The 144,179-nt window shown below is 37.7% G+C and overlaps 4 protein-coding genes across 11 annotated transcripts in view; 1 reads left to right on the forward strand and 3 right to left on the reverse strand.

The window, feature by feature from the left end:
• Nucleotides 1-5,717: 5,717 nt before the first annotated feature.
• Nucleotides 5,718-48,770, reverse strand: LOC306760207 (CD166 antigen homolog A-like; the record flags this gene model as incomplete). Its single annotated transcript, XM_079246006.1, has 15 exons — nucleotides 5,718-5,820; nucleotides 6,962-7,073; nucleotides 7,487-7,516; nucleotides 8,154-8,286; nucleotides 12,209-12,330; nucleotides 13,221-13,347; nucleotides 13,442-13,554; nucleotides 13,874-14,006; nucleotides 14,146-14,270; nucleotides 16,967-17,140; nucleotides 17,339-17,426; nucleotides 17,817-17,881; nucleotides 20,245-20,458; nucleotides 20,652-20,758; nucleotides 48,710-48,770. The coding sequence occupies 15 exons, from the start codon at nucleotides 48,768-48,770 to the stop codon at nucleotides 5,718-5,720; spliced, it is 1,707 nt and encodes a 568-aa protein (XP_079102132.1).
• Nucleotides 48,771-98,662: 49,892 nt separating this feature from the next.
• LOC306760209 (zona pellucida-like domain-containing protein 1) lies at nucleotides 98,663-104,867 on the reverse strand (the record flags this gene model as incomplete). Its single annotated transcript, XM_079246008.1, has 10 exons — nucleotides 98,663-98,799; nucleotides 98,971-98,991; nucleotides 99,825-99,930; nucleotides 100,020-100,188; nucleotides 100,496-100,576; nucleotides 103,440-103,537; nucleotides 103,610-103,682; nucleotides 103,791-103,975; nucleotides 104,300-104,520; nucleotides 104,771-104,867. 10 exons carry the CDS (start codon nucleotides 104,865-104,867, stop codon nucleotides 98,663-98,665), a joined length of 1,188 nt encoding a protein of 395 aa, XP_079102134.1.
• Nucleotides 104,868-108,112: 3,245 nt separating this feature from the next.
• Nucleotides 108,113-112,193, reverse strand: LOC306760028 (zona pellucida-like domain-containing protein 1; the record flags this gene model as incomplete). The annotated part of the gene is made up of 10 exons (XM_079245782.1): nucleotides 108,113-108,285; nucleotides 108,480-108,509; nucleotides 108,812-108,917; nucleotides 109,018-109,189; nucleotides 109,403-109,483; nucleotides 109,824-109,921; nucleotides 110,536-110,608; nucleotides 110,963-111,144; nucleotides 111,261-111,481; nucleotides 112,055-112,193. The coding sequence occupies 10 exons, from the start codon at nucleotides 112,191-112,193 to the stop codon at nucleotides 108,113-108,115; spliced, it is 1,275 nt and encodes a 424-aa protein (XP_079101908.1).
• A 12,708-nt stretch (nucleotides 112,194-124,901) lies between these two features.
• The window catches only part of picalmb (phosphatidylinositol binding clathrin assembly protein b), a 20,896-nt gene continuing 1,618 nt past the window's right edge, over nucleotides 124,902-144,179 (forward strand). Inside the window, exons 1-22 of one of the 8 annotated variants that reach the window (XM_079246432.1) lie at nucleotides 124,902-125,426; nucleotides 130,462-130,604; nucleotides 130,706-130,781; nucleotides 130,862-130,964; nucleotides 131,738-131,831; nucleotides 131,996-132,107; nucleotides 132,243-132,349; nucleotides 132,446-132,487; nucleotides 133,588-133,673; nucleotides 133,821-133,944; nucleotides 134,044-134,177; nucleotides 135,792-135,892; nucleotides 136,063-136,215; nucleotides 136,580-136,663; nucleotides 138,053-138,145; nucleotides 138,315-138,425; nucleotides 140,390-140,506; nucleotides 140,617-140,647; nucleotides 140,737-140,836; nucleotides 141,654-141,731; nucleotides 142,303-142,407; nucleotides 142,767-142,872. In XM_079246432.1, the coding sequence (XP_079102558.1) occupies nucleotides 125,297-125,426; nucleotides 130,462-130,604; nucleotides 130,706-130,781; nucleotides 130,862-130,964; nucleotides 131,738-131,831; nucleotides 131,996-132,107; nucleotides 132,243-132,349; nucleotides 132,446-132,487; nucleotides 133,588-133,673; nucleotides 133,821-133,944; nucleotides 134,044-134,177; nucleotides 135,792-135,892; nucleotides 136,063-136,215; nucleotides 136,580-136,663; nucleotides 138,053-138,145; nucleotides 138,315-138,425; nucleotides 140,390-140,506; nucleotides 140,617-140,647; nucleotides 140,737-140,836; nucleotides 141,654-141,731; nucleotides 142,303-142,407; nucleotides 142,767-142,859 (2,217 nt within the window). In that variant the 5' untranslated portion in view covers nucleotides 124,902-125,296 and the 3' untranslated portion in view covers nucleotides 142,860-142,872. The remainder of the gene's footprint in view (nucleotides 125,427-130,461; nucleotides 130,605-130,705; nucleotides 130,782-130,861; nucleotides 130,965-131,737; nucleotides 131,832-131,995; nucleotides 132,108-132,242; nucleotides 132,350-132,445; nucleotides 132,488-133,587; nucleotides 133,674-133,820; nucleotides 133,945-134,043; nucleotides 134,178-135,791; nucleotides 135,893-136,062; nucleotides 136,216-136,579; nucleotides 136,664-138,052; nucleotides 138,146-138,314; nucleotides 138,426-140,389; nucleotides 140,507-140,616; nucleotides 140,648-140,736; nucleotides 140,837-141,653; nucleotides 141,732-142,302; nucleotides 142,408-142,766; nucleotides 142,873-144,179) is intronic. The other 7 variants (XM_079246433.1, XM_079246434.1, XM_079246436.1 and 4 more) reach the window with 7 other exon arrangements.

Below are 144,179 nucleotides of genomic sequence, written 5' to 3' on the forward strand. Positions count from 1 at the left end.
TAGCTGTATTTTTTGTTTTAAAGCTGAATGAAATTTTGACCCCAAAATAGCAAAAGTAACATATGTTTTATGAGTTGTTTGCTATGTGTTGGCTGTTAACCTGCAGTTTTTGTCCCACAGTGATGAGACAGACATCTTTGCAGTTAGGTTTCAGTCTCTGCCTTCATGTGATACATTGTTCGTGCAGTTTTCCTGAAGTAGAGATATTAACGGAAGCGGAAAGTAAAAATGATCAGCATCTAATATTGATATAATGTTGATATCTGACACTGAGACCACTTTGAAGGTGCTTGTTATGATCAATGTTGAACAGATGTTCAATGTTCAATGTTTCAACCACAACTGACAGTTTTTCTGCATCACTTTAGCACATCAACATGTAAACCATTATATTATCTATTAATTATGTTGTTTTCTGTGTTGCATTCTGTATAATTTTATATACCTTCTATGAGTTGAACACTAATTCTTCAATGTTTTTCTGATAGACTTCATTCAAACTACTGGACTGTAGTTGAAAAAGACAAAACGATTAAAAAAAATTATGGCATTACTGAATGCCAAATATACTAAATGAGAAGTCAACTATGGTATATTTTATCAAATCCAAGAGGGAATTTTTAAATATTATTGAAGAAATGAGACGCTTTTTCTTTGAATCTGTTTACATTTCTGCTGCCCCCTGGTGGACAGCAGAACTATATACAAACACATAGATCATGGAAATGACAGATCTGTGATGTCTTTTCTGTCTTGTTGTGGACCAAAGTCACCGTTTTAGAGTGGAACAAATAATTTATGAGGCGTCTTAAGGAGATAACAATTTTTTTGTTGGTAGATAATAAATCTGAATAAATGAACAAAAACCACCTGAGGTACTGCTATATTTTGATGTAAATTGTGGGATATAGCTTTGTAAATAAGTTTCTTAAATCAACTTTTTAATTTTGCCATTTTTAAGTGCACAAATAGTTTGTTAAGCATGTTTGGATTTTTCCACACTAAACAAATCTAACTTTTTCCACCTCAAATTTGATGTTTTTGTGTGTTAATAGTTTGTAAACATGAAAACAAAGACAAAAAACTGAAAAAATCAGATGTGAGATTGTGATGAAAAGAATGATACAAAAAAGGGCAATGCAAACTTGTTTTAAAGGTGACATATAAAAGTAAAATCAAAAGAGGATATATTAGTAGTAATTATTGGCCATTGTTCCCTAGACCCAGACAAGGTTAAGAGGGGAAATTCTTGCTAACATATCATTACTTGACATCCAAAAACACTTTTTGAAAGACAGGATATCCAGATTTATGACACAAATATATATCTTCAGGAGAGATTTCTATATTCTCTACAAAAATGGAAACTATTGAAAAACCTTTAAAATTTTTATATTTTAGCGCCGTTTGCAGGAACTATCTGCAGAAAGATCCCAAGTGTTTGTTCTTTATTTCAAAAGATGATTCAATTAAATTTAATTCAACTTTATTTATATAGCGTCAAATCACAGCAATGCCATCTCAAGACACTTTACAGACAGGAAAAAAAAACATAATGAAAGCCAATTCATAATAGCCTATATAAGGAAACCAACAGATTGAGTTGGAAGATCCAAATTCCTTAACACTAACTGGGAGCTTATTCCATAAGAGAGGGGCCTGATAACCAAAGGCTCTGCCTCCTGCTCGGCTCTTTGAGACTCGAGGAACCACAAGTAAGCCTGCAGTCTGCGAATGAAATACTCTGCTTGGTATATAAGGAACTATGAGGTCTTTGATATTTAGTGGTGCCTGGCTGTGGAGGGCTTTATATGTCAGGAGAAGGATTTTAAATTCTATTCTAGATTCAACAGGCAGCCGATGAAGAGAGGCTAAAACTGGAGAAATATGATCTCTCATGCTGGTTCTGGTCAGGACTCTGGCTGCAGAATTCTGGATTAGCTGAAGGCTTTTCAGGGCATATTTAGGACAGTCCAATAATGGAGAGTTACAGTAATCTAGTCTTGAAGTAACAAAAGCATGAACCAGTTTTTCTGCATCACTCTGAGACAGAATGTCCCTAATTTTGGCTATATTACGTAAATGAAAGAAGGCTGTTTTAGTAACCTGCTTAATATGTGGGCCAAAGGACAGGTCAGAGTGAAATATAACTTCAAGGTTTCTCACTGTAGCACTGGAAGCTAAAGTAATGCCATCCAGGTTCATTGCAAAACTGGAAAATTTAGCTCTGAGTTTTTCAGATCCAAAGAGAATTACTTCAGTCTTATCTGGGTTTCAGAGGAGAAAATTTCTAGACATCAAAGTCTTTTTGTCTATGAGACAATTTTGTAGCCTATTAGGCTAATTTGTTTCATCTGGTTTAAAGGATAAGTATATCTGAGTATCATCTGCATAACAATGAAAGTTTAATCCAAATTGTCTAATAATTTTGCCTAAAGGGAGCATATATAGCATTAAGAGTATCGGTCCAAGTACAGAACCTTGAGGAACTCCATGACTTACTGTAGTTTGTGAGGAGGACTTGTCATTTACATGAACGAACTGAAGTCTATCAGATAAATATGATTTAAACCAGCTTAACGCTGTACCTGTAATTCCAATCACCTGTTCTAGTCTCTGTAGCAGAATGTTACGATCGACTGTATCAAATGCAGCACTAAGATCAAGCAAGATAAGTACGGACACAAGTCCTTTGTCTGAGGCCATAAGAAGGTCATTAGTAACTTTCACCAATGCCGTCTCAGTGTTATGATGAGCTCTAAATCCTGACTGAAACTCTTCAAATAAATTATTTCTGCTTAGGTGGGCATATAGCTGAGCTGAAGCAATTTTCTCCAGAATTTTGGACATAAACGGGAGATTAGATATAGGTCTATAATTTGCTATCACCTGTGGATCCAGAGATTGCTTTTTAAGTAAAGGCTTGATTACAGCAGTTTTAAATGATAGTGGTATATATCCTGTCACTAAAGACATATTGATAAGATTTAATAGAGATGTATCAACTTAAAGGAAAATGTCCTTAAAGAGGCTCATTGGGAGAGGGTCTAATATACAGGTGGATGGTTTAGATGAAGCTATTATTTTAGTTAATTCAGAGGGTTGGACAGGACAGAAACTATGAAGACACAAGTCAGATCCTGGTTCTAAGGATGCTTCAGAGACCACAACAAGCTCAACATTATAAGTAGAAGGAAGAATATTGTGGATTTGATCTCTAATAGTATCAATTTTATTCCTGAAAAAATACATGAAATCATCACAGCTAAGTGAGAAAGGAATACATGGCTCAACAGCGCTCCGGCTCCTAGTAAGCCTGGCTACAGTGCTGAAAAGAAACCAAGGGCTGTTTTTGTTTTCCTCTATCAATGATGAATAATAAGCTGTTCTTGCCACACGTAAGGCTTTTTTGTATACAATTAAACTTTCTTTCTAGGTTAAGCGAGACTCCTCTCATCCTGATGAATGCCATTTTCCAAATGCCTTGACGCTTGTTTTAGAGCTCGAAGTTGGGAATTAAACCAGGGAGCCTTCATAATCTTACCCAATTTCTTCTTCTTTAGGGGAGCAACATTATCCAAAGTTGGTGGAGGTGTTTTTGTGTTGTTTAATTCTTACTGCTGGGGAGTTATATAAGGTCAGAATGGGGTTTTGGGTGGGCGGCAGCAGGTGGGAAACTGCAGAAAAGTGTAGGAGTACAATTCTGCCTCCTGGTCCCAACCCTGAGTTGTCAATTAAGCTATTAAAAGAGTCCATATTGCTAGATGAGAGCTGCTCCATCCAACGTTGGATGGATGCCATCTCTCCTAATAAGACCAGGCTTTCCCCAAAAAGCGCTCCAATTCTCTATAAAACCCTAAGTTGTTATCGGGACACCACCTAGACAACCAGCAGATGAAAGACGACATGCGGCTAAACATGTCATCGCTGATTAGTTAGTGATCATTTGATCAGATACAAATGTGAAAATGGTGAAAAAAATTCATCAGACATAATTTTCCAAATGTACACTTTATTTTAAACAAAAGTACAAAAACAAACATCAGTTATTTACAATACTTGCATGGCAATGTTCACTTTCTTTGGTCAGTCTTCCAATTTGATGTTTTGTTTTTTTTTCCACAAGGTAGGCAACAAACAGCAGATTGTAGGTTGGAGTTCATTACATGCTGGATAATTTTTCAACCAGACGTGGTGCAAACTACTGATGACTGAAATTAATAACATTTTTGTAATATCTGCAAGCAATTTATCACAAGTTTGATCCAAGATATAAGTTATCTGACAGTCATTAAATTTGCCTACCAGGATTTTTAATCATGTACAATATAAATAGCAAAAAAGAAAATTAAATTCACACACTTCACAACTACATCCTGGTATTTTTTTTTTTTCATTTTTCAATTCAGCAAATGCTCCTAACAATTCAAAACTGTGACATGTACAGCTGCATGTATTTCATTGTATTCTACAGAAGTCTGAGATGAAACGTGAATCCTATTTCACATCACAAACTGAAGCAGTTACAGGTAGATTTTTAAAAGAAGGCAAACATATAAAGGCTACTTTGAGACACGCATCCTGTTCACTCTGAATTCTTGATTATAAAGTGATGCCATGGCTACATAATAAACAATCATTCCTCAACACTGATGGAACACAAACTAAAATATCCTCTTAGTGAAGGGTCAAGTACTTTGTCATGGGAGTAGCATGACAATAAACCTAATGCAAAACATATGCAGCCAAACTAAAGTGAGTTGACTGTTGCTGTACATTTTCCCAATCATCTATCAGTTTGTGTTGTATGGTGGCTATATCAGATGTAGTCCTATGAAAATTACAAAGGTAAACTGAACATATCATTTTCTTTCCTGATTACACACAATGACTAAAAAAAAAAAGGGTCAAAAAACCTTGCAAGACATCACCTATTTCCTGCAATGCAACATGAAAATCATATCACAATCTATAACTAATGCTGAGTATTACAATATACCCTTAGCCCTTTCAGGAATTTCACCTCAATTTCAAATTGCTTTCCACCAAGTCAACAAACTAAAATAAACACACGAATAAACAGATTTACTACTACTGCATACTGATGTTCAAGGCAGAGGTGGCTTGACAAAATGGCATGAAACTAAAAAGCATGGTGGTAGTTTCCCTTAGTCCCTGTTATTTTCTTAAGAGCCAAAGAGCCAAACACAAACTAATGTAGGTTTACTCATCCTTTCAGCAAAGGCAACTGGTCTAGTAGTTACTTGCATCAACTAAAAAAAGCAAAAGAAAACAAAGGTTTTCTCACTTTTTCAAAATCCATCCTAACAAAAATTAATCCTAACAGCAGACAAATATACACATGTATCAGCAGTGCAGAGAAGTTATGTATATCACATATCGTATCCATTTTTTTTTTTCAAATAAATGAAGGGTTGAGACGTTGATGGGCACGCGGGGGATGTATGGATATGTGTTTTGTTAAAGTATCCCTGAAACCAAATCCAAGCTGTCTTCATCCCAATGTACACATTTTTTTTTTAATTTCCCCAAGACAGAGGTGAAGAGAAATGTGCAAAAGTTCTGTGTTCTCACTGGAAAGAAAAAAAAAATCAAAACAATGTTATCTGAAACAGACAATTTTTTTTCCATCTGTACACGATGGCTGGGTTTTGTTTGCGACCTTTCGCTTCCCCAGTTCAAGAATAGTTGTTTCTTTACACCTCAGCCTTTTGACTATTCTCCTCCACTTTTTCCTCCAGTTTTTTCTCCTCCTCAGAAGATCCATTCTCTTTCTCACCAGTTTTCCAGCTTCCTTGCCTGTCAGGATGGAAACTTTGTTATGTGATGTTCAAATAACTTTCCCCTTCACAATATATATATATATATATATATATATATATATATATATATATATATATATATATATATATATATATATATATATATATGTATAAAATGCCAAACTTGTCATAAATGAAATTAAATTTTTCTTACTGTGAAAAGGAGAAAAAATGTAAGTAAATTAAAACCAAACAAAATATTATTATTATTATTATTATTAATAATAATAATGATAATAATAATACATTTTATTTGTTGAGCGCCTTTATAGACACTCAAGGTTGCTTTACATCACACATGATAAAATTGCATTAAAACAAGTTGAAAACAACAAGCATTAAAACAGACATTAAAAGACATTATTAACACAATTGTCACATCAGCTTGTTGAGTTTTTTTTTGTTTTTTTTTTTACCTCTGCACTGTTTTTGTTTTGTTTTTTTTACCATTATTACGTTTGCATCAGAAGCATCATCAAATGACTAACCTTGTCGGCATGTATAAAACTATAGTTTTCAGTTATCTGTTTTATATTTCTGCTGTTTGGGGGGGGTTGGTGAGTTGAATAATTGATCTCCTAGAAAACATCTATAGCCTGCTTTGCACTAAGGTGCATGGTTAGGGACAAAGGGGTGGCATCATATATAAGTAAGTTAACATTTCAGCAATCTAATTTATGCAGGAAGTATGTCAAATTTTATTGGAAAATATGTTTAGCTTTGACTTATTTGGTTGTTTTATCAAGGGACTAGGTTATAGTTTCCTGCTGACTTAATGAAGATTTTTTTCCCCCCTAAGTAAACCAAATCTAAATAAATTACATATAATCTGAATAATAATGGAGAGTGGGAATGACATGGGAGGTTTTAACAAGCTAGGAACATGAATGTTTTCTTCTTTTTTTCAAATGTGTGTATAAAAAAATAGTTCCAGCTGGATAGTAAACAGTAAAGTTGATCTAAAATGCTAATGACTGAAAGTGAGGAAACAAGTAAGATAAAAACAGACATAGTAGCTTGGTTTGCTATAGAAAAAAAAATGAATTTGTTCATTAAAAAAATCCTATATTTATGATAATGATATAATTACAGAAATGAAATTAAAATGGACTTCTTACTTGGATTTCTTCATGTAAACCCAATATGCCAGACCTATAAGCACAGTGGCAACGAGGAGGCCGACCACAACTCCAACTACTAGTTTGGTTTGGTCATCATCCTCCGACAGGTCTGGAACAAAGACGATGCAAACATATGAGAGACGTGTTTCACTTTTCTGCATAAAAAAAAATCCAGTTTCAGTGCACATAGGGATCAGCGTACTATAAATGCATTGATGAATGAAAACATCTGCATTGTGCATGCTTATGAATTATTGACTTAGTTTTAATGACAGGCATCCAATTTCACGTCATTATCCAAATGGGACAAGAACAATGTTGACATCTCGTCAGGATGCTGGCAGCTACATTCTTCTTATTCATTCATTTTAGGAAAGCATACACTGACTAAACTGATTCACTGTGTTGATGTTACAAATATTTCATCATCTTATTTTTGTGATGAACATCTTATTTTCCCCAAAGTCTTCACTTATACCCGTTCTGTAGTTTCCAACAAGCCAGTAGACTGCTAAAACTTACCTTGTTTATCGATTCTCACCTCCTCAATTACTGAAATCAGATATAGAATAAAATTAACGTCCAACCAAAAGGGGGGGGGGGGGGGGGAGAGTAAAAAACGTTTGGCGGCTAGAAAATGTACTACTCTACATCTATTCTAGGTTAGCATGCAAAGAAGGAACAGACTGAATCCAGCATCCCAACACCCAGAAACCAAGCGTGGTGGAAAACCAGTGTGAGCAAGAAGTAGCATGAGATGATATAAACACTACACACTTTTATACAACAACATAGAATAGATGCATGCATGAGTCACTTTTGACATTAATAGTGAGGGTGCAGAGTGTGATCTGAATTGGCAAAACACCATTAAAAGACATCTTTATTTCACTTCTTCATGATTTGTTTTTAAAAAAAATTTTTTTATAGCATATAGCAAACTGCTTTGCTGAATATACCGTGTTCATGTCAGCCCTGAATGCAACTCCTCATGTGAAAAATAAAAACAATTAGGTGGTAATTTAATTTAAAAGAAACAAAGAAAAGCATCTAAGCATTATGTCAGCATGCAAAGAGAGTTGGTGGGTAAAGTAGGAAAAGATTTAAAAAGACAGATTCCCGAGGAAGGCTTTTGGAAAAGTAGAAAGCAGAGACGTGTGAGAGGATTGGATCACCACTTTGTACTTACAAGAAGACACATTTATAACTTTGGCATCAGTGCCAAACTGATTGGACACAGAACAAGTGACATTTAGGTTTGTAGAGGGCACAAATCTGATCTTGTTTGTTATCCTTCCATTGGTGGAGGGACTCTCTTCAAGCTGAGCAATAAGAGAGAGCAAAAGAAACACAAGGGTTACACACCTGTTTGCACCACTAGGAGGCAATGTTGGACAGATAAGTGACTCAGCTTTCTGTGACAAAGGAATGGCTGATGCCTGTGGGATGTAGACTCCACAGTCTCAGAGGAAAACCCCAGACACAAAGACAAACTGCCAACACCCCTCTCGCATCCTCTACACATACTGGTGCGCATAGCAATTTAATAAATCCAACTAATGAGCCTGTGTTGCGGCTTTGCATCATTTTCTCCCACTAAACAGGCTTTAAGGGATGTGGGTTTAAAAAAAAAAAAACAAAAAAAAAACAAAAAACAAAACCCCAACACATTATTTTAACTGCAGGGATGTGTGCTATCAAGTGAAGGGATTCTGTGTACCTTCATGATCAATAAATTATTGTTCACACCTTCAGGATTTAAGGTCATTCATGTGGTTAGAGAGCTGAAAAGAATCCTGTGCACACCCCGAGGTTCATGTGTAATTCACACTGCTGATCTGAGAGCCTCACATGCTGACATGCACACAGGTGCACCACAGAAACAGGGAAAAACACTGTGTTGTTAAAAAAAAAAAAAAAAAAAAAAACTCTTTATAAACAGGGGGTGCGATCACCTGGGAATGGTTGGGACGGATAGGTTTGGATGTCTGACAGCTTGGGAAAATAATGTAAAACAATCTACCTGTGCAAAACAAGAATGATTCACTTGCTCTGCAGAAAAAGGGGAGGCAGTAAAACAACTGATTACTTACACTCCAACAGACTGCTTTTGTTTAATCTTACAAAGATATCTTTGATGCTAGATTTTCCTCACCATGTAAGGATATCACAGCTTCATCTTCAATTCAATTACAGACCTCATAGCAGATGCTGTTTTTTTTTTTGTTTTGACAGCTATAAGTCATCTACTGCCTGTATTGGCTATTTTTACTGTAGAGACTGTGGTCTAAAGATGTCTCTGCACTTGTTCTTGCACAACATACCTGTAGCCATCTGACAAAGGAACGCCACTGTCAGAGAGAATTGCTATGACAACCAGTATTGATTCACCAACAAAAGTATGCATTTTTTTTGTTTAAAACCAGGAAGGAACGGAAACATTAAAAGCATTCTAAGTATTGAGAGACTTGACAATTTATTTTCAGATTCAAGGTAATCAGAAGGGACGTTTGAAGAATAGATAGGATGCGACTTGTTAAAGCAGATATCAGCCTTGTTATTTCAATAAAAACACTGTTAGACTTCACTGTGCTAGACGTTAACAAGCACATAGGGGGGAAATTGTTTTTGTTCTCCAGAAGACATTTGTGAGAAATCGGCTTGTCCAGGCCTGATTGGAAGCATATGTCCAAGATGTCAATGATGATAAAACTGTGCTGTTCTGTTGCTGTAATTTAACATGAGCTCCAGGAGAGAAAGAGCTTGTTCAAAAAAAGAGTCAACAAACTTTTAGAGCAACTCCGATGTTTTTTTTGCTGCTACTGATGTCCACAAGCAAAAATTTGGAAATTTTATTTGTTAAATGGCAAAAGTCAGGACATTTAAGTCAAGGATTTATTTATGTTTAGTATTCTATTGAAATAGCATTTGCATTGATTTTTTTTTCAGTTACTTACTTTCAAATTAGCAGTTTTTGGCTAATTTTGTATCGTTGTATTGACTGCTTGTTTACACACAAGAGCTTTGCCAACATGATCTAATGAAAAATCACATTTTGCTGCCAGTAAAAAACAAACTAACAGCCCTAAAGGTAATCTGTACAACGATGAGATGTAACACATTTCAAAGTGTCACATATATCACATATTTCAAAAAGAGCCACATAGTGCATGCTGGGGGTGGACATGTTTATAATGGACTCCAGTTTTGTTTTCCCTTGCTGTTAGGTTTAGGTTAACACAACACAACCCACCTGGTAAAGAAGGAAAAGATTGTGGTTTTGGGCTAAAAAATACTTTTTCCATGTTACAAAAAAAAACAAAAAAACAAAATCACCATAATGTTTTTATTTGTGACAAAAATTAAAAAGAAAAACAAAACAAAATTACATTGTGTTAAATTACAAAAAAAGTGCAAAACTACTCAGATAAAGGGCTTAGATATTTAATCTGACATTCAACATTAACTCTGACTGATTTGTATCAGTGGTATATATATCTATGAAGAAAGTAATACAATAAATTGCACTAGAACTCTCAAGGAAAAACACCTATAAAAAGCCAAGCATTTAGCTTTTTATCAAATCTGGCTGCCGGCTGTCTGTCATTCTGCTAACCTTTAATGAGGATAAGGAGCTAATTATGTTTTAAAACTTAATTAAAAAGGATAATATCTTGTCTTCCAAGACTTTCTGAAGCCTGTGAGAATGTAAATAACTTTTTGAAAACAGAGAGAAGAGGGGACAAAAAAATGAACCATTATGTGTATGTGGAGTTAATATACATGCCCCTCAGAAAATGCTACAAATATCCAGGAGGGAATTTTATGTAATACCGATTAAGAATGTCACGACTGCTTAATTTAAAAATTAATCACTGTGTTAAAAGCTATGATTAATTTATCGTAAACATCAGTTAATATTGTCAATTTTTACAAAAAAAAACAACATGTCTGACCCCTAACAGATGAAAATCGCATCTTCCACATGGAACTAAATGAAAGTCCAGGTTGCGGCTTATTTTGCTAGTTATTCCCCCCAAACAAATGGTCGTGCTTGTGGGATTTTTTCACTTTTCTTTTCAGGTTATAGATAAATAAAAAGACCAATAGTGTCATTCTGGAGGAAGGAATCATGCCTTTAAAGCATGATGTAAAAAATTGCAGAGAAAGGAGGTATTACATTAAATATGTCCCTGCAGGAGAACCACCAGCTTTTTATGCTCAAGGTAAATGCACAAACGATGCCGTTTATCTAATGTAGCATTGAAATGAACTGTTATTTGCTATGTTGTAATCATGTACAACCAGGTTGATGTTGCAGCACAACATATTTCTTTATTGAAAATTCCTCCTGAAACTACTAATGTGTTTGCACTTTAAAAGCTACTAATTTCTGCCCACACCTTGTTCGGTTTCTTATTTTCTTTTCTGCTTTTCTTTTATATATTATTTACTTTTACTATACCAAATAAAAAGAAATAATGTGACATGTTTATTGAATGTTACATTACACAGATAAGAAAAAAAACCCATCTACATACGATGGTTAGATTCACTGTCAAAACATAATTTACCCAGCATGAGGTCCGTGGCTTGTAGCTGTTAGTGAGAAATGGTTTGTAGAAAGAAGCATATTCAATTCCATATATGTGGTCTTGTTTCCTCATTTGCATTGATCCAGAATTATCTTTGTGTTGAAAAGGAGTTACTTGGGTAAAGAACAGCTCAAAGTCGACAGCTAGACAGCTAGATATTTTTCCTGGGTTTCTAAATTCTCTGCTAAAGTTTAAAAGCGATGTTGAAAAAAACCCCCATTTATATGATATAGTTTATAGAAAGAAACCTCCCAAGACCAGGTAGCAGTTCTGTAGCCTTTTCCAACTATATTCTGTAAAAAAAAAAAAAAAAAATCCAGAGGTAATGTGTAGGATTAATTTATTCCTTACACAGAAGAGGGGATTTAGTTGGAATGAAACTTCTGAGTTACTTTATTATTTTGTTATTTTGACTTTAAAAGCCTGAAATAAATAAAACTTTAAAACCTATAAGGAGTGTTGGGAGATGACCTAACTAGATTAACTAATGTAAAATAATCATGATAACCGTGAATCACAATTATTCCTTTGACAATAATTGCATCAAGAAAATCTATAATCGTGAAATCTCTAATTTCATAAGGAGCTGAGTTTTAGGTGTGTGTGTGTGTGTGTGTGTGTGTGTGTGTGTGTGTGTGTGTGTGCATACCAAAGTGCCATTGATGTTCCAGGAAACAGCTGGTTTAGGGGAACCTTCAACCTCACAAATTAAGATGCTGTGTTGGCCGTTTTCACCGTGCTGTTTGAATAGCTGCCTGATAACTGGAGCACCTGCAACAGCATGAAACTCGTCAGCTACGTCTGAATCAAAAGTTAAACACTCATGATTGCATTTTATTCATGATATAAACACACATTTGGATGTTCCCCTTCTGACTACTTTTTTACATCAAGGTGAAATTTTGAGAAAAACAGCTCTTCATCATATAATTCGAACAAGCATCTGCCAATATGTTTAGCACTGTTTTCATATATAAGCACTTCTAAAAGGAGGTTGGCAAATTTACAGTTATGCAGGCAACAACTCGACTTATTTTCTTGGTTGTTTTGGACATTTCACCGTTCACTTTCATCCAAAAGGCGTCCGTAGACTGACTCAAGAGGGTTAATATGTCCAAACAGCAGCTTGTAAATGTGAAATTACCCAGCAGCTCAGTTATAACTGAAAACGTCCTCTGGATGAGAGGAAAAGCATGCTTAACAACCAAGAAAAAAGAAGAGGCTGGCTATGGCTGTGTGAAAAGACTGAAAAATTCTTTCTCTAGTCCCTCCAAATTCTCATCAATTAACCAACAATAACTATGCTGTTTAATCTGTGCAGGAAAAACAAAACAAACAAAAAAAAAAAAAAAACAGAAAAAAAAACAAGTTATGACTGTGAATAGCTAGCCGGATTCACCGATGATGCTTATGTAAAACCACGAGTTGTTTTCTGCTTTGATTTCTGTATGATTAAACAAACACAATATAATTAATTTGTGAGCTTTAGAGCTATTTTGAAGAAGCTTTTTATAAAAAGTTTTTTTTCTCTGTTTCCAGTCTCATGCTGAGCAAACCGGCTGCTGGCTGGAGCCTTATGTTTGCTCTTCATACATGAGAGAGAGCGAGATAAATCCTTTCATCCAACACTGAGCAACAAAGAATTCCCTTTAAACTGTTACCTTCAACAACCAGCTCAAAAGATGCTTTTCGGCTGAGGAGCCCCATTGTCACCTCGCACTCATAGACACCCGAGTCTGAGAAAGCCAGCTCGGTAAACTTGAGCTCTTTGTCCAGTTTAACATTATCCTGGATCAAATGAACAGAATATTAGCACTTTTAATTAAAAGAACAAATATTTATTTATTGATTTACACTTTGTCCTATAAAAGATGGCTTTTACCTTTATCCAGGAGACCTTTGATTTTTCAGGAGAATCAATCTGCAGGGTTAGATCCAAGGGCTCGCCGGCACGCTTGACGATCCTCCCAGAGGGACTTAAATTGATGTCTAGGTCTAAAAAGAAGAGAGGGTGATGAAAAAGATGGCTCACAGGTCCGATGAAGGGTTGAAGCATTCCTGTTGTCAACCATACAACTTTACACTTGGCTCCCAGCCATGCAGAGTCAGCTTGTTAGAAGGAATGCAGTTAATACAACACAGTTCTCCACAAATCACAAGAGGACAATCTGGCAAAGAGAGATATTAAGACTTTCTTGTCTCTCACAAACATTTGGTTGCTCTCGTTGCGACAGATAATTCCGCAGGCAGAATTAAAATGACAACAATGACGCCATGAGGCGTAATTATATAGCTTATTTATTTTTTTCCTTACAGTTGACTGTGATGTTCTTGGTTGCTTCCATTGACGCGTCATCAACTAGAGAGCATTTGTATTCACCGCTGTTGTCACGTGAGACATTCACGATGGTGTAAGTGTCTGCATTTTCTACTCTCATTATCTCTCCCTGCAAAGGACATAGAATTAAACAACTGTAGGTTAGCTTTTATATATTGCTATATATGCAATATATTGTTAAAAACACAGCACAATAAAAGCACAAATGGAATGAATTTCTAAATGATTGATGAGATTTTGACAGGTACCTTTAGGTGAAAGTTAAAGCTGGTCGGTGGTGGATTACCGTCTGCCAAACACTTGAGAGTCATGTTGTCTCCTTCTACAAGAGGCGACAGAGCAATGACCTGCAGGGTGATGTTCTCTGTGGAGTCTGTGCAGAAAGTAGGGAACAAAAAAAGTCTAAAACATACTAAATATGTGAGGGTGTGACAACTAGAGCGTGTACCCCAACAGTTGACTGGCCCGCTGTGTCAGTACGACACAGAGAGCTCTATCTTTGTGCCTCAGTATTGGTTATGGCCAACCTAAAAAACGCAGCGGAGGAGATGGCTGAATTGCTGTTATTAATCTGAGGCGTTCAACCAAGCAATCCTTTCAAAGCTCAATGTTTATGCTCCATCTGAAGTGAACTCTTTACAGAATTTCTTGAAAGAAACTGTTCCAGCACCAACAAATTCCACTTTGGATTACAGTGCACAGGTAGCCTTTTATATTTAAAGCTGCATTCTGCAGAAATTCCACCACAAAGTTTCAGAATCCACATTTATTTCTTTATTTTTTTAACTTTCACCATCAAAGCTGTTGTAACTGTTTGTGTGTCTCTCCTGGCAACAGCTGCAAAGAGAGTTGGTTCATCCTTTGATGGGTTAGGCGTGGCTGCTGTGTGCTGTGATGTTGAAACAGCTCAACATCAAGTGAGTAGCCACACTAGTGTTTCCTCAATCTGGCCATCAGCTTAAAACAAATGGCCGTGCCTGTGGGGGCAACTGCCAATATCTCGGGCCTCCGGTGTAGCCAGTGGATATCTCGATAACAGATATCTGGGCCAAGACCTCCTTCTCTGTGCACCAGTCTCTCTTGTTTTTGCAGATGCATTTTTAAAAAACAAACAAAAAAAAGTGAATAGTTCCCCAGACAAAACCAATATTTTAGTCTGTTTTTATGCAATTCAATCCTATTTTTCCACTCCTTATAAGTGTTTTTATGTTTGTAACAAAATTAGTACCAAGAATCTTTCAGATTAGTGTTTCTGAACTTTGAACATATTATTAAATTCTAATTAGGCAGTTTTTATTACACCATAAATACAAATCACAGCATCCATCAGCTGCAACATAATCACTTGAATGTTTAAAGCTTAGAATAAAAAACACAGTCCCACAGTTTCAATTATATTAGTTTTTTAAACACAGAAATTATATTTGCAATGGTGATCAGAAGCACATACAAATAGAAAGATTCATTAACAGATCAACTTGCAATTAAATAATATGTGAACTGAAATGCTATTAAGAATTATGAATCTTCTTTTATTTTCTGCCCACATTGCAGAGGGTGATGATAAACATAGTTCTTTTTGGGGGCCATCACAATCTGATCTCAATTAACAAATTAGACTACAGATCAAGGTGCTTTTTGAATGAATCAGGTCAGAGAACAGGTCAGCTCTCAACCGCTGCTGTTTCATGTCTCTTTCAAGTTGAATGTTCCAGATTAGCACAAGGTTAATTAACACATCGACACAGATGCACGCTGCAACTTACCAATATCACTAAATCAGTGATGAAAGGGTAGTGTGAGACCACCACAGGGTAACATGTACTAGTAAAACTGGTAGAAACAGCCTCCCCATGCAATGTTTAAAATCCTTGTCGCACAAATCACTGCACTGATATGCATAAATATATATATATATATATATATATATATATATATATATATATATATATATATATATATATATATATATATATATATATATATATATATATATATGTATATTGTATGTTTATTTTAAGTGTATATTTTGGAATTACTATCTAACAGATTACAGTTTTACTTCTGCAAAGTACTAATTACTGTTGTTCTATGAGTAAAATAGAAAATTATTCATTATTGATTGACTTTATGCATGGCAATTTCTGACCAGAATCAAGAACAAAGAAAAAATCTTGAACGTAACACCCCTGGTTCTTTTTTTTTCCTGTAAGGCTTAAGCTTTAATGTTGGAAATGTCTGTCAGATTTTGAAAATGGTTCCACAAAGGAAAGGAAAAAGGAGTTTGCCTGAAGCTCATACCAGTAGTAGACATCTGGTGAGCAGAACTACCCCTTGAGGCTACGTAACTCTCAGAGGAACTCCACAAACAGTTACTATCACAGAGTCCCCAGAATTATTTGGTCCAAAAGTGTAAAATATAGCTTTAGGTGTCAGGCGTTTCATATTTTCAACAAATAGTACACATTGAGGTGGCAAGTGCTGGATGGTAAACATGCACAAATACAGAAAAGGTTAAGCACTTTTACTCTACCAAAAGAAACCCAATTGAGAGATAAAAGTGCAAATACACAACATTTTTACCAAGAAAAGGAACATTTTAACATTTTGTAACAACAATAAATGTAGGAAACTGCTTTCTCAACTTAGCTTGGCAGGGAGAGAGTGAACATGGATACCAAAACAACCTTGCAACACCTCTGTGTGTGTGCTTTAGCACATTTGTTAGCTTGAAATGAGCAGGCAGACAGTAGGCAAATTTCATTTAGCTGTTTGAAGATTAAAACAAGTTATCTGCTGTCCATAACATATTTAACAGACAGAAATAAATGGTGCCACTTCTCTGAATTAATAAACCAGAAGGACAAAACAACAAACTACTCCACTAAGAAAGCCAAGCATGTCAAACAAGTTTCAACACATCCCTCTAACATGCAGAAGAAATTAATCATGCTCTGCAAAAGTTTTGTCAGTGCTGACTTTCCTAAGGTTTGGATTTGAGGAGCAGGATCACAGGTGCTCTGAAGGCAGCTCATCGGCAAACAGTAAAAAGTATGTTGAGGTACTCACATGTAACCATTAGAGTCACTGGGGAGGACACCATTTGTGCACCCACAGCATCACGAGTGCTGCAAGTGAACTCTGCATCAGTGTCTCCTTTCTCGGCAGAGTATTTCAGTGTGGACTTTGTGGTGGACAGTCCAGTAGCAGGGTCTGTCACCACGCTGTCATTGATGGAAATCCCTGGACACAAAACAAACAAGCACTGCCTGAAACCTCTGAAAAAGGAATAGTGACCATAAACACTGGACACCCCTGTTAGCCAGAGGTGCACATGTCAGAACTATAGAATATTTAATACTGTCTGTCACACAGATGATAAAAATACCTGCATATGTCTTATTAATAAACACCTGTTCATGAAACATAAGGAATGCACACCTTTCCCATCATCTGCCAGTGGTTTTTTGTTCTTCAACCATGTGATGGTTGCAGCTGGATTAGCGTCTCGTGCAACACATGTTCCCAGCTGCAGAGCAACGACAACAGCAAAATGAATAGGTAAAATGATTCAGAAACATGGAAAATAAATAAATAAAAATGGCACTCATACGTCTGCATTTCATGAATCTTTTTAAATGACCAAACACACAAGTGCATACACAGCATTTGAGGAGTTTTCTGCCCAAATTAAATGAAATGCCCAAAGCATTTCTAAAGCCCCTCCAATCCTCTGAGTATTCTAATTGCAGTAGAGGGAAGGGGGGGGGGGGATCACTTCAAAGAACTCATTACTGTTGTAACATGCATGGTCTCTGTTATAGGCCTCAAGATAACTTAGTGCAAGTCAGGGATTTCCCTTGATGAGTAACTGCTTAGAATAATGTAGGTATGCAACATTTAGCATTAAAAACTCCACCTTAGTGAGTTTGCCAATCTCCAGTTCCTGCGCTTTGTCAGATATCTCCAGTTCTGCAGGCGGTTCTGTAATACATAAAGAATGTGTTAATGAACAGAGTTTGCAGGGGAGGCAAGGCTGCTGCTCCTGTCAATCAAAGTGGCACTTTAAGGTGCATATATTATCCACATTTGTTGGGTTTTACATTTTACTTCTGTGTGTTCTACAGCATTTGTGTGTGTAAAGACTGCAGAGTTATCAAGCTTAATGTCCACAAAGGGAGTTTATTTTTTCAAAAAAGACAAATAATTCCCGAGCTGTCTGAAATGCATTGTCTAGTTTGTTTTTACTTCTTTTCAGAACATCACAATGGCTACGGTTACATGATGTTTTTTAATTTGGAATTAATAATTTGGAATTAAATGATTAAGAATTAAAGTATTCTCCTTTAAGTTTGCATGAAAATAATAATTCCAAATGGAGGTTTACATGAAACACGTCCTCACTTAATTCCTCTTTAGAGCGGCGGGTTGGGAAGGGTTCTGATTGGAGAGAGGGTGCACGTGACGTATGACGTATACCGGAAATAAACAAAGTTGGCTCCCTGCTTCTTGTCTTTTCAGCTGTAACTTGTAAAAACTACGAAACAAGTACCAGTTTTGCCACTATTTTTATTATAAATTTAAAGTACTAACTCAACATGAGTATACTACTTCACTTTTTCCTGCAACTGAGAAGGAGAAGAAAGATAGACCACCGAACACGGGAGGCAAAACAACATCGGGACAGGACAAGCTAATGAGCATGTACAGAATGACCAGAATTTACTTAGAGAGGAATTAAGGTTTACATGACAGAGGAATTAAATAGTTTGGAATTAAAATGCGAATAAACCAGCCACTTACATCAGGATTAAGTTAAATTCTGAATAGAAATTTGCATTAGGAATTAAGTGTTTACATGGTCATTTTTCATCAGTTTAAAGCAGAATTAGCATTTATTGGGAATTAAACAGGAATTACAACTCCCATGCAAACGTAGCAAATGTAACATGTTTGCCTTGTGCCTGTCTAGTATGGTCAATAAGCTAACCAATCAAAACACATTTGTGTTGACAAGATATGTTGCCTGTAAATAAGCAATGTATAAACATCAAAAATCCAACTACAGACATCAACAAAATTGGAAAAAGCATTATCAGTGACACAGAAGAAGAATAGAAACTGTAGCAAATGATCAAACTGGCAGCAAACAGCATAGGGAGTACAAGAGAGTTTAAATGAATGACAACCAGTGTAATTACAACAATGTCTGAAGCTCCTGGCAAGAGAACATTGCTGTTGCCATTCCTTCCGTTCACAAAGAAGCAGCAAAGATGTGAAATAGCGAAAAATAAAAAAAATAAAAAATAAGGAAAATGGGAAATACTGATCTTTTCTTAACTCAAGATAGCCTTGGGAAGTAAAGGACTGTTAAGTGAAAAGCTTGCATTGTTAACGTTGTTTATGCAGCTTATCTTGTAGTAATAATTTTCTTGGCTCAGTCCACAAAGCCAGCTTGTTGTGTGTGAGCACACACTGATGCAGTGTTGACTGAGCTGCATGTTTGGTATGTTAGAATTGCAAAAGAGGAAAAGAGACGGGTTAGTAAGTACATTTTTGTGACATAAGGTGAAACCCGTATGTGAAGAGCAACAGTGTTTATATGTTTGCAGTCATATTTGTCTGAAAACAGAGCAAATGGCATTAATGTAAACTGTACATGAATAAAAGCAATGCAGCACAATACCAAAACATGCTTTGACAGAAACACATGACAAATCAGTGAGGCTTTGTCCACATTGACAGCAGTTCTTACTCAAAGTCCCTAAAATGTTAAAACTAGGAAGAATGGATCCACCAGGAATGTTGATGTGACAATATATGTGACAGAGGAATTGGATATGACTAGACGGATGTGGTAAACAGTTGGTCCATCAATATGTGTTATGCGATGTCTTAACGGTGAGACACATGACTCTTAAATGATTGGGAATTAAAGATTTGTCACGACCTGCTCTCAGTGAAGTACGCCTCAGTTTGGTGTGAGGCAGTGTGAGCTTGGTTGGTTGTGTGTGCTACTGTGAGCTCTCATGCTATAGACTGTTGACTACCTTCATTTGGTAAAGTGTTTTAAGGCTGGTGTGCTACTGACATCAAAAGGGGCAGAACCTGGAGAAGATTGGATGAACTAGAGTAGGGTACTCCTCACCATCTTATTGGCTAGTGCGATTTGGGATTCAAAATCATGGTTGAAAAGGAAGCTTCAGACCTGTGTCCTGTGTTATTTTCAGCAGATTTTTCACCAAATTAATTGTCATGGCAATTCATTAAGACCTCAGGTAACTGTGTTACCTTTAATAAGAGCTCAACAAGCTTCCTTTAACAACACTTTGGCAGGTTGTACTTACTGTAGACCACCAGATTAACGGGGGATTCTGTGACATCTTCAATAGTCACCACCATGCAAGTGAAAGTTCGCTGGTCAGACAGTTTAACTGCAGAAAGCAGCAGGCTGGAGTTCTCGGCCATGCTCACACGGTCCTTGTATTCATCTGTGGCAGTGATCGCAGTATTCTGGTTACTGTTGACCAACAGGTTTCCTGAAACACCTTGTCCTTTATCCTGGAAAGAAGAGCAGAATGCATCACATGCTGCCACAAATTCAAATAAAAGCACCCAGTGTCTCATTCCAAACCCTGGGGTCATCTAATGTCATATGGAGGCACAGATGCATGCTCTCAGAATGGGCGTGGCTCAGACATGCAAAGTGGGTGTCTGATGGATATAACAATTGTGAAACCACAGTGTAACTTACCCATTTCCACTTGATCATGGTGATGTGTTCTGCTTTGATGCCTTCTCTGTTGCAAGGAATCTCAACTGTGTCCCCGTACCGTCCGGTAACAGATTTCAAAGCATAAACTGTGGAAGACAAAAACATAAACATGTTTTGATAATTTAAGAGACATAATTTTGGGACATAAAATCTGAGTCTATTATTTTGCAGCCTTTTTTTTTTTTTTTTCTTTTTTTTTTACAATGCCATTTAGTCTCTCTCTAAACACACAAAAGCAACAGATCCAACAGAGTTCTGATAACTTTACAGCTCCATTCCTGCCCTAAATTTCATTCAAAACATTGCCATGGAGACAAAGTGCTTGGGGGGCAGGGGGGGAGTAGGATGCCAACTGAAGTGTCTCAACGGGCTGGGATGAAGGGTTAGAGCCAGAGGGCTGCAGGAAAGGGAAAAACTGCCCGCCTGAAAATGAGGTGTTGTACACTTTTCTGGCATTCGCATTTACATTTTAGACCTCTTGGAGTTCAGGCTGAGATAAACGTGCTGGTTGGCGTGTGGAAGCATAAATCTGACAGCTAAAATCCCAAACAGCTCTGCAGCAGAACAAAACAGTGGCCAGCAATTGAATCTGTTGAATCAGTAACAAGTCATGTTGTGTATTTATGGCAAAATGAATAAAAATACTTTCATATTTCATGCACATTCAACTGTAAAAGTGTTTAATCTTATTTGTACACACACAAAACAAAAAGAAATGGGGAAAAAAAAAAACAGCTGCAAACATGAGAGTTTGCCTCTCAGCTTCACCCTTAACTCATCAGCGATTTAAGGTTTCCTCAGAGTGGTGCAGGGTTAGAGGGAATTCATTTGCTGTGTGCGTGCTCCTCATTTGAATCCTGTTTGAATGAAAGTAAATGCTTTTACTATGGTTACCATTGTTCACATTATGACAGAGTAACAACTGAGACCCTGAGGGAGTGTTTGCACAGTTCAATGTGATGTCAAGCCAAGGTGGCAAGTTTAGAGGTGCACGACTGTTTATTTCCTCCTTTGCCTGTTTTGGTCCCACATGTTGCAATATTAAGTGTCTCTTTCATATCAGGACTATCAAACAAGTAAAAAAATATATTATATAAGAGTTTTGTGCTGCTTTGATACATTACTTAAAGTAAAGACTCGAAACAGCTTGCCTCTAGTCAGCAAACTCTTCTGGTGCTATGCTCTTGGCACTCAGCCTAATAAGTTCACACACAAACATTTGCCACTCATCATTATGAGCTGTCAAACAACTCAAGTCTGAGGCTTTAGTAACTGGCAAAACATGTCTTTAAGGCCCCTGCATTAAGAAGCTGACAAAACACACACCATTTAATTCAAATTATTTTAAACAGGGTCTGCGTTCCCCGTTGCGCTGCCACTTTTTAAGCTGCTTCTGCCATTTTTTTAGTGACTCAGATGACTTTATTGCCCTGTGGACACTTGTCTCGCTTTAAAAGGCTGGTTCTGGAAATGCACTCACTGCTCTGGCAGTGAGTTTAGATGGCACGACAAAACTGATACCATTTGGCAAGAGAGAGAAAAAGCTTGTCTGGTACAGTCCACAGGGGACTCTGGAGCTCTCTGATCAACATGATATACCTTGTTCATTCAACATATACAAGCCACAAGTAGCGGTTATATAGGGTGCAGGGCCTGGTCACTTCCTATTCAGTATTTGTGATAAAATGTCATCCTTCTGGTGAGAGGTATTTATCTGAAATGCAACCATATCTCTAAGCAATTTAAAAAGTAGCTTTTACACTATTTTTATCATTCCTTTTTAATGTTTGAGCCTAAGGTTGGGGGATATGGCGAAAAAAAAGAGAAAAATAAAGACTTTCAGCTGTAAGAAATCAGTTCAGCAAGCCCTTTTTGAGACTAAGCTGTAAATAGAAGTACTTCTAAAATACTTAACCTTTATCATTATCCCAAAGTGATCCTAATTTATCTTGACTCCTGCAAAAAAATAAGCTTGATGGAAGTAAAACATCTGGTATTACCAAAACAGATAGGAAGCAAAATATACACAGAAAAAGATGAAAGGGTTGGAGAACAGTGTGGGGTGGAGTATATTGGTGGTGGTAACTATAATCAGCGCTGACAGCTGCATCCATGAAGCAGAAACAGGTTATGAAAGCAGAGTAACCCACCCAATGAAAAGTACCTGAAAAACCACGTAGCACTGCTGTAGCACTTCTACATTTGTACAATCCCAGGATTTAAACGAGACTCAGCGACATTTACTAGTGACAGATCGGGACAAAACATCACCGCATGTCATCTGCTGACATTTTTACAAAAAATTCTTAAGCAAATGTGGGAATAAGCTCCGTTACCTGTCAACTAGATTACTTCTATTTGCTGCACTGATTTCTCTTATTGTCCAGGACACCTGAAATCGGCTCATGTAACATCATATGGTTCACTGAAATCATGTAAAGGTTTTTTGGTAGCAACTCAAGTATTCAGATCAAATCACATTTTATTTATAAATCCCTTTTTGTCTAAACAATAGCACTACATGCTATACATAAAAACATGCAACAATCTTTAAAATACACACCCAGTCTTGTTCTCTCTCACACCTACACATAACATCCAGTCAGCCCCCCACACTTTTGTCTTCTCAGCTAAATATTATTTTGAAAATAAACATTTGGCTTGTTACTGCTGTGAGGAAATATTGTCTTGGGGATCCATTCATACCAGGAGCTAGCCCACTCAAGACCACAGAGGCCACCATCACTGGAAACCACCCAGATCAGGACAGGCAGAGGTCCCAGGGCAAACCATAGGGCTGCGCTGCAGGATCCTGCCACCCAGACAAGGGCGATTCCCACAGCAACAACCCTGCAGACTATAGTCCCCTGGCATGAAGAATCCCAATGAGGAAAAAACTGGGGTAAAAATGTTAAACAATAAGGTCAAATAAAGGCAATAGACATAAGATATAAAGTAGTTAATAAAAGCAATACATTTGGATAAAACAATACAATAAAAGCAGATGTACATAAGTAGATGGTATGAAAAATATATTTTACATCAGGAAAAAATAAATCTAGAAAAAAATTACGGTAAAATAATTGAGAAAAAAAAACCAAGAAAAATAAAAATTCAGTTAAGAGCAAGAACAAGCAGGTGGTTCTTAAGCCTTTAAAAGATAAAACCCATCAGCAATCTCTGCAGCTCTGAGGTTCTCTGGTACTGTTCCACGGCTGAAAGAAGTAGTCATAGAACAAGGCCTCTCCTCTTGACTTCAGGAACAGGTAAAAGGCCAGTACCAGAGGACCATATGAGTGAAACGGAAGCTAGCTATTAGGGCCCTGAACCATTAAGACATTTATAAATGACTAAAAGTACCATTAAATTGATCTTAAATACACAGAGAGTCAATGTCGAATTTTAAACAAAAAAAAAAATCCCCTGAATTATAAAACTTTAAGTTGTTGCCTATTTTTCTAGTATTCATAAAGGTGCTTGAATTCTTCTTACTTTCAGCATTTGATGAAGTTTTAATGACTCATACAAATAAAATGCTGCAAAACTGAACTCTCTTACCAAGCGCAGTTTGCTGGATTATAAATTTGCATCTATCCATGCTCCCATCTAAATTTTGCAAGCTAGGTGTGCCTCAGCGTAATCCACCTGCAGCAACACTGCAGGTAGTTTGAACATATCGTGCTTATGGAACAATCCCACAGTTAGTTTGTCTCACTGACATAAATCTAATGAAACATGCAGGGTTCTGAGTGAGGCAGAAATGATTGGGCACGCTGGGAGGAAGAAAAAGAAATTGAGACATTCTGACTATTTTGTAGGGTGGCTGTTAATGAGCTTTCTGTGTAAGACGTAAGGATATATTTTGCATGTGTCAAATTTCATGACATCCAGCCACGCTTCAATTTTGGAGGTATTTAGGGTGCCAAAAATAATCTGTCAATGTTCTGATAATGTGCTACACCTGTGCACGATGGTGCCTGAATATTGTAATGGAAGAGAAAGAATATTTAAATGTTTTGAATAGTCTAGTTGGTCAGCAGGTGTTGTATCTTAGTGCTGAGAGTCAAAAATCTCAAGAGAAAATCCAGTACAGCCTGCTAGGATTAAGCTTCCAGTACATTGGCTTAAAAAAAGTAAGAAAAGACCACATTATACAGAATATACACTGCAAGCACAGCAGTGTTGGGCAGGTTATCATTCTTCTTGAATAATAGACTTCTTACATTTCACATTCAAATAGAGTTTTTTGAATATTCAAACAAAGCTGTGCTCATCGTCCATGAGAACTTTAAAAGTGAGTTACAGGAAAAAAAAAAACATTATCTCTGCAGATTACACTATTACACGATGAGAACTAATCACACATTACAGAAGGCAAAGCTCCCGCTGCTTATAGAGATAAGCTAATCCCTCACAACAAAAGTTAACAGTGACTTCGCACTGACAAATTCTTGTACTGATTTCACCGAGTACATACCAAAATATCCACCTCCCAACAGTTGTCTGTAACACTGGGGCTCAATGGGAAGTGATAAAAATAACACCACCTACTGTAGCATGATCGGATTAAACATGGTATTGTCTCACCCTGTTGGTTCATGTGTGACAACAAAAATAATACTTTGATAAATTGGAATATGGCAACAGCCAAAAGTATTTGTTACCAGGTCTTGAAATTACAATGTGTTTAAGAAAAACTAAGTCTTCACAAAGTTTTAGCAAATTGAGGCCTGTCTGCATCAATACATGCACAGTTGTTTAAAGGTTCTGCCTCAGTAGTTCGGCCAGGTTATGGCCGGGATTGTGACTGGGTCAGTGAGTCATTCTGTTGTCGTTTTGCTGTTATTTTTGGACACAATGCTCTCTTGCTTGACACAATTTTAGCAGATAGCACTTTGCTGAGACAACAACATTGCGATAAACTGAGGAGTTCATGGTGGATTTATCACCTCTGCACCACTGTGTTTGACTGCTTTTATAAGGTGTTTGTGCTGATGATACTTTGTTCGGCTAGTTTTTGTCTTTTTTTAATGGTGCTGTGTATTATGGTAAATTCTGCCAGAAAGTAATGGTTCCAAAAGTCTTGAGATTTGCTTTTTTGCAGCTTTGCAACCCTAAAAAACAGAGGTCATTTTTCCAAATAAGCCATTCTTTTCTGTATTTTATTAAATATAGTGGTATAACCAGTGCATAACATTTAAGCCAACTGAAAACTGTGACAAAGCCCTTGGACGTCTACTTCTGCGAAGATTGTCACAAACCTTGAATGTTTGCCATCTGTGAATTAAGTCTCTCAGTATAGAATTATTAACTCCAAATACTTTGGGAATGGCTTTACAATCCCTCCCAGACTGGTGGGTAGCACCAATTGCTTTTCTAAAATGATTTCCAATGGTTTGGGGCTTCAGAACCCAAAAATAACTAATCTCACCAGCTTTCATGGCCATTCTTTTTTTTTCACTTATGATAGCAGAGCTCTCACACTGGACATAAAGAAAAGGAAATCACCAATAACCGTGCAAAAGCAAATCAAGCAAAAGGCAGGTGAGTGACTGAGACAGGAGGCAGCACCGCAGGAGATACTTTCATGTTCCTGATTAAGGCGCCTCTATCCATGAGGAGAGACAGGTGACGACAGCTCAGATAGAAGCTCACCAGGGAAATCAGCTACCTCGCCACAGTAGTCTCTATATCCATGTTTTTAAACCTTACACCCACCTTCCATTTGAGTGTGTCTTAGAGTGTGCAGGCTTTTCAGCTACAACTTCCAAAAGAAAACTGAGGGGCCAAACTTATTAGGTCCTGAAAATGAGGAGTGTGCAGTGAATGGAGATCCCATGGCGCATGTCCACAAAGACTTGATGGCAAATAGCCTTGCTTCAGAGGTGGTTCAGCAGTGAGGGGGCAAACAGAACCACTCCAGCTAGATCAATAATACTTGAAGAAAGGCCAGATTCTCATACTGAACGGCACTTGCCTGAGGAGAGAGAAATCAAAGAAAGCCTAACCTTCCATGACTTTCTGCTTCTAGTCCTTGTCTTTTCTTTAATAATTCAACAAGTCCTGAATTTTGATTAGCCATATCAAGTATCCCAAATGAGAGAGATCAGTGATTTAATAAGCTCAGTCTCTAAGTGCTTTCCGTCAAGAAAAATTGCCATCAGACAGAAAGGTGAGAGAGGGCTTCAGAAAATTGCACAGCCTACAACCAGGATCCCCAGAGCATCCTTGTAGCTATCTGCAACCACCTGGGCTCTACAGACAGCTGTTGTGTCAACTCTTTCATTCTGAATGCACCCCATCAGCTCCTATATTGCCGACTATGACAGGCACATGACTATATTGTAATTCTGCCACAGTATCGGCTTAAGCTCTGGAAATATTCCATACCAGCTAGCTGCAGACAGACCTTAAAATAAATAAATAGCAGCTACATCCTCACTACCTGTGACTGTCTCTCTCGAGGGAAGAGGTGTAATCATGTCACTGATGGATAACTGACAGCACAACATCTCTCTCGCACTGCTTCTCTTTTTGTTAAGGCCTGAACGATGGAAGCACCATTCCCAGCATCAACACTGTATGCTCTGTAATTTTACTCTCTCTTTCCCACTGTAATTGCCTGTCAGTGTCTGTACAGCATAAAACTGAAGTCATCAGCTTGTAGTTTTTTTTTACTGTCAAGAGCCAGTGGGCAAAGAAAAAAAACTTGCAGCCGTTCACTGCTGAATGATTTCTAAACATGTAATGAGGAAACACATGCGACTTTCATGGGAAAGCTACTAACTTTTTATCCATGCTAGCAGCATATTAAGCATGTCTGCTAGCCAGCTGACCAACCAATGTGCTTCAAGCTAAACTATTTCAACAACTCTTGGATTTGATGTTTAGTGCTAAGTCTCACAATGCCAAAATATTCATTCCTGCTTAATTCGGTGTTCCTTTTTTGTGATTTTGAGGAAGCCATGACGATTGCTGTCAATCCTAACCATTTACGAGCTGATTTAATCAGGTTATTTTCATTATTTATCTAAACAAACAATTGCCAGAAAATGGTGTTAAAAAGCCATTTATTTATTCCAGCTTTTCTGAATCCTTTCTTGTGCAGCTAACTGTGATAAACTGAAATATGTACCCTTTACCGCCATGTCAAAGAAAAGAAAGAAAGTCATCTCACTGGGGATTTTTTTTATATCTCTTTTTGGATTAAGAGAAAATGCTTGTGATTATTTATCCATTATAAAACAATATCTACTGTTTATGGTTTATCTTATTATATTGCATTGTTAGCAGAAGATATTATGTAACATGAATATAAAAAAATTTAAGATTTGCAGATTTAAACCCATTTGTCTGGTATATCCCTTCCCATCCGTTTTAGGGCACAAAAAGCTACACAACACCCTAAAGATATGACCTCGTGTCTTCCTGACCTTCAGTCTGAAAAGACGGTTCATTTTAGGACTGAAATACTTGAGACAAAGCTTTAATTTTCTGACAAAGTTCCCCATAGGCTCAATCTGCAGCTCAGCTGAACTAGACTTGTCTGGTGTTTTTTTTTTCCTTTTGTTTTTAATAAGTGATCCACTTTCTTTGGTCTCTTATCTATAACTTCCATAAAAAATATTGTCTGAAGTCTAGCACATTTATTAGTTTTATGATGGAAAAGAGTATAATATTTTCTGATATTAATATAACACCTCATTGATGCATGGCCGTGCAATGAAAAAATAGTGGAATGTGAAATTACTCTCACAAAAATAGCAGAGCAATTTAGTTTTGCACTTATCAAATGCTGCGGTATGTTTGCATGCCACGTTTATACCCGAAATCACTGTTACAGTGCAAAGCTTTAAATGAAATGCATTCACCCCCAAGATTTACATCTTTCAGTTATAATTAATTTTTGTACGAATTCAGTTTTTTCATGCCATTTTATTAAATATAAATGAAGATAACTGTTAGTTGAATGATAAATTATTAAACTGATGTGAATAAGTAAATCAGCAAACCATTTTGATCCATGGCTTTATGATTTTAACCCACTGAAGTTGTGCAGCAGACCAGTGATGATCCTTTTATTGGAATCTGCTGCTGATTTGACAGAGCATTTCAAGCATGCAAAGCCAGGGGCTCAGAGGACCAGGACTAGGACCAGTACTTTAAAGGAGACTCATTCACTGAGAAAATATCATGAAATCCGGAAGGTTTGAAATGTTTCTCTGTTTCAACAGACTTGATTTCAATTATTGTGAAATTTTGCTAAACTTGACAACAAGCTGCTGGATTCATTTAATTTGAGTCAGGTGTGCTGGAACAGGAAACCACCTAAAGCCTGTGGAACTGTGGCCCTTGAGGATCAGATCTGGTCAGCCCTGGACTAGTTCAACTTTTTTATTTGTTTTGGTTAGCTTGGTGGATTAAAGAAAAGTTACTTCAATGGCCAATTGAGGCTTCAAGAACAACCCGATCCGTATATTCTTTTAGTTGTAGTATGGGGCTACTGTTTTTGCACTAGCTCTGGCTACTAGCTCTGCTACTTTGCTTCCCATTGAAATTGAGAGATATTTCTCTTGGCGTTGTTTTTAACATGTGCTAGGATGAGTAACCATGTCAGCTGGAGATTTGTTATATATAGGAGAAGCCAGAATCTGTACAGGAACAGCCAGTACAAATAAACTGAAGAACAGATGTTTTAGAGATGTTCGCGGGTGAAAAACATAAACAAGATGAGGATATTTAACCTGATAAATGTGAGATTGCTCGCAAATCAAATAGTCAAACTTGAAGAGCTGATGACCATAATAAAAGTGATGTTATGTACTTATGTAATTTATATAACCCTAGTTCTGAGTCCAAGCTGTGGCGCTCTCCATGCTCTCAGATCATACAGAGACTGCAGACAGAAAGTTAAGAGTAATGGAGTTTAAGACATTGTATACTGCAAAATACAAAGCTGGTCAGAAATTCTGAGGTATCTTCTGTTGAGATGGTGCTATCTGAAACAGCAGGGAGGGTTTTTTCTGACAGTCTGTTCCATAAAATCCTACTCTCTGCATCCTCTGTTTTCTTGCAGGAATTGGAGGATGCACTATTGATGACGAAGACTGGGAAAATATTTGGAATTGAGCTTTCAGGAAGATATTCAGTTTGTAACCATGCTAAAGAACAACAGCTTAAGATGCAAATTTCTCATTTGCTCAATCCAGTTCTTTTCCCCTGTGTCATGGAAGGGGGGTTCTCTTACTCATTGTTTTTGGTCGTGACACAAGTTGTACAAAATATTGTATTGATGTCCGACTGGAAATGGAGAAGAGTTCAGTTGGAAATGGACCCTTAATTGCCATGTGCTTTGACATTCGTTGCTAGAAAGAACATTTTAGTGTGGATCAGCAACAAAACACCATCTGCTAAGGGATAGCTGAGAGTGCTCTTGGTTTTGTTCCACTGGACTACTTAACATGCATGGTACACTCAAAAATGGATCTCTTCCTTAAAATCTAGAAAAAATATCTAGATTATATGAGGTCTACAGTTCCTGGTGCAGGGGTTTTCTTAAATGGATGTATTTTGTTCTCGCCCCATCCTCAATCTGTTATTATTCTATTTTTTTCTATAACTTTTTTTCTATTTATATTATGTTTCTGATAGGTTGATTGTGTTTCTTCTGTGAAAGTTTTAAAATCAATAAAAACAGTATTGATTCTCACACATAGTGAGAAGAGGTATCTCTACACCATGGATGACAAGTTTTTTTATCAAAAGTGTGAAACCGCAAAAGCAGCTCATGCTGATCCTGACATATATTTAGCTTAGTTGTACAAGGTAACAAACACAACACTATGGGATCTATATCTCTATAGATTTCCACCATGCCTCTTTCAATTCACCAACTGATTTGGAGATTGATGCAGAATAATGTGTAACTTCATGATGCAATGTGATGTAATATGATTTGAAACATTATGATACTATACCATATGAGTTAATATCCCTTTGAACAAAATTGTTGGGGATTCAAATTACTAGTTCATAATTACTAGCTCATTATGAAGTAATATTGAATTAGCCTGACTTAAAACTTAATTATGACGCCCCTTACAGTTTGATTTCTTGCTTGTGTTGCTCTCAATTTCAGATGTAAGTTGTAAGCTTTGGAAAAAAGTGTCTACTAAATTAATGTAGAATAGAATAGAATAGAATAGAATAGAATAGAATAGAATAGAATAGAATAGAATAGAATAGAACAGAACAGAACAAATTTCCACAACATTAACAGCACTAGGGGATAATTCGAGTTATATTATTATTCTCCTGGGAAAACCTTTTCATATTTGCAAAATTGTCACAATTCAATAGCATATTGCTGTAAAATCATATCAAAACAAAAAAAAAACAAACATATTTTCAAACTACTGAAAAAATATTTTGTTCTCACTGGCCAAGTTATGCATTATTATGCATCTTTATGTCACAGTTGAATGCTGATACATTTTTAATATGCCTAACATAGATTTTTAGGATTCTTTCCAGGCAAGTCCCTTCTAGTTCCAAATATTTTAGCTTTTGGCTTAGGCTCGATGCTAAAATAGAGTGCAAGTTCACAAGCTGGTGGGAGATGTCACTGTTCTTTTACATACAGTCTAAGTCTTCAAACCCATTTACTGTGAGAATTTGTTGTAGTTTAGGGTTAGATCCGTGTTTTCTGCTCAACTAAAAGCCCAAAAGACCGAATGCATACAGTTACTATAACTTAACAATAACTCAAAAATAATTGGACATTTGCCCTCTGAAGACAGCTTAAACTACTTTTCATTTGTAAACATACTGGTAAATGTTCTGTTGATCAGCTATTGAGCAAATTTGCTGCATTTTTTGGGTGAAAACAGGACCTTTTTCAATCTAGACGGACAAAAATAAGTTTAAAATTTGGGTGAAAACAGGACCTTTTTTAATCTAGACGGACAAAAATAAGTTTAAAAAAAAAAAAACCTTCATATTTTCCACTCATGCAGAGCTATGTTTGTCATCTCAGGGCTAAAACAAGTATTTGTTGTCGTATGAAAAAGGATGGACAGGAAATTGAAAATTATGTAGAGAGTGCAAAACAAGGTATTATTAGTCTGAATCTAATAAGAATAAGCTCCCTTCCCTCACCCCAGTAGCAAGGACACATTTTGAGACCACTGTGCAAAACCAACAAAAGAATTCATGGCTGGCAGACATAACACAAATCCCAGAACTTATGATCACACTCAATGTTTTTCAGGGCACAAATGCAAATCTAATGTGCATGTAAGAGGTCTTATAAAACATAGAGATGCAGAAGCAGTAACTGTCATCAGGGGCTCCTAATGTGTCTTTACACGTCCCAAGTAATGAACATCCAAACATGCTTTGCACTCCTTTCTTGCCAAAACATAAAGTACATCTCCAGCTAGGAAAAATATATATTTTCAAGAAAGACACAGGGATAGGTTTCTCTCCCCCCTCAAGCAAAGAAAACAATGTTCATTAGCTGAATCATTGTGTGGTCAACAGACACCTCTGGACCGCAGCAGGCGGGAACAGGGCTAATGCATCTCCCACAGTCTCACCTGTCGAGTTCCTATTGTTGCCTTTTTACTGGAAATGCTGCCTCCCTTTTCTCTGGTTTCAGATTTGTTCCAACTAGGCCCCAGAACCTGTGCAGACCTGCAGGGAAGAGATCAGGTTGCTACTTCTGCCTCTCGCTGGGGATCTAGGCGAGAGGACAAAGAAAAGGAGGAGGGCTCGAGAAGGAGGAGGATATTTATTTTGTTTTTAGGGATTTAAGCCTCTTGTGTAATTACTGGCTGCTTCCCCAAAGAAACATGAATCTTGTCAAGAAAAAAGTAATTAATTTTACTGATCTGTGATGCTTAAAAGACCCTGAGGAACCACTTACTTACTGCGGCAGGGTTCTTGCATTAAAACAAAATGTTTAAACATATTTGCATTTTTTAATTTATTTGCTGTTTTTACTGATTTTGAAAGGGTGGACTCAACTTAGATAATATCATACATTTTCATGCACCTACTAGGGCACTTGAATTTATTATCAAGGCAGGTTGCAGATTTGACTGAATCGTTTTTCTTCCTTTTTATTTTATAGGAAGAATGAAGTCTCTGAGGTAAATCACTGGCATGAGTGACAATTTATGGTAAACATGATTCATATCATGGCTTGTTTATTCTCCAATTCCCAGTCTACCTGTTGACAATCCAGTGAGACCAGGTGGAAACACTTTGCACCTGCTGCGGGTTATTCATGTAGGTGGAGCGAACAACAGCATGAGCGCCAAAACGGCCACAGGAAGAAATGAGTCCCGCTGTACGGCTAGAAACATGGGATATCTTGTAACTACACTGCGTTCTGCGGCACTAAGGAGATCACTTTCACTCAGTATCACTCACTTTAAGTAATGCAGAGAGTATGCAATAATGAGAAAACACATCTCGTTGATGCTTCAAGATAGTAAAGTCCCCATTAGCTCTCAGTGTTGTCACATGTTACCACTATTTCTGTGTTTGGTATATTATCTATGATAATGAAAAAAAACATAGTGTCAAACAACAATAAAGATCTCTGACTGGCAGGTAGATTACTGTAACCTTGTGCCATTATTATCCAACAGCGAAATTCTACATCAGTTATACTTCACGCTATAAGCGCATATACGTGTGCAGTACACACTGATCTCCCTCAAGCTTTGAAGCTGGATAACAGACAAAGATTTATGTCATATAGAGAGAGATAAAGGAATGAAAAAACATCCGTACTTTGAAGAACGTCTTGCATTTTTCTTTTTGATTGGTGGGTTTAAAATGAGAATTTAAAAGGAAACCATTGTCAAGCACTTTAATAAATTATGCTTAATCAAATCACTGTCTTCCTTTATAGATGCAGGCAGCACAATACCAAACTATTCAGCTTTGATTCATCTTAAATTGAACAGCAATGCTTTAGAAAAGAAACCAAACTGGGGTAAGAAAGTTTTAGTCGATACTGAAGCTAAATAATTACAAAAACAGTTGAGGAAGCTATTTTTATGCAATATGAAGAAGGAAAGCACACAAGTATTCATTTAATAGGATCAACATTTTGACACCTGCCTAATATCACTGGCTATATAACAGTGATTTTGCCATATTTTTCTCCTAGACAGGCTGATGGGGAAAGATAAAAGCACATTACCGAAGGGTGATTATCTCGGTAAATGACACGCCACGAGGTTTCCTAGAAATTGATCTTGTTGCGCGATCGTTAGTCTTTAAAATGTCCTCTTCTACACACTCGACCACACGCGTGACCATAAAATGCTCTTCAAAAAATGTAATAAATTGCATCAGCAGATGAGCTGTGCGGGGTTGCAAGGACCGCTCTTAAGATCACAGCTGGCTGAAACGATTGGATGGTAAGTGCACTCTAAAATCACATCCATTATGTTGTGAATTATGTATTTGAGGGGCGCACACCACAGGAACCCAAGGGGGACAGTGGGGGTGCCTGTGAGATGCCTGTGGGCAGGCTTGGGGCTCATCAAAGTAGAGCACACTGTCCCAACTCTCCCAGTATCCCCCAACAACCACCCATTAAAGACATACCATTATAGTCAACATTAGGCCATTAACAAAGCACAGCCCCACCACTTCCTTCTTCTTTCTTCTAGTCCATTAACCCTTCCTAATGCATCTTAGTGGCTAACATTTTTCCAGTGACTTCATGCTTTTGTTTCCGGAAGAGCATGCATTAGTTCATCTAAATGTCTGACTCATGAACAAGCATGCCCTATCAGAGACTAATGGATCCGTAAGTCTTGACTCAATCACACCAGTGGCGCCTTTCAGGTAAGAATTTAAAGCACACAGCTCCACCCCCTCTGCCCTTCCAACAATCCAAATTGTTTCCTGAAAACAGAAAACGCCTGCAGGCAAGTCGGTAATTTACAGGGCAAAAAGGTTATCAAACCATTTCTCCCCATTAAAAAGATAAAAAATTGAGGCATTTTCCAACCTGAACCTTCTGCTGTACAGATAAGAGTTATTCTAATTAAACTTATGACATGTGGAAATGATCTTACAAGGCCTTACTGAATTATAATTTACTCAAATAACAGCAACAAGAAAGCAATGCAAAGAAGACTAAAATCTTTTCAGCATTTTAAATACAGATACACAAAACATGACCTCCTAATGTAACAAAACAACAATGTGAATGAAAGAAATACTGTGAAGTTCTCACATCTGTGTGGCTGAAGTAAAACCCAACACTGACTCTGTGTTCTCGCTTTTGTGGTTAAAAGCACCATAAAGATTACACCTTCTTAATTTGCTTGTGAGATTTCTGCACATATGGGCTTTGTGTGAAGGATGGCAAGGCTAAGGCCTATTAACCCTCCATTCAAGTAATTCATTCTTAATTATTTCTGAGTAATTTAAACAAGATAATGTCCTCATGTGCAAAGGAGCCTTCAAACTTTATTAAACTGAAGGTTCCTACAAGCGTTATTGAATTTGTTCTGGCTGTCTGTGTCTGATGATGGGCTTGCATAGACATGCAATATTGCTGCTTCTGATCGCACTGGCTTGCTATTTAACTTTGCTTATCTTGCAGTCACTGGAAGATTTCAAAGTGCCCTTTTTTTGGGGCCAAAAGTTGAGTGAAAGTTTAGCTCTTTTTTTTTCTTTAACACCGCTTTGATTAGATCCCACAAGCTGCCCCAGGAGCACTGATGAAAAACACTTGGCATGGTTTAAGCTCACATGTTGAAGAAACACAACAAATCTAACAGTCATGCTTTTTTGTGCACGGTGGAAACAACAAAGTGGGACGCAACACAAATCTTGAAAAATGCTCTTATTTGTGGTCCTATTGTGTATCTTTTTTTTTTTTTTGTGCACATCCAAACAGACCTGCTGCCAGAGCTTATCCAGTCACATGGGTCATATGTTCCCCTGGTGTTTATTTTGCATATGAGATGAGGCTTTGATAAATTCAGTTTCTCAGAGGGCAGGACTTGATGTTTGAAAACTCTATTTTTAGTCAGTGTAATTAAAAGTACAAAACCATTTTTCCTTCAGCAATCACAGAGCATAATCATCAGCCAAATTAGAACTTTAAAGCGTGGTCACACTGGTGATAAAATAAATGTTTACTGTCTGATAAAATATGTGCAGGAGCCACAGAGGTGCAGTGGAAGCTGTGATACTGCAGATGAAACCAGCAGTGGGTAATTCTTTTCACTGATAAATATTGCACCCTTTGAAAATATGGAGAAGTTTGAACTGATATCGGTGCATCTAAATGTAAGAAATTATTCCTCAAGTTCTCAAAAGGTTCCCCCTTTTTCAGTCAGGTTTAGTCAGACGAGTTAAGAGGCAGCTTTAAAATATTCTTGACACATTCCAAACAACCTTCTTGACATCAAAGTGCTCCCGTTTCAGCAGGTCTCTTCATGAAGTGTCACATCAGTCTGGAGGCATCAAGGTTTTTTGCATAGGAGCCTGCTCTAGTTGGCTCAGTCGCCTCAAGCAACTGAGCCAAGTAGAGCACGAATGACTTCCTCTGTAAGTGTCTGCTGTCCAGATTATAGACTGAACATAATTTATAATCAGGTTTATTATTGGCGATAAGGATGCACTGCAGCACAAGAAGGAAAGTAGGCTGGCTGGTCCTGGAACAGTTGGACAATTCATTGATTTTTTTAGATCAACAGAAAACAAACATTTTGTCAAGAGTCACAGTTTGTGTCATTTATCAGACAAAAATGCCTAATATAGCCCTGTAAGTATTTTCTCCCATGTAACTGTAAACTGAAAAAAATAAATTTAAAAAAAACACAAAGAAATAATCTTGACTTCTGGAGAATGAGAAACGGTGCACACCTTTTTCTGGCATTCCATAAACCAAAATATTTCTCAGGAAATAGCCGATTAGTTTCTGGTGAAAATGACAGTCGTGTCAACCAGGATTGATCACTTTAGACTGACCTGTCAACTGGTTTCCCACATTTTTACTAATATGTTTTCTGCACATTAATGCAGGAAAAGATGTTTTAAATGAAGCACCTCCTATACACTCAGCACATGCAGCAGAGTGAACATCACAGCTGAGCAGATGGTGATGTGGAGTCAAGCGGTGCCTTTATGATGCCAAGTACATAATAAAATACATTACCACTAAGTTAATAAACAAATTCATATTGCATTTTTGGCTGCCAAAAACATTGTTATGGTAATGGAACTATAAAATCTGGCTCTACATGGTCCTGCAAAAAAAAAACCAGACTGAATACAGGAGTTGCAAATAAAGGGGAAAAAAGCAGCAAATAACCATTAATAAAGTTGAGATTATTTAGAATTTGTGTCTATATGATGACCAAACTTTCAGTGATTCATTTTTCAGTTTTGTCTGTTTAATGTTTTATCAAACGCAAATGTCAAACATTCTTTCAGACAACACTTTTCTTTGTTTTATGTCATTGTTAATAACATATTTGAGGGGAATTTAGACCGGAGACAAAATAAAGCTGCACAACTACTGTTTTCTCCATCATTTTTTGACTGAAATAACAGTACATATTGATAATGACAATACCTATTATTTTGCAGCTCTCCTTTGCACAACATAGTGCATTATGCAAATAGAAAGAGGCTCTATAGGAGGGTTGAGATAGAAACATCCACTAAACCATCAGAACACAAGCCCTCTCCTCCTGCTGGGAGTGATTTAAAAAAAAAAAAAAAAATCAGTATTGAGATATTAGCTCAGCTTAGCCCAGCAGCTACAGATTCAACTATTTACACAACATCACCCTGCTTTTGTTCAAGCAATTGCCTGTCTGCCTGAACCACGAAAGCTGTCTGTGTTGTAAAAGCAGCCCCACCCAGTCAGTCCCTGCCCCCACACTTTCCATAGCAGAGGATCCTTTGAACATTTTTACCTTATTGGTCTTTAGGGAGCAGTTGTGCTTACTATTATGCTATCTGTATGGCCATAATACAATATCATGTGATGCCAATCAAACTTGCTGCCACAACACAATCTGGCTGAGGGTAAATTGATCCTTGCAACAAAACCACATGCAGCACTGACCAGGGCAATGTAAAGTTGACAGTACATGGGTAAACAAGACTAGATCCACTAGTCAGCCTTTCAGTGCTGTACAGCATCATGCTTGGAGTTATTTTTCTCAATTCAAGTCAAATGATTTATTAAAACATGTGCAAAGGTTTAATTAACACAAAGCCTACATTTCTGTGTCAATGCCGGCCTTGGTAAGCAACAGGAAGCATTCGCAGGAAGATATTAACACTTGTTCAGGAGATAATGTGTTGCTTTCCTCCCTAGCAATGGTCAAAACGAGGCTGATACTCTCACACTTGTTGGGCAAAAAGTGGTGTGTATGCTGTTGCACACTCATAATGACAGAGCTGACCTTCTAACCCTTCCCAGTGAAACAGAGCAGGCAACGTTCTCCATTCCAATAAGCCTGGTTGGTATTAGGAAAGCATGACGGTTTCAAATTGTGTCCTGTTCCAGCTTTTGGCTCGAGGGGGGTCCTAAAGCCTTTGCTGGCTAAACAGAGCAAAGAGTGGTGGGAGGAATACATGGAATGCAGATAATACATACAAAGGATTATGTACCTGCTTGCACATCAAATCTGTGTGGCTTCACATTTAATACCCATGGACCAACGTCTGCTTTGATGAAGTGCTGTAAAAGGCCTGAGATTAACATGCACTCATACGCCACTGAGTCTTCCTTCAGCTTCAAGACTTTCAGATTTACAATGCAGCATTACTGTTAGCACGAACTAGACTGGAGGTTTTATTACAGGAAACTCCAAAAGCTTCAGAGTAGTTTTTCTTCACAATGAATTTGTGTGTTCTATAAAAGGGAATTGTTCTCTTATGTGCTGTAAATTCACTTACATGCAAAAGACAATTTGTTTTTTCATGACAAGGTCACAGATAGTGCTTCTGTTGTTTTTCCAATGCAAGAAACAGATAAAAGAATCACAACAAATCCAATCTTGCTCTTTTGTTTATGCCTTCCTTTTGCTTCTGCAAAATGAGATAACCACTCTCCGTTTATATAATTTAGCATATGTCACACTGACTCCGGGTACACAGGACATTTAATAATTTCATTAGCAATGGCTATTACATTTTCTTCTTCCATCATGACATGAGGAGATGCTATGCATCAAGGTAAGTGCTTTTAACCATCCACCCTGCTGTTGCACTATTTCACCAACCCCCTCTGCCTCATGTCCTGTACAGTGCATCCCAAACATGAGTGGAAAAAGCCCTGCAGATATGTCTGATAGTGAGATTTTCTGCCAGCAGTAAAGTTCATTCCCCCCTCCAAAAAAAAGCCAATGAGCAAAAATGTACCAGCACTTCTTTTCAACCCCTTAAAGATGTTCAAAATACCTGCAATGTGCCTCGAAGAGCTCAGCGGTAAAAGCTTCCAAGGGAATTTTCTGCACAGGCTTTCCCCCTTCAAGCAAACCGAGTCAACCCACTGTTCAGAGAGCTTTAAAACAAAGATCTGCTTCTATTGCAGGCTCAGATAAAAAAAACAAAAAAAAAAAACAGCTATGGGGTAAGAGTAGGTATGAAAAAATAGGAAGACTATCAAAAGCATTGATAATAATTAGGAATAATAACTAAGTTTAAGCAGAGGTAGATTTTGAATGAGTAGGACTTTATTTTTCAAAAAGGTCAAAGTTTTCTGGAAGAAGACAGATTATCGCCACTGAAGTTGACATCTAATGTAAGAAATAAACCAAGATTTGTAAATGTTAATGTTGCTTTTTTTGTTTTTATCACCAATTTGTTGGAAGATCCTGCACTGTATGAAAACTTGTCTACACTGATCTACAAGTTATCTCTTTATTTGCCATTATAGGAAGCTGAAGTTTGCACAGTAGTCACTTTGATGGTTTTATGACTTTTACATCCTCTTCATGACAAACAGTCTTGACAGACAAATATTATTACCCATGTAGGCAGCTGCAATACAATGCTGTATAAATGCTGCATTATGATCACGATCATGTTAATGTTAATATAAAACATTTGGACATTCAGAAGTACATCATGTGCGATATTTGCTTGTGCATCTGGGTTATAGCCAGTCAATTTACACTAAAATATATTAGAATTTGATTGTCTATTCTTGGCACCTGGGACAACAGTCAAATTTAAGGTAAAATGTGATCATATGAATTCATAAACTATACTTTTGAGCCTTACTAACAACCGTAAAGCTCATGAAATCATAAAATTACTAAATGAATCAAAAGTAATCAACTGTAGCAAAAAGCATTTTATTAAAAGAGTGCTAACATACATGGTAGTACACAGCAGTACTTGGCATTTCCACCAGGTGGAGCCTCTTACGATTTAACATCTTGAGGTAACAGCAAGAGACAAAACTCTCCTGCCTGTCTGTTAACTGTGTTAATCAGGTTAAACGTGTATTAAGTTTAAACAGTGCACAGATTTTCTAGTATCGGAGCATTTTTTGAATACCGCATGTGCATTTTATTGACCCCCAGAGTATACAAAATATGAATGTACCTGTAGACTCCAACAACAGGACTAACATCAACATGAACTTTTATGAATGTGTAAAAAATATATCCATAGAGTTTTCTTCTAAATGAACTATTACTGTTTATCATTTATGTGGCAGACCATTTTGATTACATTTTGAACCCTTTTGAAAATGAGCTGGTACGAGCTGAGGCATCTTCTTACTCCTGCATCCTACTATTAAGTCAAAGCTTTGAATTTGAACTCAAATATCTTGCTAAAGCCTCAAAAACCTAAAGGTACAAAAGAAAGTAGTACAGCTTTGAGAGGCATGGCTCAACTTTTCCAGAGTAAATGAGATTATAAGTCTGCAATCTTCCTTACTGTAATATTGTTTGAGCAAATAAATGTTCTAAAAAAAAAAGTTGGTCCTACAGAAATTCTTTGTTAAGAGTCACAAGTCAGTCTGATTCATCCATTACTTTCATTAAAAACCTTAAAATACCTTTGATTATTACTTTTCAGATATGTGTATGTTCTTTCTATGAAATGTTTTCAAACAGGAAAGATTGCAGATTATTTTCCGTTAATTCAAAGGTTAAATCCTGTTTAACTCAATAATCTTAAACTTCCTCAGCTACTCAGCAGGCACAGTTAGTTTACAGTAAATGGAGGATAAAATCACTCATTTAGCAAACAAGTGTTATTATGTTACAAGCTTTGAGAAACGTTTAAAAGGTAATTTGATTTTTTTTATTAATAATCATTTATATATGTATGTATTCATTCAAACATTGCTATATTTCTACTTTTTGACACATAACTTTCTATCTTTTTTATAAACATATAATTTATCTTTTTTATCTCGTCTTGTTCAAGGTTAAGGCTTTATTTTTTTCGCCCAGGCTTGTCTTTTGTTCCTATCTACTGTATATTTTAAATGTGCAAATTGAAATGAACAATGATAATGAACAATTTGTCACTGTTTTCTGATGAGTTCAGGAAACTCCTTGAGCTGTAATGAAAATTCTCATTACTCGAAGACGGAGTCTTGACAGCTTTGGTGACACTTTCCCTTTCCACACCGTGGAAAATCATCCGTTTGTCTAATGCAAATATTCACAACCAAACTCTGCAATTCGCGTTTGCATGCAGCTGAAAGCAGCAGGGAATAAAATCCCCAGCTTTCAAACACAAAATGACTTTAAAATATAAGTTCTTCTTGGCTGTCAATGTCTTGAGCCTGTTGTTAATATAATAAACATGCATACAGGCACATGTAATGGCTTGAGATATGAAAACACATTAGCTACCAGACATTTCAATAAGAAAGGTATTCATCCAAGCCTGATATGTGAAGAAATGCTGCCCAGGGCAGAAAGGGAACAAAGTTAGTGACTTATTTGAAACCTACTGGGTAATATTACCCTCCGAACAAACATGTCTGTAAGAACAAATTGTGGCTGTGATGTTGTCTTGGTTTGGAGAGCCAGTTTGTATTGGCTCTGTTTATATGAACGCAATGAGCGTGCTCTGGCAAGTCCCCCACAATGAGACAGGTAATCCTGAGATTTCCTTGCTAAAAGTGTAGAAAATCTCAGCTGCTTCCCGCTACACATCACATTCTTTTGTGGAGTTCTCACTGTTAGTTCTTCAGTCGATCTAACCCTGAAAAGAGTCATTAGATGAAAATTAAAAGGAGCATTGTGAGTTAGTACTAAAAGTCAAACCCTTTAAAGTTCATATGGCAACATCTTTGATAGCCAGACTTGTCAGGCATGGCAAGAATGAAAGTTTTATTAAACAGGGCCAAGTATTAATGAGATATTTGGGATCGTAATGCAGTATAGACACCAGAAGTACATCAATGCAAAATTAGCTCTTTATTATTAATGCATGTCTGATAAAGGATAGTCAGTTGAAATATATATATTAAATTCGATCTGTGGCGTGTGTAGTGCTTAGAAATTTCCCCCTCAAGTATACAACTGCTACTGACCTATTAAGGTGCCCCATTAGAATTAAGTATTGCATCCAATTACCAGACAAGCATCTCTTCACCTCGCTTCTAAGGTCTGGCAGTGGAGCAGCTGAATACTTAACAGCAGTGCAGAGTGTTTTATCGGTAATATCTAACACATTCACAAGTCGAGCACCAGCCAAAGCATTGCTTATGGGGTAACAGTCATGCAAAAACCCACCGCTTGACTTCTCAGAATAAAACGGAGATTGAATGAGAAGAAAAAATGCTGCTCCTGTAACTAATGAGACAGTCTCAAGTCACTAAAAGCTGTTGTGAGGATTATATTTCTCCATACTTAATCATGTTTTTTCTAAGATGTCTCACATTGGGAAAGTCATGCCCTGAGGCCAGAGAGGAAGTCTTAACTTTTCATAGACTGAATGCAAAAAGGCCCTGCTTTCAGTCAAGAGAGGAAACAAGAATTATGACTTATGTAGCCAGTTACTTTTTCTTTTCTTTTTATCTTATTTTTCCTTGAACCTTTCTCTGGTTTAAAGCTACTTGGGGAAAAAAAGAACTTTACAATTAAAACATGTGAATACGTTTTTATCCAACAATCAAGCAAAGTTGAAATATTTATTCTGCTTTAACAAACTGACTCCAAGAGGCCCTCACATTATTCACAAGAAAGACTAAATACGATCTTATCTCCATGTCATGAGTTGTGCCAAGAATTCATTTTAAACCATAATCCCTAAATGTCTAAATGTGTAGAAATGGGTCAGTCATTTTATCCTGTGTAGTATTTGCTACTTTGACCCAACCAGAAGGACAGGTTTTTAATTGCAACCAAAGATACACTTTCAACCTCCTGTTAAAAAAGAGAGTCTCTCTGAATGAGAACTCCTGTCTCCTACAAGTTCAACCGTAGCAGTATGATCATAGATAGCTTCAGGCTATGCAGACTGCTGCTGCAGCTTGCGAAAGAAAGGATGGTGGACATCAGCACCACACAAAGAACCAGCTTTTAAAATGGCAAGAATGTGAATACTGAGGTCAAATCTTCACACAAAAACGTTCTGTTGGGTCCCAAGGGCGGGACATGATAGAGAGCAGCACAATGTTTCATGAATCAAAAACTGGCAAGGCAGCATCAAACTGAATGGAGCAACTTCTTTGTTTTGCCAAAGAGCTTTGGAGCCAACAGAGGGTGATTCAGACATGACTATGAAGACAAAACTCTGTCATTTTATTAGCTGCCTGGAGGCTCGAAATGAATGTTTCACCTTTTGCACAAAAGCTGTGTCAGCTTGCCTAAATCTGTTGAACCTAAGATACCGTAAAAATAAAGGTTTGATTCAATAGAAGCCTCCTGTCCTGCTGTGACTCTCGTAAATACGCAGAAATAATAACTTTATGGGAGCACGGGTATATCAAAGGTTCACCACTGACCCCCTTTATGGGTCAATAAGAGAACCTGGTACAGCATGTTGTCTGCAGTGGTGCTGCTTTGTCTTGTTATATCTATAAGATAAATTGTAATGAGAATAAGGAGCCCATTAAATGTAATTTACAGAAACAAAGGTGGCATTAGCACCCATCCTGCAGCTTCCTACATATACATGTGCCAGTTTGTAGTATTCCTTGGATGCAGAGGGCAAATCATTACCATTACAGTTAATGGAGGCCGCTCAGAGAATTCAAAACAGAGCAATGACTCTAATGGGGAATTTGAACAAAGATCCAGGCCCTGTTAAAGCTGGGTGTGGCCACATGCTTTTCATATGGAGGAGAAACCCCCTCCCCACCTCCAGGTTGCACATGTGAAGTACAGGGGACCGGCAGCAGCAGCAGCTACTCTGCTCCCACTCCAAGGGGTGTGTGCTGTTCCATATTAATGACAAAGAGAGAAGCGGGAGCAAGAAGTCGCTATCATACTCTCATTCGTTTTAAAAAGAGCCAGCTTCACAATACAGTCGGCAGGAGTCCACAGGAGACCAGTGAAAGCTGGGGGGGGGGGGGGGGGGGTACCAATGACAAAAGACAGACACAACCTCACTTTTTTGTCCTCGAAACAAGGGCTGCCCAATTTCAGACTGCCGTTTGTCTTTCACCAAAACCAAGGCTAGCTTCATGCATTTCAATGGGAGTATTCCTGCATAAAGAAAGAAGCACCACTGCATAGCACAGTCATCTCTCTCCTGTTGTTCAGTCTTTCTTTAAATCTGAAACAATAGAACTCCGGTCCCTCCCCTTGGACAACAGATAAACCACTACTTTGCAAGGAAGGGCAACGAACCTGAGTGCGATCAAGAGAATGCGGACGAGGCCAAAAGAAAAGTGAGACGTTAGGCCTGTGTTGGTAAAACATCATAAAGCTGACGCGCGTCTCACCTCAGCATGTGAGCTGTAAAAAATCTATAAAAAGCCAATAAAGTGCTAAACTCAACCAATCTTTCTCAACCTGACCAGCAAATTACACCTGAAATGGGATGCTGAAGAGGCTATTTTACCTTAGATTATAAAAATTGAATATGCCTCACACTCTGCCTCTTAAAGTGTCTTGAGCCAATCAGCAAAGTGTAATTAAGATTCACTTGCTGCTGTTTTGCTGATAATTCCACGAGTAAAACTGTCACAGGCGAACAAAAGACCTTTTTCCTCATTGAGTCATTGCCCGAGAGTGATTACTTCTGCCACCCAAGTCTTTTCATTTTCTGAAGGCAAAGACACTCATACATCTCCCAGCTTGGGGAGTCCAGCAGAGAGGGAATTGCTCCCTGTGACATGCAGGAAACTCAGCATGTTCATGCAGTGCCTCATATTTCTTCAGTGGCATCTTGCTGCACCTAATCTAAAGGTGATGTTTGGTTTACAGATTATATTACAACCAATCTGAAAATACACTCCAGCTATTTTAGAACAGGATCAAGTAGTGAATAATGAGACCCAAAGTTATCTTTTAGCTTAACGTGAGTGATGGGAACAAGCTGTTCTTTCAACAACTGTACACACAAACAGGGATCATAAAGAGACGCCCCTCCTTCTTCGCAGCCTCGAAAAACAAACACTTCTCCACCTGTTCAGTGTCCTGCTGGGGGTGGAGAGAAGTGAGTGTCTGCACTTACTGTGTAAAGGCTGCAGAAAAGACAAAAGACCAAAAGAAATCAGCGCTATATGTCTGTATTGAACTGTGTTACATCAGGGTAACCGTTTCCTTTATTTTCACCATGTAGGAGTATGGATTACTTTACCTTTCATTTTGGGTGCTGTGTATAAATGAACAGGCCCAAGGCAGCACAGCATATGGTGAGGATGCACATGTTATAAGCATCATTCCTCTGGGGACTAGCTGATGCATCGGCCTGATTTCTTAGAATCTGGCATCCAAAGGTTTCTCTCCCCTCTCAGAAGTAGAGCAGGTTAACGATCAACTTTATTAAGAGCTTTAGACGGGCAATAAAACCTGCTCTTTGGTGCCTCATCAAAAATCTGTTCAACTTCCCCATAACCTCGAGTTATTTTTGGTTGTGTGTCAACTGTATTGTTCGTCCCTTGTAATTTAAAGCTAAAGTTACAATGATAGTAGTTATTCAACTTGATCCTTACATCCTGGCCATAAAGCTCTGCTGCCAGGGGCGCTGTTAGGAATTCTGCACCCCCTGATGGGACATGACACTGCGCTCTCCACCCAAAATGCCGCTCTAATTTACTGTACGACCTCGCCTGCCTGAACAAGCCTCTCCTGTTTGAGGAGCCTCCCTTTTCTCTCCATCAGCTGCACCTCTGCCTTCTGCTCAAACTTCCACTCATTTCTTATTCTGATCAAGGCCAGAGGAGCACAAGGTGCGCAAAAATAAGCTCGTTCCCCTCAGCGAACATCTGTCTCCTCCTTACATCTCACTTGCTTTGTACTTCTTGCGTGAGTAATAGCGTTTTTCTCACTATATACTCAGTCTTTTTCATCCAGAACATAAGTGTAGTAACAGTGTGATAATAGAAAAAGATTCCACTTCACACTTTTGCACCACACAAAGGACTGAAAGCCTTTTGAGAGCCATTATGAGCTGCCAAATTTGGGTTAAGCATCCAGCAGGATAATAACTCGTGTAGACATCCTATTTGGGAGTATTTTAAGCGTTCCTATTTCAATAAGCAAGAGGCACCATGGATTAATAGAAGATTTGTTCCTTTTGTTAGTTTAAGATGCTGTTAGTAAGATTACAAATGCTTCACAGCTCAAAAAAGCTCATCCACTTGTTTTTTTTCTTTCTTTTCTTTTTTAAATCTTTAACTTATCTTAATGTTTTCCACATAGCCGGTGTGCTGTTTAAATAATCTGGTTAATACCCAACTGTCCGAAGAGATGAAGGGTTAATCTGATATGCATAAAACGAAGGAGAGAAGCAGGGTTTCTATTGAAAGCCATGATTCGCTTGAGCTGCCATACTTCTCACGACTGGATCTGAATTTTGCATGAAGGGGCACAATAAGTCACAAAGAGATCCATCTCAAAGAGACACAACCACAAGCAGCTTTCAGTCAAGATGAGACGTGCACAAAGACACAAATGAACAATGAAGCAAAACCATGCAGGTAACTCCAGCGTGCAATGAAAGTCATTTTCTCCTCCCCCCCCTGTGAATTAACATCACATCCCGTCTGTTAGAGAGTGCAGAGTGAATGAATCTCAGGTGAAACTGTGTGACCCCCAAAACAAGAGATTAGTACATTAGCAAAGAGGAGAGCCCCACTTGCCTGACAAGTAATACCAGCTGTGACACCGAGCGCTTGCCTGTCTGCTCGGGAGAGGCAGCATGGGGGGGGGGGCATTGAGGGGCGTGGGGGATGGAGTTTAGGGAGTGAACAAAAAAAAAAAACAGATGGGTCTTTTTGGACTATTTGTTTCACGACTAACTCTGTTTTTCTGCTGTGTATGTTGGCAGCAATATCTCTTCTTTTGCAATTTGTTTCTGTAAATTTCCACTGTTGGAATGAAATTACCAAAAGCCTTCCTATCATTTTTTTTTTTACTCTTTTTACAAGTCCTGATGCTTTTTTTATTGTAAATCTAAAACTTCACAACCTCCTTCATTGGATAGATTATTCCCATGCTGAGCAAACTGGCAAGAGTTCACCTTTTGCACTCTTCTTCTCACTGTCCTGTAAGCAAACACACATGTTTTGGCCATCATTGAACACTCAACACACAGCAGCACAGATGTCCATAAAGTCCACCCTCATTACCAACTCAGAGCACTCTCCTCTAGTCTCGAGCACATGGCACTGCAGCAGCACAGCAGTGTAAAAGGACCCTAAAAGGGCTGTTCGTTTCCTCTCAAACAAACCACCTGAGCCTGACTGATAGGTGCTGCATGGTGTTAATTTACAACAAGAGGCGCCACTGTAGTGTGAGGAGGCGAAGGGGAACACGGTGGGTTCGACCTCCCCGCCCCTTCCCTATCTCAGGAAGTGTTCTGAACTTATGGCTTTGTTTGTGGTCTCGCTGAGTGATGTGAACACATGGTGTTGCTACCTGTTGGTCTGACGCAGCACACACACACAAACACACGCGCACACACACACACACACACACAAAAACTCCACAGAAGTGATATAAGAGCCTTCAAAAATGTAAAGCATTCCAAAACCACACACACACACACAAACAAGCCCCCTAAAAAAGACTGTCCATATTTTCACCCTATATTTGTTTTCACAAAACTACTAGTGTGGGGAATAATTACAAATCAGCTCTGCACGTTTGCTGAATTGGAATTAAAACTGAAGATTAAACATTAATTGCTCAAACTTAGGCCTGGTTCACTTGTGCAACCCTTTACCAACTGCCAGCATCCTGTGTGTAATTACCAGACACAGGCTGTAAGGAATACATTCCTCGCATAAGCAGCCCATAATCATAATAAATCATACAGGAAAGTCATCATTCACTTCAGCTGCCTGCTTGTTAACAACGACAGAAAACATGACAAAATGACTCATGGTGATGACATCATGGCACGAGCACAGGAGAATACTGAGTAATGACCACCTCACAGTGGCACAATAAGCACATAAGCTCTTTATGTACAAAACAAAAAAAAAAAACCTTCACATTTCAACTACAGGAGCAGTAGTTTTTCTCTGCAGACAGAAAACTGAACATTTTACAGAGCTGTAGATTATTATTATATGAAAGGAAATAACCACTTAATAAAAGGTGGTTTATAATACCAACAATTAAATACGGTTTAATATGGACTATTTTAGCCTAACAGGCACATGCAACTATACAGAGTCAAGTTGAGCCTACGACTAAAACTAACTAAAACTGTGTGAAAGCGATATAAACTTGGAATTAACACACACAGACATTCCTTTCCTTTCCGGAAATGTTGTGGATTTCCAAGTCTAAACTTGTGGAGACACCTGCAAACGGCAGGACAGACTTTTCCCTTCCCCTACCTGCGGCTCCCACCGCTGCCCAGTCACCGAGACAAAAGCTTACCTTGGTGGAGCAGCGCCGAGAAGAGGAGCGCGCGCACGCAGCTGCCGGACAACAAGTGCATCCTTGCGAGTCTCACAGATCCTCAGTCGACTCTTGTTTGATTCAGACGTTTGCTTTTCTTAATGAAAGAAAAAAAAAGAAAACTACTTAAGTTGTTTTCTAACAGGTGGATTAAATGAAACCGTTGATGGAGCAGTGGAAGCTGTGCAGTTCAGTTTGGGCTCTTCTTCCAACGTGGCATGTGCTCGGCAACCCGCGCTCACATCAGTTCTGTTGGAACAGGTAATTGCAAGGGGCTCACAGACGAGCGCGAGGGCGGAGGATGCTATCTGCAGCTCCGCCTCCGATACCCCCCCCCTACCACCACCATTACCACCATTCTCCTCCCTCTCCCTCAATGCCTGCCGCACCCCACACCACCTCGTCTACCCACACAGAAGTGCACCCCTACCCCACCTCCTTCCTTAAACCCCCCCTAACTCCCCTTGAAACTCTCATCTCAAACTCCCCATTACCCCCTCCCACCTCTTTTCCCTCATTCTCACTCAGCACATACACAAAGCACATACACATACACACATATAAGGAGAATTCTTTCATGCTAAAACAGTCTAAAGATGTGTCTATATTATATTCTATTATATTCTATTATATATATATATATATATATATATATATATATATATATATATATATATATATATATATATATTTTTTTTTTTTTTTTTTTTTTTTTTTTTTTTTTTTTTTTCTATCAGCAGCACAATGTCTGATATACTGGTAGACTCACTTCAGTGATCTGAGGAAGAGAAAAGAGGGAAGAAGAAGTAATAACAAGGTTCTGAATGTTTCAGTAATACAATAATTTAAATAGTTTTGAGAAATGATTAAAATGACTTTAGATCATCATCAAACAACCACAAACGGACAAAAAGTGCAATCTGAGAGCACAAAATCTGATGAATTCCAATTAAACCAGTTTACAATCCAGACTGATCTAATTGACCCAGTTTCTGTTTAATAAAATGAAAATATTAATGATAACAGATATAAATTGTCATGTCATGAAAAAGTTGAAGTAAACAGTCAAGCAAATCTTCATTTTGGGCAGGTATAGCTGTGTTCAAATTTGGAAAAATCTCTGCTCTTACTAGACATGCTGCAGTGCTGGCTCTCCATTTGTCAAGCTAACTATTAAAAAGTGGTTTGATTTTGCTTAAATTAGACAAGATTGTAAAAATAGTTTATTTTCTGCCTGTTTCTGAGTTTTACTACTTTTTTCAAATCTGTTGAGGATTTTCTATCATTTGTCCTCCTCTGGTTTGCTGCAGGAAACAGGAAAAAGCGCATCTTCACTGGACTCAAATGAATGGCTTGTTACAAGGCTCCTTTAGAGCTGAATCACATGTGGATGACTGAATTCAGTCATTTGATTTAGGTGTGTTGGACAAGTGACTCAATGGTTTTTTTTTTTTTTTTTTTTACTTCAGGTTACAATGTAGCCCTTATGAGAGGAAATAACATAACATTTTATAATATTTCCCAAATTAGACATTAACTCTCAGCAACACTGCAGTCCCTTGTCTCTTTGTGTGCAAACATTAACTCGCTTAACAAACATTACCCATCGTGTGACGTTCAGCTTGACTGCAGCTCAAACTAGAATTTAAAGTTAGATCGACGACTGTTCAACGTGTTTTTGTTCATGGGAGGAAGCTCCAGTGTTTCCTCTACCATGACTGCAAGCTGTGTGTCTAATATTCCTCATCGATGCAACACACCGCCATCAGGAGACACACAGTGTCAACCGCTGCCCCCCTCTGTGTCACACAGACAGGCAGCAATAATCTTTATGAAGTAAATGTCAGTGTTCTTCCCATTTACTTTTTACCACAAGTAGAGTTTTCTGCTGCTGTTCAAACAGCCAAGAAGGGAGCAAATCCTTCCAGATATCTGTGACATTGTGAAGACAATATTCAGATCGTCACCTGTTCTGCTCTGACATGCACAGAAATGCCACTTTAACAAAGGGGAAGAGTCTACTTCTGGCGTTTGCCAAGATTAGTCCATATGTGCAGATCCAGATTCAGCCTGTGGGTAGAGATTATCGGTGTACTGAGTTAGGAATCTTTGGTAAGGACTAATGTTTTTGAGGACGTGTTAAATGGCGTACCAAGTTAACTGCAGAGAGTCACGTCCTATCTATCTATCACCAGCTCAGCTGCTTAAAGTAAATATTTACCATCATAACATGATGTCACAAATTACAAAAGTTTACTAAATTCAATCAAAGGCAGCAAGAACTCAGCGAGTCTGCAGACAGTTTTCATACAGCTTTGCATTGTCTGGTAGAGCTCTGCGGTTATGGTGCTCTTGCATGATGGGATAGTGAGAGAAAAAGGGACATTATGCCTGCAAAGCCAAATATAAGAGAAGCCATTGTAGCCATAGTGACTGCAGGCAGTGATGGGGACATTGCATTCTTAGGCTCCCCAGCAGATGATGCAGAAGGAAGTCAATGGGTGACAGATGTAATAGTGGAAAATTACAGTACATTGTTCAAAATTGACACTAGAACGGGTGTTACTGGATCCCAGCTAAACTGTATGACCAATGCCAGTTCAACAAACTGATGAGTGCAACAAAGGTTCTATATGGACCAGGAGGGCCACCTCTAAAGTTTACTGGAATGTTTGCTGCCACTCTAGTACGAACAATAAGCCAACAGAAGATGAGGTTTATGTGGTGGCTGGACTTCACACACCCCTGCTAAGTAATCTTACTACCATGGCATTACAGCTGGTTGCCAGATGCAACAACCTCCGCCTTGACTCAAAAGACAGCATGAAAAGGAGTTTCCCAACATTTTTTAGGACTAAGAAAAATGGACGACGAGTGCGATATTGCAGTGAGACCAGGTGCAAAGCTTTTTCCCTTTTCAACATCCTGTTACATCTCTCTCTTGGTTCAGCTGGAGTAGAAAGGAGTCATCTCAAAGGTAGAGACACAGAATGGTGTGCTGCTATGGCAGTAGTGCCAAACACAGCGCTGGAGCGAGAATTTGTACAGATTTCACCAAATTCAACAAGAGAATGGAGAAACATCCTCAATGATCAGTTGAACAGTCCTAAGGACAGATAGCAGGTGCTAAAGTGTTCTTTAAGCTTGATGCTAATGCCAGATTTTGGCAGATTCCTCTGCCATATTCCTAATCGGACGTTACTGCCGCAATTACTTTGGGATATCGTCAGCATCTGAACACTTACAAAAGCACATGTCATGCATCCTGGAGAACCTGGAAGGCATTCTATGTAAGATGGATGATGTGCTCATCTGAAGAGCAACTCAGACAGAGCACAACAAGAGACTTAAAAGGGTGGTGTTATATTAGCAGAAAACAGGAGTCCCAGGTAGTGAGTAGTGTCCATTTTTCAAAAAGTAGAACAAAGTTTCAGAGGTAAGTAATTGCGGTATCTGGCACTTGGGGAAATTTCTTCCTCACATGGTTGAAAAAATCTGTTTCCTCAGAAATCTTCTGAGGAAGTCAGATGCATGGGCCCGGTGACCACAACAGCAACAACCTTCAATGGGCGCAAGGCAGACTTGATGATACCACCAGGATTGGCACTGTGTGACCAAAATGCTGAAACACTAGTCTAAGTGACTCCTTTCTTTAGGATTGGGATCCATGCTTCTTCAGTAACAGAACTGAGCAGACTGTAAACTGGTGGAGAGCTTAAAGAGCACTGAGTGACACCGATTAGCAATATGCTAAAGACTGGAAAAGGAGCCTTGACAACAACATGGGCCAACAGGAGATTCACAGTGTTCCTTATTGGATGAAGTTCCTTTGTGCATACAGCTTCTTCACATGCAACTCATGAGGTCTTCCTACACAATTTCATATGTAACAGCAAAAACATGGCCACTGCAGATGTACTCTCCAGAGCCCCTGTCAGCTATAAAGCAGAATGGCTCCCAGAGGAAGAAGTCAAGTATATGTGGACTCTTGTAGCAAGCCTGCCAGCTACTGAAAAGAGGCTAAAAGAACTACAGATGGATCATGACAGAGATGCTGCATCCAAGCAGAAAATGTATAGAAGGCTGGCCCAACAAATTCTCCATACTTAGAGTTTACAAGCCAATTTTATCATTTGCTGTTGAGCTCAGTTCAAAATGGTCTGCTACTTTATGGCTGCAGAATAGTAATTCTACAATGACTTAGAGCAGAGATACTGACCAAGCTACGTCAGAGCCATCTGGGAATCACCAAATGTAGTGAGAGGACAGAGCAGTTTGTTTGGTGGCCTGGTTTCAACAAAGAGCTGACAAAGCTAGGGGAGTTACATTACCAGTCATTAAAGGGAAACCCTGCAACCCACAGAGTTTCCTCCATGACTGTGGTCCACTGTTGGTGCTGAAAACAAGCATATTTGGTCATTGCAGCCTGGTTATCAAGACACTTTGAAATGGCTAAACTAACATACACAACATCTGAAGCTGTGATTGACACTTTAAATCTGTCTTTGCTTGGCGCTTGATCCCAGAAGTACTTTGCTCAGACAGTGAACCACAGTTTGCATCTGAACCTTTCAGAATATTTGCACAGGATTGGGGCTTCAGACATGTGACATCCAGCCCTCATTTCTCAGAGTCATGGGGAGGCAAAGTGAATGGTAAGGACTATTAAAGGGCTTCTGAAGAAGCAGCGCTATCTTTACCCTGTCCCCATACAGCTGCCACCATGTGATTATGCATGGGTAATGGAAAAAATAAGAGGTGCACAGTATTCTTTGCAGTGAGGACACAAAGGTAATATATCATCAACACACCTAGCGTCGACCTGTGAAGGAGCAGATACCTCCCATCAATACGCAAATCAACTGACCCACCCACTGGCTTGCCAGAAACCAGTTTCTGTCTGCATTCTTCCTGGGATAGAAACTACACCCGTCTCTCCTGTCATCCACAATGACCAGCAGTCTATACCGCCGAAGAGGCATCTTCCAATCACAGTCAGCATACCACCAAGGCACCTCAAAGATCTCATAGACTTAAAACTGAATGAAAAAAGAGGGAGAATACACCACAATCATGTGGAGCAGTCTACCCCAACCTCATGTTAAATGCATAGTTTCAAAATAAGAAAAGAAAAAGAGCAAATTATGGAGTGTTAAAAAAACCCAACACAAAACATGTTATTTGCAGCGCTGACAGTTCTGTGAGCCAAAGTTTGGTGAGGACAAATATATTAACTAAAGCACTTAGTGAACTGCACAAAAGTCATGTTCTCTATCATTTATGATTATTTATAACATATAACAAAGCATTTTACGATCCACTGAAGTTATTTGAAAGTAACAACATATAAATGCAAAGTTGTAATGGTAAAAGTAAAGTAAAGAACTGAGACTTACATTTATAATCCAGCTTACTACTTTTGTACATTTTACTTTCTCACTTCACTGCATCTAACGTGCACTGTCTCACACTTTTACAGATGCACACACTCATGCTGAGCTGTATTTTCAGTCAACCCCCACCAGGAAAGCGTCGTGCTGCTTTTTTGCCCCCCAGGCAGAGGGAACATAAGGCTGATAGTAAAGCAGCCATAGGGTAGTTAATTATAATAAAGAAATGTCCACATTAATAATTAAGTCATGATTAATTATTAAAATCCTTGCTCATATTTCCTTCCTTTTCAATTATTTCACAAAACATTCAAGAGCAGCAGCAGGAAATACATAATGGCTATTTATTAATTAGAATTAATAACACTGAAAGAGCTTTTACTTAACTGCACTTCCCTTCATTTGGCTCTGTGCATTGCCATCAGTTGTTTGCATCTACTTGCAAACCATGACTTGCACTGCAGGTTATAAGTGTACACAAGTTCTAAAGATATAACACACTCTAAAACTAATATAACAGTGACCATTTCTCAGAGTTGATATCAGAAGTAGGTAAAAATAACATCAGAGCATGTAAAATGTCATTAAAACCATAGTTGCTGCAGCTGAAATGATTTACCACTGTGCTGTAACTGCATGATCATGCTTGTCTGATCACAGAATGTGTGTGTTTGTGCTTAAACCCCAGTGTGTGTTGGGTGTGTTGGAGGAGAAATCTGTTGGGGTGAAGAAGTAAGTATTCCTCACCCTGGGTGTGAAATTCATGAAGGCCTGTGATGGTTTGTGCAAATGGAGTGAGGGCACAGGCTGTGAAAACCTAATGCAATTTGATTAGAAGTTAACCGCAAAGCAATATTTTTCCTGCCTCAGTGCACCAAGAGAAAAAAAAAAAGGGGGAGTAGTTGCTTCTTTTTTGTGTTTGTGAGTGTGTTGAAAGTGAATGAGAGTGACTGATGACCAAGCCTGGAGCTGTGAGTTCAATTACCAAACAATAACAACTCTGTCATAATTGGGATTTCAGGTGAAGTTGCACAAGGACTAAATACTGAAAAGAAAAACAACCAGTGAGATGCTTGTGCTAAAACTTTATGTCATGCTTTCTCCCTTTTTCTGGAATAAACGCAGCTGAAGCTGTGGTTGATTTTATATTCACAGGAGAGCATTTTCAGTCAGTCCCCATGACTCGAGAGGGAGATTACACAGAGAATAATGAATTACAATATATCATGTCATAGTGGAGAAACTGTACCAGCTCCCGCTGTCTTTTATTTGATGAAAGAATGAGCGATCCTGTTTTGACATCTTGTGAGACATCTCGTGGCACGACTCCTGCTATGAGCAGGGAAACAAACAACCTTATGTTGCTATGGACTCCAGCAAAGAAAATACGCATTTCTGACTTTCAGGGATGGTGCAGACAGCAAATCTTTTTCTTCCTTTCCCCACTGGCTCAAGTTATAGATCCGCACTAATTGCCAAAGGTGCATTTGAAGTATAAAAAAAAAGGAACTAAATCCAGCTTTTTCAGAGTGATTGCAATCACAGCCCTAACCAGAACTGACAGTGCGGGGTTACAGGCCAAACAGGATACTAGTAATGTGCAACTCTACAGTAGTCAGATCTCCGCAGCTTTCCTTCATTTTCTCCCACTCAAAGCAGTAAATGTTGTTAATTTGGTTAATTTGGCTCTTCTCCAAGCAATGTGACAATCAAATTTTGCCAACATCCCTTGGGGATGTTAGTCTCTTCACAGCCACTCGTAGGAAGCAAACGAGTGATTAGTCTCCTACAGACTGGGCTTCAGGAAACTGTGTCAAGAAGCAAACACAATGACCCTGACATTTTTAGTATGGCCAAGAGAGGGGAAGATCCACTTAATGGCTCATCCTGCGCCAGCCCAGCACCCTCACTTTCGATCGATAATTGCTTCATTAGTTAATCTGATTGAGTGTGTGAGCAGCCTGTAGTCGATGCAGAGTTACCTTTATTTTGGCGAGGAGTCTGTGTTTGATTGATTTCATTGTTCTCTGTGGAGCCTAACTTTCCCCCTAACTAATCCCCACATTTACACCAAGAAAAGGAGAAAAGATCTCTTTGTTTGAGTTCCTCATACCATCCGAGCTTCCATTATATTAAAACAAATCAATAATGACCAATTTGTGATAACAACCACAAAACTAATGATTAGAAAGCATCCAGTCCGTTATGTTGCCACACAGTTATGGCTTGAAAAGTGTAAGAACGCACAGCCTTGATTTGCAAAAACAGAGTCCAATCTAAGTAAAATACTGAAAGTATTCAGTCTGAATATTTTATGTTTAGCAGCACCGTGGTCCTGACCAGCTCTTATTGAAAACATCTGACAACCATGCTGCATGTCAGGTTGCCACCTTTCACAGACAGAGCTAATGACAGCAGAGAAGTAAACCAATACAGTCAAGGTGCAGCACTGAATATGAAAGATGCTGAAACACTGAGGGGAACTACATGCTCATGTGAAGAGCAGCATTAGGTTTGTCTTTTTGCCTGTTTGTTAGCGGGATTTTGCAGACTATATCTGAATTTTATGAGACCTTGTAGACAGATCGACCAAAGGAAGGGACCTGATATTTGAGGTTGTAAGCAAACTTATCTACATTTTATGCAATTTCTTTTGTTTGTTACTGATATATAGTTATTGATAACATCTTCATCTCACACTCCCTTTAGTAGCTTAGTAGGCCAAGAGGTATTAAGTGTGTAAAAGCTCTCATCTCCATTTGGCTTCCATTATCATTGTTCATGGTTTTGCCTGTTATTTTACAAGCAGTAACCACAGCTGGTGAAAAATTAGGCTAATGCACAGGTAAAAAAAAACTGCTCGTGTTATGCTCATGTGAGACTGGTGCCAAATGTAATGCTACGACAACATGTCAGTTTTTATATTAGTTTATAATGTGAGATAAAAATCTTCTTCAGTGTCTGATTATACATTAGATTAGACAAACTGGAAAGTAAAAAATTTAAAAGAATAATTTGTGCTAAATTATACAAATATATAAACTAATGACAAAAGGACACTTTTTTGAAGCAAATAATTGCACACATCTGTCAAGATGTGTAAACAGCTCTGTCAGTAAAGTTAGGAACAATGCTGTCTTGTCCACCGCTGGCTAATAAAAGGAAGATCTGCCCAAATTAAACCAAAGGGAAAATAGTGCCAAACCAAAACCACTGTTTTTCAAGATGATTGATGATGATTGATGAAGATGATGATTTTCAAGATGGAGTTTCAAGATGATTTGCAAGGATTAAAGTCATAGTGTTCAACTAATTGAAAAATTTAACCCAGTTTTGAAGAAGGAAATTGATTTTGGTTATTAAATCTACATTTAAACACCATAGGCAGTAAGACACTGAAAAGAAAAAATCTGCTTCAATAGTAAAAACAGTAATTACAATACGTGTGTGATTATGGAGGGGACTGCTTTAAATCCCATGACTTCAGGTTTTCGCACAGATCCATCACTTGCACATCCCTACCTGCTTCCATGATTCACGATTGTGACATGATCTAATGCTAATGAATGAAAACGTATCCAAGTTAAGCCTCAGTTTTGAAAGTCATTTATACACAATTTAAAGTTTTCCACCATAAAAAAGTAAATTGAACAGGGCAGGTTGTCATCCTGTCACTGCGAACAGCATAAAATTACACACAACATTAAAAAAAAGGACACAGTTATGACATGTGAAATGACTTGATGGGTTATAACAGCTATTTCATGACCATGGCCAGTGGCAGAGTCTCATCCCTCCACAGCACATCAACTGCACATGTGGCATGTTATACATGTGCCTTTTAAAAAGAACATGCTGAAGATGGAGACAAAGTGCACGTTTTTTAATTTTGTAATATCACCTATTTTCATTATGGTTCAGAGAAAGACAGAGATGCAGTGAACAAAGACAGAGAAAAAGTGGACTTCATGCAAAAGGGCATAAGTAAAAAGGTACATTTGAGTGTCAAAATCATATTTAGATAATTAAATGTATTTTAAAGCCATCAGTAATCTGATCTTGTTCTAAGCAAATAAGATGCTTTTTTATTTTCAGCACCTGCAAACGCAGCATAAATCAAATCACTTGGCAGAACATCTGTATATTCTGCCATTACAAACTTTCTACACTTAGTTTTGAACATGTAATTGCATTAATGTCTGCCATCATCATGCATATCTTGTCTTGTGAGGGTTTTTATCTTTGCCTTGGTGGATTAATCCTGTATTGGGGAACTGTCTTGCAAGTCGGTGCAAGTTCTGCGAGACTAATTCCTGCTGAAAGCTTTGTGCTTGGAGAAAGAAGGTGATTTCTACAGGCCTAAAACCTGACGCTACAGAGAAACTCATGCAGGTTTAATAGGTATTAACAGAGGAGTCAGATCCTTAGAGTGCTGACTAAAATCTCCAAGAAGACTCTGCTGGTGTATGTGAATGCACATAATGATCCTGGAACAGCTTTCATACAGGGGAAATCACACATTTATTTGCTTTATTCAGACTTTCAGAGGAAGCAAATATTAATGTGGCGATTTCAAAGATAGCAAAAGAAATGACTAGAAAACAATATATGTCTTTCTACGACGTCATATTGGAAAGACACAGTATATTACCTAAAAACATTAATAAGTAGTAATTACAGAATGATACTTGGGAGAAATTGATACAAAAAGGTGAGGAAACCAGGCAAGCAGATTAAGAATAAATCATGTGAAGATGAATCAATTACACCTGGAAAATAACTACAAGCAATATGTACAATATTACAGGTGAACCATTCACTGTCAGCCTGCATCCTGTGGTGGAAGCAGCTGTTTAGTATGTGATAAATGTAAACCAGTCTAGCAGACTCTGCTGCTGGTTGTGTCTGTTTTTACCACCTCAAATTACCTGTCTGTGAATGCTTAAATGTAGCTCTCTGGGAACATGAAAGGCAGTGAAATTATTCATGAAGAATGCAGACCGGTTTGGTACAACTCAGGCATCTGTCAGGTGTCTGTATTGTTTATTTCTCACCTGAGCCTGAAACTATTTGTTGCTTTGTCAGTTAATGGTGGCGGCTCCATGCTGGTGGAAACAGAGGTGCTTTAATGCCGCCTGCTGCAGGCTGGCGCTTTGAACAACAATGTAGAACAAACACAAATGGCATATTCTTGTTATCCCTTTTTTAATATGGCAGTGGATATTTTGGGAATACATCTCCTGCCACTGTCTCATAATGATGTGCAACACTCCAAATGTTCCATGAAATTAACTCTTAAACAAAAGATAAGTCAAGTTATGGCGGTTCCGGTGTTAAAGTTCTGAAAAAAATTATACCACGTTGTCACGTTTCAAAGCTGTTGGGGTAATTTGTCTGTGCACAATCACTTGTTATGGACATTTCTGCTCTTATTTTTGATACGGCAGTGAAAGCAGGTTGACATTCTACTTGCCAGTTAATCTTTAAAGCAAAAGGAGCAGAAAAGAGATACAATCTGTTGATATATTGGAGTGAAAAGGGCATGTCAAGAATATCAGCAGAAGACGGGGTAATCAAATATGAAAGATTAACTTCCCTTCCCAAATACAACAGAATTAGCTGGTGTCATTTATGGTCTGAGAGGGAAGACAAAATATGTCCACTGAAAAAGAGCAAGAAGTTCTTCTTTCAGCTGCTGAGCCTGAGTATGTTCTGTTTCCCAGCTTTACATACATTACAATAATCCTGCTTCCGTTTGACTGTTTAAAAACATGTCACCACAAAAGATTTAGGGTTGGAGAAGCTGTTCGTTCAACTGTGTGAAAATTGGCTTTTTGATTGATTGCTATCACAGTGTATTGCAACCATTAGTTTACTAACAACTAAATGCTAGGAAGAAGTAGCATAGAACAGCAAAAAAAGCAACATCTCACACAGAAGCACACAAAAATAGGACAAACTAGAAAACAGGATAGAACGATACAGAAAGCACTTGATTATTTCTGTCTGCAGATCTGGTCATAAAAAAAATGGTTTCCACTTCAGGTCCAGTATTTGTGTGAAAGTGAGGAGTTTCAGTTGTTGATACCCTGAATAACATTTTACATCATGGCACTTCAAAATTCATCTCTGAAGTATCAGCACTGCAAAGCCCGAGAGGTTTACCCGTGTCACTGCGTGCCTGAGGAGCCTGGTTATTTTTACTGACATTAAAAAGGAAATGATGATGTGCTTCTCTTTTCGGTCTGAAACTAATTTATTTTCAATCTAAAGAAGCTCTATGAATTAAACTTCCGTTGACTGCTCTTTGAGGACATCAGAACAAGATACAGCCATGACATGCGTTTTTCTGTTTATTCAGTGAGTGCAGTCCATCCATTTTCTTTACTCACTTACATCCAGTTCAGGGCAGATGGGCGGCACGGTGGCGTAGTGGTTAGCACTGCGGCTGTGGTTCAAGCTGGGGGGAGGTTTGAACAGTGGCCTTTCTATGTGGAATTTGCATGCTCTATCTGTGTATGCATGGGTTCTCTCCAAGTACTTCAACTTCCTCCCACTGTCCAAAGACATGCATGTTAGATTAATTGGTTACTCTAAGTTGTTCCTATGAGTGAGTGAAAGTGTGAATGGTTTTTTCTCTCTCTGTGTTGGCCCTGTGATGGACTGGTGACCTGTCCAGGCTGTACCCTGTTACTCACCCAATGATTGCAAGGCTCCAGCTTTCCCGCGACCCTTATTTGAACTTAGGGGTTAAGATGGGAATGAATGAAAGGTTGATGGGTCACCCACCTGATTCAAAGTAGTCTTTTTAACACCTGCAAGAAAGAGTTTTGTAGGCTGCATATCCAGCTTGAGTTGCAAGGTTCTGGCATTGTGTGTGAATCACCAGAAACTAGAAGCCTTTGGAAAAAGCAGGGAATGGAAACACCCATGTTTTTTTTTAGAAGGAATAAAAAAAAAAAGAAAAAAGACAGACCACCAAAACAAGTTCTTTTTAAACTTTAATTTGTCTTTTTTTCATCCTTCATGTATGGCTCTCCTGTCCTGTTTCTGTTTCTACCTCTGGTGATGGATGATGCTGTATTTTTATTTCTGACATTTTGTCCTTAACTAGACATAGCCAACCCCATTTACGTGCACACAATGCTCATTATGAGGCCAATTATGATGGACTCAAATTATACTTTTATAAACTTGTTATTTTTCTGTCTTTGCTCTGTAAATCCACATGAAGATGCAAAGGTAAAGTTTAAACAAAGTAAGTCTTTCACAATGCTTCTAACTACTTCGGTTTTGTTTGTTTATAACAAGACTGTCAGTTTATTTCTTAGTTTTCTGCCCATCAACTAACAATGAAGCATGATTTGCTTGACATATAAATAATCTCTGCCTTCAACTCTCATCAAATATAGTAGGAGTTTTGGTTTATAAAGCAGTGTAATAAATTACAGTTTTATCTTAAAATTGAAAATACTGTATAAAACAAAGTCTTATTATCAAAGTTATTAATGACATTTGTCATTTTCATGTAAGGAAAGAGGAGATCAAGATGTTAACATAAAGATATACAGTTTAAATTAATTGGCCAACATCCCAGTTTTCCAACTAACAGTCCATAAAAATCTTCACACTGGGAGCAGTTTTCTTGGTTGCACATCTAAGAAAAGAAACAACAATCTGTAAATACGGGTATCTTAAAAAAAAAAAAAAAAAAAAAAATTGGCTGCATTAAAATATAACAAATGATTTCTGTTTTTACAGAAAGATTTTATAAATTTAAATACTGAAGGTAAAGTCCAATTTGAGTCAAGTATATGTATTGTAAATCAAACCCAACTACATTATCTAGTTGTGTTACTTTAGTTTGAGAGCTTCAGTGTAGAACATTATGTTCAGACTAACACATTTACAAGCATTTAAAAGGTTCAGTATTTGATCAGACTATAACACAGTGTTTATTTTAGGTCATCTAAACATGCTGATGATAAGTTGAAATGATAGATTATAACATTAAATCAAAACAAACTCATTTAAGACAAAACCAAATTTATACAATACATTGTAGTCCAGGTATAATCAAATTAAAACAAGCCATTATGTATTTCACATTAGTTTCATTTAAAATAGCTGTGCTTAATGAAATGCTGTTGTAAGGTGTTGTTCGGTGACAGTCACAAATACAAACAGAGCATGAACTAAAGATGTTCAATTATTTTATGAAACTTGCTGAGTGAAATTTGTCCAGTGGAAAAACATCTTCACTGCTTACTGCATTTTTGTCTTTACCATGCGCTACCTGTTTTTGTGACCTTAGAAAAAACACATCTGCCAAAAAATAATGTTTGATTCAGCCTGAGACTTTTCTGATAACTTGATGTTTGACATCCCTCTGGCAAACAGACAAAGCGTCCATACCCTGCAGTGAACAGTCGGCTTGAAAATTCTCTGAAATGAACTGAAACCAGCCTCAACAACCAGCCTTGTTTTTCTGACAGAGTTTCATGAAACAATTTCACAGAAACAGAGTTTCAAACGGAAGGAATGGCATCAAATTAGATGTAGTAAGCTGGCATACTCAGCTACTGCTTCTAGTTAATACAAAAGAGCCTTTCGCTGTATTTTTCCTTCTCTCTTCTTGGTGGAGAACGCTCTGTGACTCTGAAAACACCCTTAAATAAAGTTTGCTTTCTAACTGACTTCCTAATGCCATGTTTACAGGGTGTGAAAGAAGCACCTTACAGGTGTCAGCTCACACCGCTGCCATAAAGGTTGTCATTGTTTAAGGCAACAATGCGGATCAAACCCTGCCCTCAACAGTCCAACATATATCTGATTAAGACTCTTTAAACACAGTCTGCTGACCTGCAGAGAAGGGATGAGCAAAGCCCCCTGTCTCTGGAATGCAGAGGGATTGGTGCAGCTCTCCCCTGAAGGTTTAATACCACTCAGGGACAAGAGCAGAGGTCTGTTTTGTTGGCCAAAGCCAGGCTGACATTATCTCTTCAGTGCCCTCGGGCTCTGCATAGGAAGCCATAGAGTTTATGCGCACTGGTGGTGACCTACAAGAACACAGTGCAATTAACCCCACCCACATTTACACAGCATCTGCAAACAAACAGATGTTACCATAACAATCAGTTCTGTTTCTAACCAGCTCTCCCTTCACTTCATGCAGTGTCCATGACAATGCAACTTCCGCTGCAGAGTGGGAGAGCTGCATACTTCTGCAGCTTGCGGCAGAGCAGGGCATGGCACTTGCTATTGTTTTTTTTCCAGGACTGTTTGAAAGGATGCAAATTACTTTGAAACCAACCTGAAGGCATGTCATGAAAAACAAAACCACTGCATATCTAAAATCTGGCCCTAAAACATATCTAAAATGCATATCTAAAACCTGGTCTTTGTGTATGTTTTGTTCTGTTCCTCAGGTGTACATTTAAAGAATTTTGTTAGGACTTTGTCAGAAAAAAACTAAATGGGTTTTTTTCCTTATTAAAGAAAAAAATGAAAGAATAGTCCAAAAAGGGTCAAAGAAAATGTGATCACCATTTCCATCTATTTTTCCTCAGTGTAATTATTATAGGTTGAGATGTCCAAGAGTGAGCGTGCAAAATTCTGCAACATTCATTCTGAACACCTCCAGAATGTCAGACTGCTTGCAAACAAAGCATCAAATATTAAGGAGCATTTGCTGCTACAGAATGAATTAAGTGTGCATGCTGACAAGTCTTGCGGCTAATTCTCCTTTTTGCTGACCTGTTTGTTACATCTCCATTTGCTCCACACCAGTGTGTGAGCACTCCGATGCACTTAGCAATGAAATCAATACAACCATCAGAATTTTCCATGGTGGACTTTTTATATTTGGTTTTGACTCCAATGTACTCCAGATATATATTCCCTTTCCACCATATGGCCACAGCGATGAATGCTTATTCACACATGAACCAAACAAGATGGCCTTACACCAAACTGATGGGTCCTTTTGCACATTGCTGCAGCATTGTGGAATCAAAAGAGGCGTGACATCAAGAGTTGGCATGTTTTGTGATGTCTAAATGTATATAAATTCCTCATACCATTTCTCCAGTTAGCCGTTTGTGGAACACAAAGTGTTGCCTTCTACAACATCACATGCATCTTCACAATGTCAAAGTCCCCGTCCCTGTTGCTGATACTCGCCCAGATGCAGGCGGGTCAACTTTGACTCCCGGTTCTACCTCTGCTCATTCACTCACAATGAAAGCGCATCAGTCCAGACTTGAAAGGCATATAAAAAGGCCTTGTTAAGTCCTTGTGTGAACAGCTGCTGGAGGAAAAATACTAGATCAAATTTTCCTCACAATCTCTTGGATTTCACCAGTGTTTCTGCATGAAATGGCTTTTAAGGCACATTGACTTTTTGGCCGGACAGCAGATGGCTTTGTCCTTTTGAACTTGGCTGCGCTGGAATCAATTGCTCCTGTCACTAAACCTGTGGTCAATTCAGGGTTGCAATTACTGCTTAACTTGATCAGCTTTGTATCATCGATATTGTGCAAACACTGCTAAAAGGAGCTGAAACTCACTGAAGTCGTTTGCTCAAACTATTTTCACTGAACGGATTCTCAAATGAATGTTATCGATAATTTTCCATGATAAATCCTCACATGCTTTAAAAACCCAGTGCATTAATAAAATGTAAATAATGAAATATAGATGAAATTGATTTCCTTTGAAGTTCTACCACACCTAAATTCAGATTTTATTTCACATTCTGTTGAAGCAAAATAAAAAATAGATGCTGCTTGTACACTCTGATGTTTTTTCTTACCTATCACTTCCCTTTTTACATTTTATTCCTCACATATTATTTTGAGTGTCACCATGACATCATTATAATGCTTTTACCCCTTTATTGATGAGATGATCAGAATAAAAACAGAGGAGTTCTATAATTTAATGATGACTTGTGTCCATGTATAGTACACTTTTCACATTACAGTCAACATGATCATAAAGAAGACACAAAAATGTGGAAAAAAAAATCTCTATCTTGATTGTTACATGTATATGAAGAAAAGGAGCTACAAAGACTGGATAAGATGGCCGTGTTGTCGCCAGAAATTAACTCGGTGCAACGAAGGCCTGCCAACTGATGACACCTGTGAAAACCCAAAGTCTCATGCCATTCACAACAACCCAGAAGAGGGGACACACGTAGTGGTCACTAAAGTGTGGACAACAATGAAAGCATAGGGAAAGCAGTGAAGGAGCCGACCAAACCGGTTCCTGACTGAAGCCCTGCTTTACACAGTAAAGGATGTGTGTGCAAACATTAAACACTTGAGAGCTTGAAAGATATATGATGCAACATGCAACAGAATGTTGAGTAGATTTTTTCCATTTTGTTTCTGAAAAACCAAGATTGTAACACAATTTGAGATCATTTGAATCTGTTTCTATTGGTATTGTTAGCATTTGGCTTGTGAGTATTTGTCTTACATTTTTATAGATAAAACCAGTTTTCCACCTCTGTACTACAATAAAACTTAAAAAAAAATGTTTAAAGAATTTACGATGGCTTCAAGGCAGATTTTACAAGTCCTCTTTTGAATCCCATAAGAAAATTGACAGTAATTTTTTGGTCCTGTTTACACCTCCTTCTTGTTTACACTGAGGACAGCTTTGCATCTGGCATGCAATGCTTCAGTTTGTTGTGTTTTCCAGGTTTTGGTGAAGATGCGGTCCACACCTGGGTGCGTCGTTTTAAAGTTCACTGGCCTCTAGAGGCCTGGCATGAACACTACATAGTTTCTGGTCGTATTTGCATTTTAACTTGCCGAGATCTAGTTTTCAGTCTGCTGCTGAGTGAATGCTTTTTTTTTTTTTTTTCAAATATGCAAAGGATAAAGTTTTGCATGGAAACATTATAATGCAAACAAGGCCTTGAAGCCCATTTATGTTACCTTACGTTACGGAAGTCACATGTTGCTGCATTCAGACTTCTATATGGTTCTTTCCTGTTGCCATGGTTGTGAAGTGAGTTCACCCAGTGGTGGGCAGTGCTGAGTTCAGAGTTCACTACACTTTTGAAACCAGCTGGCAGCTGTTGTTGCAGACACACCCAGACAGCCTCTTTGCTAATGTTTCCTCAATGTCTACAGATGTTGACGTTGTTGTTCGCCTCAGTTTCCACTTCTGTGTCTTCTTCATCTTTTGGTGCTTTTTATTTGGTGGTTTGTGCGTTATCTTATCCTGTTCCTGTTCTTCTCCTCTGGTTTGTTCCTTTTGGTGGTTGCATGTTAGCTATATAGGCCAGTGATTTCTGGTGCTATTGCTCTATTTTCTTTGTTAAGTGAAGGATTGCTAAGCCCTTAAAAATAGACAAAATTATGCATGTAATGAACACAGAAGACTGAGGAAACTGTCCCGTCCATCTGTGTGTCTGCCTTCTAAGTGGGCCTTTAGTCACTCAGTGGCCAAATTTTGTTTTCTTTTTGGCTTTGTACTTTTGGAAAACCAAATTCCAAGTGTGAGATGATGTGGCAATGACATGGTAGGCCATTGTTCTCATTGTCTTCACTGTCAGCCACTACTGACTTTCTCCATACGTGCATTTAAGCCATTACAGCTTCCAACTTTCTCATTTGCTGTATGCATTTCATATTAACATTAGCTAGCTCTTCCATTTAACACAAACTTGCTCTGGTGAGACTGCTATAAATTTCAGGACTCATTGCTTAGACCGAGTGTCACCAAATAATTTGATAAAAGCCTCGTGGTAGGTCCTGGCCAGTAATGCATGGCTATAATCTCTTGACTGTGAATCTTTACCATTAGTTTGAATAGAAAATGACAAATTATTGTTCATATCATCTGCGATGGACTGGCGAGTGTCCAGGGTGTACCCTGCCTGTCGCCCAAAGCCGGCTGGGATAGGCTCCAGCTTCCCCGCGACCCTGAATTGAATAAGCGGTTCGGAAAATGAATGAATGAATGAATGAATGTTCATATCATAAATGATTATTTATTTTTATTATGTTGCTCCTATTGTCTCGCCCAAAGATTGCTGGGATAGGCTCCAACTTCCCCGCGATCCTTAATCGGACTAAGTGGTATGGATAATGAATGAAAGAATGAATGTTGCTCCTATTGGTAATTTTCAGAGAATATTATGCATTTATTATGTCTATATAATAAACAGGCTACAGAATAAGGATATGTTGTAGTTTCCAGAGCTGTGTCTCTGCCTCTGCCTGTCAAACTGATCTTTCGAGTTACACTTTGAAGAGGGAAGTTAAGTGTCAAGCCTAAATAATTATCAGCTGTTCAAGTTACTGTAATGCCTCTGAGCAGAAGATGTAAAGTGCCTCCATGAATTTATATTACTCTCCATCTATATAAAACACCTGGTGAGCTGACCATTTCACCGCATAAATCTTGATCTGACATGTGCAGTGACATCAATCGAACAAGGTATGTCTTGTCTGTATAAAGTGGGACTGGAATCCTTGAGCGACAGTGAAGTCTTTCACGTCATCATCTTGTAGTTGCACACTTAGACCCCGTTTAACCTGCGAAAAGCACAATTATGGTGGACCTCATCATCATCATTGTGCATCTGCATGTTTTTAAGTCATTTGGTCTGGTCAGGCAACACCTGAAAAAACATTTATGCCCTCAGCGAAGACACATTAAGGTGCCAGGTAACTAGCGGCTAACATGCTCTGCTTCTGTTGTATTGTGCTTATGAGGATGCATCCACTAGAGGCCTGGCATGGGCACTACATGGCTTCTGGTCCTATTTTCACTTTCCCTTCATGGAAATCATTGTCATTGCGCTGTTGTGTAAATGCTTTTTGTTGTTTTCAATTACACAAAGGCAAAAGTTTTGTGTTTTGCGTTGAAACGCTATGGTGTAAACAAGACCTGAGACTGGATGGGTGTGGAGGTGGAGCCCCTCCTTTTTGTGTGATTTTGTTTCTAGGTTTGATTTGAGTTTCTTGTTTCTTCTCACTGTGTGGTGTTTTTTTGGGCTGTTTAATGGACATTTCCATCACAGCAGGTCTGAGCTCCAATTAGATCCCTTCGTATTACCTTTCAACTGTGTAGCTATTTTATCCCTTTCTTCAATGAGTATCAATAAATTATTTGTATACTGTGAGCTTTCTCTGCCTCATTGCTTTTGGTGCCCTTAATGTTTATGGGGGCATACACAACGGGATAATCCATGGGAGTTTGTCTGATTGGGCAAGGATTTCCAAAAAATTTCACACTTTCTTTTGGTTTGGTTTATGTACAAGCTGCACTTATTTCAGCAGTCAAACAGCCTGGGCATCTTTGCGTACCTGTAGTCAAAACAACTGATTGCCAAGGGATGATACTCCTGCAAAAACACAGTTTTGCGGTTAAAATTATGTGGATTAAATATTGTGCAGATGGATATTTATTTCGTACAGGCAGGTCACTGAATCTTTTTTTTTTTTTTTTTTTCCTTTTTTGCTTTTTTAAAATATTTGTGGGCATGACAAATGAAACAGATGCCGGGGTCACCTTTACTGTGAAACCCTGCAGGAGTATTTCCAAACCTTGCACTTATTGGGAGGAAAGTTCTCGCCATCACGCATCCAGAGCAGACAGTGATCGATTTTTCTGCTGATGGTTCTGTGATTAAGGATCAAAAAACACAGCTGAATCCAGGGATGGTGGATGATATCTGCTTTATGCAGCGTTTTCCCAGTCAAATAAATAAAGCCTCAAAGTAGCAAAATAACAGACTATAGGGAGTTAGTCGTGGTTCAGTGTGATATTATTAAAGTTAAAAAAAAAATGTTAAGATCAACTTCTGCTTAAAATAAAACTTTAAACATATTTACTATGTTGTTGTCTTTTCTTAGTTTTTTTTAAATGAATACAAAGGCAACAAAAACAATCACATTAAATATAAGAATGAATACAGAAAAGTAATGCAGTGAAGTGAGGGAAGGGGTTTTATTTGCTGTTATTTATTGTGTTAACATGAAGGTGGGGTTGCATTCTTGTCATAATTCTTGCTCAGTTCTTTCTTGCTTTCTTTTCCTCCTATGGTAGATAACATCCTCTTGTGTTTCTTTGCTGATTTGTGCTCTGAAACTTTTCACACTCCCCCTGTCAACAGCTAATTCGACATCCATCTTGCATCCTGTTCTTTGAGTTCTCTCCAGTCACTAAAAAACCGGCCTATCTTGACTTTTGCCTTATCTTTTGCTCTGTCCTGTTCTCTCTCTCTCTCTCTTTTTTTTTTTCCTTCCTCCAATTATGTCTTTGCTGAATAAGATACTATGCAGGTTCAAAACGGCCTGTGTGTTTACATCTACTTGATAATATGTGACACAGTGGGTAAAGCAAAACTCGGCTGCAACATCATGTGGTGTCCTGGAAGAAAAAGTTTTTTGGGTCATGCTTGTCTCTGTTATATCAGCAACCTACTCCATGTTGCCTTTGGTTGCATAACAGCAGCACTAAAGGCTTACAGAGACAACCCAGCATCCCACACACTGTAGAATACACAGCGTACCTGTGGTTTTTGTCGGCACCCATAGAAAAGGCGCTTTGATGACATTAATTGTAAATTGTGAATTTGCTAAATCAATTGGCTCTGAAAAGATCTTTAAATGTTTAAATAAAGAATTCAAAATGTGAATGGATTATGTATTTACTTGTAAATCAGTGGATTTAAAAATGTGTTCAGAAATAAAGTATAAGAAAAGTAAAGCCCAGTCTTGCTAACAGTACAGTACAGCTACAGTTCTTTCCACAGCTTTCTTTTAATGGAAATCTATAGAGTTGCTTCTGAGGAGACTAAACCAAAACCATCACAAAAAACACATTTAAATAACTGCTTGCACAATAATAATAGAAAAAAACTCTACTGAGCAGCAAAACCAGCAATTTGTTTGTGGACATGTCAATGGCAATAAAAGCTTTTATAATAAACCCAGTTTTCTTCATTCTAATTTTAAACATCTGACTTATAGCAGTTTTACATGTAAACATGTCATGTGCTGCAGCTTCACTGTGCAGAAACAGCTAACATTTCAAACAGGTTCTTTGCTGCCATTTAGAAATAAGATTCATATTACTGAAATGGAAAACATTTAGGGAGCTATGAGTGTCTCTGTGGACCATTATTAGCTCGTCAGGCTGCTGTCAGGCTGAATCAGGAGGTGCGGCTTATCATGCACTGCAGAGAGAGTTTCTGCAGCGTGTGAGTCAACCATGCAAATGTCAGTCAATGTAAAAAAGGAAAGAAAAAAAAAAACATACCAAAAAAAAAGATTCCTGATTTTCTAAGTCTTGTTATAAAGGATAATATTTTGAGATGCCCATCAAAAGCTCTACAAAGCCTGCTAAAGCTGTTAAATGTAACCCATACTCTGTCTTTAATGAATTAAGCATTTCTGTGATTAGCAAATCTTCCCAATTGGTTTTGTTTGTCAGTAATTTAGCCAGATTAACCCTAATTTTTATGCAGGGTCAAAAGCAGCTCTATCAATCAACCAAATGTGCATGTTGATTCACTCAGAGATTCCTTGCTGTTGTAATTAAGGCTGGGGAAATGCATTCACAAAGTAAAACAAGATTACTTGCCTCTAACAGGGCTGTGCATCCCTAATGGTTGATGGACTGCTTACACCTCCTCTGAACCTGCCACACCTCCAAGCTTGCATTCTGCATAATATTGACATCAGTGCTAATGTTACTGGTGTTCAGTGGTTTTTGTCTGCCCTGACCATGTTATCACAGTCTTTTAAAGAATCATAATGGCAGCTCTGCATCTTCCATCCCATTAGCTACAAATCAAGCATACTTTGCATCGCTGGCTTTTCTCCAGAACAAACCACCAGACTGTAGATTGATTTCCCATCGTCTCGGTGGCCATTATTTTCCATTCATTTCAGAGTGCTATCAAAATAAGCTTAAGAGATTTGAAACTTGTTCAGGACAAGTAATCCATCTCTATGTACAACGTGATTTTCTCAATGAAACATTTGCATCATATGCTTTGAAAGGTTGTTCTAGAAATGCCCTTGTGTGCGTTCAAGGACGCTGACATCTGAGATTTGACAGGTTGATTGCTAAACCAGAGCTGACATTAATGGATTAGTGAACTGAAACTGAATCAGCAATTATTTTCAGATTTTTTTTTTCTGGCAGGAAAAAATATTTCCAAACACCTGCTTCTCTAACACCTTGATACTTTTTAATTTTCTCTTGGTTCTGGAGCAGCGTGCCAGGTCCAGACCGTGACTGCAAAAAAGATGGATGTACAAATGGCTCTTAAGTGCCTTGCAGGCTGAAAGCTGCATGTTCGTCAAGTCATGTTGACATCACAAGCTAATTTCAGTCAATTTGGTGAGTTTTTTGGGGGCAGAGGGGTTTGGGCTTTTACAAAGGAATGCCACAATTATTTGGATTAAAAACTTGTGTGTTTGGAGGAGGAGATTGGCTCTAATGGTTTGAGTGGAAGAGCGTGACCAGCAGGATGTTAGAGACAGGCCCTGGAGGTTCAACCAATGGTGAATTTATTCCGTGTGTTCCTTTGATTCATTACTGTTATTCTGTTGGCATTTGTTCGAGAAGTAGGCAATTCATTTCCCACAGACTATTGTGCTGTTTGTCAGTTTGTTTTCTGTGCAGCTTGAACATGGTTTTTTTCACTTAACAGGACAAACTGGATTTTTCTGTAATGTCGTATTATAATTTCAAATTTGAGACAAGCTCAAGTTTTCAGCCAAAACAAACGTGCTTGTACTATGAAAAAGGATGAACTGCCTTTTTCTAAAAACACAACTTTGATGTCCATATTGAAGACTTCAGGTTTGTAATTGAATACACACACACACACACACACACACACACACACACACACACACACACACACACACACACACACACACACACACACACACACACACAATAAAAAGTTTGTATTAAAAATTTTAATTTATTTTATTGTACTTTTTGACATTCACATCCTTTGTAAAATTGTCTGTATGTGAACAGTTTTTCAAATGAGTATAGAAAAGATAATTACTGCTTTTTGACTTTTAATTCATCCCATGTGACAAGGTAATTTATCAATGTGATTTTAGTCATTTAATGCACCATCAGCTGAGCATCAATGAACTATCAGTTGTACAAAAAGTTTGGATCCTTTTCTCTTGAGTAAAATATCTTGTTTCTATTTCAATTTGTAATCATAAAAATTAATGAACTACTAGCATGAGCAAATGCTGGTTATTACATAGTAACAGCCTGGTTATTACCATGGTGGGACTCTGAGCATGGCAGCTTAGCTATTCATCAGGTGCTGGAATATGGACAAGCAAATTTTGATATCGGACAAGTCTTAATCTCTGAAATGACTTAAGCATAAATGATTAATATTATTTAAATAATAATCCTTACTTGAAGCGATTAAGAATAATTAACCATGTATTTGGGAAATGCCGCTGGATCTGACTCTGTAAATTTTATTGTGCACAACAGAAAAACTTTGTTCTATTGGTAGAAAGATGTTAAAATGTTTATGGAAATGAACTGAATTTCACAATATGGCATTTTCCTGTTAATTCTACTAAATATGTATGTTTTCATTGCAAATTGGCAAGTTGTTTTTTTATTTAAGTTATTTCCAGCGCTTTGAGTTTAGGAAATGTGCTGTATTAATTACAGGTCTTTTTGATTGAACAGTCTTTAACTGTTGCTTTTTCACATTTTTCTGACTGTAACCTCTACAAACATTTCTTCCAGTGTATCCCAGCAATTAGCAAACAAAAGTCCCTGGACATGTTACCAGGCAAAAATGACCCAAAAGAATGTTTATTTTTTACAAACACAACAAGTTGAACCCAAAAAACTTCATCAAGCCTGACAGCAGTTTAACTCTGTCAGTTGGATTAGTACTACCTTTTCATTTAAGATCCTGCACCTGTATCCTGTATTCATCCAATACCTTTTCTACAAGAAGATTTAGAGCCACTTTGAAGATCCAGAATTCACAAAGCCCAAGTCGTCCTTTCGATCCAAACCATGGTCAGCCAGAAGGACTTTACCTGGAAAATGTTTCAGCATAATACTGTTCTCTGTGACACTGCACTGCCTCGAGGACAGGAAACATAAGATGTAAATCCCTAGAGATGTAGAGAGAAACCTCTCTACATCCAATATGTTGTGAGCGACGTAAAATGCCACTAGTCATCCCATCCTTATTTATTTCATAAGGATGGGATGACTAGTAGTATTATATGTATATGTATTTAATTTCCTTTTAATTTATTAAAAAAATTCCTTCATGTGTGTTGATTGTTAGAGCTGCTGCTGCACACAACGCTGTGAAAAGATAGAAAGAGGACAAAGGCTACTCGACAAAAATTCTGAAGAAGACAAAGATGAAGAAGATGGACTCTGTTTAACTGTTGTAAACAGGCTGGTTTCCCCAAAATGGTAACTCAATTCCAGTGATGCCAGTGGGCATTCTCTACAATGCTGTCGCTACTTCTCCAAGCCTTCTCATATCTTCATAAAACAGGAGATTTGATGTAATTATACAATCTGATTCTCACTGAAAATTGTTTTAGCAATATTTTACATATTTATGGAATCCCAAAGAAGAATCGTGACTTTGCTTATAGCCAGAGGTGGCAACTCCTGGTCCAGAAAGTAAAAGTCCTGCCATGTTTTTGTATCTACCTGCACATTTAGAGCAGGTGTTTTCACTAACAAGCTCATTTACCTGGCAAATAAACTCTGCTCATTAAATTAAGTTGGTTTGGTGACTGGTCGGAACAGCTGGCGGACTGGACTTTTACTTTCTGAACCAGGAATTGCCCCCTCTGCTTATAGCTAATTGAGATTATGACCTAATTTATTATTTGTCTCACTTAGTCATTTTCTCTACCGTTTAGTCCAGTTCAGAGTTGGGTGAGAGGCAGAGTACACCCTGTACAGGTCACCAGTCCATCACAGGATTTCACTGATAATGCTTCATTTGGTAATTTCCACACATCTGAGTAGCTGTGGACTTGGGATTATCGAACCAGATGTATTCTGTTGCACATGTATGCACACTGTGAGCATCTTATTGACTATAAACTATGAGTTTGTTTGTTAAATCTCATCATTATTAAGAGGCATTTCAAGGGCTACATGATACTGATAACATTTTTTTGTCAGTTTCTTGGTAGTCTGCATTCTTATGGATTTGTATGGTACAATACCCAGCTTAAAGATTATATAGCTATATTATTTCAAATTTGGACTTGTGGTTGGATAACACTTTATGCTTGTGTAGGATTCAGGACATTAAGCAAATTGGAAAAAAAGCATATTACAGCAAATTTGCACCAGTTATTCATAATATAATTAGATTTTCCCATCAATAGCACAGTTCATTACTGCAATAGGCTAGTATCAGATAACAACACCCAGACTGAGACTCTTAGTACCCATTTTCCAATAAATGGAAAGAAAGGGTAGTCTGAAAAACAATAAAAACCGCACTTAAGAAAATTGCCAGCAATAATCTAAGATATTTACCACAATAAATGGCCAATGATATCAATATATCAGCATTTTCTTCATGCAATATCCAGAGGCGAGATAAAGGTAACACAATTACTCACTCATGTTGTTGTCTTGCCATATGGCGTCTGCATGGATTGATAATGAGAAACACTGCCTATCTCTAATTAGACAAGCTCTTTACATCGTCATGTATCCTTTTGTTTATTTCCCTACAGAAGCGAGTCACATTTCATTCATCTTCCAGCCGCCTTGGCAAATACCAGGAAGACAACAAATCACTTAAATAGTCTGATACCTGGACAGAATGATGACCTGTTCACAGGCCTGAAAACACCTGTCTCGGCTCCCTGTAATTGCCACTGTGTGAAAGTGAACAGAATACCTTAGGTAAAGCTATTCATCCTTTTACATTTGGAATTACAGCTAAATTAATGTGAGGTAATGTTCCTGTGTGCAGCACAGTTGTAAAAATAAAGTGTCTCTGCTGAGACTTGCTAACAGAAAAATTCTTTATCTGCTTTTTACTGTATGTTCTGAATCAGTCTGTGATGTATTAAAGTATCAAATCAAATCAAACTTTATTCATAGAGCACTTTATCATACATAAAATCCAAGTCAAAGTGCTTTACATTAAAAAAAAGTGATGAGCACGTTTAAGTTTTTCCACAAACATAAATAACACAAAAAAATATTTTACATTCAAATAAATGATAGTGGAGATGTAATGAGCTGCATTGAGGTTTGAAAAATAACCATTTCTTAAATATTTGTTCATTTTTGGACGAGCAAAGTATCCTTGAAACAACTGAAGTATCGTTTTCTGGCAATGTTTAGAGAACCTAAAGTATCGTTTTCTGGCTTGCTTCAGGTTAAAATAGAAGAAAATCAACATTAGGTCTACTCTCATGCAAATCTCTTTGCCACAGTTTTAAGGAAAATGACCCAGATCCACACTAAAGACATTTTATCATTTCCTCACTTCAGTATCAAGCCAGATGTTCATCTTCGAGGCCTTTGCCGCCTATCACGTATTTATAATGATGTTTTGGTTAAAGAGAGACAGACTAGAAGCTGGGAAGTGGGTACAATGCAGGTGTGTGTGAGAGGATGTGTGTGTGATAAGGTGTGTATGATCAGGTGCATGCTTTGGAATTGTAATGCTTCTAACTTGAATGTTTGATGTTTTTTTTCATGAATTGTGTTTATTATGGAAAGCACTTTGAGCTGCTTTTATATGTATAAGTTCTGTATAAATAAAGTTTGATTTGATTTGATTTTCACACCAAATGAACACCAAAAAAAAAAAAAAAAAAAAAAAAAAGCAACCAAATCAGCTCCAGGCTTTGTCCTAAGGGATCTGTTCATACATGCACTAGACAGCTGGGGATGAGGTGTGTTTTCGCAACTGAAAATACTCCGGAGGGCCACCTGGGTGACGTGCACTGGAGGTAGAATACCGTATCATGCTACAAATACACAACCAGATCGGAGTGTTTTATTTACAGCATATCAAGGAGACAAACATCTTATTCAGAAACATTCCCGGTGTGAAATCTACCTTGCATGAAATCATATCCACAACTTTCGAGTTTGGATGTGGTTTTGAAACAGGATGGAAAGCACAGACAGGTTCAAAGGGCAGACTTTAACAGGCAGTAGGTCCAATTTGCATATCATAGACATGTGTTTTCACATGCTGCCCCTACCCCAGGTCTCATCTGATAGCAGCTAGGACGAGCTGTAGGCCCCTTGTGACCCTGACTTGCATTAAAGGGGCACAGAAAATGGATCCATTTTTAGCACTGTTATGCACATGTGAAAATGGCTTAAATTTCATGAACTTCAGTCTAGTACTGTGAACCGCAATGATAACATAAGTCTACTGAGGTTTTTCACCTTGAGTAATAAAGACATCAACACCGGCTTGAGGCAGGAGGCAAAAAGTGTGCCATGATCTTCACAGTCAGAGTCCAGCACTTAACATCCACCAGGCATCCCCAGTCACACTCTATTAGCTTTGTGCCATAAAAACATGCTACATTTCTTTGACTGGAATAAATGTGGCATGTAAACATAATCCAGGAGCATAAAAGTGGAGTTTTTTCACAGACACAGTGGCTTGAAAGCATAATAAAAGGTGAGCTTCAGTGTCCGTCTGCTTGCTTTCTTGAAAGATATGCTTTGCTTATTGCTGCTATTCACATCTGTGTTTGACCTTCACTATGATGCATATAAAACTTGAAGGTTGCTTTCATATTTATCTGCTGTAGAGGGTGGGTGTGTTTCTTCAGGCTCATCCTCAGTGCAAATTCATGATGTGTTCAAGCAACTAAGCTTCTAGCTGTCCAACATAAGAACTATAAAGTGGAGACAAAACCCTTTACTTTTAAATGAAGTATACATTTTGAGTTTAGTTTTAAAAGTAATCATAGATCTTGTGTTTGGACATTAAGGGACAAGAAGGAACTTGGCCTCCTTGACAGAAAAATTACATGCCTTTTTTCATCTCTTAAAACATGTCTGAAGGGGATCTTTAAAAATGATTGCTGACACTTGGTTGTAAATCTTAGATTCTTAAACCTCCCTGGACTATTTTTGTCAGCTTAAAGGGCACTCCAAGTGTTTCCACCTTTATTTTCACTTCAGAGGACCTTTTCTGTAGATAATAGTGAGAAAGTACGGCTTTGTTTGATATCTGAATAATACTCACATTTCTAATTTCACTCCATGCTCTTCTTTTCACACTGTCCTGTTGCTTTCATTTTAGCAGTAAAATGTTATGACAACCTTCATGGGATTATGCGCAATTTTACAATAGTAAGACATATTGTGACAAAGCACAAGTTCCTTCAGTGTCATGTCATGTTATCTGGTAAATCTTCCCCAGGGTGGTATCTGTGCTTCCGGACATTTTAACCACTGAGGGCCCCACATGGCCTTCAGGCATGTTTTCTCCTTCCAAACAAGGTGCCCTCGCTGACACTGGCCACATTCCTCTTGTCAGGGTTGGAGGTCAGCTCCCAAATGTTTTCTGTAACCTGACAGACGATATCCTCTCTATTCTGGCCAGGAGACCTCTAACTTCACAAGCATCACATTGACAATGATGCACTTTTGAGCAAGGCCATCAAATGTCCTCAGGACATTTGTGTGTAAAATAAAAGTACACTTTTTTTTTTCCAGATTCTTAAAGGTTTTGTGATCAGATTTTGAGACAATTGTGCACGTATCGTGCGCATGTATGTATCGTGTGCATGTATTTATTGCTATACTGTGTCATTTAATTCAATGCAACTTAGTTCATGCAGAAGTATTGAATGAAAAGCTATACTTTATGGTTATACAACCATATTGCGTCTAGACGAGGCTACGTAGCAGGCAGGTACTGCTGTTCAAACTCAGTTAATGAAGTTATATTTCTAAATTATTTGGAGTCCACCAGTGAACAATTACAAACATCATTAATTCATGGAGAATCTTTAAAGATAGTTTCCAATAAATTACTGAAGTGTGACCAAAGTGCACAAAAAACAAAGAGCGACATCTCAGACTCTACACGCTTCAGTTAGCATGTTTAAGGTTTGTGAGAGAGCAGACAAAAAAGACTGAAACACTAGGACTTGTTTCAAAGGGTTTTCCAGAGAAAGCTTCTTTTCTCTAAAAAGAACATGGCAGCACATCTTATGACCGAAAACAAATTTCTTTGATATTAGTGCAAATACATCATTCCCAACGTTAAAGACGATGGTGGAGGGATGATGATTCGGGTTATTTTGCAGCTATATGACCTAAACATCTAGAAGTTATTCTAAAGTCAAATGTGACATCCTTTCTATCTGGATTAAGCTTGACAGATGAAACAGGACAATGAACATCCCCAAACTGCTGCAAATTTACAACAGAGTCACTAAAAAAAGAGTCATGGAGTTGCAAAAGTACAGTCAAATTGTTGGTGGGGCAAGAGAGTTGTGCACAAATGCTTCCAAATATCAATTTACTGAAGCCATGTTGGAAATAAGAGCGGATTAAAATTCCCCGACAACCTCAAAAGAATCTGATCCGTTATACACATGATAATTACCTTATATTGCTGCCAAGTATTTCACAAGCTATTTAACTAGAGGTATACTTTGTTTTTCACACATTGCTTCTGCATTTTGGCTTAGCTTCCTTTGCTCAAATAACACAGTGTAACATTTCATACTGTCGCTAACGCGTAATTGTATTTACCCCATTTTAAAATCTGGTAGGAGCAGCACATTTTTTCCACGTTCTGATACAAAACACCTTCAGAAAACTGGCAAATGTTGTGCCTCCTTTCTCACATGACAGTAATAATTACTTTCACAGTCTTCCCTCACTCATATTTGATGACAACTACAACTATAAATCTTATTAAAAAGAAAAAAAAGAGATAGCCTCAGGTCAACTTTCAGAGTCGGTTCAAAACTTTATATCAACTTTTTGTTGTGAAGATCAAAGACAATGCTGCCTCTTATGGAAATATTGACATTAAACATGAAATCAAATTGGTGATGAAAGTTTACTTATTAAAGATTTTATACCTTCAAATCTTTGGACAATTAAAGAGCTGAGTGCAGGCTTTGCATTTCTGTGACACAGACACCAATTAAAAGTCACCGGTGTTGTTCAACGCTCCAGGGCACAGACAGACTGACACCCTCAGTACTAAACAACCCACTCAGGTGAATATGAACCAGAAGTCTTTCAAGAAGAAATACTCCCATAGTCTGTGATGTTTAGTGCTCTGTGGAAGGTATTTTCTCTATAAAAAGTACCATTTACATCAACCATTTTTTCTCCGTCTCGCTTATTTTAATTTCAGTAGATATTCTTTTATATTTCAAGTTGCGCTTTCCCAGCTTCTCACAAATTCAGACACACATTATTATACGTCAAGCAATACCATCAGGGACATTTACAGAAAGTGTAAGAAAGCTGAAATAAACTAAATTTAACCCCAAACCCCCTCCTGTGTTCTCAGAATATATTATGAGTTTCTGGAGCATACCCATTAACATGAAATGCAAATTAGCCTGCAAATTAAAGTAATTATTTGCTACAAAAGGGTACCTCAGGACAAATGTGTAAGCAGAAGGAAAAGAGGGCAACAGGTTAAGGAATAATTGGGTACCAATTCTGCTTCAGTTCTTTACTGGTTAAAGCGGATTATTCTACAGAGTGAAGTTTGACTGTCAGAGTACAAGAGAGACATGACAGAAGCAGCAGCTGAAGAGCTCCATTATGTTCGCTAAGTAACGTTGTTCATTTGCCTTATTTTCAGCAGCCCTTGGTCTTAACTGTGAAGTTCGTTAAAGCCACAGCCTGGCAGGAGAGTTGTATCCTGCTGCCATCAAATCGAAACTCTGAACGTCAACGTTGCCAGGCTGCAGCTGCAAAGGCAATCGCTAGAAGTCTGAAAGCCCCTATTATCCTTCCATCCATCAGTTTTCAGGAGGTTATTTGAGGTCAGGTCATTGTGGCAGCCGGATAAGCAAAGTATCCAGATATCCTCTGAAGAAACATCTCATAGTTCCCCCTGGGATCCTGTGGTGAGTTAAGACAAGGCAGTTTTTTTCTAATTCTTTCAATCAGGACCCCGAAGCTTGTGATGGTAAGTGACAGTTGCGGCTATATAAGTAATTGGTAGGTTGAATGCTTTTCTTTCTGGCTCGGCTTCTATTTTGATCTAATTTGATTCAACCAGATTACTACTACTGAACCTACTTGTGCAATTTTTTGCTTTATATTGTCACTTGTAAACAGAAAAAAAGGCATTTTCTCCTTGAGGCAGAAACTCACTCCCAACCCAGTGGGAGTACTCCACTGTTTTGGCCTCGGGAGGAGCACACTTTCATCTCAGCTGCTCATATGACTACAAACTGCCCTGATGCCTGCTGAAGGTCATGGATGATCAGGGAAGTACTGGTTGTGTAAGTCATTTATTTACCAAGACTGTGAGCCTGCAGCCTTGCTAGCAGCCCTCTGTCATGAATATTTTTAATACATTTTATGGTATTTTGCTGCCATAAAGACATCTTATCTTGTTGAAGCTAAAGAAAAAAATGGGCTGATGAGTAAATTCAGTTAAAGATTTATACAACAAATACTTTGGGGAAAAAAAAAATAAGATGCCATTTTAAAGTAATTAAAGCAGGTCATGGCTGAATTTCATTTTGCTGCTCCATTTAGACTTTCTGGTATTAAACAGGATGACTCACAGTCTCTTTACAAGCTTTGCAATTGAAGCTTGTATGGAGACTGCACCTTTCAATATACTGAGATTAGTCTGCTTGTTTACACGGCCAGACATTTCTCCTTCATTTGCACCATACTTACATATCAGAATCTTTAGTTTGTTATCTGAAGGCGTTAGAACAAACAACAATATGCAGACAGGAATCATCATCAAATCATCCTTAAATGTTCATAATTTGGTTTAAAGGTCACAACATCCTCTGTGTTGCATTGGCTTCCATGTGCACTGTCATTGCTTGGAAAAATAATTTTATGCTTCTGGTTGTTGTTGTTTTTTTCTACAAATATGTCTGAATTAAAAGTTTATATTGATTTAATGAATTTGTGCAAGAGCCACAATAATGGACCATAATTTGCCGAGCCGGATGCTACTCTCAATTCAAATGCAAATCTGCTGAGCTGAGGCTTTTAAACATTTGTTTAAAAAAGATTGAAGTTCTACTTTGCTCCAGTCATTCAAGACTTGAGTCAATCCAGGCCTGAAAAATCAATCAAATTCATAAAATGCAAGGATATTTGCTCACTCTTAATATGAGGAAATTATAAGTCAATCCAATATGTCATCTTACGTAGTTCATAAATCCCTATTTTATTGGGTAAAACAGAATGCATTTATTAAAAATCAACACCTGGGTTTTTTGGAGCTTCATGTCTTAGGGTAGCAAAACATTTAAGACAGGAGCCACTCCATAACTTTACACATCTTTCAGCAAAAACACAGGAGAAAAGGTTTATCAAAAATGAGAGAAAACATGTCTGAAAAGGTATAAATCTTTAATCAAACGGCAGTGATGTGCTTTGCCTCTAGCACTCGCAGTACTAAGCTGGAGAGCAGATGCTGAGAATTCAAAACTCCTCCACCCCACCCCATCCCTCCACCTTCAAAAAAAAACAAAAAAAAAACAAAAAAACAAAAAAGACCCCCAAAAACCAAAACAAAACAGCAGGATAAATCCCTTTCTCCAGTTCAAATGTGTCATGGGAGCAGCTCTCTGCCTGCTGAAGCTGCTGTGTTTTTTCGTTCCCTCCTATGAAACTCCCACGGGGACTCTGTACTATTTTAGCATTTTGAAAAGGGTAAGAAACGGGAGGCAGTGAAGCACATGTTTAATCTTTTTGCCTCCAGTTAAATATCTAAAACAGTCCTTGTAGAAGCACGCAGATGTGAGGGTGTTATTAAGTTTACAGCAGACCGAGCGCGAGCTGAAAAGGAAAACGACACTAGAAACGAATCGAGGATCCATGAAACATTTAATCCCACATTTTTCTTTAAACTAATTCTTTCAAAAAGAACTGTGATAAATAATAAATATAATATTTGTGCTCATTGATTGCTTCCTGGAGTGTCTCTCTTCCTCTGTAGTTTACTTGAGGCATCCTGACAGTTTATAGATTTTATGATAAGTGCTGCTTGCAAACCATGCATTACAGCTGTAGTAAAAAGAGGAAGTGGTTATTTATGAATGAAAGGGATTAATGGCAACCAGAAATGGAGATTTTACTGAGCTAACCATGAGGTGCATTAGACCTTGGACAGTGATTCACATGATATATCTTTAATAAGTGCATCAAGCAGGACGATTCTTATAATAGTATCCATGTTTAATGTACTGAATGCATTCATCATGGGAAATATTTCGGTATAGCATGAGATCTAAGTGGCTGGTTTCATAACTGTGAGGTTAAAGAAAAAATGATCAAATATTTCCTTTAAAATTAAGACATTTTCTGAATATGCGCCTGTTTAAGTAACAAAAGGAAAACTGTCTTCTGTGCATTCATGCATTCAAACACACACCACCACATGTCATAATTTCCCTCAATAATGTGAACAGTGACTTCAAAGTGGTTGCGTTGTGCTCAGTGTGAGCATTTACTTGCAAAATCATATGCATACGCACCCACAGGAGCGAACATGAACTCATAAGGCAGATGAAAAGAAAAAAATCCACAGCAAACAACAGCAGCTGGATATCCCCAATAACAGAAATCATGCATATGAATGTGTTCAAAATTCATGCATATACATGGGCAAATGGAAAGGGGGCTGAGAGACCTTATTCACAGAAATTAAAAGCCAGTTGTTTTCAATGAAAGACAAAAATCAGCCCAGAGAGGCAGAATTGGTATCATAGCACATAATTATGTCCTTGTTAAATGCTACAGAAGCTATCCGAGACTAAACAAAGAAACTGACTGAGACAAAAGGAGACAGATGCTTTAACAGCAGCCAGAAAAGGAAAGCCATTGAATGTTTTAACCTTAAAGTGAGATATCATTCTTTCACACTCTATCAGAGAGAAAAATGAGAGAATGTTTTGAGAAACGCTGATGAAAACAGAAGAGATAAATGAAGTGCAGAAGATGCAATTCATCATTCTGCTTGACTAAATGCTGATTCAAATATAATGTGAGATAGTTATGTTATCAGCCATCATATCTGCTGCTTACTTTTAACAGCATTAATTTGTGTAGAAGTGTCGAACTGTCATCTAAATAAAAATGCAACATTATCACATAATAAAGTGAGAGTTTTATTGTAAATCTATCACCAGTCCTGCCTGGTTTAAGGGTGCAACATGTACAATATCACAGCATCCTTCAAGTTTTACCATTGTTCAATCTTTCCTTGTCTCATCGTAGCACACGGTTACTCATTCCAGTGCTAGAGCCACAATCACACATACTGTAAAAGGCTCCAGGCCAGGATTTGAATCTGATCTGGCTGCGTGGAGGACCTATGACCTTTGTACAATAAGCTGTTGCTCACCCAGTGGAGCTGCACACAACCCCACATTTCTGAGCAATGTTTGACGAATGTGGTAAGATAAACTCTTGCATAGATTCTGGGGAGTTCCTGAAAATGATGTTCTGAATTTTTCATCAAGGTCTAGATCTAAGAGCTGGTGAATTCTGTGCTTTGAGGGGAAATGGTACTAATCCACTTAAAAGTTTAAGAAAAAAGAAATAAAACTTGTAGGTATATTTACAAACTGATAGGGAGACAAGTGAAAGGATGGAAGACGGAGTTATGTTGTGCTTTTTTTTTTAACCTCCATTTCTTAAGTGTTTGGTTGTGTTATTATTCATGTCTATATATGTGGATTAAATGCCAAAGTTTAACTGAGTTTAAGAAAGTTATGAATGGATTCCATTTTCCTTGTATGGCTGAGATATGGTTCACATTGTGAGCATTATTCTTTTCCACTGCAGTATATTCTGATATTAGCTTATTTCAGTGAGTGATGTGACTTTCTTTCCTTGATTTCCAATTTTGGAGGACTTCTTTCAGAGTGATTTAGAAACAAGTAAAGGGTTGTTTTTAAACTGGATATGATGGGCCATTTAGAAATTTCACCAAGAAGGCTGAGTTATGCTGATGTTGGGACCCTGAATGAGTGCCACCAGATTTCACTCAGATTTTATGGTCACTCAGACTGTTCAGTAAATGCTGTGGTGGGTTTCTTCTTTGTTGCTTGGACCCTTGAGTCACCTCAATTGTGAGGGTATGTAGAAAGAGAACATTACATGAACAGAAAAAGTCCTCTGTGACAAGTATGATTTGAGTCAAGTCAGAGCTGTACCTTTGATGCCAACAAGTCCTGTCAACAGCATAAAATCCACCATATCAAAGCCTGACAGATCTGAAAGCACAAAAACAGCTGAGTTTCCTGAGTCAACAGTCAACAGGAGGCCATTAAAAACTCTTAGAAGAGAGATGCTACAGCGCTGTGATGGAATTTAAACACGAAGAACTTTCCATGTAGGCCAATGGTGTCAAACAATATCTGAACCTGATTGAAAACGAGAATCCTCAGAATAGGAAACAGGGAATGATTGCATCCAGAAGACTCTTCCTTCACCCCGATTGTCAAGCCGTTTTCAGTTCACAACACTTTGAGATCCCCTCATTTTACACAGTTGTGCTCTTCCAGCCAGTTCACAAAATGTTGCACAGAGATGAAAGAAGCCACCCACTGTGTGACACACACAAAAAAAAGAATAAATATGTAAATCAGTGTATGATTTATGTAGTTGGATTAAATATGGCTTGTAAGGAGATGCAGTTAAACGGGTGTGGTAAGAAACATTTTAAAAAAAGTGATAAGTTGATTAAAATAGGAGTAAAAGTAATCATATTCACTGAATATTAGGTCTTTGTAGGAAACGTGTTTTTCTATCGATCTATCTATCTATCTATCTATCTATCTATATATATATATATATATATATATATATATACACATATATACACATTCGTGACCAGGACCATCGGATTTTTAATAACCAGGAGGCTGGATTTCTGTAAATGTGATGAACATTTGACGACATCACATTCATTTAGTTAACATTTCTTGTGAATGAGCCACAACCCACATTTCCTTATATTCAAAATGTTCAAAGAAAAAAGTCTTCTTGAAGAGCTTATTGGCATATTAATAATTGCTTTGTTTCTATTCATGTGATTGGTTAATTAAACTGAACGTAATTTTATAGCTTAACTTGTTTGGTAGAAATAAGAGAGAATGGCCCGGCTTTTATTATATGATACTTGTCCAGTGTACAAGAAAAGAAGTTGGTTGGCAGACAAGACTACCGCTTCTCCATTAGCTTGGGAGCAAAACCAATCTCATTTCTTCCAGCTGCAGATCTTAGTCTTGCATTCACTTTCATTTCTGGTATTGCAGCATCATTGGGTGTGAGATGCGAGAGCATCTATAATGTGATAGACTGCAAAGATTATCCCTACATGATCTAATCTATAGTGTTTCATTAACTCAGTGTCATTCAGCATTTGAAAAAAAAAAAAAGTTTCCCATTCCGCTTTTGCTTTCAGATGTTTTCTTTTCCATTTAAGAAATTCTTAAAAGCTCTCCTCTCATCTCCTTGCAGGTTTTTAACTCCAGAGCAACAGAGAAAAGCAAAGAAAATGGTCAATTCAACAGATCGAACTTGTAGCTGTCTGGATAGGACATCTTTAGGTCTGTAAAGCACAAACTTTTGAAACACAAGGGGTCCAGTTTAAAAGTGAAAATAAAGATAATTGGGAGCAACTTGGGGAAAACACATAGCTCTGGTGAGGTGTCATGCAGGTCTGAGACATTAACTCTACAAATTTTTGTATAATTTGCAAAGAGTGTTTTAGAGCTTTCATGTTTTGGAGCCTCATTCCCTCACTACAGAAATGTGTCATATTAGCATGTTAAGATTAAAATATTACTTTATTATCAAGGTTCATAATCAAGAAAAGAAAGAAAAATACAGAAAGCATCTCATTCTTTCTGAAAGAACACTGATATTTCCAATACTAAACGAGATGATAAAGTGGGCAGTGACGCTTCTTACTAGCAGGTCATGTCAGGAACTTTCTGAAGCAAAATACAAGTTTTTGACCATCCCCAGGGTCTCAGCCTCTTAAGATAAATCCTCTCAAATCTGTGAAGAAGTTGTCTTGCAGGATGATGTTTAAATAGCTGCAAGTCACCACTTTATCATTATCTACACTAGTCAGTTTTCTCTGATGCAATCTGCAAAAAACTTTGCCATTTATTTAGGTTATTTCATAATGAAAAATTTAAGGGGTGTTGCAATTTATTTGAAAATCGGTCCAATGCAGACTGCACATATTGAATATGACAAGTGCACACCAGATGCACGCTTCTAGTCTTTTTTTTTTATTATTTGTTGGCTAAATCTATGGATGCAATAGAGAAGTCAAGATTGCATTGCATTTCAGAAGCAAGTGGGAAAGAAACCAGCCTTATGAAGACCTTCATGCAACTCATGATGTGGAAATAAAAAAGACCTTTCTTTAATTTTTCAAAAAAACATATCTACTCGTAAAAAAGGTACAAACACAAAGCTATATGCAATTAAGTGAATTGAAAAACAAGATTCAACTGGAAACTGTCAAATTGTGGTTTGTGTAATAAACTCTGAGCCTTCTGTAAACATGTGTCTATGAAGACATCTTCACCAGCAGAAAGACATGCAACATCAAAGACAACATCATGTAAAACAACAAACCTTCCCTAATGCACGACTTCAGGGAAAACTGAGTAAATTAATTCTGGCTTGAGCCTCCTGTTAGCATTTGTCATCACTCCCAACTCTTTAAGAATGCAGCAGGATTTAACTGAGAAGTGGCAGACTGACTTACTAAAGGGATTTGTAAAACCTTTAGAGCAGTCGGTTTGTCACTGCTTTTCATCCCAGGAGCAGTAGCTCATCCAGCTTAATCACTGACCTGCGCAAACACCAAGTGAAGCCTATGTCTCTTTGGAATTTTGCAATTACTATGTATTCTGTATATCCTGCCCATTCAGGGACTGTGACTTAGTGTGTGTGTATAACTGACTAAGCTAATGACCTGCTTTTAAAAAGAAAAAAACATCACAGACTATCTAGTGTCTGAGTCTGAAGTCAAAGAAACAACTCAGAAGGAAAAGGTTGGGTTCATCTAGGCAGGAGTGGGGTTTGCCTTTCTCTGGACGTCTGGCCTCTTCTATGAATTATGAACCACAATCACATCACGGGCTCCCAAGGGGCCACAGATGGATTGGGGGCAAAGCAGCCTATCTTAGCTAGACGTGTCCATACCCATTTGTGCTGAATGAGGGGCTTCAGTTGTTTGCGTAAGTGCTTTCTTTCCTCTTGCCCTTTGCACACCGCATTGGTCCCAGGTTAAAAGATGGGCTAAGTGTGCCTGGAAATTCCTGCATATAAACAGGTGTGACGGCTATTTCTTTTAAACTAAGTAGTTTGTTAGAGCAGAATAGTATAGTAAGAACATTGTAAAACCAGAAAAAGTAACATATATATATATATATATATATATATATATATATATATATATATATATATATATATATATATATATATATATATATATATATACATATATATATATATATATATATATATATATATATATATATATATATATATAGATAGATAGATAGATAGATAGATAGATAGATAGATAGATATACATTTCATGTCATTAAGTATCAAGCTGGTTTTTGGCTGCTAAGAAGCCTGTTATGATAGTTTATTACAGGTCAGTTATCAAATGTCTGGCCACTTAACAAGGACAGCCAATTTCCTAATGGTCATTGAAAATTTATTTGTTCATCAGCTGATTGCATTCAGAAAAACAAGGCAAAAACGTTTTCTGAGATTTATTTTTCTTGTAAAAGTGCTAAACAGGATCTGTATAGGAGTCAATGGAAAATATCTCTTTTGATTTTTTTTAGACTTCACTGATGTTGTAGACTCCACTGATCATGTGAGCTAACCTGTCAAACTGATGTGCTTAATAACAGTTTTACTCTCTATTGGTTGTGGAAATCTTCTCCAGTTTTTATACTATATCCATACATATTGAATGATTCGTGTAGAAGTGGGAGAACGGCGACACTATATGGCATTTGTAGTAATCATATTACTGGGTCCTGCAACAAAGAGGTCTCGTTTGTCTGCATTAAACCTCTTTATTCAATTTTAAAGTTATGAAAACAGTAAAAGAGAGTTTCAAGTTTATCTTTGTAACTTGGAGCAGAGATATAACTCATGCTGTCTGTGTACAAACCAAAGGAATGGTTATAAGGCTGAGTCTTGCTGCCCTAGGCGACTCTGTAAGGAGCCAATAGAGCAATGTTTTTGTGGGCCACCTAAAACAATTCATACCTCAAAAGTTTCAAAGCTATTTTTTGTTTTATATGGTATTTTCTTTGAACATCCTGTCACATTTGCATCAAAGAATTAGACAGAGGGGATCCATGCAACATGGCAACATGAGTTTAAATCCTAATGCTTTGGTTCTCTGATTTTTTTAGAGGGGTATGTGTAATGATTTATTTTTCCAAAACATCCTTCACAACCGGTGAGTCACTGGTAGGTTTTAAAAAGGGATATTTATAAGTCATAAAATGCATCTGAGTTTTCCCACAGCAACTGAGAAACTCAGACCCTGACCTCTGGGTTACTGGTTAAATATTATGCATGATCTCAGAGCCTCGGGTTATTTGACTCATCCCAGCATAACCTTTTCTTTTAGTGAGGTCTTAAAGCACAGTTTTCCAGCCTTGTCTTACCATGGTTTTATTATATCACCTTGGTGGATAGATTTGAGCTAATTTTTAGATAAACCTACATTTTTAGGAATTAATCATAAATTGCCATGTTTTTCAACACCAAGCTGCCGAAACTCAACTTTTGCTGAAAGCAAGTTTTTTTTTTTTTTTTTTCATTTTATTTGCAGTTGTGCAAATGTCTGACATGGGTGATAAATCAAAAAATGTTATTCCTGTTATCTTGCTTTTGACATATTCTCCAACATCTTCAACCTGCAGATAAACAAAAACAGTTCAAAAGGACTCTCAGACGTCACAGTGGTGCTGCCATGCCGAAAATACATACAGCAATACTATCCATGATTCTGTGTGCAGATCCAGAGATAACAAAGCAGTCAAGAACTATTTATCCACCATAACAATGGCCCAGCTTTTACAGCACTCCTCAGCAAAAAGGCCTCCTCAGCTGTACATTATTGATGGGGCTTAAATTGAATGTCTCTTTGTTCCTCTTTCGATGGACACTAGGCGTGTGTCTCCTCTACATGGAGGGTGGTGGTGAATGGTGGGGGAGGGTTGCATGGGGTGCGTGACTCACCCCCTATCCCATCATGCAGCAGGCAATTCATCCATCACATTAAGAGGTGCCACATCAATCATTAACAAGCAGTCCCCTGTTGAAAGGATGATGGACAGCTTGACAAATAAGTTAAGATGAAGTAGGACAAGGTGATGCTGGCCTTTTTCATTTTTAAGGCAAATTATTCATGCCACAACAATGGCATATCCAAATGCAGGCAAAGAAATGATCCTAAATAGAAATTGCTATTATTCTAAAAGGAACAAAATAATAATAGATAATGGGCTCTTGGTTAAAGAGCTTTAAACTCTGCTGAACTCAACTCAGAGTGAATTTGCCCACGCTTTTAGGGAACTTGAAGTGGTCAGGCAAAAGCTTCGCTTAATGCTTTCTCCTGGGTGGCCAGCCACTCTTGAAGAGATTTCAGTGTTTTTCTGCACTCACCAGATATTTGTGATGCATACTTTGATAATCTGGGGGTCTTGTGGAGACTTTTCCTGCAGGTATGGTATCCGCTCATGCAGCCTTTTGAAGGGATTTAGCATATTAGCTGTCTTTATTCTGACTGAAGTTTGCACAAAGGAATTAACTTCAAACCTGTTTGTCTTCAGTCAGCATGCCACAGACGTGCTCCTACTAGTAATGTCACCTGTAGAGCTGTGTAACCACTAATGACAGTGTTTTAAGTGAGGCAGATTAAACAACAATGTGCAGAATAAAAGAACTTCAGTTTTGCAAAATTTTAGCATCTTTGCATCATTTTCATTTTATGGCCTGAATCAATACTCATTTAGCTCCTACTGACTGATGTAGCTGTGGTTGTTTCAAGCTGTGAAGTGCAGGCCCGTTGTTCTCAAACAATTGTTGAAAATATGAAAAAGCAGATGGCAGGTGGGCTGCAGGTATCCCTTAAAACCGCTGGTGCTCCTGGAAGGGATTGCTTAAACATGAGGAGAGGATTCTGATCTAAAGAGATTTGAAAAAAAGATCCACTCAAAGTGGTTAGAAATTAAAGGCCTTTAATAAAAATGGGCAAGAATCATTAAAATACACCAACGCGTATCAGCTCATGCCTTATTCAGGGTGTGATTGTTGGAATTGTTGAAAATACATTTAATGATTCAAGTAGTGCAACTTGGATAATCAGGTGACTGAAACAAGATTTTTAGCTGCAATGCTAATGTTGCTCGGTCAGTTGATGTGAAAAGACAACTATTTACTTATGAATCAGGTGTAACGTTATCCAATGAAAATATCTTACACCATGTGAAACATTATAAAGTTGCATAATTTTAAATTGTCTAGCACATTGTGTCAACCAGTGACTGAGAATAAAGGTGAAATGTGAGCATCAAAAAACTGAAGCAGACCTGTCCCAAACGGGCCTCGATACTCGACCTCGACCTCTGACTTTGCTTCTTACAGCAGCCTTGTCAATCCATGAACAATGATGCTGGAGCATTTCATGTCAATTTCTAATACTTGCAGGTGTCACCTGAAGGACAAAATTGCCAAAGGACACCTCAAAACAAAAGAATGGGTTGTTTCAATTGAACAGAAACTCTTTGAAAAGCAGACTTTAAAGCTGGGACTTCCTTCCATGAAAGCTGGAGCTGTGTGAGGTGTTCTTCCCATCTTCTACAGCTTCAACACTTGCCAGACAGGGAGCTTTCTCACCTTCTCCTTTTGTGGCTTTAATATAAAGGGTCCTCAGAGAAATGCCAAACTGAAGAGGATGATAAGGTCTGAAAGAATGCATGGAAAAGTATTCAGTTCTCCAGCAGCTCCATGGTCAGAGAGGTAGTGGTGAAGAAAGCAAATACCATTGGAAGGGATTTAACTCAAAGCTCGGCACCTGCAAACAGATTCTGCCCTCTGGAAGGAGATACGCTGTCCTTTTATTCAAAACAAACAAAGACGGGGTTGCTTCATGCCCTCTACTTGGCCTCTTAACAAATATCTCTCCCAAGAGTCACATTACTTCTTCCACATTGAAAAACCAGACATGCTGCGTTGACATAAGCACACTCAAACATGACACTTACTCAGCTGTGCATGCATTCATTTATTTGGTGGAAAGCTGTAGCTTGGAAGTTTTTATTGTATTTGTCAGGGGGCATTTTTAGCTGTGTGCCGAAGGTTGTCATGTGCCAGATTAATTCCAAATAAATTGAAGTACGCCTGTCCAACACAATGAGCACGCATGTCAAGGCTTTGGATATAATTGCAGTACTTGTTTGTCAAAAGATGTCTGTTTGAGTGTTTTATTATTCTCTTTCTAAATATAACGAGACTTGCCTTCGCAGTCGGTGGACGATTCTGAAATCAATAAATAAAAATGACAGAGATTAGAATCACTGGATAAAAATATTTTCATAGGTTGTCATATATCCTGTACTGAAAACTTTAATAATGTAGAAAGCACAAATATATGACCAGGATGAGTCACCATCAGCACTTCCGAGTCATGACCTTTTCCGCTGTTGTGACATCTTCCTGCTGGTTTAATCAGAGCTTTTGATTGCACCTCAGAGCCAAGGAGCTTGTCAAATCAAACAACTGAACACTTTCCAAAAATGTGTTTTGGTACATTATTAATGATAGTAGCACACTTCTCTTGCTCTCATATAAAGGTGTGCTCCCAACTAATTTGACTGTTGGCATTTAGCTGAGCTGAACTCAGTGGAAGCTGATTGGCTCAAAGTTTACTTTCTTTCCCTTAAAATATACAAGCTGTGTTTTACTCTCTTGAGATGTCTGTCACAGAATCTCCATGGCAACAATTAATGCTGATCAGATGGTCAAGCTCTCATCTTCACACATATTAACATAACAGTCTGACTGTTTTCCTGATGGGACAAGATATTTATTTATTTATTTATTTTTTTTGCTTCTTTTTGATCCATTACAGCGATCAGTGATTGGAAGTAATCTTTGGGGGCTTTTATGGTCAAGTGGGCACCAGCACAGACAGTGGCTGAATTTATCCCACAACACTCACTGAAAGCTCACGAGTGTGTCCTACAATCACCCTTGTTCTCTCCCACTCTCAGGCCTAAATGGACCACACTGACTCACACACTCCACATAGACTGTCCCCAGTACCCACTCCTACACTGCATTCAGACTGTATCACAAACTATCATCTGCTTCGTGGGAAAAACACCTATCATTGTTGAAATCTCAAGCAGACAGTGAGTTACACCAGTAAATACAGCAAGTCTCCAACAGAGGCCAGAACGTCTGTGAAAGTCGAGTGAATTCCCTTTTTGTTTGACTTCTTACCTCTCAACTGTGCTTCTTTTTTAAACTTCAAAACTTTTTCCAAGTTTAAAAAAGTTTAATATTTACAAAGCCTGTAAATATTTGTTGATTTTGTCCTAAATCAGGAAATAAACACTAAAACACTTGAAACTTTGCTTCGATTGGACGAACAAAAGACTTGCTGACAAAAGAATGTTTTTCAATTTTACAATTACAGCTATGATGGACTGCTCAGTTTTCCACTTAAATAAGATAAGCATGACAACAGCATATTAAAGCCAAGAGACTGCAATAAATAATGGTTGGATAGAATAGAAATAATAGAGAAAATTAAGCCGTTGTGACCAAATGCAGCAAAATCTTCATGTTTAGTATTTCATATGCTTAAACAAGTTCATTAATTTAATGCGACTGATATGGAAAGGAGGATAAAGATGAGTTATGTACAACTGTAAACTGTAAACCTAGTTAATTTTTATTAGCTTCCTTCTTGATCAACATGTGGTGACCATATTATAGTATCATAGAAAGCAACCATTTTGTCCTCATCTATCTTTGTTACCAAGTCAGGAAGTTCCTTCTCAGCATGTTGTTACAACACCATCGCTTCTGAAAAAAGTTTTTTTTTTTTTGTTTGTTTTTTTTTTTAACAGGTATACTACATCCGAAACAGAGTGGCAAGCCACTATGTTCTCAAGCCGAGCAGCCCACATTATCTAGAGTCAAACCCTACTTAGTAATATTGGTACCAAAACCAAGCAGTGTTAAGATTAACTAAGGACACCAGTGAAAACTTGTGAAAAAACTTACTTTGTGCTGTTGTAATTGCTGTACATTTGGGAATTTATGAATACACGAGATAAAAGCTGATAACTAACTTCCAGCTATGTTGCTAATAGCTTCTACAAATAATGTCATTATGCAGCATTTCATTTATCCAAATTAAATGTTGCCCCAAATGCTACCAAACATGGTGTTATAGATTTTATGGCTTGCTAATGTACCTGTGGCTTCTGATCAGCTGGTATTGACATACATCTTGGCCAATCACATAGACATGTCTAGGCATTCTGTATATGTAAATGCAACCAAAGAGCACCGGAAATTCAATAAAGTCCAGGTTACAACTGGGTGGTCTGCCTCACTTTCCTCAAATTTCCTTAGTGTGAAAGTGATTGTGTCCTTAACCAGGGCCGGCAGTGGGTTGTGTCCATCTGGCCCTAGTCTATGCCAAAAGTATTATTTTGACACTCAAGTTTCTGAGATCTTTAGCTCACGTAATCAAAATGTTTCCTCAGAATTCTGCTCTATACAATCAACCTCACTCATCTTGTGTCACTATTTGGTGTAATTCCTTCAGGATATTTTAAGTATAAACTTGATACAAACATGATTGCATATTGATCTTCACCAAGTTGAAGGACTCTCACCCAAACATTTATCTTTTGGATCAGAGACATGATGAGCCATATTCATTTATAAAAATGAAGTTCACCATCAGAGGGTATGCTGAAAAATTATGTTTCCTGGCAACCATTCATAAATTTAGCAGTGAATATGTCAACTAGAGATATTGATGATTCATGATTTTGTTATTATGCTGAATTTACATCACCCAGAGGCATATATATTGTTGGCCATTGATCATTGATCATATGGTGTTGTTTATACTCTGTGTGTTTCTTTTAAGATCGAGAACATCTGAATAATATCTGAGAATATTTAAAAATACTGACAGTGTTTTTCATGTGAGATTTGGTCCCTCATCCCACTAAGGCTGGGATGGGGACAATGTTGTGTCTTACTATGTTTAACTTACAAAATGAACAATAAAAAAAAAGCACATTGGTACTTCTTCTGCTGTCTACTGGATTTATTGATGTTTTGCAGTTAAATAAAATCATCAAAGACTCTTTAAAAAATAAATAAAATTGTCAACAAAGTTATGCAAATGGTTATTCATTAAAAAAAAAAAAAAAGCTAGATGATATTTTAGGATCCAATAAAACAATTTTACACAGCATGTCCAGTCATGCAGGAATGAAGACTGTTGGTCAGTTTTTCAGGTGCAAAATGAAACGATTAAATGTGAGCAACTGTAGCCAGTATGGTAAGTGCATGCACGCCAGTGGGAGCTTTGCAAAATTGGATTTTTATGAGACTTTATCATATGGTCCTTGAAAACAGAAATGATCTAGTTTACATGTTTATTTGCATAAATACCACGAGCTCTATAAATATGAGCCATTTATCTCCTCATAAACTGAGTGTAGCTGCTCAGCCAGAACCAGGGGATAACTTGCTTTAAATCTAGGTTAACACAGAAAGTGGAATAATAAATATCTCTGACTCTGAAAGCCTCTGAACCTCACAATGTGTTTTATTTCTTGCAGTGTTTTTGACTGACATAAGTGTCACTTTGCTGCTACTGAACTGTGGGCAGGTGCCAGCTAATTTATCTGAGCCTGAAGATTTAAAAAGCCATATTCATATTCACTAGACTGTGTCGTATGCTAGGCTATTACATGAAATTACACAATTATTTAGTAAATGTGTTTCATTTAAAGCAACTTGAAGATAAGATACAAGTCAATTTTCGAGTTGTTGTTGTGCAGAGTTGTTTATTACAGAGCCAGTATCTCCATCTCAGTCTTTTATTCTGTAATTTGTGTTGATCTCATTTACTTCATAACAGCAAGAGCAAAAAACAAACTCATTATTATGTATAATAATTATGTTAAACACATAAGGATGTGCGTAGAAAAAAGGCTGTGCTCTTTTTTTCATTGTTCTGTTTCTTTCCAGTAAGACATCAACACAGTCGTTCTTCCAGCTTTCCTGCTTCCTCATTTAATTTTAAAAGGTTAATGGAACATCTGGACCTCTGGCTGTGACTTTGCCTCCTCAGCAGTCCAGTCTTACCGTTCTTTTGTGAAATTCACATTTACCTGCCGTCCTAGTTTATTTTTCCCAGAATATTAGAACATCACAGGAGCCAACTAGCAGGACTCTGACAGTGTTTATTCAAAACATCATTATCTGAGCCTCATCATGTTCATACAACTGCCCTAATATACAGCTGGCCCATCAATTTTTCATGATTGTGCTGTCTGCTAAACCTAATGTATTGCCTACAGACAGACTGGTGCATGATAATTATAATGGAAATGACAGAACAATTAGTCTCCCAGCTGAGAATAAAACCAACCAAAAAGGATTTTCACATCAGTTGCAGATAATAGTCTAAAAGTAACAGCCATAATGGCAGTATTATAAAAAACTGTTAACGAAGATATATCACAACATGATTTGACTTTAAGATAAGATGTAATAAGATGTGCTGTCAAGAGCAACATGAGGGAAGTGAAATACAGATTTGTAGCAGCTCTTTTCTCCAGCTCCCCCACGACTATTAACATTTTAGAGGGCAAAGCTGCTGGAACCAAAGGTTAATGTCCACACCATTAGAGAGTGACAGTGCACACGTTTATCCCTGTTGGTTTAATTAAATTACAGTGAATCCATAACAGGGGGATTTATCCTGCTCATACAGTTACTGAAGTCTTAATGGAGCACTATATTTTAGTTCAGCTGATTTACCCCTAATGTTTCAAAGTGGGTCGTCTTTTTGTTGAGTTTGTCATGACCTACTTAACAATACAGGAACTTGTAATTAGATCATTTGTCAAGTAAGCTGATTGCTTACTTACTACTTTTTATTTTGCGTGCCCTTAACTAGAAAATCCCCTTTATGGCTTTGTAATGACCAGATAAACTGGAAAAACAAGCCGTGGACTTTACTAGCCTGCAAAAAATTGACATTACTTAAGCCTGTGGTGATGTCACGATAATACAAGGAATCCTGACTGAGTGTGAAGCTAAAGAAATTTACATCTTATAAGCTATATATTCCTGTGTGAAAACTAATCATGTAAAATACAAATGAATGACTGTGGACAGGTAGGAAGTGGTAAAAGCCTTAAAAAGAAAAATATAACTATGGTGAATATACACCCTCTAGTGGAGGACAAGTACAAAAACCACAACTTTACAAACCCCTGTACGATTTTGTTTTATTATTATTTCATCTTTGCCTCCAAAGCACAAAGCACAGGAAACACCTGAATGCATTAATCTATACCATTACTTTCATACTGAGCAGCTAAACTTTTTGTACATTCTGTGGTCCACATGTTATAAAACATCACATATGTCTTTTTGTGTCTGTGCCACTTTTCTTCAGTTACATTAATTAATCATACTAATTTCCTGAAACTCAAATAACCAATGTTCTACTGGAAATCAGGAACTGTATAGACTCTGGGATTTGCTCTAACATAGGAGTTTATATCATAACATGCACGTTTGACCGCAGGCAAGGGTTTGCTAAGACATAGCCTGTTTCATATCCTGTAGGCTTTACTTGTAATACATGCAGGGCAAGAAATTTGTATCATATATATATATATATATATATATATATATATATATATATATATATATATATATATATATATATACAGAAGCAAGTGAGAGACATGCAAACTTTTTACAGAGTTCTTGCAGGAACTACAATATTAAAGCAAACATTTTTTTTGCAACTCAAAGTTTAATCATTTACTTATGCATTTCTACATATAATATGCAACATGTCTGCTGTGGCTTGCACAAAACAAGAACAGTTGATTGCACCACAACGCTGATTAAAAATTGATAAAATATGTGCATTGTGATACCTATGTAGTTCAAGTTCCTTATTCATCCATGCTTGTAAAAACATAGTCTTTCTTTAAAAATATTTACACAACAATTGCAGATCTTGATGTAAAACTTCCATTTTACTGCCATATTTAGGTTTCTGTGATGTCGGCTGAAAATGAAAAGAACAGTTTTACATTGTAGAAATGTGTTATTTGATTTGTTCCCATGAGTCTGATTAGATGATGGACAACACTCAGAGAAATACAGCCAGCAAGTATCTTGCTGTGCTCAGATGTAGTTAAATTTCCATGCTTTAAAAATTCAAGTGGCTTATTTGAATCTGTCCATTGGCCGTAGTTTACTAATTAGCTGAGACCAAAAGACAATAAGGAATAGGCAAAGTGTTATGTTGGAGAAATAATAAAAACAAAAAAGAGATCAGCTATGTCCAACTGAAACAACATCTGCTTTATAATAAAACATGTAAAGCTTCTATAACTTTAACTTGAAATGGATGAGAATGTATTAGCTAAGTAAGGGGCCTAGCCAAAACGAGAAGACAGCTAGCAATTAGCTTAGTATCATAGAAATAGTAAAAAAAACAAAAAAAGTGCAAGCTAAGTATTCACCATAATTCAACAGTAACAACTGCCTACAACCTTGGATGCAGGTTTGTGGCGCTATCTGCCAATTAGCTTGGAAAATGTTAGAGAAAGGGAAAGCAGTTAACCAGACTCACTTCACTGGTTAGCGTCAAAGCTAATTATCATATTGTATGCTTACTGAAATTGCACAGGTATTTTGACAAAAACAAAAACAAACAAAAAAGAAAACAAAAAATGAAAAATCTTAAGCTGTTCTTTTAAGATTTCTTTCCTTTATTTTTGTGCATCATGTTCAGATTCCACCTTAAACAAGTTACAATTGTTCCTGAAGAATCGGAAAGAAAGATTTACAGCTCCAACTGAGAGTTGGCTTCAGTGTCCTACATACATACATTATGCACCTCCACCCATTAGTGAATGTCTCCCTGTCAAACTTAATGCCATAAAACCTGTACTGCCCTGTTAGTCACCAACATTAGCAGCTGCTGCTATCTTAGCAGGTTCAGTTTTCTATAAAAAGATGCCGCCATCAACATGGCTGCCACACCTATCACAACCAGGACCGCCACAGCAATTCCCAGGCCAACAGATGTTCCCTTGTCATCCGAATGACCACCAGACGGAGCTGTGCACAGATGAGATTGACACCATTATGGGATGTTTTAATCCGACAGACAAGAGAAGACTTTATGGCTTGCTGCAGATAAGAACTGCCTTTCATTTCTAGAAACTAATTAGCAAAAGCCTTGTGAATAACTGTCCTCATGACAGCGAAGTGAATAAGTGACATACTTACTCTCTTCACTGGAAACAGTGGCTGCAAGAAAAACAGGAAACGTCAATATTTCATCATAAAGAATAAAACATAATATCTATCAAAATAAAGGAGGGAGAAAAATGGTCAATCAGCAAGATGTTCGGCAAAACATTTCAGAAAAACAAAAATCATAGCTTTTATTGCAACTTTTTTGTTCTTTTCTTTTGTTGTGTTTTATGTAATTTGTGTCTTTAATAGATAACTGATATTTTTAAGCCTTTAATCAATTACACAGTTGCTTGTAGTCTTGTCAAGGGTACTACAATAATGATACTGTTTTTCTTTGACATCTGTACAGTAAGCATGTAACAGGAGCCTTCAGTACTTTCATTTATTGTAAAAACAGCAAAAAACTGATAGCATTTTAAAATAATTTTTAAAAAAAAGACTGAGCAAAGGGATGAACATCATGACTGGCTCTATTTGTAATTAGAAAAACCTCACTAAGACCTCTAAGTAGTTTGTTTACTAGAGCAGTAAGCAATTTAGTGTAAAATTAAAATGGCATTTATCAAGCTGGGTTCAGCACTGGGTGACAACAAAATGACAAGAAGTCTCCTGCAAGACCCAACAAATCAGTTAAACTACTGCGAGTGTCAGAGCTCTTTTGTTGCAGCATATTTACAGCACAGATATGGAGTGACATACCTTATCTCATTATATCAAATAAAATTCAAATAACATCGAATGAGGTGGGGGTAGGCAAGTTTACAACCACCTGAATGACTCACATCTCTATATATTCTTTATCTTTTCAGAAAAGCAATCTGCAATGCTCTAAATTTTGCACAATTCTTCTAGTTTGTTTAAAAAGAGAAGGACAGGGAACTTACATCCCTCAGTCATGGCCCTTACAGACACTGTAAGCACAGATGGCTCAGTGATGCTGTCCTGAAGAACAGTGGTCTCCACGCTCCTCTTCTTCTTCCTGCTGCATTGCTACGATTAAGACCAGGTGGAGAGACATGAATGAAAGATGTGGCTTGAATTAGAGATTTCTGTTTGAAATGCAGGTGGTGCCTTCCTACCTTGAAGGTACTGCAGGTAGTGCGCTCACACAGTCTGGTGATGCAGTGAAGATAGTAGGTGGAGATAGTTGCATTTTGCTGCTCGATGAAGCGAAATGCTGGGAAGTAGAAGCGAGCCCTCTGGCTGTCCCCGTTCTCCAGCATGGTGGTCAGCTGATCTCTGGAGCACCTTTCAGTAAAATGCAATCCTCACAAAAGTCCCTACTGCACATCACACGGATATATTCAGGCTATGTATTAATGATTGTGGCAGAGGGAGGTAAAATCAAGACTGGACTCCCTATAGATTTTGCGAGCTGTGGTGTGCCTATTAAATGGAAAAGAGGAAACCTGAGGGCATTGGTTTAAATTTGTAGCTGGACAGAAAGATAGAATTCATTATAAAGTCCTGAACGACTTAAAGAATTCACAAGCAACAGATAGTGGACAGCTGACACTTCTTTCACAGGAGGTTTTTGGGTGTTTCTGTGACTTACGAGACAAACAGATTGTAGAAGGTGGAGTTGGAGGGCTGTGGAGACACTGAAGCGTAGCAACGGTCCAGTAGAACAAAGTACCTGTGGAGAAAGAATGAGGTCCCCAGCACCGAGTCAGAGACTCCGGGTCACAGGTGGAATCCTCAAATTTGTGATCTATCAAGACATTGTCATGTGATTGGAGACTATGAAAGACGGAAATGTTTTTTTGTTTTTTTTTTCTGGAGAGGGAAATGCATCTTTGTTATGATAATTTATTCTTAGTGTCTTAGTTTTCATGCATGTTCCAGATCATCCTTTACCAACACACAGGGCTCGTATACATCAACCTGTTGAAAGTTAATCTTTTAAAATCAGCTGAAGGACAAAGAATAATCCATCACTCGTTCTTCTGCTAAAAGCTGTAAAAAGTCACATTTTAAAGGAAGACTAAGAATATAAAGATATGGACAAAGTTGTTGGTCCCCTTCAGTCAATGAAAGAAAAACTCACAATGGTCACAGAAATTAATTGAATCTGACAAAAGTAATAATGAAAAAAAATGCTATGAAATTTAACCAGTAAAACTCACACATTGCGTTTCAACCATGCTTCAACAGAATTGTATATAAAAAAAAAACTGATGAAAAAGGCCTGGACAAAAATGATAGTACCCTTAACCTTATATTTTGTTGCACAACCATTTGAGGCAAATCACTGCAATCAAATGTTTCCTGTAACTCTCAATGAGACTTCAAACCCACTCATCATGAGCAAACCACTCTAGTTGTCTCAGGTTTTAAGGCTGCCTTTTCCAGACGCCATGTTTCAGCTCCTTCCAAAAGATGTTCAACAGGATGTAGGTCAGGGCTCGTAGAAAGCCACTTTAAAATAGTCCAATGTTTTCCTCTAAGCTATTACTGGGTATTTTTGGATGTGTATTTTGGGTCATTGTCCTGTTACAAGACCCATGATCTGCAACTGAGTCCAAGCTTTCTGACACTGGCCAGCACATTTCTCCCTAGAATCCCTTGATGGTCTTGAGATTTCATTGTACACTGCATAGATTCAAGGCACCTTGTGCCAGATGCAGCAAAGCAGCCCCAGAACATCACAGAACCTCCTCCATGTTTCACAGTAGGGACAGTCTTCTTTTCTTCATACGCTTCCTTTTTCCAGCTATGAACATAGAGCTGATATGGCAAAAAGTTCCATTTCTGTCTCATCTGTCTGTAGGAAATTTTCCCAGAAGCTTTGTGGCTTGTCAACATGTGGTCTGGCAAATTGCAATCTGGCCTTTTTATGATTTGTTTTCAACAATGGTATCCTCCTTGGTTGTCTCCCATTAAGTTCACTTTGACTCAAACAACGACGGATGGTGCGATCTGACACTGATGTTCCTTGATCTTGAAGTTCACCTTTAATCTCTTCAGAAGTCTTTCTGGGCTCTTTTGTTCCCATTCATTTTATCCATTTTTTTTTTAAATTTTTTTTTATTCTCCATCTTTTTGATTTGTCATCAAGTTTCCTCCTGTGGCCACGTTCAGGGAGGTTGGCTACAGTCACATGGATCTTAGATTTCTGAATAATACGTGCAACTGCTGTTGATGAAATGGGGGCGCTGCAAAAAAAAAAAACTATGGGAACAACTGGATTAAGATGTGCCTTTGGCAACGTTATTTAAAATCTTTTGAGGTACCATCATTTTGTTCAGTTTCATCAGCTAGTTTTTTATATAATTCTGTTGAAGCATGGTTGAAATATATATATATATATATATATATATATATATATATATATATATGTACAATTATTTGTCAAGATTTTTTTTTCTAATCGACAATTACAATGTTTCTTAAAGCTTTTGCTAAACAACATCTCCCCCAAAAGCTTTATTCCCACATGATTTAGCAGAATTTTTTGTTTATGTTGAATCTTTTTTTCCTGATAGAATACTTTTGCCCAGAGCATGCTTGTAATTAATCTGTTGATCTCTTGTGGGCTGGTTTTCAATTTAAGCAGGATTTACTTAATTATCACGCCTCACTTCTCAAACCAAGCGAAAAGCTTTTTGTTTTATATGGATGCCACATGCCTCACATCAGAAGTTTTGAATTTTTTCTCCTGTAGGTTTGAATTGACAACAAATAAATGTAAACACATAAATAAATTGTAACAGAAAACTTAACTCTAAAAGGGAAATTAGATCCTATTCCTTCGCTTTTCCCATTATCAGATTAAAATGTGATGCCTCATTCCATTTACTGCTCTGTTTAAGTTTTGTTTTGTTAAAACCCATGAATCCCAGCATACATAGAGAAGCTCTGATATGGCCATGCCATGTAGGATGTGTAGGATGTCAAGATGTAATGACTTAAGGAGGAATGCAAACAAGCAAACAAAAAAACCTCCCAAAAAACAAAACAAGATTTTACTTTACTATGTTGTTACACTCATTTACATATCTTAGTGTCTGTGAGTCACTTAATGTGCAAGCTCTGTGTTGAAATTCTAGATGTAATTGTTCTTTTTTTAAATAAATAATATTACAGTAAAAAATTAACAGTTAAAAGCAGCAACAGTTATGAGCTGAACTCATGACTGGAGGCTTTATTTTAAAAATCCTCTGATAACCTGAGACAATACTCTCCATTTTTATTTCTCAGGCTTTAAATAGATTAAAAACATTTCACAAAAATTCTGAAGAGGTTGAATCTTTCCCTTTTACTCTGAATCTTTTACCCAGATCTCTGTTTGCATATGTTATATCAAGTTAATGGAGTAAAAGGCAAAAACACAGTGTTTCTTTTGAAATTTAGAAGAGAGGGAGTAAAATAGTATCATAAATCTTCATTCCAGGTCTGTAGCCTACTTAATTGTATATTCAAAATTTGATAAACACAGATCCAGGTCTAAATTAAACAAACGAAGCCTGCAGAGATGATTTATGGTTAAAGTTCCTTACTGTGACGTGAGGTTAGCTGCAACCACCTGCACATAGATGTTTGTTCTCAGTTCAATGCCCACTGGTGGAATCACAAGGGGCGTGGTGTAATTTACATCCTAGAAAGAAAAGTTTGCGTTACATGTGTTCCCCGTAGAAATGTGGCATGTGAGAAAGGTGTAAGGTGGCACCTTGTACAAGGTCATGCTGAGAGTGCTGATGAAGCTCCCATTGTTGTCCGTCAACGCAATCGAGGAGGATGACCTAGAAGGAAGAAAGAGATTAACGGCAAGGTGTACAAAAGTGAAACGGTAGAGGTATTATGCAGCTAATGTGCATCTTTGACCCCACGTAGTAGAGCTGTGCACTTACACATCCACCTGTGTGTTGTTGATCAGGTATTCCAGAGGATAAGCACATGAGTAGAAATACTTTAGCTCTGCATTGTAGGTGATGGTTCCGATGGTGGGGTCTGAGGATCGGACCACTCCACTGATGTTCACAGACTGGATGTTGGAGAAGTCAGAGAATACTCCTGTTCCCTGTGAGCTTGTGGTCTGAAGGATGATATGACAGACACATGATTATTTCAGGAATCGTAAAAAATAAACAATGGCTGACAAGTTTCGCCCACCATGTAACACTGATGAAATCACATCAAGGGATGCAGCGAACCTCTGAATATTCGCTTTTACTACATCAAAAGCAGACCAATCCCTTCATTAGTGTGTGGTTCAGATTCTCTTTATTTCCTCTCTGAGAACTTTCATTTTCACATCTTCTCACTTGGCCCTAAACTCAATCCAGTTAAATATAACTGTCCTCAGCAGAGAGTTTGCAAACCTAGAAATCCCAGAAGACAGCATTGATTTAACACTCACCAAGAAGTTACTTCCACAGGCGTTTCCTTCTCTGATGGGGAAGCTGAATCTCACTACGGGAGGCATCACACTGGTGTCAAGCGTCCCCTGACAGTCCACATTGTTTCTGATTTGGTTCAGAATCAGTAAACTTGCGTTGTATCCAGTGTATATAACTGGGCAGATTTGAATTGCCAGATCAATCCCAGATGTTCCACACACCACAGCAATATCGGTGTATTCTGTTAATAAAAAGATGACATAGCTTTTTGCTCTTTTTTCATCTGGTAGCCAACATAGACATGAATTAAAGCTCATCATGCATTTAAAATGAGTAAATGGAAAAATAAATATCTATATTTGGTTGTGATATACATGAAGAGTATTTTACTTTCCGCATGTAGGTTTTCTCTTAGATGTATAATGTGCAACGCAATGTCTGAACCGTCTCTAATGTCTACATGTAAACTAAAATCATTGGAAGGATCTCACCAGGTCTTCTGGCATAAGCTCCACAGTCAGAAATGTTGAGGGCCTCTCGGCCCGCAATGCACAGGGACGTCAGGATGAGGATGATGAATAAAGCCATCTCACCACTCTGTGCCCTCTGTGAAAACGCTGAGGCAAATACTTTAGATGTCAAGGAAAGAAAATCCTCAAATATCCAGAGTGTAGAAAAACTGTTAGTCCACTGAAGTCATTTTGAACCAAAAATGGCCAAATGCTAATCAGTCCTCCAGAAACATTGCTGTTACCTCAGACTGAACCCTACCTCCCCAGTCTCTTTGCTTGTTTGTGATGAGAAACAGCGAGCTGTTTTTTATACGGAGAGCATCACTGTTGTATGGGCATGACTGTTTAAGGATTGGATAAAAACAGGGTCAGAGCAACTTTGGTGGGGCTGCTTCGGTTTGTGTGAACAATTCACTTTGTAAGATGTAGATACTGTGGTACTTTCCGGGAGGCTTATGATGAAACCCAACACAGCCTCCTTTAAAGATATATGCTTTACAATTTCCATAAGGCTTTGTGGTTTTATGTGTGAAATGCAGCTATCTTTGCCTACTAATATGAAACTTAATAAAGTAAGGATATGTATGGCTTCTGCTCACATGGGGCCTCAAGCACAATGGAGGAAGGAAAACCTGTTGTCTTCTGAGGTGTTTGGTGGTTTAATGTGACCTGGATGAGTCTTAATTTGACAAATTGCCACAAAAGAGCTTTTATGTGGGTGCTTTTGCTGCTTATAGTACAATGACAAGTTATTAACAACAAACAGTGTGGCAAAATGATTGATGCTGAAACTGATCAGGTCTTGTGAATATCTTAGTTTTTGAAGTTAAAAACAGCACAAAGTCTAAGTTGGAATATTGTGTTTATACATTTGCATTTCAGTCAAAGCAGAAGTTCACAAGTTCTCACAGCATTATTAAAAATCTAGTTATTACTGTGAATTAACTGAGAGGGAAAATGGGTGAAGGACAGTTAGAAACCTGATCTTGTCAGATGAGCCACCTGGGAAGGGAAAGCTCTAATCAGGGTCAAGTTGGAGGATGGGCGTCTGCATCAATCTTTTGTCAAATATGCAAAACCGCGTCAAACGCAGGACATGTTAGAATTGTTATGACGTGTGTATTTACACACGTTGAGAGTCTTTCTGTTCTCCTGCTCTTGCACTCCCTCATTGATATTCATCAGGTGTTTACAGAATTCATTCTCTTCGCTCATGACTCACCTGAACTCGAGTTCAGTGTTCAAAGCCAAATCTCTGCCTCAATTCTATTTTCGGAGGAGGGCATAATCAATTATCGCTGATAGTAAACTGAGAGGGGGGATGATAGAATTCATTCCTCTCATTTCAGCTATCTGTGGACATTGTAGTTGCTGAATACATCACAAAATGACTGTTGAAATGAGGGATTAGAGTGATGAGGAGCAGTGAATGTATCAGAGACAACAGGGCACAAAAACAGCCTCGGAGTGCGACACGTGAGATGCAGGGGGCCACCAACAGACATTTAGATAGGTCATCGGAGACGAAAATCAATATGGCAAAAATCGGAAGATTAATTCAGGCAGACATCAAATGGGCTCTGGTACTTTCTGATGTATTGTTCACTTTTCTGGAGACTGGACACCCACAGGCCCATGACATTTGGAAACTCTGACAGATGTGTGCGATTATTGAATATGAAAAGTAAATAAATGCATCTAAAGAATTATGTAACATACAAGCTGTATAAATTATTATGTATTGTATATAGTCACAAGTCTTTATGAAAATGATTCACCAAAAGCACAATGCCCTTATTTTTACCTGTGAATGGTTTAATTTACAAGGCTTTAATTGGTTTAGTTTTCATTTTTAGATAGTTAATTCATACCAATAAAGGCAGCTTCACTAGAAATTAGACAAGGCTGTATCATTTTATGCTATGGTGCAAAATATGATCTAATTTGAGTCTCTTTGAGCATGCAGAAATGATTAAACTTCCATTTACACTATTTTGGTTTGTTATATCATTTTTGATTGGCTCTTGAAGCTGGCTTGCATTTTAAAAGTCTGGTTTTTCAGATGCAAGGTAGCTCAAACGGTTTAACCTCTTAGTGCTCTGGTCAAAAGCTCAACTTAGATTAACAAAAAGATAGAGGGGGCATGTGTCCTCATTTGGTTGAACAGCTCCATGTTTCAGCTTCTTTTGGGGAAACGTTTGATCTGGTTTCATTTACCAAAGATAACAAAAAACATCAAGACGTTCATCAGAAATATATACAAGAAGTCAGGCTCTATAGGAGTATGAGGATGCATCAGTGTCCATTGCATGAATGACTTGTGCATGTGCAGAGGAAACATTGATGGAATAGACATATAATGGAAACTTTAAAGGGATCTATTCTACCATCAGGGCAAAGTATTTTCCCAGGAATTAAGTGCCACAACCTTTATACCAATGTGACTTAGCGGCATCACAGATTGAAAGTCCTGCCTGCTGTCCAGTTCTGTCTCCCTTTAGTGTGCTTCAACCCTTTACCAGGCAAGTGACTATTTTTTATCACTTTGTTTTCTTTCATTTTCAGCATAAAACAAGTAAAAAAAAAAAAAGTAACAACAGAATGGAGGTCTTGGTACATACCAGAAGGACAATATTAGGTTAAAATGTCTAATTTCAAGGTATTTCATTAAGTACCTGGGTTAAAGAGGATGATCAGACAATGAACTCTTGTACTCAGTGAAAACTTACATGGATTTAAAAACTTAAGAGTTTTTATAATGCAAAATCAATTTAAAAAAAAAAACCATTAAAAACTTGACTTTAGTCTCTGGGTTTGACAGAATTTATTCAGTCAGATGTAAAAATGTACATAGTCTACATCTTAAAATGTAATCTTAAATTTAATTATACAAATGATAATAAACCTAATTTAAACACAACGTTAATTCCACATTTTTGTTTTCAAAACACTGTGATATTCATTTGCTTATCTTAACAATTTAATGGTTTAAATGCAACACGTTAATATAAAAAAAGAAATATAAAATAAAGTCTATTTATAAATTTAAATTGACAAAAATGAGTCAAAATGTGTAAAAATAGGAAACAAGATGGTAAAAATGTGTGTGGCTTCTACATATATCTACTGACCAAAACACAGAAAAAATGAGGTATTGAAGGCAATAAATACCTAAAACACATACACACACACACGCGCTCATGCACCCACACACACACACTGACAAACATACATTTGTATGTTACATAATGTATATCAAGAAGAGCAAATAGTTTGAGCAACCAGGGGATCACTCTGAAACATGCAAGTAAAACACATGAATCACTTGAAACTCGGGTTCCAAACCCCTGAGTCAGTAGTTGTTGGCAAGCGGGACTTCTGCAGGAGACGGAGCGACAGCAGGAAGAAACCCATGCTGACCCCGCCCAGGATAATCACCCCTGAGATCAGAGCAGTGGTCACAGGGTTCACCGACTGTGGTGGATGGCCAGATGCTGGTGAATAAAGAGACACAATATAAACATCTTCACAGGTTTTAACATGACATGATATAGTTTGTTTGTGTTTGAGGAAAAAGAAGTGGAATATTTTCACCTTTGTATTTAATAACTCTTTTTCTTTTATTAGTATCTGCTGTTTTTTTTTATACTTCAAAGTGTGTCATGAAAAATAGCTTATAGATTCTTACCTAGCTGGGAGTTGTTGACAGGAGTTTCATCTGAAAAACAATTTCAAAGTGTTTATTAAATATTTTTTACTGATTTTGTATAGCTCTGTGGATGCATTGATGTCGCCATCCAGCTTTAAATTACACTCTGTGGAAATAAAACAAGTTCTTTTTTTTCCCTACATACAATATGAGAACAACAAAGAAGTTCTGACTTTTGAAATAAATAAATAAGACAAAACAAACTATTTAAAACAAATAAGTTGTATGTACTATCAACTGGTTTTATTTCAGAACTTCTTGAACCTCCCCTCCATTAGACTAGCACATTTGTGCATCTCTTCTGTTCTTACCACTCCTGGTGATGATTGGACCAGCAGTGACAACGGCATTCCCAGATGATGCTGGTGAAGCATCGAGGTTCTGCTCTCCATCCCGCCTGCGCCGCCGCCCACAAATCTGCCAATTACATGATCCGATTTCAGTCCACACTGAGATCAGGAGTCATAACGCACAAAAGATGAAAAAAAAAAAAGAAAACTGCCATTTCCAGCCTTACAGGTATGAGCATGATGCAGTCGTCTGCTCGGCAAAGTTTGGTGACGCAGTGCAAAAACACGGTCGACATCTTCTGGTGTCTGTGTTTCACGAATCGAAAAACCTCAAAGGAAAACCGTCCCATCTGACTCTTCCCATTCTCAAATACCGTGGTTTGTGGGTCTTTATAGCATCTATATGAAAATGGTAGAGTCATTTAAGCCTGAACATGTCCACACTGGAAATGACAGACTGGATATTTAGGTGTATGCTTAATCAATCAAACGCTTAATAAAGCAGAATTCATGAGGATTTGTGAAGATAAGCCATGCTGAGTGCATGACAAGGTAATGACTCCCTTTTGTGATATATCATGTCATTATTTTGAACAAAAATGGCAAGATTACCCAAAGAAAAGGTCGTAGCGGAGTTCATCATTAGGATTCCCAGAGGGGGTTGTGTAACAGTAGTCCATCAAGATATTCCATCTGCAAAAGGACAACACTGTGAGATAGGATAGAGATCTAACTGCACATGGGAAAGCACAGGTTTGGTCCTCTTTGTTGCAGACTGGCGCCTTCAAGTCCAATTATAACATAATGGCATGATGAATGTAGAGGAAGCATAGAAAAACTGCTGAATGTGTAAATATTATAGTGGGAAAGATGGTATACCTACTATATCAGAAACATTATCTCTTCATCAGTGACATAGTTATTGTAAACTAATATATCATCCATATAAACTATTTTTATTCAGACATTTGTAATAGCTGTTTTTGAAAAATAGAAGAAGCTTAAAAGTGAAGCACTGGGTGTTTTTTGGTACCGTTTGTCTAAGTTTGTTGCTTTTACAGCTGCAAATACTCTGGTTTTCAGAGCCAGTCCAGCCATCGGGATGGACAGAGGCTGATTGTATGTAGAATCCTGCAGGGAATAAAGTTCGAGTGAAAGGAGAACATGATCAGAACATGAAACTGGAAAATTAGTATGAATAGATAAGTGCAAAGTTTCAACCATAAGCCTAGTTATATTCAACTACTATTCATCAACTACTCCTATGAAAACACCAAACTGTCTTTATATTATTTTTCTGAAACTTCTGTGGCTGCAAAATATAATTGATCATATAGACAGACATGAATCCAAAAAAGAAACATAATAAGGATTCTTTTAAAAGAAACGAACAAAGAATCTTAAACAGTGAGGCTCAGCAGCTTTCAGAAAGTTGTTCTCATAAACAGATTTATACACATATTGTCCTTTGTGAATATCAATAACAGCAGGATGATTAGAACTGGACTGAAAAAAACACTGTTTCAACATATGACTCAAGCTTAGTTATTGACTGGTTGTTTATCATTTCAAATTTCTGGATATGGTGACAATAACACACTGTAAACTGTGGAAAATCATATACTTTTTATAATGCACTTAAAGCAAAGAATCATTACAAAGCCTTTATCATTAGTGTTTGATTTCTAAAGATGTTTGCGAACCACAAAAAGTGAAATGAAATTTTGATGCAGGTTTGTACTCACATTGTACAAGATCATACTCAGTGTGCTAACAAATGTGCCGTTGCTGTCCTTGACAGACACAGCAGCAGAAGAGCTAAAAGAGATGCAACACAGTCGTGAGTTTATTCAGAAAAACAAGATCTTGGGAGCAGTTTCAATGCAGAATAATGATGAACTTTTGTTTACTTGACTGAAGTACAAAAGTTTAGATGAAGTATGCATCTAAATTAGTTAGTATGTGAATCATTAGAACATTTACATATCCCAAAATAAATGGATCTCAAAACACATCGGGACACAAACCCACTCAGGCTTATAGACCAGGGGTTTAACTGTCATCACAGATTTAGAAAACAATAAACAAAGCTCTTAATTAAAAGAATAAATCTTAACACTAACATAATGACTGACTCCTAAAGGTCAGACTCTGTTTTTGGCCGCAACTTACGATGCCAGCTGTGAGTTATTGACCAGGTACTCCAGTGGGTAGCTGCAGCTAAATTTATACAACAAACCAGGCAAATAGCTGATTATAGCCGGTGGGTCAGGGGTATCGATATAGCCAGAGATATTCCCAATCTGTACCAGAGACATGTTCCCATAGGCATTGGCTCCGTAGGCTGTACTGACCTGCAGGACAAACATCTCAGACAGTAACTTTGCTGTCTCCCAAGTAAAAATAAAACATGGTAGAGTTAATTACTGATTCTGTGAATACAGCGTTTTAGTGTTTTTGTATTCTTTACCACCAGGCTGTTACCGCAGGCCTCCAGGGTGCTGAGACTGATGCTGAAAAGGACCGCTGTGGGAAAGGTGTTGTTGTTGATGAAGCCGCGACACTGAGCATCACTGTGATGGCCATTTAGGGCCAAGTCTGCTGCTGTGTAACCAGAGAAGAGCACTGGGCAGAAATTGATCTTCAAGGTGATGGTTTGAACCCCGCAGTAAACGCTGATGTCCCGCTCAGCTGAGGGGGTAAAACAAAAAGGCCAACAGTGCTTTTTCATTTCAGAAAGTTAGACTTTGTTTCTTGCTACATTAAAAAAAACGTCATTATTCTCATGCATGAGCAAGTTTAGTATTCGATTGGGAAAAGGAAATCCTGAAAAAATGACAGTATCTCCATCTTACAAAGTGAATTGTTCACACAAACTGAATGTGGTTTAGAAGATCTGTTATTTATTTATTTATTGGTAGCTGCATTACTATTCTGCCAGTGTTTACCTGGCCTGGCAGTTGTAAAACAGGTTGAAATCCAGCTGGACATTTAAAAAGCAAAAATAAGAAAAAGATCTTGATCACTTGCATTGCAGAAAAGCTAAATCTAATGACGCTAAACAAAAATCCTGAATTTCTGTTAGCTGCAAAAAAAAAAAAAAAAGTCAGCCAATGAGCACTTTTGGTTGTGTAATGTCAAATCAATATAACATTAGAAATAAATGAAAGAAAAATGCAGAGAAGCCAAAAGAAAACTGTTCTGAACTGTACGAAATTTAGAAATTGGATAAAAAAAAACAGAGAGAACCTGCAGTTTTCTCACCAGGAAACCTGCTGTGGTAGTTGGCGTCGCAGTTGTATCCGTTAAACTGTGTGGAGACCGAGGCCGTGTTACTCATCAGCAAGATGATGAAGCACATTCGTGCCATTTCAGCACCTGAGAGAGGTTTGTCCAGCATCATCTTCACAGGGTCAACATTGCATTAACCACAATCCCTGGATATACTTCTTATTGAAAAAAAAAAAAGCACTTACATCAAAAGCAGATATTCAGAAACAAAGCTGCTCGCCCTCTAATGCTGCATGCTCTGACCTTGATTAATATAGTTCAGCCCTCTTTCTCCCAGTCCCCTAATCCTTCTGCTAAGGCTCCCTCTGCCCCTTTTGGGATGACCTCTATACTCAACCCCTTTTAAATTGAGGTCACCCCTTTTCCCAGCTCATTTCATTTCCACTCCCTCCTTTATCCTCCCCACTTGTGTTGTTTTTTTTGTTTTTTTTCTCACCTGTTTACCTGTATCCTGCCTTTTCCAGAAGTAATTGGTCGGAACTCCTCTTGCCCTGTTTTGTGATGAGAGAAAAGTTCAAAACTGTGGCATGCGGTTGTGGTGGCATCAAGCAACTAAAGCGAGCATAACATCAGCCTTCCGTGTATCTCTTGTGTGCACCCAGATGAGAAAGATACTTCAACAAAAACCTGCTGCGGTGCAGAACATGGGAAACTCCATCAGATCTGAATGGACAGGACAAATCTTTTCACAGTGCCAAGAAACCTGAGCGTACTTAGTGGGTTCCCACTCATCTCTCCTCAGTCTGATCTCCGTCTGTCAGATCACACAAACGGTGGGCCTCAGCAGGGGGGGTCCAGCTCGGGAATTAAGCTGTCATCAGTTACTGCTGCGGCCCACATTCACATGAACACAAAAGTCAGCTCACGGTCTGATGCGGGGCTGTGTGTGGGTAATTGTGATGCACAAGGCATCACTTAGAGTTAAGGCTTTCAGTAGTGTATACAGCTAAAGCTCGGTCTATGAAGACAGTGAACGTAGAATGCTGCGTATTTTCTATGCTTGGTTGCTCTGCCTCAAGATAAAACACTCACCTTTAATTTCACTGCAGTCCATCCAAAGAAAGCAAGAGTTTCATTAAAATGTTGAACCTGTAGCAGAAGAAAGTACTTCTTTCCCTTGTACAGATTTTTTGTAAGTCCTTTGAAAACAGCGAACAAAACAAAAAAAAAAACAACAACACATAAAATCAGTGAAGCTTTAAAGGAAATAATTATTACTGTCAGCGACGCCGATGCAGTTAAAGGGCAAAAGCAACTGAATATGATATCAACCAAGTGTAACACTGGAATAACAGCTAAATTGGCCATCAGTTTCATATTATATGTGAAGCTATAAGATGTCTACTGTTATTTTGGCCATTTCTGTTCCCTTGGCATGGAGGAGGTTATGCTGGCATCAGTTGAATAAAGACTTTAACCAGATAGACTGAAGTTAGTGTTACTATCTATGCTATCCTATTCTACATTTATTTAGCAGACACTTTTATCCAAAACGACTTACATATGAGAGTGAGAACAACACAAGCATGAAATCAAACAGTGGAGGACATCATAGATAAGTGCTCGTCAGACTTCTGCAAGTCCAGCTGGGTGCAGGTGTTGCTACAAGCAGCTATTTTTCTGAAAATTGAAATGAAAATGAAATGAAATGAAAATATTAGATTAGATTAGATCTCCTTTTAAACATTTCATGGAAGGATCCATTTAATTTAGTTGTGTGATGCTTGTCTAGGTCGTAAACAAAACTCAATCCTTGCAGAAGCCGAATGTTGTCCAATCTGATACCGGTATGTTCCATTTCATTTTTAGTCATCTTATTTATTTATTTTCAGAGTTTACATCATTTTCCATTACTATTATATGAGTCTGAACTGACTTGGTAGTATTGTCTTGAGTTCCTGTTTAGTTTTGGGACACTTTTTTTTTTTAAAATCTATTATTATTATAAAGTATAAGGCTGCTACATACCTGACTTTGCACAAATGTTTCACTGCATGTACATAATTTATGCAGCCCCAAGTTTCAGAAAAAATTAAGACAATATGTAAAATGTGTTATGCAGTTTGCAAAACTAGTAAACCGATGTTTTATTTACTATAGAACACGGAAACACATCTTATGTGTAAAGTAACTTATTCTACTATTTCATCTGAACAAGTGATAAAAAGAGACAGCTGGAGGAGCATGTTGCATTAAGTTAATTGGTAACAGGTTATTAAGCTGGTATGACAAGAACCCCTTAGAGAGGCAAAGTCTGTCAGTAGTAGCTGGGCAGTGGTTTAGCAATTTGCAAAATGATGGCAACTAAAAACTGTAGAGTAATTTCTGAATAATGTTCCTTCATGTAAAACTGCATCTTATGAAGTTGAAAAGAATCTGATGGCATCTTTGTTCAAAAGACAAAGCAGTACTGGATACTTGTGATCTGTTTTTTCCCTAATGGGCAACACTGCATTGAAAACAGATTTTATTCTGCCTCTGAAGTCAGACATGGAGAAGCTGGACTTAAAAACACTTCTAAAAATCACGCTCGGTGGGCACAGTTTACTATACCATCAGCGAATGCAAACAAAAGCTGGAGTCCTTATCTATATTAGAGGCACTCTCATGTGTCCTAGAAAAGGACTCCTGAAATGAACCCATGCACACCTACCGTTTGATCTTAATGCAAGGCTGTTTGTTCGGAAAGTCTGCTCTGCCTGGGGTATTGTGAACATGCAAATCAACTCAGATTCAGATCAAAGAAGCAGACTCAGTCGACCAACACGTGGTTCTCAGTCCACTTATTTACAAGATTACTAAAAACAAGTAAAGATGTTATGATATGATACTATCTAAATCTAAATGAGTTACATAAACTTATAAATTAGTAACTGGACAGTCTGATTATTACCTAAGGATCTGATTGTGAGAAAACAAACTGCATCTGTTGAGACGTTTGCTTAAAAAAAACATCAATAACAAACAGGCAGGTAATCAAAAAGAAGAGGTTGCACTATTTGAAAAAATAAACGTAAACCGCGATACAGTCATAAAAACAAATGATTGCAATACCTGTTAAATTTCAGCACCTTTCCTGGTGTACATTTTATGTAACTAAAATGGGAAAAAAAGACAAAATCAGTAAAATGTAAAAAGGAAACAAAAACTTATCTCTTTAAAGGTGGAGTATGTAAGAGTTTCAATATTTTCAAAATAAATTAACTAATAAAATAACTACAATAATAATTAGATAGTTTTTTGAACATGTAGGTTCCAGTCTGTCCATATTTGATGCGTGATTAAATTACAAGTTTAATTAATGACAAATGATAAATTTTACTGGTAGGCAAACATTTAAAAAGGGTCTTTGTCATTAATTAAACTTGTAATTTAATAACACATCAAATATGGACAGACTGGAACCTACATGTTTAAAAATAACTATCTAATTATTATTGTAGTTATTTTATTAGTTAAATTATTTTGAAAATATTGAAAATCTTACATATTCTACCTTTAACTGATGAATGAGAACAAAAACACGTTTGCTAATATGACGAGGTTGTTAAATGATGGTTAGGTAGTGGGAGCAGTTTTTGTAAGCCTAAAATACATATTTGATACTGTGAGTTATGAGATACTACTATACAACTCAAATATGAAAAGTTTTTCAACTGTTGAAATCATTCACCAATGTTGTAATATTCTGGTGAGTAAAAATTAATCTTATCAACCTTTAAAAAGTGTAAACTGATTACACCACAAGAACCCAGTTTGGACTTACTACTGTTTTTGTTTGAATGAGTTATTAAATAACCAAAAATATATTCAGTGTCAAATGTATGCAGATGACACTATCATTTACAAATCAGCAAAGACTTCAGGACAAGTCATAGAATTACTCAGCAGGTAAATGGCTGGAGTTTCACAGCTGCCAAAGAATTATTTTATGTCTTTTAATTGCAATAATAATAAGATAATAATAATGATAATAATAATAATAATAATAATAATAATAATAATAATGTGTCTAATGATTTTATGGCAGGAATCTCAAGCTCTGTTCCTCATGGGCCACTTGTTTTAGATGCTTCCCTGCACAAACACACTTGATTGAAATAAAATGGACCCAGCAGCTTGTTATCAAGCTCTGCAAATGAATTTAAATGTGTGTTGGATTAAGGAAATAACTTAACCCTCTTGAACAGCGGCCCCTGAGAACCAGAGTTTGAGATCCCAGTTTTAGAGTCTTAATCAAAGATCAAACTAAAAAGCACAATATTTCTCATATGTGAGTGCTGTTTTGAACCCTCATTTAATTTTTATGGTTTATGTAAATATCCTAAAAATTTCAATTGTGCTTATTCGACAATCCTGTTTGCATTTGATAGCTGCTGAGTTCTTGAGTCATAGAGACAATCTGAAAAATAATTTGCTGATTAACATTCATGTTTTATAAGATGTTTATTGAATTCCCTTATTTTCCTTGCATTTGGATTATGTAATAATATAATTCTTCTTTTATGTCAGTGTGGATAAAGTCTAACCAGGTGTAGTGTCTGCAAATGATTCATGGTTAGAAGTAATATACACATAACTGTGGCTGTACTTCTTTTTTTTTTTTCTGTAACATTGTTTTTTAACTTGCTGGCTCTGTTGCCCTTCCCTCCCTCCCCTTAACTTAAAAAAACAAAACAAATATCTTCTGAGAAAGGGACGTATATGAACATGATGCAGAAACTCTGTCATTGACTGAAGTGGGAAACTTCTCCGTGGTGAGATGAGTCTATATCTGATTTTCCTACTTTGGAAATCATAGATGCTTTCTTCGCTGGACGAAAGAGAAGAGTGACTTCTCTGCCAATTAGGTTATCACCTTCCTGTTAAAGGAGAAGACTCAGGACTTGACAAGTATAAGCCTACAGATAAAAATTGGACAAAATTCTTCTCCTAAAGGTTATGTTCTTGTATCATGGACTGATAAAGTTATTTGATATTTTTGATGTGAAACTGTTCCCAGGACTAAGTTGTTAACGTTGCCTCTAAAGGAATAATGTTTCACTGTTCAAATTTACGGCTCACTGATGCAGTTTTAATAGTTTGTGGGAAAGACAAAATGATGTCAGAGAGCTGCATTAAACCCAAACCACACTGTGCCATTAGATATCCACGTGTCTGGTGATGAATTATTTATGTTGCATGTTGAAAGTGAGAAAGATGATAAATGTTCCATAATGTTTTGCATAAAACTTGCTGCGAGAAACTTATGATGTTATGACAATTAAAGCACCAAATAAAAACAGCTGATTAACAATCAAACATTAAAGTGATTTCAATAAATACAATTTTACTAGAATCAAAAGCTTGTTTTTTTTTTCACTGACTTCTCTGCTTCCAAAGAGAAAATATAGGTCAGCAGAAAGTTTACTTTGCAGAATTAAATTTTTAATGTCATTCTGTCTTTGAGCGTCTCTCTAATGAGCAAACAGATAAAACACATGCAGTTTACAGTTTATGAATTAAGCCGAAATGTGTGTGTAACAGAGTCCACTGCTTGGTTTTTGCCACAGGATCAACCCTGGCCTGGAGCAGCTTGATCCAAGTGTCCTGAGAAGACCAGGTTTTCACACTTAGCAATGCTTTCTCATTTAAATTTCCTAAATCTGACATTAATAAATATATTATATCAGATGTATTTCATTATTTACTTCCTTTCACAATGAGAATACATTAAATAAATGTCCAGCTGGCTCCTTTCTTTATAGATATCTAATCTGATTAGTTATTGAAGATTTCCGTTTCTTTTAGATTTACTTTTTCATGTCGACAGTAGTTTGTAGATCGTGTTTTCCAAGAACTATATGAGATATTTTGAGTTGTTTTCAGAAGTCTATCAAAAGTATACACAATTATTTTGGAAGCAAAACCCAAATATCATAAATGCCAAACTTTTTTTTACTTCAAGCAACAGCAGATCTTTTGTGTTGTCTCTGCATGTGTTTCTCTGCATTTAATTCCTTAATTAGGTTCCTGGTTATTATTTTTTTTATTATACTTACAGGTATTTGTATTAACAGAACAAAAGGGATAAATAGTTCCTCATATTGAATTACCAAAACCTCATGTATTTGATTTTTGATATCCCATCATTCCTGGATTTATGGAAAATATGTATCACTAACATTCAGCATAAATCCTGGAGAATGAGCACATTGGAACATTATATGCTTGGATCGTAGACGCATTCCCACCCAGGATAGAGTTGCTCACATGCAACACATGTCCTGCTCGTCACTTGGCTCAGACTCATCTGAGCCTGTGGCCTCACGTGTCACATTCAGATCCAGACCTGAATCTGTGCAGGCACCTGCTGGCCCTAAACAGTGCAAGCTGTTTGCTATTCACTGTTGCTCACCTGCCTTTCTGATGAGGTAGGGCTGAAATCAAATATGAAGCGCCATTCAGAGCAAACAGGATCATCTGACTACATCCACGTGAAATGAATACATATGGTGAACCACTACTATCCTGCTTTTTTTTTTCTTACCAATCCCACCCAGCAAATGACCTATTTGACCATGTGCTCTACTTCTGTACATATACTAATAAACTCAAAACAAAGCTTATTGTGCCGTGCATTGTGTCGATTGTTTCCACATCATTCCTCAAAGTCACCATTGCCAAAGGAGCATGCAGAGACATCATATTTTACTTTATGACTAGAATCTTCATTCTTTCCTCCTCTTTTGGCATGAGGCCGGGCATCTGTGAGACCCCTTTGAGCTTTGGGAAGGTTTTCTGCAGGTCGTTGTGCTCTGAGACTTACAATGGCTCAGGACCAGTCGCTAAACTTAGATCTCCCTGATAAAGCAGTCTCTACCTGATCAACCTGAAGCATCCAGATTCAACAAACAGACTATCTGAGCTGCAACACAAACCAGGGGAGTGCAGCTGTAATCTGACGCTCCAGTTTCAACACAAACAGGAAAGTAAAGCCTTCATCAAAGGCCCCGCTACAATTTGATCCTCAGTGAGTAATGTTTGCTTTCTAGCTTCTGCAGAGGATTTATAATGTATGTGGGTGATAATGCTGTTTATTTGTTGTCACAAATGATTTGAAGAAAAGGAAAAATAAAGTGGAGGTAAATATTAATACAATGATAATCAAACGTATAATGCTTTACTAATGCAGAAGGCTAAAGAAAATACTTTGCTTTTCAAGGTGATTTTTCCTGGAAATGAAAGTGAATGAAGTAGTTTTCAGGTGGAGTACTTTTGCAGAGGTCAGTTTCTTTTGTTGGGCCAAAAATGTGAACATTCCCAGGTGAAAAGGGAAAACCGGAGGATTGTTTATGTATGAAACCCAACCCTATATTTAGAGAACACTGTGTGTGAACCTTTGCTATCAGTGACATGACCTCACCAAGGATTCACAGGAAGGGAAACATATTTTTTTTCGTGTTTTATCCATGTAGCCACATCCACAGATACTTTGGAATTTAGTTCAAGAGAAAATTGATTCAATAATTCATTTTGACAAATAAAGTTGAAATTAAAATTTTACAGCATTTAAATCAAATAATTGGACAGATATGTGATCTGTGGTTTCCTGACTGATTAGCAGGCCAAGGTTGCAACGTATGTTTTAGGCTACAAGTAGCAGTCTGTGCTTTTTAATTGTTTAGTTTAGTATGGAAAATATTTGAAATACAGTTAAATTGACAAGAACAATTAGATTTTTTTTTTTTTATGTTGGAATGAATTTAAATATGTATTATAGTTACTGTATTTATAAAAGAAAGTTTTGGTGTTTTCAAGATAACTTATAACTAGGGTAGAAAATTCACAGGAGCAAAACCTAATCTGCAGTCACGGCACTGTGCTGCCCCCATGTGGTCATCGTGTCACACTGCATACAACCGGAGACACTGATAAATGTAACTCATCAGTTTTAATTTGTTTTTTCTGGGATATTTATTCCAGCTCCGGTATTAATTCTTCATTTCGGACTAAATTTGATTTGGCTGGGTTTTTCTTTTTCTTTTCTATTCATACAAACTGAAAAAGAACATTTTTCAATATCAGGATGCAGCTGACCATGATATAATGCCTTATCGACCTTCTTGAACAAGTCAAAATCTTTTCAAATAATAGTATGGATGCACAAAATCATCTAAATGAGAAATCTGAACCTGTTAACTTTATCGTAGAAAGTAATAAAAGTATTTAAATCTAGTTCAATCAGTATTTTTCTCCAAACTCCCAGAAAACTTCAGATCGCCTCAAACACTAATTTTATTTAAAGTTAAATGCAGTTTCAAATGCAGCTGTTCTCGTGTGTGTGTGTGTGTGTTTTTTTTTTGTTTTTTTTTTTACTTAAAATCACACTTCTTATTTTCTAATGTTTTATTGTATCTGTATAGCACTTTGAATCTTGGAAAAGCCTTGCATTATCCACATAAATACAGTTTTAGCCTACTTACTTTACTTATTTACCACCTTTACTGGACTCATTAACCTAAGCATACTCTCAGCCTATTAAAAACAATATGACATAAATGATTAATTCCCTATAAGAAAGACAGACACCTTTTATGGCTTAAACCAAAATACTTGTGGAGAAATTCAAAGTGAATTTTCCTCAGAGTCAAAAATAAATGTATCTGTTATAATTACAACCATACAACAAAAGAAAGAAAATAAATATATGCAGACTGGAATAGCTTGTATTAAATAATTTGCAAACATATACAAAAAAAAGTTACTTTATGTGTAGAATAACAGTCTCTGCTGACAACTGTGTGTTCTATAGTTACTGAATGTCTCTGCTTATGGGCTAAAGCCTTTCTTCTAATAATAAAAAAGATGAAAAAAAAAAATATCCTGACTGTAATCCCTCAAGATTGTCAACAGTCATACAAATATTCTTCCAGTTACAACAAAGAAATGTCCAATTAGGTTTTGTCACAGTAAAGTTATGAGCTCCCCTGTAGGCAAGCAGTTTGATGAAGCTTTATTGAAATATTTCAGTCCCATGACACAAACATAATACAGCAACCATGTTATTAACTTTATTAGATGCTTTTCTCTGTTTTGTTGTATTCTAGGTGGTCCTTTCTCTTCATGTTGCAAACTAATCTTTTGGTTTATTCTTGCTAAAAAAGAATAGAGAATCAGAATAAGCTAAAGAAAATAAATAATGATAAAGTTAAAAGCTGGTCTATATGTTAAATATTCCATTTGTAGAGAACATTTGCATCATGTTAAAGTTTAATTAGAAAAACTTTATTTGCCTGTGTGGCCAAAAAAATAAAAAATCGAGATGTGACAAGAGGATAGTTGAAACAAAGGATTCACTGAAAACAAATTTAACACAAAGCAGCTGGAGCAGATTTTGGAGCTCAGCAGAATTCAAGTGTATTGTGGATGTTTGTCATATGTGCTGTTTAGCTGCAGCAAGCACAAAACAAGGTATGTATGGAGGGAGAATGGAGAGACAGAGTGGGCAGTGTATATGCGCTGGCTTTCATAACCTGGAAGGCCAATGTGAGCTGCATAATCAAACCATCCTCAAAAGTCAGACGGTTGTCTTCAGAGGAAGAGGACAGCTGCCAAGATAGTTTGGCGGGGGGGGGGGGGGGGGGGGGGGGGGGGGTCTCACAACCCTCCTTTTTAGATCAAGGTTCCACATTTGCGTCTTTGCACTCATGATGGTGGGTGTAGCCAGCTCTTTGCTGGAGCCTTCTGAAAGCCTGGAATGATGTTTCTTTGTATTACATAAATAAAATGTAATAATCAGCTTTACTTATAAAACAAAACAACTTGAAACAAAAATCCAGCAAGGTGGAGCTCAAAAGAGGAGTAATGTGCTCCTATAGCATCCAGCCTATGGTTGCATTACTTTCCCTCACTGGAATTGGATTTCTTGTGGTTCCAGTGTCTGGACCAGTAGTCTCAAGGCATCATGTACCTTTTGTACATGTACTTTAAGTACTTTTTGTTTGTTTTTTTTCTATCTGGAAAAGCATGGGACTGGGCACAGACAAGGTATCAGCTGAATGAAGAGATGAGCCTTTTATTGATGAATATTTGCTGCGTCATAACAGTGGCTTTAGTCACTGCCACTCCTCCTATCAAAGCTGATGTCATACCCTAAAGCTATAAAAACCAGTTACAAAGACAAGCAGGAGAATGGGGTGAGAGTACATGCCTGATAACACATGATGTTTCTGAACTCTGGACCGGTATGCAGAGGCGTGTGAGCCTAATGACGCAAAACAAATATAGTTGCAGTCAGGAAAGGCAGGTTTGACTAATGACCACATGTGTTCAGCAAAATGTTTTCCCGGACTGAGAAAAAGGCTCATGAATAATAACAATCATTCTGATTGTTGATTGCAATATGTATTAGAAATCACTTTTCAATAACTGGTGCATTCAAAAGTACTTTAGAGCTTAAAGCAACCCAAAAGACACAGGGAGACACAGTTCTGCACCTCATCTACCAATCTAATACATTGTTTACACCTTTTCTATTGGCTAGGCATTATACAGTTTTTTCAGGGAGAAAATATCCTGCTATGGCTTCACTTTGAAACACTTTAAGATATATTTACTGTAAAAATTCCCGTGTATGGGTGGGATCTCTTCAAGTACTCTAGCTTCCTCCCACCATCTAAAGACATGCATGTTAGGTTAATTGGTAACTGAATTGTTCCTGGACTGGTGACCTGTGTCTCTCGTCCAATGATTGCTGGGATAGGCTCCAACTTCCCTGTGAGCCTTAATTGGACTAAGCAGTTAGGAAAACGAATGAATGAATGAATGAATGAATATGGATATGAAACACCTCTGCATTGTGTGAAGTAAAATGGAAGAGCACAAAAATGTAGTCTGTTCAAAATAACAAACATGAGACCCATATTTCAGGGATGCTGCTTATGAAATCATGACCACAAACACTTATTGACACATTTGAAGAAATTGTTTGTTTTTTTTGTTTTTTTTAAATTATTATTATTATTATTATTATTATTATTATGTCAATCTGATTTCAGCCCTCTGCTGTCTCAAGCCCAGCTTCATGTTGGGATGAGTTTCAAACTGAATTTAAAGCTGATATAATTTATAAAATATTGTTGTTTCATACATCTTAAATAAAATTAAAATTAAATTAATCCAATAATCACTATATTTCTGTTTCAATTAGACTTTTCCATCATTTTTCCAGTTTTGGGTTATATGGGGTTTTTTTTTGTTGTTTTTTGTTTTGTTTTTTAAAGGTTATATAAACAATAAAATGATGAGAGAGACAACTGTCTTTTTTTTTTGTAGAAGGATGTGATCCTAAACACGATCTCTAATCGCCTCTCCTTTGGCTAGATTTGGTAAGGATTTGGGTTGTGTAGTGCAGGACAAGTTTAACTATCACCATGCATGGCTGTTTATATCTCCCTGTTTGCTCTGCAAAGGTCTGGCAACCTGTTCATCTAAATATAAGCAGAGACGGGCTCAAGCCAGCCACAACTCCCAATGTATCAGTAAGGTTCATCTAATAAATGGTTGAATATATAGATGCAGGCCATTTGGGCTCAGATTTAAACATTTAACATCCTTTTATATAACAGTGGCCTGTGTGTGGGAACCTGAATCTGAACAAACTGAGTTCAATTATCATTTAGAGCAGGTGCCAACCATTTCTAAATCTTGGGGCAACTTCTTTCTCACTTTTAATGTGATATTTTGCAAACATACAACAATCTCATCTCTTGGGTAGGTCAAATTGTGAGAGTATTAACTATTAATTGTTCAGTCACAGTATCCAGACCACAAAGTAAATGAAAAACAATGTGTGAATGCATTTTTTCAAATGAAAAATAAGCAAAAAGATTTACAGTGCATTCAAAAGTGTTCAAAACCACAAGCACGGATGTTGCATGAACTAGTTCTCAGTCAGTGAGGTGAGTTGATAAACAGTGAGGTGGTGAATGGCAGGAATGACTTCTTAAAGCCCTCTTCATCAATGCTCTCTGTGTAGTGGCTCATGGAGAGGGGGGGTGAGATAGATTGCTCATGAAGGAGCGCAGTTTGTTTGGTGATCTCCGCTTCCTTGCTGAATCGAAAAGTCTAACCAGAGATGGTTCCAGGCTTCTGAATGAGGTTATTGATCCTGCTGGCATCTCTGGCACTGATGCTGCTTCCCCCCCTGCAAGCCACAGTGCAGCAGATGCCACCTGCCACCACACTATAAGGATTTAGATGAACCTTATATTTATTTTCTGTCCATATATGCATTTTCTCACTCTTTTGAACATCTGTAACCTATTTTGCAAATATGTCTAATCCACAGTTACTGGTCATTCTGACTCTGAAGAGTGTTTTAAAGATGCAACAATCCTGAAAATCCCTTTGCTCATTCCTTTACTCTGTCAGGCCTGTTGCAACCTGATTTTCATTTGACTGTGTCCACCTTTTGATAAGTACAGGCGTCATCCTCCCAATGCAGGCCTCCTAGAACTATTTGTGCATGTTTTCCCAGCTGTTCTGCGATCAGTTACACCTGCACAACATCCCCAGTCGTGCGAATTTCGCGCAGCAGAATCTGACTCAGGGTCTGCAGGGCGGTGTGCTGCGTACACCCCCCCCCCCCCCCCTTCCCCCCATCATCTTTGAGCAGAAAGAGAGCAAAGCAGAGTGGGCCCGCCATTTCCCCTCTTCAGTGGTCTTTTTCTTTCATAGCGCTTTAAAGCCGAGCAACGGCAACAAGCAGGAGGAAGAGGAGGAGGAGGAGGAAGAAGAGGAGGAGCGGCGTCGACTGGCGGAGCGGCGGAGGCAGGCAGGCTGGGATCCGGTGTGCCACATCGGGATGAGAGCGAGACAGAAACACGGGTCGGATGAGTCAGCGAACGGTCCCTGCCATCAAGGCATTCTTGAAATCTGAATGAATCTGGACGGAACCGATCAACAAAGAAACAATCCGATATAAATTTTAATTGTGTTGTCATATCTCGCTTCCTTTCATTCCGCCCTCCTCTGGTTTGCGTCTGCCATAGCCCAGTTTTGATTTTTATTTCCACCGAGGTGGGAAAAGGGGGGGGTCTGGAGAGGCTGCGGAGGAGGTGGATGTTGTATTTGACTTTTTTTTTTTTTCTTTTAAACAACTGAAAATCTGAAGACAAACTCGTCCGAGCCTCTGATTTTTTAAAGTCTTTTGTTGCTCCGAGTAAAGCGAAGATGTCGGGACAGAGCATTACGGACCGGATAACTGCAGCCCAACACAGTGTAACGGGATCCGCCGTGTCTAAAACAGTATGCAAGGCCACAACACACGAAATTATGGGTCCGAAGAAGAAACACTTGGATTGTGAGTATCATTCAACAGCAGGCTAGTGTTCAAGTTAAGCCAGAGTAGACTTGCCTTCAATGAAACAGCTCTGAGTTATGGCGACGGTGGGGCTACAAGGCCTCAAAGCCTCAGCGGAGGCTACATGCTACTGCTGGCTCATGTCAAGGAGATTATATTGTTTTTACATTCCAGGACAAGCCTTGTTGAGACATTTTTGTAGGTTATTGAGCTGGTTTCAAATACTTAGCAGCCTTTATTAAAGTTTAATAGAAGTTTTCTCCCCATTCATGTCGTTAGTTGTTGCCAAATTAGCATGTTAGGCTATCAGGTTGTGTCCCTTGTTATCTCACACTGACTCATAGCCTCAGCCTTCAGTCTTCATAATTAAAAAGAAAATATGGATCAGATGTCTGGATTTTTACTAAAACAACATATAGCTATAGTTCACTTGCATTCACAGGCCCATAATGCACGACTTCCATATGCATTGAGGTAAGTGAGTAACGTGATACCAGCTGTTTCTTGATGCTTCAGACATGTTGAGGTGACACTGTAAGGGCACGGCTGAGGTCTGCAGGAGTTTGCTTTCTTTTAACAGGTCATGAAACGGATCAATTGCATACTGTACGTGCCCTGACACGAGCATAAAGGCTTTAAATCCTTGTGTGGTGGTACTGTTATTCAGAAGAGTCACAGTCTGTCAGTACTTGCCATGCAATGATACGTTTTCTGCATATCGATCTGTACTTGCAAAATGCTCAGTGGCATCAATAAAAAAGTGGTTTTATTAAAGCCCTGCGTGATGGTTAAAGTTCACTCACACTGAACATGGGAAATCTCTCAGACTGCAAACTCATCACAGTTCATTGTTGGTTGGAACAGCTGACAGTGCTGCTTTCATACTGGTCATAATGGTAATTGTGGTGTGTATTTTTGGCCTGGTGTCGAAGTTGCAGGTTCCACACGTGCTGTGCTGCTGAGGTGACTCCACTGTGCTGAGATGAGTGAAAGTTGGCAGTAACACACTGTTGGCTCTTCCCAAGGCAGTCAGCAGTCTAATGTAACTGCCACACAGAACAGACAGCCTGTGTGTGTGTGTGTGTGTGTGTGTGTGTGTGTGTGTGTGTGTGTGTGTGCGCGCGCGGATGGATAATAGCATGGTTCCTCTTGTTTTCTGTTGACACATTATGGATGCTGGTTTGTTGGGTTGACAGCCAGGATGAGCTCAGTAAGGGTTTAAATGCCTCCCTTTGTCTTCATAAAGCTTTCTTGATGGTTATCTGCCTCACAAAGAAAAGGCAATGATCTCATATAGTGATTTAACATAAAGTTTAAGTACATTTTAGGGTTTTCTGTGCCTTTTTATTAGACAGTAAGCAGTGTTGTAAATGAGAGGAGACTATAGAAAACTTGCTGGATATGTGTAGCATATTCATTACTTTGGTTCAGTTGTCAAAAAGTGATAGAAACTGCAAGAAGTTTCATATTGTTACATTTTTATATGATTCCCAAATATTAATAGTTATAATCTTTCAGTCCTAAAGTAAAAAGAAAAAAGTAGCTTCAGGAAAAGATTTAGGTTTAAGAAATAATGTTGTTTAAGGCTCCAGCTAAATCCTGTATCTTAGTGAGTTGGTAAATATTTTGGCAGAAACGGAACATATTATCATATTGGAGAGGCTGCAAACGATAAAGGATTTGCATTTTAGCTTGTTGCATGACCATGAAGTGGTAGTGCTGATACAATACCGGCTCTGACGTTAGTAGGATGTCACTTATTTGATAAGTTAGTACTTTTTGTCTGTCATAGGAAGCTCAGAGTTCTTAAAATGAGATTATAATGTATAAGACAACCAGAAAAAGTGGGTGAAATCACTGTTTAATCACAGTAAAAAGCGTAAGATATTTTTCCTTGTCAGTTTTCAAAACTAAGTCTGACACTTGTTACAAGAAAGCCACCAAAATACATTGTAAGGGCTGCTTATTGATAATATTTCAGCTGTGATAGAAATCACAGCTTGCAACTATTTCTTTTCTTTATTTGTGAATGAATAATGAATCGTCTCAAACCCAACTATTCATATTCATTGAACACTATCTTCATAAATAAAAGAAAAAGAAAAGGTAGAAGCAGCAAACAGTCACATTTTCTAACGATGGATCGCACAATAGATTTGCTTTTATTATTTTTTTACCAATATTAATATTTATCTTTTAATAAAAAAAAAAAAAAACATATTGTTTTTACAAAATAATCTGAATAGTGGGCAATGAGAGGAGGATGGGCAAACAAGCTCTTAAAGTTCAATTGAATTGATGAGCTTTTTGATCAAAGATCAAGTAAACAGTACAGTGGGTTATTATTTTATTTATTTGTTTTTGTCAGCTTTTGGCTCTTGCTGTGTTTTGGACCCATATTTTTGGCTCGGTACCAAAGCAGTCCTTGAGTTTGATGACCAGAGCCGAACATGATTAGTGCTTGGTGATAAATCAATGTTATAAAAATACTGTTATGTAATTCGCAGCAGTGGAGTGTTATTAACATACATTTCTCACAAAATCACTAAATTTCCATCACAGTAATGTTCCATGCCAGTAAAACTATCCTTATGAGTTAAATAAACACATTTAATCATCCTGATCTGAATTGATTTGTAATTTATGTTGATTTTTTTTTTTTTGGCCACCTGATAGAGTTTAACAGCATCACACTTTGTCATGACTTTTACATGAATTAATCTGTCTCTTGTGAATTAATTCAGTTCGGATCCATTAATGTTCAACAACTGTGAATATTTAGCAGGCTGATTACAACATGACAGTGCTGTCATTCCTCCCCCATATTGTTCCTCCTCCTCCTCCTGGCTCTTCTCCGTCATCCTCTTCTCTGGGCAGTTCAGCCACCCATGCACACTGCTGCTTCTCTGGAAGGTTATCCTGTCCTACTTAGAGTCCCCCGCCTTTTGAAAAAGTCAAATATAGGACAGAAAGGGAGGCCCACTTACCCTGTCAGTCTGATCATTGCTGTGAATGGCAGGGTCATCGGCACTGGTGGAGCCTGGCTGCTCCAACTGGCATCGTTCACGCGGCACACGGCTGCAGGACGAACGCATGAGCCGAGGAAGTGGGACAGAGCACAAGTGGTTAACGTTTTAACGTGCTCGGCTTTATGCTGCTCTGTTCGGGGATGTGGGGTTGCCATCAACATTTCAAATTAGCGTGATTGGTGTCTGTGATACATGATTCATCTGACACAAGAAGAAAATGGGCTGTTTATTATGCTTATCAGATTTTATGTAGAGCACAGTTTTATTTAACAAAATGTTGGTCTTTTTTAAAATTATTTTTTGAGAACTTTAACCATAATAATTTCATTATGCAGATATTTAGTGTGGGGTTGTCCCCCTCCTAAATGTATAAGTTTGTAAGTTATCTGGGTGATTGGAAAAACCAGCACAAGGGCTTTTCTTTGAAGCGTTGGAGCACCAGCTACCGTTTTATAACTCTAAGGTCATCCAGAGGTTGTGTGATGACATCTGATGACATGAACATGCTTTTAGACAGTTGTTACTGTTCTCTGCAGAGTTACTTGGAGCAGACACCAATAGGAAACTGGTTTTAAGATATTAAGACGATGGCTGAAAAGAAAGGCAAGCATCAAATTATCATTTTAAACATTTCTTTGAGCATCTTCCAAACTTGTAAGACTTAGTTTTCTACACTTCAAACCTCATTTAAAAACACACTTTACTCCCTGGCCTTTGACCCAGAGTAAAATATTGAGTATGATTTTTAATTTAAATCAAGCTTACTGCGATTTTATCTAATTTTATTTTCTAAATTTCAGCCTTGACCTGTCTTCGTTAATTCTTCAGATGTTTTATTTTACTGTAGAGCACTTTTCTCAGCATTGTTCTTGTTTTGAAAGTGCTTTATAAATAAAGATGTATGGTACTCGTTCCTCGTTTTTCCTTTAGAAGCAGAAGCTGGTGAGGCTGACCCCTTTAAGAAAAAAAAAAAACATCCACGTGTACTCTGGTGGTCCGATCAAGATCTCTCTACCATTTAGTTGAAATTAAAATTTAAATAAAGCATAAAGCGAGCTACCAAAATGATTCCAAACGCCAAATAAGTCAAACGGTTTGAGACAAATCTTCAGGTGGTGGTATTCGTGTGGTGTGTAGTTTAATGAAGAGCCTGTGAAGATGTTTTAGCATTAAATTTGATTTCATAGACCTTCGGGAGCTTTAAGCAGTAAATGTTTAGCTGCAGAGTAGTTTTCTGTCAGTCGATTGGTAACATGAAATATTGGGGGAATACTCTTGAGACCTTTATTAGCAGCGCTTTCTTCTACATGCTGGATCAGATCAACACGACAAAGTGATTTATTTTTAAGTTGTTCTTGACAGTCATGGGAATAAGTTCATGTATTCCCACCAACAGTATTTATTTCTAATACCACTTGGAGCTGGCATTAAATAGATCAACCATCAACATTGATACATTTGGTCAGTTACAAGCGGCGGCTCACTTAGCAGCTCAGCATTCAGTAGTTTTTTCATGTCACATGATCAAACTCTAGATTTTCTTTGAGAAAATGTGTTCCTGCATATCAAAGATGGGAATTTGAGATTTCATTTAATATGCGGTTGAATGTTTTTAAACTCTAGATTTCAGACAAATGTCTTTTAAATTGGTAGAGGAAGTGTGCAAACACCTGAATATTCACATTGTTGCATGTAATAGAGTATTTGCTGAAAACTGGGTTGTGATTAAATAAGAAGTCAGTAATATCAGGCTAAGCTATTAGGACATGTGGTCTGAATACCCAATTAATATCTATTTTTGTCTCTTATTATTTTCTATCATTTGATCAGACGGTAAAGGAAAAACCCAAAGAAAATCATGAAAAATACATTCTACATTTAATATATTTATGTAATAATTTCATGCACTCTGTGTTCATGCTTTTAATAATAATCATAGTAGCTGATTTGTGATGATAAACTTGTGATTTGTATGTTGTTTTTTTTTTTGTTTTTTTTAAAATTAGATTTGATCCATTGTACCAACGAGATGAACGTGAACATTCCCCAACTGGCTGACTCTCTGTTTGAGAGGACCACCAACACCAGCTGGGTGGTTGTGTTCAAGTCACTCATCACTACGCACCACCTTATGGTCTACGGGAACGAGGTGAGACGCTTCCGCAGATCCTGCAATCATCCAAATGTATCAGGTTTTTTTTTTTCTTTTAACCTTTTTTTTTTATTTTTTTATTTTTTAATCTCATTCAGCGTTTTGTCCAGTACTTGGCTTCAAGGAATACACTTTTCAACCTCAGTAACTTTTTGGATAAAAGTGGACTACAAGGTACATTTTAATGATTTCTTATAATTGATATATATCAGAAATACTAAATAAAATCCCCGTTGTTTTGTTTGCCATTGCAGGCTATGACATGTCTACATTTATCAGGAGATATAGCCGATACCTGAACGAGAAAGCTGTGTCATACAGACAGGTTGCCTTTGACTTCACAAAAGTTAAACGCGGGTACGTTTTTATGCATTTTACCACTTATTTCTGTTTTCTACAATATGAAGCTAAAATACACAAGGAACTATTAAGTGATTTCCCCATACATATTTGCACATTATGTAATGCTGCATTCACACTGCAGCAATAGGTGCTAAAATATGTAAACCATCTTGATTTATTGTACTTATTGAAATGACAGTGATATATGGTGCCAAATGGAGTAATACTTTCAAAGCAACCTGAGTTCAGATGGTTGTTTTGCATTTTGGCAAGATGTGGCAACGCTGAAAGTAAACTGTTGACAGAATAATATTGTATCATAATATTGTGGACTTCCTTTGGGCAACGACTCTGAAACTGACATACAGATTTACATACGTAGCGTCCATATTTAACTACATAAACACAGCATGCTGCTAGTGACGTCATGTCTTCTTCTGAGCATGCAGACCTCTTCAGGATGTAACTTCTAAAATTCAGCAAGGTTGAACTTTGGGGAAAATATGTCCTTCTTTATCGACTGGCTTGTGCTTTGCAAAATATTACTTATTAATGTAAACTGATTATCTTTGATCATGTCGCCTTGGTTTATGGGACACAATAGAAGAAATTTCTTTACTTTCCAATTGATATTGTTATCAATGATGTTTATTTTCAGTCCTGCAATTAGTTTCAGCCTAAAGTCCATGTGATCATGTGTATTAAAAGTGGCACTGTTTGCCTCCCTGTTTTTGCCTTTTCTCTCTTCCGCGCCCTGTCTGGCTTCTACCCTCTGGGCATCCTCACAGAGTGGACGGTGTAATGAGGACCATGAATACAGAGAAGCTGCTGAAGACTATCCCCATTATCCAGAACCAGATGGATGCCCTCCTCGATTTTAATGTGCGTTTAAGGTGAAGCCTCCTGCAGCTTTGCAGCTCGTGTGGAGCGTGCAGTTGCAGAGGCTGCAGCATTTTGTTAACTTACAAACACAGGTGTTTTATAGATCAACAAATCTCTTCAGAGGAGCTTCAACATAAATATTCGTGCCGATTGCTTTCCTGCAGGTCAATGCCAACGAGCTGACTAATGGAGTCATCAATGCAGCCTTCATGCTCCTCTTCAAAGACTCCATCAGGCTCTTTGCTGCTTATAATGAAGGCATTATCAACCTGCTTGGTAAGACCTTTAAGGACCACTTTAAGTTGTGCTTTTGTCTTCTGTTAATTTTGTCCCAATGTTGTACGGTTGGTCTTTCCAATTAGATGCAAATCAGCATTTTCTTTTTTTTTTCTTTTTTTTTTTGTTAAACAGAGAAATACTTTGACATGAAGAAGACTCAGTGTAAAGAAGGTTTGGATATTTACAAGAAGTTTCTCACTCGAATGACCCGGATATCAGAATTTCTCAAAGTAGCAGAGGTAAAACACCCTACATTGTCTTTTACGCATAAACTTATTGTCATGAACAGGATGTATCTGTTTGCATTGATGTGTGTTTTTTTTTTCTTATAACAGCAGGTGGGAATTGATCGAGGTGACATCCCTGACCTTTCACAGGTAAGCAGTGGCTCTTTTAAACAGTCTAAAACCACAAGATTTCCTTTCTTGAGTGGAAAGCTTGCCTTGCTTATTTTATTTTTTTCAGCTGTAACGGCACTTTTTTTTGCATCAGCACTCTCTTTGACTAGACTGTAGTTCTAGACACACCAAACGCAGATAATCTTAAAAACCAGACACCTTGCATGATGTCTTTCTTGGGCGCATGTTTGCCAGAGGTGGGGGTAGTCTCCTGTTCCTCTTTCTAATCCTTCCTTCTTCTTCTGCCTCTGATTCTCCTTCTGCTCTTCTTACCCGCGTCTGCTTCAGTAAATAAAGGTGTCAAGTCTGCACTCTACTCTCAGTCCACTCAGTAAATCTGCACATATATAATTGAATGTTTAAAAAAAACAAAAAAAAAAAACACATGCAATTGTGCACATCTGTGGGGACTAATTTAGCATAAATATTTTGACCCATATATTTAATTTCCCTCTGACTGTCACCACCTTTATATTCTGTATTTTCCCCTTATCTTTCCACTTTAGTTCACAGTTTGTGTAAGTACTGTTATTTCACTCTTCTTCTGTGTCCGTGACTTGCCTTAGTGTTGTCTTTTTGCATGCTTCTGCTCTGACTTTGTCTCCTACATCGTGGTGAAAAACAGTTGAAGAAAAAAACACTCGCTGTGGTAAATTCTGTTCACTTGGATCGTGTGGTTGAGGTGAAAACCAGCGTAGCTCATCTCGTGTAAAATGGCTGCCCTCTTGTGCTTAGAAACGGCCAATTCAACACCGGGCCGGGTTGTTGAAAGTGCTGTAGTGCGGTACATCATCCCACACAGATGTTAGTTTCATCCAGAGTAGCTTTTTTGGCTGGAATGCAGTCATCGATCAGTGGTGGGTGACATATCCAAAGTGATATTTCAAAGCTGGAGGAAACCTTCCAATCAAATACATAATTGGACTGACAACACCAGGGTTTTGTTGTATTTGATGGGGTGTAGTGTTTTCCGCTCCACCTTGGTTGCCCACCACTGTCCGGTATGGTGTTAATATTCGTACACACATCATCTTCGCTGTCTCAGGTTGTTGCTGACTCTGTCTTTTCTGTTGCAACAGGCTCCTAGTAGCCTTCTTGAAGCTTTGGAACAACATTTGGCCTCTTTAGAGGGCAAAAAAGTCAAAGACTCCACTGCAGCCAGCAGGTGTGTTAATCCTCTGTCATCTTTCCTGAATTCCTCTCATTTTTTCCTTTCCTCTTTAAATCTCAGAAGGCGCTCCGCCGTCTATCATAGATCCGCAACACTCGCTAATCTATGCTGCATCTGTTGTAAATTTGTTTTCCCCTGCAGGGCCAGTACTCTGTCAAACGCAGTGTCATCGCTGGCGAGCACAGGGATGTCTTTCACTAAAGTGGATGAGCGGGAGAAACAGGCAGCTCTTGAGGAGGAACAGGCCCGACTCAAAGCTCTCAAGGTTGCCGTGCTTTTAGAAAAATACACTTGAAAATTTACGTGCAATGAATATATGCGCTTGTTGCCTTTTTGTCTAAACTGGCCGTCCTCGTTGAATTAGGAACAAAGGCTTAAAGAGCTCTCTAAGAGGCCGTCTTTTGCCACCACCGATACTTCACCGATCTCTACCACTGGAGGCACCATCAGCACCGCACCAGCCATCGACCTCTTCTCCACACCGAGCTGCTCTAATGGGTACTGCTTAGATCTCTTGAGATTTAAAAAAAAAAAACAAAAAAACTTTTAACTCAAGTGTAATATTTCTCTTTCTGCAATTAATTTGAAAAAGTGTAAACACTGTCATGTAAACCTTGGTGTTTTGTTCATTCATGGGGATTGAGAACCCCTCTCCGTTGAAGTGAGTCTTGACCTGTTTCTGAACAAACTCGTGTGGTGTTTGTAAGATATGAATGAAACCTGGACTAAAACTGTACTGTGACTTGCTGTTTTAAATCGCAAAAAAAATATGAACTAAATATAAATTTTCTGCTGTCATCACAACCAAGCGGAAAAAACTAAAGTGAAATCACACCCGTAAAGTTCCAATGAAACCTTAATTTCTCATCCTACAAGATAAATTATTAGTTTATCTCTTATCTAAACTACTAACAGTTGTATTTATCTCTGTTTTATTATTTCTACTTTTAACTCTGTGGGGATTTGAGGATGATGGCTTTACGTAACTGGTCAGCTTCATTTCACTGAAGAGACTCCTACTATTCTGTTTGTGCGCTTATTTGATTTTATATTGTAGCTGTCACATAATGACACAGTTGTAAAATACAGCAGAATTACGAATGCATAATGGCAAACAGTAATCATAAGAACTACAGCATCGACAGCAATTATAACAATAATAAGATTGATTATGCTCAGATCATTTCTGTAAATACTGTCGTTGCTACCTGCAGGTTTCTGTAAAACTCACCCTCATGTATTTGATTTTATATTTGATTTAATTGAGCATCATCTTATCCATTACCCTTACATGATGTTTGTATCCACATCACTTTAAGTATTAAAGTCAGCAGTTCACATGAAAAGGCAGTCATACGTCAAGCATACAAACTGAAGATCTTTTGAAACTGCAGCCAAAATCCAAATGGTAACCAGTTCATTTAGTTTTAAAATCATTTTCATAAGTTAGGAATTATTTGTGAATTAATGATGTTTTATTTATTAGTTTTAATCAGATGATTTGTTAAAATTCTTTAGAAGCACAAAGCAACGTAATAAGCAACATATTTTCACAACACAAGCATCAGAGAAGGAAAAATACCAAACAAATTCCTGAAATTCGATGTGTAAGTCTCAGCAGCTACAGTTTAGTTATACAGGCGGTCCCCGGGTTACGCGGTTCTCCACTTGCGTTGTTTCAACTTTACAACGCTCATTAGATAAATGTAAATTTAAAAAAAAATAAAGCAAGTTTTGAAGTTCTGAGAGTCTTTGACATGACGCGTGACACGAAGGCTGGGATGACGCCTCAGAGCGTGGATATTTATTTTATTTTAATTGAAATTTATATTTTATTTGTCTACTGTTTATCTATTAATGTGATTTATAATACATGTACTTAGATGAGGTATTATGGACTTGCGCAGAATTTCAGGTTACGCCCCACGCATAGGAACGGAACTCGTTCGTAAACCGAGGACCGACTATACGTGCATTTTTTTTGTTGGTTTTTTTTTCTACCTGTATCAGAATATTTGAAGGTAACTTGAGTCGTTTCATTTTGGCCTTTATTTATAACAAAAGCGGTGGGCTTGTAAAAGGTGGAAATGTGTTTTCATCTTCCGACTGCAGTGCGGTGAAGATGGAAAGCGACTTGTTTGACCTGCAGTCAACCTTCCAGCCCTCCATGCAGTCGGGCTCCACAGGGCTTCCAGTGGCCACAGCGTGGGCAGGTAAGCTCTGGACTCATCAACATCTCCACCCAACATCTGCATCTCCGGACTTGGGTGACTTCTGCATGCTCTCCTTCTCTTGATGTTGTCTGACTCTGATGCCCACCTCTTCCTCTCCACTCTCTTCTGTCTTTTCCTGTTCTCTGTCTGTTTTTCCTCTGCCTGCATAGATCCTTTCACCTCTGCTGAAGCTGGAGATGATTCCATGCCAAACCTTAACCCTTTCCTCTCAAAACTCGTTGTCGATGCCACTCACTTACCTGTCGTGTCTTCAGACGGTGTTAGCTTTTCCTCTAGGACATCTGGTCATGAAATGTTTGGTGGTAACGAATCATACTTGTTTCTCCTCAGATGTCTTGTCACTCTTCATTTCTCTGTAAATACTTATATGCATGAAAAGCCTGCATGTTTAATGTGCTTATGTAGATTAAATGTTGATTATTATTATTTTTCTTTTTATTTGTCTGTGAAAATCTTTATAAATGATCCACTGCTGTTGATACCAAGCTGAGATTCTTGTGTATCAACCGTAAATCTCCACATCCCACTGTAGAGGCTGGTTATGCCAGTTACTTTGCAGCTACAGCTCATCCTCTTTTATTGAACAGTCTGGTGTTGCTTTGTAGTGCAAAGATGCCGTAGAGCTTTAAGTTGAAACCTGTTCTTACACTATTTTTGATTCTCCAGATCATTACAATCCCTTTATTGACACAAACTCATCAGTTTCAACCAATTACAAACGCACAGTGCGGATAGAACACTCCATCTCAGGTACTATGATGGCTCACCATCTCAGCCTATGTTTCCTGGTAAACATAGAAATCCTATGCAAATCCCCCAGAGCCATGATTTTTATATTTATGGTAGTCATAAGCAAGTGTTAAAGGAAGAGTTTTGGCATTTTAGGAAATGGTAACCATTCCTCTGCACGGTTTAACAGATCACTGCCAAACGTCTCTGCTAAAGGATGTCAATCACTTGTTAAGTTAGTTAACTATTTTTGGAAACTGAACTCTGAGCCAAATTGAATCTTTTTTTAATTATATCTACGCTTTCCTATTTTGCAATCAAATCAAAAACTAATAATTCATTTATTTAATCGAGCTGTAACTGTAATTCTTTTTTCTCCTAAATAAAATATGACTGCAGTTGAAACAGAACAGACATCTATTACTGTATTGCCAGTTGGGACATTAATAACTGCTCATTGATGATCAGAAAATGACGCCTATCACATTTTCACAACTCATATAAAACTGTAAATATAGAAGCATAAAATTAGAATTTACTGAGTTTTTATTGTTTGATTATTTTCAATTTTTACATTAAAATGGCAAAGAGTGTGAATGGTCTTCCATTTCAGTAGAAAAGGGCAAGTTGGCAAGTTTAAACAAAAAAACCCAGCAAGTTTTAGCAGTGAATCCCCCAGACAATGCACAGGAATTCACAGCTAAAATGCGTACGGCTAACAAGTTTGTCCCCTTTTGGCTACCCTATTTAAAGATGGCAAGCCTTCTGTTGGGTGCGTCGCCACCCTTGTATTTATGAAGGACTCATCTAAGCTACAAGAACGCTCTCATTTGAATGTAATTGTGATTTGACTTTTATGAAATTAATTCTTGACTTTGGGAATAAAAAGCTAAACTAGTTACACACTGTACCTTTTAAAGAAGAGCATTCTGATTTGTCCATAAACTGTATGCTCGGTAGAAACGTTTCCTTCAGTTTGTTTAAGAAATTTAATGAATTTAAATTATTTGAATAATAAATCTCAATTAGTTACCCGATCGTACTATCGGTAACTGGTTTCTGCCTTTTTCCCACTCTAAAGTCAGCTAAGATAACAGAATACTTCCAAAAAGAGTGGCAGTAATCTAATAATATTTCTTGAATGAAACAACTTTTCCTGGAATGTCAAAGCTATACCTTTAATCCCTCCCTCTGGGTTGCTACATTATTGTCCTGCAGTTTTTTCCCAAATATTTAATTCCCTAAAGTAGAAGAATGAACTACTCTGGAAATGTTAGCAGGCTCCTTCCTGTCTGCACTGCTACTGTCTTTTCTCACCTGTCTCTCTGGCCTGGCATTGAAATGCCTTTTCCATTTTTTTTTCTTCTATCTTTTCTCTTCTTTGTCTTCCTGCTTCCTGTGATGTGTCAGACTCCTTCTGTGGTCCAGTATCCATTGCTCAGCACCTCCCACACCAGGCTCCCTTCCCTACTGAGCCCTCTACTGTAGCAGGTCTATTCAGAGGTAGAGTACTGAAGGCTGGGCCCAGCAAACACGGCAGCAGATTAAAGCCACTTTACTGCTCTGCTGTGGAGTTCTGCTACTCATGTATCCTGTGATTTATGTGTGGAAAAGTAGCCTGATGCTGTAACTCTGTAACTGCAGCTGTCTTTTTATTCATCTCTTTCTGAAGGATACTCAACGCCACAAGCTCCTCCTCAACAGTCAGCAGGGGGCCTCCAGGTGGACTTTGAGTCTGTTTTTGGAACCAAAGCCACCGGCAGCAGTAGCCTCAACTCGGATGGTGAGGCTCTAGTTTATATAAGTGGAATACCATACCTCTGCTATAGGATCCTGTTCTTTTCTAGAAAGGAGGATGTGCTCTTTTATGTAGGTATTATCTTATGTGTTTAGTATCAATCACATGTTTTAAGTATAGCAGAGAAAGTGTCTGAAAGGTATTTCAGACGCTTTAACCCTTCATGCACAGTTGGCCATTAGGGGTGGGAAAATCGAATTGAAAAATCGAAAATCTGGATTTTTTTTTTTTGCTTCACAATTTTAAAATCGACTTTTTTGTTTAAAAAAAAAATATATACATTTTTTAATTTTTTTTTTTTTTTTTTTTCATTTTTATTGTTTATTGATTTTTTTTAACTTGTCATCTTGGGCATTATAGCAGCAGAATGATGGTCTGGCTACTGTGTTTTTTCCCCCAATTGAAATGAAGAAAAAAGAGGAGCAAAAAAATAAGCTTTATGCTTTTTTTTTTTTTTTTTTTTTTTTTTTTTTTTGCTTTAATCTACAAAAATGAGCAATATCGAAGAATTGTGAGAATCGCAATTTAAATCGAATCGGCACCCTAAAAATTGGAATCGAATCGAATCGGGACAAAAGCATATCGTCACAGCCCCATTGGCCATATAGTGGACACCTATTTACAAGCTTTTTTCTTGCATATTCATGAATGAGGATGGTATTTTTGTAAATAAACCACTTCAGTGGATGCTAGTGAGTCATCCAATACGTTTCCACTCTGAAAAATAAAATCATTGATATAATTGAAGATAATGTAATTAGGCAAGTTTGTCTTTGTGAAAAATAGGAAAAGAAAATGATACAGCTATATATGATTGAAAATTTACATAATATAAATATGCATTTTTATAGAATACATTAAAATAAACAATAAATCATGATAAATTCTAAATATGACTAATAAACAAAAAAAATCATTGCATATGTATGTAGAGGTAAAATAATGTATTAAAAAAAATGTTGAATTGTTTTTTATTAATTCATCCATGCGAGGGTCAAAAAACGCAACAGATCAAGCAACATGTAGTTAAAGCAATAACAGGAAATCATGGTATTTTGGAAATATTTGTTTAAGAGCTTCTTCTCCTCATGTTCATCTTCTCCAATCCAACTTCATGTCCTGCAACTCTGCTCTGATTTAAGTTCAATGCATTAACAGTTATTTTCTAAAGTCTATGGACTCGTGTTCAGTGTAACTTTATCAGATTAAAGCATTACAGCAATGTTTCAGTTCACAGCAGTTTTTTTTTTTTAAATAAGGGAAAAAAAAAAAGTGCAAATGTCTTTAAAAGCCGTCTGGCGAGCACCAAACTGTTTTAGTTCCCAAAGATAATTCTATTTCTATGCAAAACATTTTTATTTTAACTTTTGGCAGAAGCTTGTCTGAGTAGATTCTCATTCAGGTCATGGTCATTTTAAGTGCTTGGAGAGAAGGTAACAGGGCTGCCTTTTCTTGCTTTTGAAGTTTGGCCTCACATTATTGACTTGTAGGAAGTTTGGGTTTTTCAGAAGTTCAGCAGATGCCTTTTGGATGACAAATGAAATGTATTAAAAAAAAAAAAAAAAAACAGAAACAGTCCTGCAAATTTTTTATTGAAGAATTTAGGATTATTGGTAGATAGAAAAAACCAGAGCAACAACAGATTAGATATCTAGCTTAGTCTGGTGGTCGCCTCTCCAAGTAAATGATCATGTTACTCAGTTCATTTCCTGTGATACATACATTGTAAGGCTACTTGCAATTTGCCATTTCAACGTAGAAATTAAAGCTTGATTCTGCTGCCCCCTGGTGGACAAACTATTCATTACTGGATTCTGTTCCTACTATACTTTAGCTTTTCCGTTCAATGTGATAACATCCAGCTTGCACTTATAAGAGAACCCAGTGGTGTGTTTGGTTTGTTGACAGAATATAGATGATATATATGATATATTTGTTTGTTTTGTCAGATATTACCGGAGGCATTCTGAAACCAACTCTTGCTGGTTCTAACCAGCCGTCCAATCAGCAGCCTGAGAAGCTGGTGTCGGATGATCTTGACTCCTCCCTGGCCAATCTTGTGGGCAGTGAGTGTTTGCGCTTCATATACTTCTGCACTAATTAACATTTGTTCATGAAGAGGCCCAAAATAATATTTGCAGACCAACAACAGCTCATGTCTTTCTTTTATTTTTAGACCTCGGTATTGGAAACGGCACGATGAAGAAGTAAGTGATGCTTATGCGTGTGCTTCCGCAGCTATGTGCTTTCAGGCCAGTCATGAGCCAGTGCTAACATGAGCTGTCTTAATCCATAGTGACATCCACTGGAGCCAGCCGGGGGAGAAGAGGATGACCGGCGGTACCAACTGGCAGCCCAAGGCGGCGCCGACCACGACCTGGAACCCTGTCTCAATGGTGATGCATGGAGACATTTTACTGTTTCACTAATGCATAAACTGGAGTCCAATTTTATATCACCTTCAAACAAAACTGACATGAAAGCAGACCTCCTGGGTCATGTTGAAGAAATTTTCCACTCTAAGACATTTTAAGAGCTCGTCATGGTGCTTAAGTTGCACCATGGAAAATACTATCATCCAAACTTTCACTTCTATGTTGCTTTTATGTTGCTTGAAAAATAATGAAATTGTGATTTTTCTATTGGTAAATTGATTATACAGCATTTGACTTGCGAGAGAATCAAGAAGTTCAGCGTGAAACGTAATCCTTGTGCTTCACAGTCTGCAAACAGCAGCTCCATATGCAGCCAAATTAGTTTATGGAAATTATGGCAGTATATTTAAACTGCACACCGTATTATATCTTTAAAGTATTTTATCTGCCAGGATACTTCTTATGTTTTTTTTAACAGAGGGAGAACGATTGTGAGAAAAATAATGCACTTGTCTCATCCATGTAAGGAAACTTCACTTTTATGGGTACATTTAAAAAAGTAAAATTACTACCATATAGTTTACTTTGTCTTTGCCTCATCATTGCTCTTTTGTTGCACTGCAGCCTGAATGTATTGCTGTGCAATTAACCTTTCAGGTTTTAATTCATATTAATTTATGAGATGTGGGGTCTACAACTTAAGATTTCCATCAGTTATTTGTCATTTTTAAATGCACCAGGAAGCCATGGGTGAAATTAATTTAAAATTTTATATATTTATACATGGACTTCATCTCCCTGAATTGTAATCCTTACTTATATATTTGTGTTTCTTTAGCCACCATCAATCATGGCCTTCCCTGCCACCACACCCACAGGCATGATGGGATACGGCATGGTAGGTGCCACAGTGGATGTAAGTGCAGCTTCTGTTTACTTCTTATCTGCTTTAAAGTTAAACAAATAAAAACAGATTTAAAAAAAAAAAAGGAAAATTTGATCAATTCTGTTGTTTTTCTTTTGTTTTGTTTTTTTTTAATTTCCCAGTTAAATGGGTCAGATGAGTCAAGTCTTTGCTTCATGTTTATTATTAGTTAGCATAAAGTAATGTTATTTTACAGGATTCTCTTCATTCTTTTTAATTGGAAGTCACTGAAGCTGAGTTGATCATTTGTGCTTTCTGATGCATTTTTGCTATATTACTTTGATTTTATCCAGTAATCATGCACATAACTAACATTAAATATGATTATAGATATAAATATATAAATATAGATGAGCCAGGCAGGTGGTGTACTTCCAAAGACACCCTGTTGATAATATATGGCATTAATTTTGCTGCTACAGTCGAGCTTCATCACAGATGAATTTAAGAAATCTAAAACAAAAAAAAAGCTCAGCCCTGGAATAAATTCAGATTTATTTAGTCAACAGTGTTAAATCTGTAAACAGAGCAACCAATCTGATCTGTATGCAACGCTCTGCAGCCTCCACAAATGGGCTCAATGGGGATGATGAATCCACCCACCATGATGTACACCCAGCCTGTCATGAGGCCACCCAACCCATTTGGCTCTGTGTCGAGTGCTCAGGTATGTTCACAGCAGGCCTACGATTGCCGCGAGACGCACAATGAATCTATTCAGGTTATCAGGTTGAGTACATAGGTGTATCCATTGTGCTGTGGTGTGTACCATAGTTTAGTGTGTAAGCTTTGTTGTCAGTATGAACACAGCTGAAGATGATGACAGTTTTAACAACAAACCTTCACTCTCTGGAGCTGAAAGCGACAAAACTGTTAATCATCTCCCTTGTTTCGACTCCCTGTTCCGAACAGCTCCTTTTAATAACCCGTCTCATACATCACAGCTTCTCCAAACTAATCTCATCCCTCCTTCAGTCTCTGTACTGACTCTGACTTCTCCTCTGGTCCTCCTACTTCCTGTGTTAGCCCTCTGCAGCCTCTAGTCCTTCCAGCCAGAGTCCTCTCCGAGCCCCTGGACAGGACCCGTTTGCACACCTCTCTCTCAAGGATTTCTTGTAGAGCATCTTTTTAGGTACATCATGCTCTTTGCTTGCAGATGCACCTGCATGCATTGTTTGTCCAAAGCTGATGCGTGTCTGTTGTTGTTTTTATACCAGAGCACATGATGTCCTCCTGACTGATCAGATGCTACATGCATTGCTCTCGCTTAATATGCTTTGATTGGCTTTTTTTTTGTTTGTTTTTTGCTTGGATGTCTTGTTTGTTTTTACGGATTGAGCCAGATTCATTCTGACCATTCATTCTGCCACTGCCATCACATTTTGCTCAAACCTGTTTTTTGCTGAAGCTTGTAGCTCCTGGTGATTTTTAACCATTTGGATGTTTGCTAAGCTTTGTCCCCCAAGTTAAATGTACGTCACTTTGATATAGTTGCAGATTTTTTAATATTAACCAATGTTCCGTATTTATGGTTGAGTTAGATCACTGTGTTTGAAGTTGAGAGTAAAGTGAGAAATTTTGTGTAGTAAAAGAAAATGTTTTTAATTTGATGTCAGCAACATCTTTTAAGAAAGTTGTAACAACAAAAAAAATGGACAGGTGTTCTTCAGGCGGCACAATCAGCAAAAGACATTTCATTGCTGTAACCTGGGATTACATATCCAGATTAGTCAAAGAAAAGAATGCACTGTATTGGGAATGTGCATGAATAAATGTGTGTTTAGTGCTCGCCACCGCCTCTCTTTCTGACTCCATTTCTCGTTTATCTACTATAAGTTTCTTTATTAAAACTATTAAACTCACAGTTTAAAAACCAGATTAAAGCCTGAAACAAATACGTTAGATCATTAGATCATGCCCTGGAAGTTATTCATCTTCCAACTACATGATCTAGTTCAACGATGGCAACACCGGTCTTCCAGATCAACAGTCCTGCAAGGCTTGTGAGTTCCCCTGCTGCAACACATCTGACTTAAATCAATGGGCAGTTAACCGACTAGTGCAGAGTTTGATCTCTGCTAATCAAGTCCGATGTAATGTTGCAGCAGGGAAACTCCCAACAATTGCAGGACTACGGCTCTTTAGGAGCGGAGTTGCCCACCCCTAATCTAGATAGATAGTCCATCTTTAAACAAGATGTTTTAAAAGTCTGATTTGATTTGCACTAACACAGAAATTCATTTGTGTTCTATTATGTTCTAAATGTACAAAGTGTCCCCGCTGTGTTGGGAATTTTCATTTTCCTTTCCGCTTTTTAAAGAGACTCTTAACCCCACAAAGTAATGATGGAGGTTAACATGTTTGCGTTACAGCTTGCATCAGGACAAAGTTAAGACTCGCATCTGTTGTGTTCTCTGTGTCAAAAAGCTGCTCATGAGC

This window comes from Telmatherina bonti (assembly GCF_933228915.1).
Source record: "Telmatherina bonti genome assembly, chromosome: 9".
Classification (NCBI taxonomy): Eukaryota; Metazoa; Chordata; class Actinopteri; order Atheriniformes; family Telmatherinidae; genus Telmatherina; species Telmatherina bonti.